At 40.2% G+C, this 131501-nt stretch overlaps 13 protein-coding genes across 16 annotated transcripts; 10 read left to right on the top strand and 3 right to left on the bottom strand.

Moving 5' to 3' along the window:
• Positions 1–15294: 15294 nt before the first annotated feature.
• Positions 15295–22463, top strand: ppp5c (protein phosphatase 5, catalytic subunit). The gene is made up of 13 exons (XM_068317354.1): positions 15295–15391; positions 16700–16941; positions 17473–17620; positions 17777–17898; positions 18049–18114; positions 18501–18599; positions 18966–19071; positions 19182–19324; positions 19538–19625; positions 19731–19771; positions 19882–20060; positions 20149–20230; positions 21356–22463. The coding sequence occupies exons 1-13, from the start codon at positions 15295–15297 to the stop codon at positions 21416–21418; spliced, it is 1476 nt and encodes a 491-aa protein (XP_068173455.1). The 3' UTR covers positions 21419–22463.
• Positions 22464–24018: 1555 nt separating this feature from the next.
• LOC137596942 (THAP domain-containing protein 5-like) lies at positions 24019–27611 on the top strand. 3 transcript variants are annotated; one of them, XM_068317780.1, is made up of 5 exons: positions 24019–24197; positions 24840–25023; positions 25672–26426; positions 26811–27052; positions 27239–27611. In XM_068317780.1, the coding sequence occupies exons 1-5, from the start codon at positions 24124–24126 to the stop codon at positions 27271–27273; spliced, it is 1290 nt and encodes a 429-aa protein (XP_068173881.1). In that variant the 5' UTR covers positions 24019–24123; the 3' UTR covers positions 27274–27611. The 3 variants fall into 3 exon arrangements, with proteins under 3 accessions (XP_068173881.1, XP_068173880.1, XP_068173882.1); XM_068317779.1 differs by having other exon boundaries at positions 24020–24197; positions 26811–26997; XM_068317781.1 differs by lacking the exon at positions 24019–24197 and adding an exon at positions 24231–24357 and having other exon boundaries at positions 26811–26997.
• A 3914-nt stretch (positions 27612–31525) lies between these two features.
• On the bottom strand, positions 31526–35777 carry LOC137596243 (claudin-3-like). Of its 2 annotated transcripts, XM_068316562.1 has the most exons (3): positions 35208–35777; positions 35040–35044; positions 31526–32738 (listed from the first exon to the last, which is right to left on the bottom strand). In XM_068316562.1, the coding sequence occupies exons 1-3, from the start codon at positions 35688–35690 to the stop codon at positions 32090–32092; spliced, it is 1137 nt and encodes a 378-aa protein (XP_068172663.1). In that variant the 5' UTR covers positions 35691–35777; the 3' UTR covers positions 31526–32089. The 2 variants fall into 2 exon arrangements, with proteins under 2 accessions (XP_068172663.1, XP_068172662.1); XM_068316561.1 differs by lacking the exons at positions 35040–35044; positions 35208–35777 and adding an exon at positions 32861–33279 and having other exon boundaries at positions 31527–32779.
• Positions 35778–39228: 3451 nt separating this feature from the next.
• On the bottom strand, positions 39229–40125 carry LOC137597172 (claudin-4). Its single transcript, XM_068318149.1, has one exon. It carries the CDS (start codon positions 39994–39996, stop codon positions 39328–39330), a length of 669 nt encoding a protein of 222 aa, XP_068174250.1. The 5' UTR covers positions 39997–40125; the 3' UTR covers positions 39229–39327.
• A 6522-nt stretch (positions 40126–46647) lies between these two features.
• On the top strand, positions 46648–47809 carry LOC137596274 (claudin-4-like). The gene has a single exon (XM_068316618.1). The coding sequence runs from the start codon at positions 46733–46735 to the stop codon at positions 47357–47359; it is 627 nt and encodes a 208-aa protein (XP_068172719.1). The 5' UTR covers positions 46648–46732; the 3' UTR covers positions 47360–47809.
• Positions 47810–49133: 1324 nt separating this feature from the next.
• Positions 49134–50478, top strand: LOC137596272 (claudin-4-like). Its single transcript, XM_068316616.1, has one exon. It carries the CDS (start codon positions 49164–49166, stop codon positions 49797–49799), a length of 636 nt encoding a protein of 211 aa, XP_068172717.1. The 5' UTR covers positions 49134–49163; the 3' UTR covers positions 49800–50478.
• Positions 50479–51429: 951 nt separating this feature from the next.
• On the top strand, positions 51430–52919 carry LOC137596271 (claudin-4-like). Its single transcript, XM_068316615.1, has one exon. It carries the CDS (start codon positions 51818–51820, stop codon positions 52553–52555), a length of 738 nt encoding a protein of 245 aa, XP_068172716.1. The 5' UTR covers positions 51430–51817; the 3' UTR covers positions 52556–52919.
• Positions 52920–53871: 952 nt separating this feature from the next.
• On the top strand, positions 53872–55073 carry cldne (claudin e). The gene has a single exon (XM_068316617.1). It carries the CDS (start codon positions 53976–53978, stop codon positions 54606–54608), a length of 633 nt encoding a protein of 210 aa, XP_068172718.1. The 5' UTR covers positions 53872–53975; the 3' UTR covers positions 54609–55073.
• A 3110-nt stretch (positions 55074–58183) lies between these two features.
• Positions 58184–58837, top strand: LOC137596183 (claudin-4-like). Its single transcript, XM_068316495.1, has one exon. The coding sequence runs from the start codon at positions 58184–58186 to the stop codon at positions 58835–58837; it is 654 nt and encodes a 217-aa protein (XP_068172596.1).
• Positions 58838–61699: 2862 nt separating this feature from the next.
• On the top strand, positions 61700–62332 carry cldnj (claudin j). The gene has a single exon (XM_068316892.1). The coding sequence runs from the start codon at positions 61703–61705 to the stop codon at positions 62330–62332; it is 630 nt and encodes a 209-aa protein (XP_068172993.1). The 5' UTR covers positions 61700–61702.
• A 1065-nt stretch (positions 62333–63397) lies between these two features.
• Positions 63398–65487, top strand: LOC137596401 (claudin-9-like). The gene has a single exon (XM_068316891.1). It carries the CDS (start codon positions 63414–63416, stop codon positions 64086–64088), a length of 675 nt encoding a protein of 224 aa, XP_068172992.1. The 5' UTR covers positions 63398–63413; the 3' UTR covers positions 64089–65487.
• Positions 65488–65623: 136 nt separating this feature from the next.
• sbds (SBDS ribosome maturation factor) lies at positions 65624–68517 on the bottom strand. The gene is made up of 5 exons (XM_068316890.1): positions 68287–68517; positions 68038–68167; positions 67735–67935; positions 66964–67128; positions 65624–66672 (listed from the first exon to the last, which is right to left on the bottom strand). Exons 1-5 carry the CDS (start codon positions 68412–68414, stop codon positions 66547–66549), a joined length of 750 nt encoding a protein of 249 aa, XP_068172991.1. The 5' UTR covers positions 68415–68517; the 3' UTR covers positions 65624–66546.
• A 5455-nt stretch (positions 68518–73972) lies between these two features.
• Positions 73973–122017, top strand: tyw1 (tRNA-yW synthesizing protein 1 homolog (S. cerevisiae)). Its single transcript, XM_068318222.1, has 16 exons — positions 73973–74109; positions 74303–74430; positions 75320–75442; positions 75584–75685; positions 76569–76763; positions 77044–77325; positions 78024–78143; positions 82523–82655; positions 89664–89716; positions 89797–89915; positions 92183–92292; positions 94947–95124; positions 97514–97649; positions 103466–103576; positions 113027–113194; positions 120430–122017. The coding sequence occupies exons 1-16, from the start codon at positions 74046–74048 to the stop codon at positions 120649–120651; spliced, it is 2244 nt and encodes a 747-aa protein (XP_068174323.1). The 5' UTR covers positions 73973–74045; the 3' UTR covers positions 120652–122017.
• The last annotated feature ends 9484 nt before the right edge of the window (positions 122018–131501 follow it).

Below are 131501 nucleotides of genomic sequence, written 5' to 3'. Positions count from 1 at the left end.
CTTTGCTGCATTTCATGCTTGTAGGCCCATGTTTTTTAAGGTTGTATTTAAAGTGAGACACTCACCAATGGCGTGTATCTCAATGAGTAGGCACAGAGCACACGACATGTTTCTTTCAGCTAATTTTTACAAAACCACAGGTTGTGCATTCAGCAATAACTGTCCAGTGTCAGGATAGAGATTCACTAGTGGAAAACCACTGTGAATGACGGTTGCGTGTGGTCTATTTCTGGGCAAGCAGTGGATGCCTGTTTACACTGGACGACTATAGTCTGACTGAAGATGAGCAATGAGCTCTGCAAGGTTTCTCCATGCATGTGGGAATTCTAGAATCTACAGCAAGTTATCGGCACCATACCTGCAGGGATGCACGCCATACTGATATTTCTTAATTATCTCCTAACACCAAGTCCATCACCACCCCCACCCTGCCAGCCCAACCCCTCTTCCCTCAGTACTCAAGGGATTACTGGCAGCCCGCAAGACTGAATTGGAAGTGAGGAGAGCAGGTCCAGACCCGTTGGTAAGTCCCAGACTTAAGGGCAGTGACTACATGGAAAATTAAACACGCCTACTGTACACACGCACATGAAAACAGTGAACCCACTGACACACGGCCGCAGCTCAAGCACATCAATGTCAAATGCCTTGCACAAGCTTGGTTGTAGTAGGGAACTCTGGTCCTGTTAACAAGGTGACAGTCGATCTGTGCTGTCTTGTACGAAAGCTGGTCATGTTACCCAGGGTTCTTCTGGAAAGCACAAGGATTTTTCTCCCGTGAACACAGGCAGTGCTTGTTTTGAAAGCATTCTGGAAAGGCAGGTAAACAGTGTAAAATGAAACATGATCAACATAATTAAATTCTCTTCTTTCTTCATCTCTAAAAATAACGTAGACAGATCGACTGCCAGGTCTTCATTTTTTTTATTGGTGCCAAAGTACGACATGTACTGCATTGTTTTGGCAGAGGGGATGTAATTGAAATATCAAAAGTGTTTCATTTCAAAAACAACAGGATTATTACCAAACCAAAATACGCATGACTGATTTTGTAGACAAGATCATAAAAATGTGATTCCGAAAGCGCCTCCATTTACACCTGCCTACTTTCCCTGTAATGACTAAACAAAGGATATGAATGTCAAGAGGCTCATAAATCTATCATAGTGGTAATGGAACAGTCCCAGAGGGAAGTCAAACTCAAGTGGGCTTGTCCTTCTAACCAATGTTCATTTCTCAGCAGCCTCCTCCTCCTGAGCCCTGAGGCTTTTAATGGGACTCAGACAAACTGCTGACACCACCTGACAGAGACCGAGGGACATTCATGGAAATGTTTCATCCAAAATAGCTAAGAATGGTTGAGTTTGAATGCACCCTACTGTGTACAAGGATTACTTAAAAAATGAGTCCAGATGAATACCTGCGGCATTTCAAAGTCAAGCAGGTGTTTTTTTTACCACTTACTCAATCCACATGCCAGACTTACACATGAGTGTATGAGTAACCTGAGAGCCTGTCTTTTGTTACACTTCATGGGACGGAGTAGATCATTCTCTTCTGACATAATTGGCTCTTTAATTGAACCCATGTGTTAATCTTCTTTTATTTAATTTTTTAAAACATATTTTTCTAAATATAACTTTTTCTCTTTTTGGAATTTTTTTCAAGTTCACATTGAATGCCCATCATGCTAAAACTCTACTACTACAACACAGCACTGGCCTTGAAATGTTATTTTGGGTTCTTTCTTATTACAACATCCATGACATTTGCAATTATATGCCCGCTGATCTTTTGCCACAACTGGTCATTAAAAGAGCAGCAGAGATGCCTAGTGTAATTCCTGTGGACCCAGACAGAGCTAACTGTGTCCTTAATAACACACTCCGGTGTCCTGCTGCTGCTCAGCCCTGCTCACAATCATATAGCTGCTCAAAGCCATTGTTGCTGCAGGTGCTGAAAATACACACACACACACACACACACACACACACGCACACATACATACACACACACATGCACACACGAAGCACAAACAAACATGTATTCCAACTCACAGTGAGCCCCCCTTTTTAAATTTCATTGGAATTTCAAATTTGATTGCATGCTGTTATTTGATTTCATTGATAGATAAAATGGGTCTTGGTTCAGTAACTTAAGTAAAACTGTTTTAGACATCTTAAGGTTGTTATTTACAGAAACAAACAACAACAGGACCTTCTTGCTGTGAGGCTGCTAGTCACTATACTGCTCTATTTCAGACACACATAAGAAGTCCAGTCAATTGAATTCAAGTCACTATTTATGAGAAGGATAGTTTTAGTTTGACTAGAGGGGAGTTGACAGGTTTGCCCTCCACCTGTCTTCCTTTTTCCACCGTCCACCTCGCTTCACACCTGCATTAAGCTCAGATGTTTATCACAGCCTGAGTGATCAGACCGTATCTCTCGCTTTGTCTTTCCTTTGCCATCTTTTCTCCTCTCATCTTTTTGTGAACCACTGCCAGCTCTTTGAAGAAAACAAGGCCAGTGATAGGGGATGAAAACAGATGCAGCATTGTGAATGAATGGGCAAAGATCAAATAAAAGACCACACACTTATGCTCGCCAGACATTTAGCTAACTGCGGAAAACCGACATGTGAATTTTGCCATTTCTTTTTTCTTATACCAGATGGTGAGTGATGTGTTCTTTTGTCATACTTATAACCAGTAGCAAACATCATAGTTCACTGCATTACCACATGGAAGATCAAACATAGAGGGAGAATTAAAACCCTCTTCAAAGTAAAAACTACAAAGGGAAAGTATGATAAAACATGTGAGAGTGTCTGACTGCGGGTGTAAAGCATGCTGTGCCCTGACTCATTTGCTTGACCTTAGCAAGTAAGAAATGTTTTCTAAAAAAGGAAAGGTACCAATTACATTTCAGGCCCAGTTCCCTCTTTTAGCACCGCCCCAGCATTACCCTGCTTTTCAGAGTCTCTCTCTCTCTCTATCCCTGGACAGAAAGAGAGATATAGCTGCCCCTATAAACAGCCACCATCTACGTGGGCAATAAACAGAGAAGAGAATCTGACTCTTGTGTTTAAATAGAAAACATTGGCCATGTGGATGCTACACCCAGAGGAGGTACAGTCTCAAAATAGTAGTTTAATCTAGCAATCCTCGACTGTAAGACATCCCAGTAGATAGTAGTGGGATGGGAAGAGAAATTCTCAGAATCGGACGGTCCCATAATCCCCCGAAGGAGCCAAATATACAGTAGCGCAGCCCACCCACTGTCAACAGCTAGCAGCTAACTGGTTCTCCTCTTGCTTCCAACATGGATTTGTCATTACAATATCACATTATGTAAGAGAAAAGATATGCACATCCGGTGATAATAAGTTTGTGTCCTTTTCTGTTTCTCACACAAACTATAAAAAGCATGAGAGTGAGCATTTTGTTACAGTTAGCACACAGTTCAGTTTCTCACCTTGTAAGTACTGGAGTGTAATAGTTAGACATTAATACAAATTTATTTTGTCCTGGAAGTATCTCTGGGAAAACACATTATTTATCAATCCCATTCTCTGGAGGTCTGTGGCACCACAAACTGTACGTCCATGTAAGAGTTTGTATTTCTGACTGCATGAAAGATCTTACCTCAGCATAAATAAATACTCTGGTATACTATGATACCTCCATGTCACAAACATGAGGTCCAAAAAAAATGTCATGCCTGTTTTGTTCTCCAACAACTGATGACAAAAGTTTTTTATTTATTTATTCATTCTTCATTTGTATTAACTTACTAACAAATACCTATTGCCAATGGAGACAAGGTCTCTACAAAAAAAAAAGAGCCTACAACCGTCCATAAAGCCTTGGTGAGCCAAGCTGACCTTAGACTGTGACCTTCACCACTCAGAGTAAAGGCATGTTCAGTCGCACTCTATTACTCAACCCACTGCCCTCCTCCGCTGAATTTGTGCACAAAGGCTAACAAACACATAAAGATACAGATGGGGAAAAATAGCAGGGGCAATGCTGCTGACTCTAATTTAGAGAGGTGTGACTCAAGTCATAAATGGTGAAGTTAAACAAAGGAAAGGAAGAAATATTATTTCCCCATTCTACCAGAGCACATGTAAACACACGGTCTTTATCGTATGGTAACCTGACTCTTCTTATTGGATAAATGGGAGGTTAGGGAGGTGTTAGGTTTTTGAGGACCGCTTGGTACGGAGCCTGTTTTAGATTAGTAAGCCATGATCTGTGGCCTCCTGTGTCAGCGTGGGCTTCCAGCTGTGATGATGGACATGTAAGGGTTATGACGGCAGTGAGAAAGGCACAGCAGCCTGTTCCATTTTTGCCTCCACTCAGAGGGATACTAGGCTGATGTGCCCCTTCTCCTTGTTCCTCTCCCCACTGGCCCTGAAATCCCCAATGAACAACACATTCCTCATTCCCAATTCCGCTTTTTATGACACGCCATCCTTTGAAGCTGCATGTGAGTGGATGAACATGCATGCACTAATGTGTGTATGAATGTTTGTTAGCCTTGAGCAACTGAGCCATGATGAATACATAAACGTTTCTGCATGATGCTGTCAAAGTTGGAGCATGTGTTGTTGTATGATCCATCTTTCGTGCACCTGAGCAGGTAGGGTTAGGACATACATCTGCGTGACAGCTGTTTTATATATTGTTACACAGAAGGGAGAATCTGAGCCAACTGAATTACACAGACTGAGAGGGAGAGAGTGTCAGAGTCATCGGTGGAGGAGAAAGCTATGAGTCACCACCAAACATGGGATGCGCTCGTTTTTTAAGGAGGGTTGCGACCAGCAGACTGGGTGTTGAGACAAAGAAAAACAAACAAGATGTTTTTCTAATTAAAGCAGCCCTGAAGGAGAGGGTGTGGATTCGACAGAATTTTGGTGGGAGGGGGTCGCTGAGGTTCAAGCAAAATGAGTCATTCCTTTACAACCATTTCCTGCGTTTGGTGCACTTTCCTATATATAAGCATGTGAGGTACATTCAAACAAAGTCTCACACGGGCCTCTGAATATGCATTCATGGGCACACACAAATTTCTAGTAGCATATATTATTTCTCACACACACACACACACACGCACACACACACACACACATACAATAAAATTTAGGAAAAAAACATCAACAAACAAGCATGTATGTAACAGGATGCTATGCTATCACAGGCCCCGTCCACACGATGACGGATTTTTAAAAAAACGTAACTTTTTAAAAATGCATCGAAAACGATTCGCGTCCACACGACAGCATTTTTAAAAAAATCTCCGTCCACATGTAAACACACCAGTGCGTTTTCGAAGACAGCTGTAAGCATGCCAAACCATGTGGTGGCAGTATTAGGAGTAGGAATAGGAATAGGAATAGGAATTAATAGGAATCCTCCGTGTTTTGTTGTCACAACACACGGGCCCATAAATATGACGTCACAGCGGTTTTCGTCGCAGGCAAGACGTCAGTGTTTTAAAAAGTCGCGGATAGTGCCGTCCACATGACAACACAGACCCAGCGTTTTTTAAAAAATCCACCTCAGCCAGCGTTTTTAAAAAGTTGCGTTTTCTTTCCGGATATCTGCGTTGACGTGTGGACGGAAGGCGTAAACGCAACAAAAAAGTTGCGTTTTCAAAAAATCTGTCATCGTGTGGACGGGGCCACAGTCCACCCTCTGGCAGTGCTGAGTCACAGAAGTGAAGCGGCGCATAAATGAATTCTGGCCAATACTAGTCAGATAATGGACAGAATATGGAAAAACAAGCAGGAGGGCAAAATTAAACGCAAAATCATTTGCTGCTGTTGGATTTCTACAAAGAATAGAATAAAATGCATTTCATAACCATTCTTACAAAAGCATTGTAATAAAATGCAACTTTCCCTTCATATTTTATTGCACACTTCAAATTAATGTTAGCTTTCCTCCAAAATGCACGTTGATTCAGTCAATGTAGACATTGATGGAAGTTAAAAAACTAAACTTGGAGCTTGTCCTTGTCAAAAACAACCATTCCTGGTCTGTGTGAGAGGAAAATATGTTGAATCCAGTTGTAAATTACGTCACGGAAGACAGCAAAACGTTAAAATATTTTAACTTCCAAAGGTAATGCTGTCTGCTGTTACTGTCTCCAGGACTCTCAGCTGGCCTCGCCTTTTATTTACCTCCCTGCTCTCATTCACCAAAATGAGATCCATTTTGGTGTTTACACCTGTCTGATTTCATTTGATTGCAGAAAAATTAAATTAAGCTCATCAGCTTTTGAACAAGAAGGAGTTCATTAACCGTATTTCAGGCCAGTCCAAGTCCAGTGAGGGAGGATGATATCTGTTGGTCTACACCACCTGATGAACACATGTGAGTGCATCACTCAGTGTGGTCCTAATTTTCTTTTGGATATACCCACTGGTCTCTGTGCTGCAAATAGGTGCAAAAAGGCTGTCTGCAGCGGAGTACCTACAGCTAACACTGCCTCCCATGTCTGGCCACCCAAGTGTACAGGATGTGAACTAATACAGTTAGGAATCACACTCCCAAGCAAAAAGGTCTCAGGGATGAGTCTGGAAGCTAACCAAAGCTCTGTCAGAAGTTAATGCTAACTCACAGGAAAGTCCAACAGTAAGAGCAACAGGAAGAGGAAACTCCCCTCCACAACATCCTGGATGGCCTGCTCATGTGTGAATAGATATTTTCAGACACAGCGTTTGGCCTCTGGGTCTGGATGTGTGTTATTTTGCTTCATGGGTAATATGGGCATGTTGATCCACTGACGGATATTTACAGAGGTAGTCTTTCCGCTGCTTCATGCGTCTCTTCTGTCTGTCTGCCACATCAGACTCCAGATATCCACACCGACTAAGACAATTCAGCCCTTTTAGGAGAGGCTGAGGCGGTTTCTCTCACTTTCGACCTTGTTTCGCAGAGCCCCTTCTCTTTTTAGTCTCACAGTCATCTCCTGGTCAGAGTATGAACACCCAGACATCCTGAGTCACTCATGATGCAGGTTCCGTTCTGTGGGAAAGCTTGACCATGTGTGCCATGCTCGATTGTTCGTTGCTCATAAACAGTAGGAGCTCAGCCTGCGATGTAAAATAAACTAGCTGCCACAACATGTCGTCGCTACTGTTCACCAGTGTGAAAAGAAAAACCGCACGGCCAGATGAAAGGGTTCCAGCATGTCACACCACTACTTTGCTTGTGTGTCTCTGTCACTTTGATGGATCATTTCAGGGCTCTTTCTTGTTTTATGAGCTCCATCACTAGAGGCCTGCTGTCTGGCACGTTAGTACAACTCTAGGATGTGGGTGTGATGCAAAGTGTGTGACAAAGCCGGTGTTTCCACCAGGTGAAATGAGCAAACAGACACCATACTGTCTGACTCCATGTGGTGTCTTCCACTGCCTTGGGGTGAACACATAAAGGTGTCTTTGCTATGAGAAAAATAAAGTGAAATTAGTTACGAGGTGGAATCTTATGTCAAAGAGATTTTTAAAAAAAAATCATTGATGGGTTCAGCAGGATGGTTGAAGTAATGGAGTGACGTCAAATGGTGTCTGGGGGGGTCACTGTCCGTAAATAACGTAATTGGGATATTCCTCCTCTCCCTTTTCTCATGTTCACATACTGTAACAACCTTTTCACCATGAACATTTAAAGCCTCTTGATTCACTGTGTTTACTTCACATCCTCCACTGTCTGCCCTGCTTTATTTATCTGCATTCCTAAAAGAAAGTTTCTGTCTTTCTCTCCAAGGCACACAGACATGGGTCTATTTTCTTGAATTTCTTATTTCCTGTTTAGGGTGTGTATCCGATTCCTTGTTCTTGTGCCCAGAACACATCAAACGCTCTTACTGCTAAAAATGAGAAAAAGAGACAGAAAATTTAGAAATTATGGCAAAATTAGATGTGAATGGGAGACAGTTGTGTGTAGAGTCAAAATGATCTTGTGAGCTGAGGGGAAAAGCCCGACTAATGGCACAGACACAGTGGACATGAAAGGAAGATAAAAGTAGTATAAAAAATGAAGTAGTTAATTATCAAACTATCCACAAAGGAGGCCAAGTAAGTAAAATGCATTTTGACATGATCTAATATATAAGGTATCTGAAATGCTTTCACTTCCTGCAAGCATTTGTTTTTATTTATTGTAATTATCTGTTTAGGCAGTCATCTTCTAAATTACCTTAACAGGGCTGTGGTGCCAGTAAATTGGGGTGGTGGTGTTGGTGTTGGTGGTGGGAATAGTAGTTGGACGTGAGCCATTAAAAAAAAAACCCTCCCGTAGTCTGTTTCACATTTCGACCACCAAAACGATTCCATTCACTGTGTGTGGGCTCACAGTTATGTGGTTTCAGTGGCTCATTCTACCATTATTACACTTTGGGTAATAAATTACTTTCATTGACTAACAACTATGAGAATGAGACACATGTCTACATGGTATACTTATTTTCTGTTCTCTCAACACGTATGATGTAAATCCAAACACTGTTTTTGGTTGACAAAGTTATAGTACTGAAAATTAAACGGAGCATATTTATGAATGGAACAAATACAGTATATATGTTATACTTTTCCCTTTCTAGAAAGAAATACCAGAAAAACCTGAGCGGATGTAGCCATAATTGTCAAGTAGAAAAAGTAACTTCTTCCTTTTGAAGAAGCTTTTTGAATGCTTTTCACAGATCAGTTACTGATGAATAAATACAAATCTCCATCTTATTTCATGTCTTTTTTCCAGCCACACCCTAAAGAACACACATTGCTCATTCTATGTCAAAATCACTTCTTCTTTCATCTGTTCTTGCGAGACTTCAGGATATTTTTTTTGTAGTGTGCCTGAAGTAAGCCCAGAGATGTGCAGAATTCAGGTCTTTATGGAGATACATATGTGCTCTGCTGAAGGTATAAACGTAAACTTATTCAAGTCAATTTATGTAGCCACAAGAGGACACAAGCCAGTGTCTTATAATGCCGTTCCCAAGGCTGGATAAATACAGAGGGTTGCGTCGGGAAGGCATCCGGCGTAAAACTTTTTCCAAATCAAACATGCATATCAAACCTATGACTTCCATACCGGATTGGTCGAGGCACGGGTTAACAACGACCACCATCGGTGCTGTTGACCTACAGAGCGCCGGTGGAAATTGGACTATTGTTCGTCGAAGAAAGAGAAGAGGAAAGTGTGTTCGTAGGAAGAGAGAGAAGAGGAACGCCAAGAGTATAGGACTGAGAGTAGGGATGTTGAATGTTGGAACTATGACAGGAAAAGGTAGCGAGTTGGTCGACATGATGCAGAGAAGGAAGGTAGACATACTGTGTGTCCAGGAGACCAGGTGGAAAGGTAGCAAGACTAAAGGTTAGGAGCAGGGTTCAAGTTGTTCTATCATGGTGTAGATAGGAAGAGAAATGGAGTAGGAGTTATCTTGAAGGAGGAGTTTGTTAGGAATGTCCTGGAGGTAAAAAGAGTGTCAGATAGAGTGATGAGTCTGAAGCTAGAAATAGAAGGTGTGATGTTCAATGTTGTTAGTGGGTATGCTCCACAGGTAGGATGTGAGCTGGAGGGGAAGGAGAAATTCTGGTTGGACTTTGATGAAGTGATGCAGAGCATACCGAGAAGTGAGAGAGTTGTCATTGGAGCAGACTTCAATGGACATGTTGGTGCAGGAAACAGAAGTGATGAGGAGGTGATGGGCAGGTTTGGTATCCAGGAGAGGAACGAAGAAGGACAGATGGTAGTTGACTTTGCAAAAAGGATGGAAATGGCTGTAGTGAATACTTTCTTACAGAAGAGGCAGGAACATAGGGTGACCTATAAGAGTGGAGGTAGGAGCACACAGGTAGACTACATCTTGTGTAGACAGTGTAATCTGAAGGAGATCAGTGGTAGGTGAGAGTGTAGACAAACAGCATAGGATGGTGGTGTGTAGGATGACTCTGGTGGTGAGGAAGATGAAGAGGGCAAAGGCAGAGCAGAGAACGAAATGGTAGAAGCGTGCGAGTGCAACGAGTGTTGCATGACTTTTAGGAAGAAGTTAAGACAGGCTCTGGGTGGTCAGGAGGTGCTTCCAGATGACTGGACAACTACAGATGATGTGATCAGGGAGACAGGTAGGAGAGTACTTGGTGTGTCATCTGGAAGGAAAGTAGATAAGGAGACTTGCTGGTGGAATGAGGAGGTACAGGAGTGTATACAGAGAAAGAGGTTAGCTAAGAAGAAGTGGGACACCGAGAGGACTGAGGAGAGTAGACAGGAGTACAGGGAGATGCAGCATAAGGTGAAGGTAGAGGTAGCAAAGGCCGAACAAGGGGCTTATGATGACTTGTATGCTAGGTTGGACAGTAAGGAGGGAGAGACTGATCTATACAGGTTGGCAAGACAGAGAGACAGAGATGGGAAGAACGTGCAGCAGGTTAGGGTGATTAAGGATAGGGATGGAAGTCTATTGACAGGTGCCAGTAGTGTGATGGGAAGATGGAAAGAGTACTTTGAAGAGTTGATGAAAGTGGAAAATGAGAGAGAACAAAGACTAGAAGAAGTGACTGCTGTGGACCAGGAAGTAGCAAAGATTAGTGAGGATGAAGTAAGGCACTGAAGAGGATGAAGAGTGAAAAGGCAGTCGGTCCTGATGATATACCTGTAGAGGTTTGGAAGTGTCTAGGAGAGGTGGCAGTAGAGTTTCTGACTGGTTTGTTCAACAGGATCTTAGATAGTGAGAAAATGCCTGAGGAATGGAGGAGAAGTGTGCTGGTGCCCATTTTTAAGAACAAGGGAGATGTGCAGAGTTGTGGCAACTACAGAGGAATAAAGCTGATGCGCCATACAATGAAGTTATTGGAAAGAGTAGTGGAAGCTAGACTAAGGGCAGAAGAGAGCATTTGTGAGCAGCAGTATGGTTTCATGCCAAAAAAGAGTACTACAGATGCAGTATTTGCTTTGAGGTTATTGATAGAGAAGTACAGAGAAGGCCAAATGGAGCTGCATTGCGTTTTTGTAGATCTGGAGAAAGCTGATGACAGTGTGCCCAGAGGGGAACTGTGATATTGTATGAGGAAGTCTGGAGCGGCTGAGAAGTATGTTAGAGTGGTGCAGGACATGTATGAGGACTGTAAGACAGTGGTGAGGTGTGCTGTAGGTGTGACAGAGGAGTTCAAGGTGGAGGCAGGACTGTATCAGGGATCAGCTCTGAGCCCCTTCTTGTTCGCTATGGTGATGGACAGGCTGACAGATGAGGTTAGACAGGAATCTCCATGGACTATGATGTTTTCAGATGACATTGTGATCTGCAGTGAGAGCAGGGAACAGGTGGAGGAGAAGCTAGAGAGGTGGAGGTTTGTCCTGGAAAGGAGAGGAATGAAGGTTAGCCGCAGTAAGACAGAGTACATGTGTGTGAATGAGAGGGACCCAAGTGGAATAGTAAGGTTACAGGGAGAAGTGATCAAGAAGGTGGAGGATTTTAAGTACTTAGAGTCAACAGTCCAGAGCAATGGTGAGTCTGGAAAAGAGGTGAAGAAGCGTGTACAGGCAGGATGGAACGGGTAGAGAAAAGTGTCAGGTGTGATGTGTGATGGAAGAGTTTCAGCTAAAATGAAAGGAAAGGTGTACAAAACTGTGGTGAGACCAGCCATGTTGTTTGGTCTAGAGACAGAGTCACTGAGGAAAAGACAGGAGACAGAGCTGGAGGTAGCAGAGATGAAGATGCTGAGGTTCTCTCTGGGAGTGACCAGGAAGGATAGGATCAGGAATGAGTACATCAGAGGGACAGCACATGTTAGAGGTTTTGGAGATAAAGTCAGAGAGGCCAGACTGAGATGGTTTGGACATGTCCAGAGGAGAGATAATGAATATATTGGTAGAAGGATGCTGAGTTTTGAACTGCCAGGCAGGAGGCCTAGAGGAAGACCAAAGAGGAGGTTTATGGATGTAGTGAAAGAGGACATGAAGGTAGCTGGTGTGAGAGAAGAGGATGCAGAAGACAGAGTTAGATGGAGGCAATTGATTCGCTGTGGCGACCCCTGAAGGGAAAAGCCGAAAGGAAAAGAAGAAGATTCAAGTCAAATTATATTTACTTTATATCAAACATATCCATTCACCAGGGCTAATACTGAAGGAATTTCATGCAAGTCCACAATGTACCAACTTTGTGCTTAACCGCCCCACAAGAATTGTAAGCAGATGCGCAACAAAATATGAACACAGTTTCTGTAATGTTCTCCAGACCTCCTCCAAGTCCAAAAAAAGAGGATAAAACACAAGAGGCTCCAGTGCAGAAAGGTAAAGTCAGCAATAGACATATTTGGCAGGTATTTTCATCTCTTCTTTCCCCCCTGCAATGAAATAACTGTGGTGATTATGCAATGTGTCATCCCAGTACATTGATTTACACAAGGGCTGATGGCTGCACTGATCAACAGGGGGTTCAACTGGGAGGGGGAGGTGATGCTTTTTAATGTTCCTCCTTATAATGTGAGCAATCTTTGTGATTTGTGTATGATTCATAGAAGATAGAATTAAAAACTATTGTGAAGTGTGTATGTGTGTGTGTGTGTGTGTGTGTGTGTGTGTGTGTGTGTGTGTGTGTGTGTGTGTGTGTGTGTGTGTGTGTGTGTGTGTGTGTGTGTGTGTGTGTGTGTCTTTCCATCCTCTACATAGGTTACAGAGAAATCAAAGTGTCTAAAGCAAAAACATGATAGAGGGAAATGAGAAGTAAGAGGAAGGGTGGAGATCATTAGGATGATCTCTGTTTCCCAATTTCTCTTTTTATTCCTCTTGACATCCTTTGCCCTGCCCCACTACACAAAACATATGGTTCAAATATGTGCAACCCCCCCCCCCAAAGTCCAGCAATAATTAAAGAATTATATATAAGAGTGGAGCAAAGGAGGGGAGACAACTGGCAAAGTCTGACAAAACGTTTAGAGGAGCGGCGTAAAAAACAGAGGGGTGTCTAAAAACATTCACTAGTCCTATGCAAAGCTCTTACATGCGACAGGATAATAAATAGTAATGAGTTTTGGATCAGGCCTATGTAACATATACTCCACTCACTCTGCGGCCTCATCACTCATTGGCTTGTGACCGTGGAATGTCACTCACATTCCCACTGACCTTCATCTGTTTCTTTCTCCGGTTGCTCGTATATCTCTGCACTACTCTGCGTGTTTGTTTTAACTTTCTCAGGACCCCTCCAAAGCTGCTCATGCATCTACACCCAAGAGGACAGCGATTTCCCTCCTCCAAGCATGTCAGAGTTTCTCTGCCACTCTCCCTCCCACACTGTCTCTCCCACTCACTGTCTGAGTTTACTCTCATGTGGGGCAGAGGCTCTAACGTCAGCGTGTCTCAGTACGTCTTGCTGGTTGCTTTTTTCCCTTCCCTCAAGCACAACTAGTAAAACTGTCAAAGCAGTACACAGGTAACGGTTGAAAGAAAAAGACGACTCATACGTAATTTTGCTGAGAGAAAGTGAACTCATGCTTCAGGGTTATTAAGTGTTTGATGGGGGTCCTTGTGAGTCACCTGATTGTTTAGCCTCTTACTCTTTACAGCGGGATGTCGTTTATGAGTCAGGGCTACAGACTGGACTGGGCTGTATCCTTTGTGTCACATGGTCCTTCTTATCGTCTCTTATGCTGTTGAACTTGTAACCCTAACGATCTAACACAAACCACAGACCTACATCTCAAATGGTTGATTTTTCTTTTGTAGTATCCAAAACTGACACCTGTTTCCCGATACATTGACCCTCAGCACTTTTTGACTGCATTTAATGTGGACCTTCAAGCACAGTAAGTCTTACATTTGGATATACTTCTACTTAAGGTTGTGTGATGTTTTTACAAATCATTTATTTGAGGCTGGGTCGCATCAGATGTTATGTGTGAGTAAACTTTTGGAGATATGCACCTGTGCCTTTGTCCACTTATTGCTATACCAACAGTTGCCAGAGGCCAACACTGCAATTCAGATGGCAGGCAATTTCCGCTGTAACATCCCCAGGTCTCAAGAAGTTCAGAAGTATTTATGACTGATGCTGTACTCATATTGGACATGAGTCTGCATTTTAATTTGAGTATTGCAGGGGTGACGTCAGACACAGAGCTGTATGAATAGAGTATTCCAGACAAGGAAAACTGGGTATATAAATGAGTTATCCAATTTTTACATCCCGTTTCAAAGCGGTGATGTATTGTAATTGTTTCTGTGTTCATCCTTTAGTTTGTCCGTCCGTTCGTCCTTGAGTATGTCCACCAAATATCTTCGCAACCGTTGCAGATAGAAGGATGAAACAAAAGCACATTACGTGGGTGGCAAAGGGGATGAAAATGAGATGATAACCTTGACCCTGAGAAAACTAGGTCAAGGTCAAAGTTAAACTTTTGTACACTCAGGAACTGGATAAGATAGAAAGACGAAGGGGATGTGGGATGTTGCAGTCTGTGACTGCCTTGTTAAGTAACGTTTTGATTGTAATATTTTACTCACCGCCCAAACATTCTTCTGGTTAATCTCACTTTAATTCTTTGTATCAGTATTCTCATTGTTGCCTACAAACACAACCAGTTGACTTGCATTTAGTTCATTGATATTTCAGTGAGGGTCTCTACTGCCCCCTGCAGGTTTGGAAACGTAATGAACTAAAGGCAGACAGAATTCCACCTGGACTGTTGCATTTTGTAAAAAAAACAAAATAACCACAAATAAAGCATGAAAGAAAACAATGGATCCTCTTCTGCTTGGTCCAGCTGAACTTGGGAGTATTACAATGCTCTGTCAGGTTGTCCAGGTGACGGTAAAATCCTACACTCTGTGTGTCTTTGATGCTTTGTTCAAAATCCTTTCCATTTGCCTCTGCTATTGCATCTTATCAAAAGCAATTTGTGCTGGTGTCCTTGTCTACATTTGCTTGTTGTAACCTTCTCATCATTGTGTCTGGAGACGAATTGGAGGCGATTCTTACTCTCTTTGCTCTTCCTTTTCCTCTTTTTCCTTAAAGACACATTCCCCGATCCTTTAATGTTAAGACTAGTCCTTTGGCAAACCTCCAATTGACCCAACCATTTCTTCTTAATATATTTCTTTTAATATCAGTAGTGTATTATAGAAGCAGCTACCAAGCATTTATTATTGTCAGTCAGTCAGTCATCTTCAGATTACCACCGCTATATCCGTCGCAGCGGGTCACGAGGAGCCGGAGCCTATTATTGTATTTTTAAAAAAATCCATTGAAGAGAGACTTTACGACTTTTACGACAGCACCGTCAATGGCGCACCAATCGGAATACGGCAGTGTGAAGAAAATGGCGGAAGGCGGTAATGATGCAGAGTTATTGAAGGAGAAGGCAAATAAGTACTTCAAAGGTAGGTATGACAGACCTGTCAATTCAATTACTTTTCCCAGGAGTTTTTATCGGATAACTATTTAACCGAAAATAATGTTATTGACGCAATTATATCGCAAGACGCTGGACAAGAAGCTGATTGCTAATGATAGGCTACGATCACATTGCACGCTAAGTGTAAACCCCATTCATTGGATTACTCTGGACTGGTTAGCTCATTTAGCTAACACTAGCTAGAAACCAGAATAACGGCAGCAACAGCATCGACGTTAACGCATGCTGCTGCGCGTCATGCATAGTGTACTGCTAACCTGTTCAGGCTAGTGGTTTCTTGATGAAACGTATTCATGCGCACGTCCCTCTGTTTTACTCACGAATGTTATTCTAGAATGATAATTAGCTGACAGGTGATTGTGTAGCTTTAAGTTAACAGCGAACAGGCGCGTTAAGAGCACTGAGGCGGAGCATGGGTTGAGTCACCTGAGCACAGACTGTTCAGTTACAGTCATAGTCAACTTTATTGTCAGAAGTACCATATATTAATGACATATACAGCACAGATGTAATTACAGTCCTCTCAGACTCACAGGTAGAAAAAACCCCCCACCAAAGATTGTCCTTTCCTTGTGGCTACATTCTAATGAAATACGGTCCCTATCATTGTAGATGGGTGTTTATTTCGAAAGGCTGTAGCAGTATCGATTTCCCTACGAGGATTAATAAAGTTTAATTGTATTCTTTCTATTCTGGGAGGAGAAATCCCGGCTGGGTCTTGATTGAACTAATTCCTATGCCAATTTATTTTTTACTGACACTGGCACTGTATGAAAAAACAAACAAACAAAACAAACAAACATTGAAACGCCCAGATCAGTACACTGAAGTGCAAAGAGGCAAACAGAGCAAACACTGATATATCACTGAAGTTGATACAGAAACAAAATAATGTCAGAACTATTTCAACACATTTTATTTTGGCATTATTGTGCAACTGTAGTAACAGCTTACTAGTAAATAAATAGTAAACCAGTACTGCCAATGATTGCTTCAACACCGTTTTTCAGTGTTTTTGTGAACAAACAGAAATGCTGTGGTAATTCACGATTATTTTCATTGTTAATGTAATTTTCTGCAATCATTTTGGTGTATTAATAATTGTAGAAAATATTTTTTGATTTTTTTTCAACCAAATCTAATTCACTCCATTGACCAAGCAAATTTCACATTTCTCTGTGTAACAAAATAGACTAAGCAAATATACATAATACTCTGCACTCATTTGTTGATCTATTTTGTGTCAACTTAAGATGTGATACGTATTTTTCAGATAAAGACTATGAAAATGCCATCAAATACTACACAGAAGCATTGGAGCTCAATCCATCCAATGCCATCTACTACAGCAACCGAAGCCTGGCATACCTGCGTACAGAGTGCTATGGTTATGCCTTGGCTGATGCTACGAAGGCCCTGGACATAGACAAAAACTACATCAAGGGATATTATCGTCGTGCCACCTCAAACATGGCACTGGGCAAGTTCAAGGCTGCACTTAAGGACTATGAGACGGTAATAAATGAACTATATTCGACTCGTCTGCTGCATTATTTTATCTGCCATGAAGATTGAAAATAGAATGTAGGAAATATTATCAATATGCATTGTATAATTAAATTAAAATTTTATGCAGATTTGTTTTCTCCCCAAAAAATTGTGATTTCATCTGTTGGTCTGACAACACAAGTCACGTTGTTTATGTTTCCTTATTTTAGAGTAGAGATGTCCCTTCAATCCAGTCGTGATCCCATTTAAATCCATTGCCATTAGAGACCTGTTATGACAAACTAGAAAACTACATGACAACTTCCTCATAAAGCTGTATGAGGTTGGAAGTAGAATTTTATCTGCTTCTGGAATGATAAAATTGTATTGTCACTGTTTTCCATTTGTCCACACATTACAATATATGAAGTAATATGAACTGTTTGCATTTTCAAGTAATGAAAAGTACTAACCCTACCCTATGTTGAATCAGTTTCATGTGTAAAAGAATATCTGTAATCATTATAGGCATTTTGTATAATTTCTGTGTTATTACAGGTTGTGAGGGTTCGGCCAAATGACAAAGATGCCAAGATGAAGTATCAAGAATGTAACAAGATTGTGAAGCAGAAGGCTTTTGAAAGAGCCATTGCCAGCGACGAGATTAAAAAATCTGTTGTGGACTCACTGGACATTGAAAGCATGAGTATGTTTCATGTGTTCTTCAGCAGATATATAAAACCATCTTTAAACATAATGTGTTTTAGTCTCATGTGTGCTGACAGAGCGAAAGAAACTGATAATGAAATACTTGGAATCACTGGATTTTTTTGTCTAAGATAACAATGATCTTGTGTCGCAGCTATTGAGGACGATTACGTTGGACCCAAACTGGAAGATGGGAAGGTTACGGTCACATTCATGAAGGACATGATGGATTGGTTTAAGGACCAGAAGAAACTACACAGAAAGTGTGCTTATCAGGTAAATATCATAGTCATAGTCAACTTTATTGTCAAATGTACCATATATGCACGAACAGCACAGATGTATGTGGTGCAGACCCACAGGCATATACAGGTACTGATGGAAACATACATTTTTAATTGTTTATTTCTTTTTACATTCTTTTAGATTTTGGTGCAAGTTAAAGATGTTCTATCAAAACTACCGAGTCTGGTTGAAATCACATTAAAAGAGGTGAGGACTTTGCAGAAGCTCGTGATAGAAATGACTTCGTATTTCATAAACAGAGAGCAGCAATGAATGCATTATTAGACTATCAACTCTTGTCAGCCTGTAAGACAGCGGCGGAATGAGGGATTTCTGCTTTTCTTCACATCTAATGGGCTGTTTCTGGGAAAAGTTTAAATCTGGCAACAGGAATGCAATTCTTCATCTTAGACACTGAAATTTCAAATGCAGCAGGAAAACGACATGTTAACTTTCCAAATTAAAGACGGCTTGCCTGGACAGTTTTTTGCCCTGTTGTTTGGACTTTACACAGGAAAGCATGTTGTGTGAGGGGTATTTTCTTTTGAGAAGAGTGTCAAGAACTAACATAATGCTACTGCTCTCTTCCACAGACAGAAAAAATAACTATTTGTGGGGACACTCATGGGCAATACTATGATCTCCTCAACATCTTCACGCTGAACGGTTTACCATCAGACACCAACCCTTATGTATCCTTTCTTTTTGCAGGCATTTACCCAAATTAAATGTAATTCATTGTCTGTGTATTAGAAAGAACTCTGCATTACTGATGCATGGTGGGATGCAGCAGTCACAATACATTGTATTGCAGGACTTGACATAAAACTGCCTAAGGTATGATGTCTTTAAAAAGCTCTTCTTATTTGTGAGGCAACTCTCGAACAGTAACTTTTTTAACTTTGTTGCGTCATGTTTAATTACACAGGCAACATGCTGCCAAGTCCTATTCCTGTTGACTGCAGTCCTCTTTTTTTCTGTTGCTCTGTGTCTCAGTGAACAGCTTAAAGCTTCAAAACCAAATTGTGTGCTTTGTAATGCTTAACAACTGAATTCAGCTGTTCAATGGTGACTTTGTGGATCGTGGCTCTTTCTCTCTTGAGGTCATTCTCACACTCTTTGGTTTCAAGCTGCTCTACCCTGACAACTTCCATTTGCTTAGGGGTGAGTGCGCACTGTCTGACGACAGTGATTTCTGACATGTAATTTTTGGTCCCTGCTGTTTTATTAGCGCTACTTAAAAGTGATGACTGATCCAAGACTTTTACCTCTAGGTAACCATGAGACAGACAACATGAACCAGATGTATGGATTTGAAGGGGAGATCAAAGCCAAGTACACAGCCCAGATGTTCCAGCTGTTTAGTGAGGTCTTCCAGTGGCTGCCTCTTGCACAATGTATCAACAACAAAGTACTGGTAAGCAATGGCACAGTGGGCTGTGAGCATTCATCTACCCTATGAAATGTCAGTCTACACCAGCTTGCTCCCCAAGTGCTGCACTGGGATCTTTGTTAAGGGACACATGGCCATTATTATCCCAGATCATGCAGCAGACTACCCTAACCCTTAATGACAGAGAATTAATGTATTGAACTGTGCACACAGCCCTAATAAGATCCTCCATCCCAGGTTATGCACGGTGGACTGTTTAGTGAAGATGGTGTCACATTGGAAGATTTAAGAAAAATTGACAGGAACAGACAACCACCAGACTCAGGTTGGATTGTACCACAGATACAGCATGATTTTGAATCTTACTCAAGGAGACTAAGTCTCAAAACAAAATGAGTATATTTCTCTATCTTGCCTTTCTGTCTCACAGGGCCCATGTGTGACCTTCTTTGGTCAGATCCACAACCTCAGGTCAGTTCCCACCCCATTGCTACAATGAATACAATTGGCAAGCAATAGCTTGTGATCTCTTCTGGTATTGTTAAAGAATTAATTTGTCCATGTCTGTCTGTGTCGTACAGAATGGTAGGTCCATCAGCAAGAGAGGAGTGAGTTGTCAGTTCGGCCCCGATGTGACGGAGCGTTTCCTGGAACAGAATAAGCTGGATTATATTGTGCGTAGTCATGAGGTCAAAGCTGAGGGCTACGAAGTCACTCATTCAGGGAAGTGCATCACCGTGTTCTCAGCACCCAACTACTGGTAAGTATTCGTACTGATTCATTAAGAGTGATGAGCCAGTTGTCACTTTTACATTAACATAAAGGTTTTGTACTTCAATTTCTTTCAGTGATCAGATGGGAAACAAAGGAGCTTATATTCACCTCAGGGGATCGGACCTCAAGCCAGAGTTTCACCAGTTCACTGCTGTGGTCAGTATCCTGCTCTCTAGTGGTCACAATGTGCCTAGATGTGTTTTATATGATGTCATTATTTTAATCATGCCAATTGATTTAGTTAGGGATAGAACAGAACCACTGGAGTGTGGATAATTGTAGACAATGAGTGTGACTCATATTGTCAAATATAGTCATCATATTTGATTTCCATTTGGGTAATCCTCTTTTGCAAGTGGCTATTTAGTATTATTACCGGTAGTTGGAACCCCAGATAGAAAGGCTTCTAAAATAATTTTTGCAGTATCAGTGTGACAGAGGAGTTCAGGTGGAGGTGGGACTGCATCAGGGATCAGCTCTGAGCCCCTTCTTGTTCGCTATGGTGATGGACAGGCTGACAGACGAGGTTAGACAGGAATCTCCATGGACTATGATGTTTGCAGATGACATTGTTATCTGCAGTGAGAGCAGGGAACAGGTGGAGGAGAAGCTAGAGAGGTGGAGGTTTGTCCTGGAAAGGAGAGGAATGAAGGTTAGCCGCAGTAAGACACAGTACATGTGTGTGAATGAGAGGGACCCAAGTGGAAGAGTGAGGTTACAGGGAGAAGAGATCAAGAAGGTGGAGGATTTTAAGTACTTAAGGTCAACAGTCCAGAACAATGGACAAAATAGAAAGGTGTCAGGTGTATTGTGTGATTCAGCTAGAATAACAGGAACTGTCTAGAGTCTAGAGACAGTGTCACTGAGGAAAAGACAGGAGACAGAGCTGGAGGTAGCAGAGATGAAGATGCTGAGGTTCTCTCTGGGAGTGACCAGGAAGGATAGGATCAGGAATGAGTACATCAGAGGGACAGCACATGTTAGAGGTCTTGGAGATAAAGTCAGAGAGGACAGACTGAGATGGTTTGGACATGTCCAGAGGAGAGATAGGGAATATATTGGTAGAAGGATGCTGAGTTTTGAACTGCCAGGCGGGAGGCCTAGAGGAAGACCAAAGAGGAGGTTTATGGATGTAGTGAAAGAGGACATGAAAGTAGTTGGTGTGAGAGAAGAGGATGTAGAAGACAGGGTTAGATGGAGGCAACTGATTCACTGTGGCGACCCCTGATGGGAAAAGCCGAAAGGAAAAGAAGAAGAGCTAATATTTGTTTTCTTTTGCAGCCTCATCCAAATGTCAAGCCCATGGCATATGCCAACACACTAATGCAGTTGGGGATGATGTAGAAGCCACGTCTGTGACATGGTTGACCTCCCATCTCACTTGAGCCCCAGCCAGCCACCTCTCTCCCTCCAGTGCTCGGACATGCTCTTATTGATGCTTAGCCCAAGGGATTCCCACTCCTCAACAAACTTCCACTAGTTGTGTGCAGAGAATATGTGGTATAGTTAAGACAGGAAGAGATCACTTCCACAAGCTCAGTCCTGCACTGGGTATATTCTATCAAGTTATTGGTTTAAACTGGAAAATACCCATTCCGTTGTCCATTTATTCACTCATGTTTTCCATCAGTGGGTGAAGAACCCAATCATGAGAATTTCAGAGGAGTTTGTTTTTTTTAAAATATCTGATCCATGCAGCAGCTGGAATCAAATAGCTGGTATGTACCAAAGATCTGTATGAAAATGATTGTTCAGTTTTTACAAGGAGCGTCTTGTGATTCTGAAGCCAAACATTGTCCTGTTGGCCAGCTTAGAGCATTGTGAACTGAGTTCAATGCAGCATGTCAGTGTTTCACAAACCATCTTACAGTATGTTGGGGCTTTCCCCCCTTAGTTCTACAGAAATATAAGTTATGATGTAACAAAGAAATAAAATGATTGTCCCTAGGTACACTGTTAAAGGTGCTGTTTGCCATATGTGGTGTATTTAGTTGGTTCAATCAAGTAGCTGGTCCGTTGTTTTGCACTGCTTCCCTGTTGAGGAAGATGCTGCTGCTCTCCTGGTTTGAATCCCTCATTATCATTTTGCCACTCACCCAGAAGCTCTTGCACAGTTCACCCTCCAAACCAGCTTTGCTGTAAGACAAAAACTGATGGCACTCCAGTCTCTGAATACGTGTTCGATTCCTGGTGACTTACCACCCCCATATGTGGATTTCTCAAGTACACAAACGTCCTAAATGCAATCCTGTCTTGAAACGCACAGCTGCATTGTTCAGTGGCCCTCAACTTTTTAGATAAAGAGATACACCGACGTGTATGTATATATATACTGTATCATTTAAAGATTACATGTAATGTTTGGAGAAAGTTATTAAAAAAAATAAAGTCCAGTGATTTTAGAAAGATAATGTCTGCATTTGTGTGAATATACTCAACATTTGGTTTGTACAGCGATGCACTGTGAGCAGTTTGGACTGTTCACAAAATGTAGATAGTAAAATGTGTCTTTATCCCTAATAGTTAAAGGGTTAAGTATTGATGTGAGGTAAAAAAACTGATTTTTTCCTCCCAAGATGTAACTCAAGAAATCCATGAAATCCATTTGAATGACTATCTGTTCTTCATATTTATACTGGCCAGTTGTCAAAATGCTTTTAACAGGTCTTTATCATTGCATTGCACAAAGTGATTGAGTAACAGCTACCACACACTGATCCATATTACTAAAAAAACTACACTTCGGGGTTTTCATAATTTAAAAAAGTAGCAATAGGTTACTTTGTTTAAATACACTGAGTCACAACTTTTGAGTGGCGTTTGTTTACTTTGACTAGTTTCTATACTGTACAACATAAAAAACGTAAATACTTCGAAACTTCCAAATGGCACACGAACGTGCTAAAATTCTGTTTACCTTGATGACAGCTTTCTCTGTATTTCATGTAAATTATAGTGTAATAAGACGTTTCTATAATTGTGAAATAAAATCAGAAAAATCGATATTGAAATAAGTTGATATCAGTCGAGAAATGGGAGGATAAAATGGCACCATGATCTATGTGTCTTTTCGTTATTTGACTTTGGTTTCTGGAATAACAATGGAAAAGGGGTGGTTTGTTTATTTTTCTGATTGAAATAAGGTATAAAGTCACTTGATAACAAATAACTGGATTATCTGACTACAGAACAAGAACGTGGTGGTGCGCCTCAGCCCGACCTTTAACCATGACACACTGAATATTATGGAACCCTGAATGGTCCACTGCACAAAACTGAACATTCCGTTGTATGAACAGTGAATCTGATATAAGGGACCACTGATTATTCGACTGCAGTACTATTCTATATGAAAGTTATTTAATATCGACACTTGGTTTCCCCTCGGCTTGTCCTGTTCGGGGTCGCCACAGTGCCAACGCTCTTATTTTGTAGTCAGATAATCACTTCCGGTCTTAATCTTTTTTTCCCCCTTTTTTTTTAAAATGCTGGACTTTACAGTTCTATTTCCGTTTCCTGTTATTTTATTTGTACTTATTCACAACAGGGGGAAAAAAGTGACATCCTTTCATGAAGGTAATTTATAACACCTTTTATTTCAATTTTGGCTTTTGAATTTTAAATAGAATTTTCGTTTCTGAAACGAAAATTGAATCACTGGAAATAACTGAACCTGTTAGACGGGCCATAGACCTGTTGGATCGGCCAAACATGGAGCAGTTTGACGGGCCACTCAGGAACCCGTTGATGTTATTTACAGGTCAATCCAAACATTCTTCTAACGTGATACTGACGTGAAACTCATATAGCAAAGACGTTTCTCTGGTGTCACCAAGTTGTTTTCAAGAGTCTAATTAAAATCACATTATTTTCATAAACATTTTCTTAAAAGAAAAACTGACTTCCTGTCGCGTAGAGTGACGTCACGACCTCTAACAGCTGATCCTCATTCGTCAACTATGCGCCGAGCTGACAACACAGCACGAGTCTCACCTTGTTGTGAACCCAGCTGAACACGGAGACGTCACCCCCAACAACACCAGCTTGCGATGCCAAAATATTGCTCCGTCCCAAACTGTAGGAATGACTCCGGGAGCGGGAACGACAGGATTAGTTTCTACAAGTAAGAAGTTTCTGTTCAACAGTCTCTAATCCAGCTGTTCGCTCATAAGGTGCTGTGATATCTTTGAAAAGCAACGTCTTCCTCACGTCGACAGTGATGACTGGATTTAATCAACGCTGTTACGGAATGTCAGCAAATGTTACTGTTTTTCTGATGATCAGTTAAGTTTGTATCTTGGTTTCACCTTTGGGACAGTTGTGATTTGTATTGTAAGTTATACACTACACTTTATGTCGTTTACTGATTACGTTTGTAAGTTAGCGCTGTAAGTTCATTGTGTTTGACAGTATCATTTCAAAGCCACAAATGTAGTAATTTCAACCTAACATACAAGTACAACAACAACAACAACAACAACAGTGCTTACAAATGTCTCAGAAACTACAGATGGATTATGTCACTGCAGGGTCAAATTACACAAGCCAAAATGTGATGAGTCGGTCTGTTTTCCTGATCCTCTAGTTTGTGGTATTATGTTCAAACTCTGTTTGCTGACTTAACTTTCAAATTATGAGTAAAAGAGAAATGCAAATTATGATTTTCTGTGCATTTGCATGTCATTTGATTTGAGAAATTAAGAAATTGTCACTTATTCCTGAATAAGTCTGAGTGTAACCAGCGTCTTCCGTCTGTGGTCTACAGGTTCCCTCTACACGACACAGTCCGGCTTCAGCAGTGGCTGAAAAACATGGGGCGAGAGTGCTGGACCCCCTCTCGACACCAGTATATATGCCACAAACATTTCGCACCCTCGTGCTTCAAGGTGCGTTGGGGCATCCGCTACCTTGATAACGACGCTGTGCCTACTATCTTCCAGGAGAATGAGGTACTGAAAATGTAATTCTACACACTACTGACAAGTAATTACTCTAGCATTACAGAAATGCCCTCTTATTCATTTGTTTCTTTTGTAATGGATTTTCTGACAGAAATTTGAGTAAGACATTGGTGATGTGCAGCCACCTGTCTAGATAGTGTCTAGTGTAATACAACATATATGTTAAAGCAGTGGAGACTAGAGTGGAGTCTGATGATTGTGAGTCACGGCTACTCCTTGATGCTTTTCTGTATCATATTATGTTGGGTTCTGTTGGGCTTTACTGCGACAAACCTTTTTACGATGGCGGCGCATGCACACGCAGTGGCTCCTCTCTCTCCTGCTAGAGCAGCTCTTTTGTGTTTTTTTACTGCCTGTGGGTCTGAGAGGACTGTAATTTCATCTGTGCTGTATGTCTTGCATATATGGTACATTTGACAATAAAGTTGACTACGACTATATGACAAATTGTTTTCCTTATAATACGCAATATAGAGCATTAAAACAAACCTATTTACACATGTATTTATTCAAATGATTATTAGACCGTTGTTGCAATTTTTTGAATTAGAAATGTTGTGTTTGCATTTTTGCATTTTACACAAAAATAACAAATGTGTTGAATTTGATCCAACTGTTCTGCTTTCTGCTTTCTAGAAACGGAAAGCTACTGATCACAGCGAGGAGATGCCGAAACGTTTGCGAGCTGACGATGATGAAAGCACGGTGGTGTCAGATGACGTGTTGAAGGCTGCTGATGCTCTGATGGTCGAAAATTCTTTGCATACGGTGCACACATATGAGATCACTGTCGACCCATCGCAGGGAGAAGACCTGGAGGAAACGAGTAACGGTGGACAATATGACTGTTATTTCCAGAGTGGGACAAAGTTCCCTTTAACTTTATTTCAAACAGTAAATGATTTAAGTAATGGAGAGAACACAGAACTGATATTAATGTCTGAAGGGCAAGATGAGCTTGTGAATGGGATCACTGCTGCTATTTTGACTCAGGGCCATGGGTTGGTCATGGACAATCCTGTGTTTGAATGCACAGATGAGGCTTTGACTTCTCTCTGTGTTGAATTTGTGACTGTTACCGGTGATGAATTCTCAGAAGTTCATGAAGACTGTGACAGTCAAGTCATCTCTTACTTCGAAACAATGCCAAACATTTTCCCTAATGAAACAAAGTCCAGGTTCACCTCCGTTCCAGATACAGTCCTGTCGTCCGCTCTGAGCTCCAAACCCATCCCATCCATTTTACCTATAGTATCCAAGCATGTGCAACCGTCCCCCTCATCTCTGGTTCTCACCGTGGAAAAACTGGACACAGATGAGGGTGAGGGAGATGATGGCCAATCAGAGGAGGACAGCATCGATTCACAGCACTACCAGCTAGAGGAACACTGGTAAGATGGCAATTCTGTGAATCTTGGCTATCAACTCAATTTTGCAGCAGATTTTCCACAATCAACAGGAAAATGGAACAACTTGGTGATTGGTTGAATACCAAGATAAGATAACCCTCTATTTGTCCCACACTGGGGAAATTTGTGAAACAATTAGACAATTTAGACAAATAAGAATGTTGGTGGCATTTCACTTCAAACATTCGTAGTGGCATATTAAAGTCAAAGTTATCATGTATAAATTACTAAAAAGCTCTCAGCTTCAGGGGGGCACAGACTCCCTGAACCCCCCCTTCATTGGTTCAACATTACTAGTTCAGCTGAAAAATATATTTGCTGTTAGCATACAGTAAGCATCTCTTTCAATTTATCTTACATGACCAGCTACCATAAAAACAGTTTGAGCAAGGAGCAACTGGAGGCCATTGTGGTTGAGCTGCAGAAGAAGGTGAAAGTGCTGCAGCAGCGACACCGTCGGCACCTGGAGAAGCTTCTCGGCCTGGAGAGCACAGTCAGCCAGCTGAGACAGAACAACCTGTTGAACGAGGAGCGACTGCAGCTGCTGGAGAGGGTGAAGAGATTGATGCTTCTAGACCCAAGTAGAGATTTGAGTCAAAGTCAAACATGTAATTAATATTAGGTTCCTTGTAGCAGTACGTGCATTGTAGTATTTTTCTGGGGGATAATAATGTGATGAAACTGAAAAAAAACAACTCAGGCAGAGATGAATTCCAAATTTTTTTTTGGGGGGGGGGGATTCAATTCATTTACCAAAATGTAAAAGGGAACCTTTTCTGTTTTCTCTGCTTCAGGCTTACCTACATACCAGTGCACCGGATGCTGGTGAGACTGTGGCCATTATCTATGGAGAGGATGATGCTGCATATCTCTATACCACTGAAGAAGCCACGAGGCCCAACTGACTGGACGTCATGTTAATCTGCTGACAGCGCTAACAAAATGTTTAATTTTTTTTGTAAGCAAAATTTTTTAAAATTGTTTTAACATTTGGTGATTTTTTTGCACAAATATGGATGAATAATATGGGAAAAATATTTTCTTTAAATAGTTGTTTTCGACCTTTTTTCACCACCGTCACTCCCTTTAACTCAATTTTCTTTGGGACATTTTGTTATAATTAATGTTGATACTGCATATAAGAAATTAAAAATGAATTTCCACAGGTCTCAACTTTTCTTTCTGCCGTTACTTCACATATGATCTTTTAAAAGAGCAAAGGTTTGTTCAAAGCACGTCTGTTAGTGATCCTGATTAAATTTAATCAAGTTCTTTAGAGATCAGGAGGATCATGACTTTTATTCTGTGTTTAAGGTTGTGACAGGCTGGAATGCAGATCAACATCTTACATTCACTCAGGAGCGATGCTGGGGGGGGTAGCTGCTGTAGTTTTGCAGGAACCTGATAACTCAGTCATTTTTAAAAAAATTAAGTAATTTAACACTTATGGTTTCTCACGTGTTTCCATGTCCTTTTATCTCCATTATATGGGGGGGGCTGTTTCTTTGTCCAGTAGATGGCAGCAGGAGCAACTGTTTTTTATGGACTGTATCATTATTATTGAAAATGCCTCAATACTTAAAAAGTTTCATTACTGTGATGTTAGAATGGGTCTCTCTGGCAGTGCGGAAACAAGCTATTGGATGACATATAAATCCCCTCGGTTACTCTAATTTACATGGGTGCACTAATCATTTTAAAGTATTTTGACTTTTTTTAGCATTTGATGTGTGCTGTATTTCATTGTACAAGATGCATCTTATATTGAAGAGCCTTTATCAGCTCTTATCAACCAGTAGCTATTCAAAAAGTAGACTTTTCTGAGTTAAAGTGGTGGTTCTTTAAACCAGCAACCTTGCACTATTCACCTGGCATTTTCTGATGTGAGTACACTACTGTTTTACCAAATTGGCTTTAATCTGATAATTTTTTTTTTTTGCAAACTGAAAAGTGAGAAGGGCGAGCATTCCTAAACTCTGTCCAGTTGGAAGACATACTGCTGGAATGTAAGGGAGGATGTTCTTTTCATCTGACTGAGAAACTTATCAGCAGGTATCTGGGCTCATACCCAATGAGTTAATAAGCTGATGTTGCTCCAGACACACACAGATTGACACAACACATGAATAAACCCATGGCTCACACAATGTTCCACCCTGTGCAGTCATCCTCCATTTGCTTTCTCAGGACATTTGGTAAAAAACACAGAACGATCCCTTCAAGGACTCACTCATACTGTTCACCCGCATCATGAACATGGTAGCTTTGAACTGTGATGTTTTAAAAACGTTGATTATACACAAAATTGTCATTTCTGCTGATGATCTTAAAACAAGCAGGAAAAAATATGAGTCATGAGAGGAAAGTTACAAGCTGTACCTTTAATTTTTTGTCCAAGCCTACCTGTTCAGCCCTGGGTGGAAGACAGCACATCAGGACACCGCATGACTGTCTAGTTGTTAAGAGTATGTGGAAACAATCTCAGTAACCATTATTGCAGTGCTGCTGCATCATCCTTGCTATTTTCTTTAATTCCTATATACATGAAAATTTGAGATCAGATTCTGTGATTTGGGTATGATCATTATCATAACTCCTTTCATTCTGTTTTAGATTTTAACAAGCAAACAAAAGCACTCCTTCCTCTGTTTTGTTTTTTGTTGTTTTTTGTGAACAACTATAGTCTGAGCAGCAGGAGCCAGCTTTTCATGAGGAAAAATGCTCTTCAGCAGATATTAAAAAAGAGAAAATGGTATGTGCTGAGAAAGCTCATATCAGCACAAACAAAAGTAGTCAGAGTCCTGGAACTTTAATATAGAAAGAATTTTTTTTGTTGAATCAGTTTCTTTGTGGGTCTTTTTGTGGTTTAGATTTGGATTTAGATATACTGTTGTTGCAGGTAAGAAACCTCCAGGAGTTTCCGTTCCCACTGAGTGGACACAGTGAGTCTGTGTTATTTTCAGGGAAGGGGGGCTGCTATTGCTTTGTGGCTTCAGGTGCCAGGCAACCCCACTGCCCTTCACATTCCCCAGTATCGGTCATGTGACCAGAGTTTGGTTTGGTCAGAGCCTGCAGAGCATGACCAGACACTCACAGAATGTCTTTCTTTCTTGATTTCTTTCATGCTATTTTTCATACATTCTTATTTACCTTCTTTCCTTGCTGTGTAGGTCCATTAAAGGATAGCTAGGTATATATAACAACTGTCATATAACTGTATAAGAATCCTTTATTAGCTTGAAAAACACCAAACATGCCCGAGGGTTTTTGACAAGTCACTGGAACAGGCACACAGAAATTCCAGATCAGTGGTGAACAGGCTCTGTCATCACGATGCTCTGTGACACCACTGTGGAATGAATTTACTGTGGAAGCTGTGGAAAGTTTATTAGGTCTGTGTTGTGTGGTTTGTGCCGAATAATGTTATATAGTGTTACTGTATGTTGTATCTACATGATAAATGAGGTGTAGCAGAAATGACATTAAAATAAAATGACTAGATTAAGAGATTTAAGTGTAACTGATTTCATTTCTATATAAACCAAGTAAGCATCTATTTCATAGAGATTTTGTCTTCGTGTCTATTTTTTCTTTTTTTCCCTGTTTGGTAATTTGTTATATTTATACAAAACTGCTGGACAGACTCCCACAAATTTGGTGCAAGGGTGAGCCAGGAAAGTACTCAGTGAATTTTGATGGAGATCTGGATAAATGGGTGGATGCAGGATTGGTTCCTTTGCCCTGAACATTGCAACATTTTTACCTTATTACGCAAAAACAGATGCTAAACCTAGCTAGAAAGTGAATTTAGGAGGATTCAAACTTAATGAACTCTTCAGGTTAGTCATTTATTAAAATAAATTGCGACTTAGTAAAATATGTAAAGTAAAGGATCACTACAATTTTAAATGGAATCCATGCATAAAAGGTTGTCGTTTGCATTTTTTCCGACACGTAAACTACAGCATCTGACTTAATCTGAGAGCAGATCAAAATTTTAAACATATGACATACATACAAACTTGTTTTAAAATGTTTGTAAAACATTTTAAAACAAATCTTCTTGGAAAACATAGCAGTGCAACTTTCAGAAGACATTCTTAAATTTTAACTTGTTTTGAAGCATTAGAATTTAATTGAGCTGTAATTTGCAGTTGCACTAATCATGACCAGATGTCAAGCTGTTCCTCGCCCTTTGTCAGTGGTGATACTGATATGGGAGAAAAAGACAACAGTAACAAAGTAATGTAATACAGCACCTACAGACCTCTCCCATATTTACTATGAGATGTTCATTAATTTTTAAAGACGCTGCCTTTTGTCAAGTGTGACTACATGTCCTTTTGAAATTAGACAGAAAGGCATGACTCATGTCTAAAGAAGCTCTGGCTGGAGTTTGGATGATAATGTGCTGATTTACCCTTCATTAAAAAGAAACCAAAAACTGAGGAGCAGATAGGATGCCACAGTGGAAAAAAGAGGTGAAGTTTGTTAACCCAGGAGGATAAAAGCAGGTTTCAACCTAAACCAGTCTAGGCTGGTTCGGTGGAAAACACTGAGGAATAAATACTGTGTACTTCTGCTTCTATTTTTACCAGGTCAGTGGCCACCAATCTGTTGTGGTACAGGTCAGCTCCCACGAAGCTGTGTAATAGTATAAATATGTAGCAGGGCGTTGGTAAGAAGCACACAAGCTGTGCCAGGCATTCAACGATAGATAGTTTTTGAAGGATGAATAAATCATGTAAGTTTGTCATGAGTCCAGTCCTCTGTGCTCTAACTTCTCACCTCTGCTAACTGATCCTGCAGTTAACTGTTCGGACCATGTGTGGTTAAGTTGCCAGTTTCTGGTAATGTAGCCGCCAGGATTGAATGTCAGGATGCTCTCATAAAGACACCTGGAATGAGCCCTCATGTTTGCTTGTGGTTTACTGATTCATGTGGGAATAAATATAAAATCTCAACAGCCTAAATGGTACATGATTTTAAGAATAAATAGATATATAAATAAATAAGTTAAAATTAGTTCAAAAAGTTAAGGCAAAGCCACAAAGTAAAACATTTAGTATCTTGAAAAATATGTTTATTAAAAAAAAAAAAAACACTTGCAGGATACATTTTTCCAGGTATGACGTGATGGACACAAAGGACACTGACAGTATTTAGAGCCTCCTCCCCACCCTGACCATAGCTGCATTGAATACAACTGATTTGCACCATTTACAACCGTCAAACACACTCAGTTCTTCCATTTTGTATCCAGTGGTGCCTTATTATGAAGATGATATGAAGCAGTCAGCGGTGTCCATAAAGATGTTTTGTGGTAAACATTGAGAAGCTGTATAGGAGACTGTATAAAAAGTAGATAATTTTACAGTAACGTTTAGTACTGTGACCTTTAATAGTACAGAGCATACTTTTCTTTTGGTTTTGTTTTCAAATGGGATTAAAGGACATTGTCACGCTTTTTCAGTCTCTGTATAACAAAAAGCATAATTCAAAGATACAAAACATTAAAGCTAAATCACACATGTCCTTCATTGTGGAGTCTCTTTGTTTCTTTGAGCTCAGTCCCTCAGTACACCCAATTTAGTGTGAAGGGAAGGTCTGGAGTTCTTAAATGTCCTTTCAGCTGTGGCCTTCACTCATACGTAGTCCTTCCTCTCCAACCCTGGGCCAGCTGCAGACCGTGAAGCAGAGTAAGCCATCCGTGAAGGGTTGTACCTGGTCTCACGTGGCGGACAGGAGCAGCAGAGTAGCCCGCCGCCGAGAACGAGGAGGGCAGCAGCTGCCCAGCCGATGTACAGCGCAGCCCCCAGCTCCCTCCGCTGAGCGTCACTCAGTAAGGGATTGTAGAAATCCCTTATTATAGTGTTGGCTGTCCAAGAGACTGGAATGAGCTGCATGAACCCAGATATGATGAAGAAAACCCCCGAGATGATCATCACTTTGGCCTTGCTTGACTCATCATCAATGCAGTTGGTGCACTTGGCCCCAGCAATGGCGATAAGCACAGCCAAGATGGCCAAGAGGATGGAGATGACAGTGAGGGCACGGGCAGCTTGGAGGTCTTGGGAGAGAGCGAGCATGGAGTCGTAGACCTTACACTGCATCTGACCAGTGCTCTGGACCACACAGGTCATCCACAGGCCCTCCCAAATGATCTGAGCCGTCACAATGTTGCTGCCGATGAAAGCCGTCACCCTCCACATTGGGAGAGCGCAAGCCACAATGGCAATAATCCATCCCAAAATGCACAGGGAGATGCCTATCAACTCCAACCCGACAGACATGCTGGAATGTCTTGTTCTTGCGTTGCGGAATGTGTGTCACACCTGAAGAGAGGTCACAAAAAAAAGAATCAGCAACAGGAAAAAGTCAACCAGACCCCAGTACTAATTAAATTAATATCTTACCAGCATCAGCGAGTGTGTTATGATCTGTTGCCTTGGCCTCACTGATATCCTTTATAAAGCAGATCAGGTGGAGGGGAGGAGTCTTTCAAGGAGCTGACATCACCAGAAGGGGAGGAAGGACGTGGACACTGTGCTATCAGCTTACATGGCCAGCTTCACAATGGGTCTGGCCACAAAGAGGCCTTTTACAGCTGAAAGGGCAAATAAGTACCATTCCTTTATTATAAAAATGTAAACTAATGGTTTTTGATTTACAATGCTAACCAAAGAGGTTGCACCTAGAGAGGTCACTTTTATAAATGTCTTTAAAGGAAATATACGCATTTCATTTAAGCATCTATGATTTGATTGTAAAATGTTTTGTTCTTTCCTAACTCTAATGCTCATGTTCTTTGCTGCACTTGTGTTTTAATTGATTTTCTTCATTGTATATCTGACATTTGAATTTGATTTGAGGAACATTCAGTGGTTTATTTTCCACAAACATTTCCTTTTGTTCTGTTTTGATCTTATTTAACCTTATTTTATGTATGGTAATTTATATGCAACACATTTTTCTCTAGTTTTAACCTAAAACCTTTGAAAAAAAGATTTTTTTAAACTAGAACTAAATCATTTGGCCACATTGCAGTTGCTACAGGAGACCAATGTAAATGCATTAATCTCCTATTTTTATTTGAATCCCTTTCATAATATATCACCAATTTTATGGGAATTTATTGGCCAGGCTCCAGTTTTTGTTACCACTTAATCCCATATAAATGCCAGCATAGTTTCAGACAGGCATTTTTCTTCCAAGTTTAATACAAGAACCAGAGCTTTTCCTATCAGAGCTCTCTGGAATGACCTGCCTGAGGAGATAAGGATGTCTGAGTCAGTCTCTTCTTTTAGATCTTAGCATAAAACACACACACGGATGGATGGATGGATGGCTGGATGGATGGATGGATGGATGGATGGATGGATAGATGGACGGACGGACGGACGGACAGACAGACACAGACAGACAGACAGACAGACAGACAGACAGACAGACAGACAGACAGACAGACAGACAGACAGACAGATAGACAGACAGACCCTGTTATCACAAATGAAGTGAATGTCAAGCATCTCTTAGAATTGTTGTTCTGATGGTTTCGCCTGACAACAGTTCCATTTTTTTCCCCACCGCATGCCCTTGAAATTCTTCAAATCTTCAGAGCTGTGACTGTCTGCTTAGAAATGTCTCCCCTCCACCCTCCAGCATTCTGTTGAAATCCCCTAAGTCTGTCCCTCTGACATGAAACAGATCCATTGTTAGGGAGGTCAGTTCAGATAGCCGAGTGTTGGGAAGCTGACAAAGTAGCAGTTCTTGTTATCATGGAGCTAACAGACATATGGGAGACAGCCAGGTGGATAGGTGCTGTCATAGACTCCCAGTCGTCAGCCTAATGACTGTCTATGCAGGAAGCTGGGATTCAGACATTTCTTTCAGTCTATTGATTGAAGAGCAGAGATGAAATAATTTATTTTTTAAACTGTTGGTTCAGATTCTAAAAGTGTTTCTGTTTTAGTTTCAACAGTCTCTCCTAAAGTGTGACTGACTATACCACCTTGACTAGAAGACATATTAAAATAAATTCTTTGGACATGTATATTATCTAAAAAAAAGTCACCAAAAGAATATGTTATAAGTATGACTGATGAATACAATTTTGTTCCTGTGTTTCAGCCTTTCTGGGAGGTGAAAATTAAATCAAAAAGGTTGATATAAATTTTCATCAAAACATCTCAGCTTAAAATAAATATATTAATGAAAAAAGTAGAACATCAAAATGTTGTCAGGGTAACAGATTTTCTCCATCATGTCAATTGAAATGTTTAATTTCTTCATAAAACAAATACATAGTGAATAAAGTAAAAAGAAAGTTTAACTGCAAATTCACATGTTGGGCTCACACTTTACAAAATGTATTTCATGAAGCATATAATAAATGTCACATGATATCACTAAGATTTTGTTGGACTACTTCCAACACACAAAACACAAACAAAAAAATTTAATACAGTTGGTGTAGGTTTGGTTCAAACAGCACACATGATACGGTTGGATGAAAATCAAATAACAAATGCCTATCTTTGAGCTGTTTTTTCCTTGGTGGCAAGTCACGAGAAAAGATCAGGATAAAGCTTAGACATAGTCTCTTCGATCATAACCGCTTGGGACGATTGATCTGGTGTTGGAGTAAATTGTCTTTGAGGGAGGCCCGTATCTTTTCTCCGGTTCTTTGGGGCAACTGGAGCAGAGTATGCCCCCTCCGATGAGCAGAAATGCTGCTGCAGCCCAGCCCAGGTAAAGAGCTGCTCCGATCTCCCTCTTCTGAGCCTCTGCTACCATTGGATTGTAGAACTCCATGATGATGCTGTGTGCTGACCAGGACACAGGGATCAGCTGGGTAAGAGATGCCACAATGAAGGTCACGCCGGCTGCAATCATCACCCGAGCCTTGGCAGACTCTTCTTCTACACAGTTAGTGCATTTTGACCCCATCATGCCCACCAAGACTCCCACAATGCCCACTATAATGGAGATGATAGTGAGGGCGCGGGCAGCCTGAAGGTCTGCAGTTAGAGCCAACATAGAGTCATGGATTTTACACTGCATCTGTCCTGTGCTTTGGACCACGCAGTTCATCCAAAGGCCTTCCCAGGTGATCTGGGCTGTGACGATATTCATCCCAATAAAAGCTGACACTCTCCACATGGGCAAAGCACAGGATACGATGGCTAAAATCCATCCCAGGACTGCCAGAGTCACTCCAAGTATCTCCAGTCCCACTGAAGGCATGTCTGTATTTGCTAGGTAGTTAAAATGCAGAAAAGTCTCCTCTCAGTTGTCAGTGTGGTCTCCAGAGTGATGATCACACTTAAACAGTCACTTCTTTACTGGAGAAGGTGGAGTCACTTAGTCATTAGCCAGGGAAGAGCTCAAATCATCATCTGTCCCTTGTTTGAATGTCCCAAAACCTGGCCTTGGCTTGTAAATGGCCGTAGTTTAATCATTTAACTTCTTCTGCCTCAGTAGCTCTCCCATCTATTTGGGTGAGGAGAGGGTAAACAGAACGAGAGTATCTGAGGTACGGACTAGTTAAAGGATAACAGACATGGTAAAGATCAACAGATCTGAGGGAACGTGGAAAACACTGTGTCAACATCTGCAGTTTTCCCATTATATTTTTTTCTGACAAATGAGTCAAATGTTTAAAATGATGTTTCTGGTTTTATTTTATTACTGAAAGTTGTGCAAAGGGTTTATGAATTCCCTAAAACCAGAAGCAAGGATTGTGATTATCAGGAGGGTTTGTTTTTATGTCTGGGGTGAGCCTCCCTCCAGTTAAGTCCATGAATATTTGGACAGAGTTAAAGTTTTTCTAATCTTGGTTCTGTACAGTCACTCAATGAATTTTAAAGAAAACAGTTCAGATGCAGTTGAAGTGCAAACCTTTAGCTTTAATTCAGTGGGTTAAACAAACAAACAAACAAACAAACAAACAAACAATACATTAAAATGTAGAAAAGCACTAACGCATTCTTAACAAGGCAGTCAGAGACTGCCCCTGAATTCAAAATTTTTCCCTGACCTACTTTCAGGGTAGGTCAGGGTAAGTAGTGGGATGTTTCGGTCTCTGAATTCACAATTTTACCCTGATCTTCTTTCATACGTCAGGTGAACCCTCTGTATTTACTGCAATGCAGTCATTTCTTTGTAGACAATGACACACCTACCTCCTAGAGAGTGGTTTTAACTTGCTTAGCAAATTTTATAAACTCAACACCTCAAGTTGTGTGAAAGAGCTGCACATTATTGTATTGTATTTTTTTTTGTCTGTTAGCAATCTTGTTGATATGACACAACATTAGAAATACTGAACCGACTCCAGCGTGTAGTTGGGAGTCACAAAAAAAAGCCAACAAAAAAGACCTTCCTCATGATCTGCATGAGGAAGGCATGTGAATGGTGTGTGTATCTCTGAAGGTGTACATGTTTGTTCATGACTACCATAAACACTGTATATATAATACATAAACTCTACCATACAAAGAAATAGGGGGTCACGGTCCTGAATTCTGAAACAATTGTCTGTGTGAGTTAACAGGACGGTCTTATCAATGTTCTTTTTCAAATCAGGACATTTTACATCATTTTAATATTTGCACATGGTCCAGAAAAACACCCTTCTGAATATCATATCTGCAGTCGTACCTGGATCCCTTATCTCTCACTCACTGCAATGAATCTGCACAGCACCGGTCAACCTGTAAATCACACAAACTAAAAAAAGGAAAGGCATTAAAATGAAGAGCTGCTTTAACAGCAAACATGAGATGTCTCTGGTCAAGTAGTACTTCATCAATCGGCAAAAAAATACATCATTTTTACATTTTGTGTAATTACTGAAGGTAAAGGAAGATGTAGAGCTTTAATAGCCTAAACTTCTCAACTCAGACTTAAAAGTTTAATTTCTGTTTAATTGCTGAAATATTTATTTGTACACAACTCGTGATAGAGTTCAGTGTTTTAACACTGATATGTTTGGTTTTGTATTCTATCGTGACAGACATGAAGCAGGAGTTGGTTTGCTAAGACATTGCAGTTTGCATTTGTTTCTGACTGAGCCGTTATACTTTCTCATTTACACATGACTGCACAGCCGGGCACTGAAACACAATCCAGCCAGCAGCGTCTCACTCAAGGGGGTTCTTCAGGATATTTAGAAGCCCATCTGCCAGATCATTAACCTCATTTCCCAAGCCAAAGCAAGTTAAGAAAGAAAAATATTTCTGAACCTTACCTGTTGTTAAATAGTCTGAGAGTAGTGAAAGTGGAATTATCTTTCAGAGGCCAAGGAAGTTCACAGATTTAAACAACAGTAGCAAAATGCCAAGCTTAAAGACATATATTTTAAGGTCTGTTGTATGTACTCTTACTAGTTACATACACAAATGTTAGCTTTACTGGCAAAATATAAAAAATGTGTCAAAAGAAAAAGTGCTCACGCAGAACAGTGAATTTCAGAAAAAAAAACTTTATTAAATTAGAATCTTAATGCTTTCATTAGTTTAATATGGAAGCAGGAAAAGGTGGTTTAAGTACTTGATGTTGGTGGTGTATAATAGGAGTTAGTTTAGTGTCTTGTTAGTTTTATGTTATATTTTTGTTAGTCATATTTTTTATAATTGAAGTGAAAGGTCCAGTAATTTAATACTTCAAATGTAGTAATGCAATGTTAGCATCTGGCATTTGGTGGTATAAACGCACGAGGACATGCTGGTGTCAAACTATGGAGCAGTTTAGACAAGAAAGTTAGGAGTCTAGGAACCCTATCTGCCTTTTAAAAAGCTTAGAAAGACATTGCAAGGTTACATATCTAATGGAAATGTTGGTTCACGTTTCAGATTTTTATTGTTTATTATAATCATAATACTGTGTAGAGAGACTGCAATGGCACTGGCTAGGTCAACTTCTTGTCTTACAATTATAACAAAACTTGCTGTTCCTGAGGGAAATGTTATTGTGAGCATGTTCAGGGTCACATCTGAGATGGAAGATGTTGTGACTACATTGATAGGGGGTAGGAAGGTTTAGTGATAGCAACTGAGAGACTCTTTGTGGCTGGGAAACTGCATGAGAAAAATATGTCTATTGGGAATGAATGGACAGTTTAAAACAACAATGTGCCAAAATAAATTAAATTAAATTAATTACTTTTTATATTCTATGTATCAATGCATTTCATAGTATGACCCCATGGATCCCATGATGAAGGACACCCTTTGACCCACTCTGCTGCTGCAGTATTAAAGTGTCATTAATTTTTAGTTTTTTTAGATCCTGCTTTCGTTTACTCAGATTTTCATGTGACTCTTTGAGCACTGAGGCTTTTATTTCTGTAATTCCCACCTTGGTAAGATAAGTAAACATTTCCCAACCAGTTGATCAATGTGGTCTTTGTGTCTCTGTTTAGACTCACTTACAGTGTAGTTACCTTATCTTTGACTCAGTTTCACTCCAGTGTCGTTGACAGGCTACATCGCAAAGGAAGTTAAAGGTGCTCCTTTGAAACAAGTCCCCCATTGTTTCTCTCCAACATTTACATTGAAATAAAATATCTGGATAAAGTTAAGCTTAATTTTTTGGACTACATAGTAGGAAATTGGAGAAAGTTTGAACGTGAGACACTTTTCTTTTTTGTATTTTGCAAAAATTAAAAATGGTCCGCACAAATATTGTGTTAATTGTTATTATAAAATTAGACACCATGAAAAGCCCACGACTAGATAGAACAGACATAAAAACACCTCTTGAGACATGTTCCGGTGGTTAATCTTTAATGTTTAAGCTCGAGTTGCTGCATTAACAGCCATTCCATCAAACATCCATAAATTTGCAGTCGTAGCTCCGTGTGCACTGACATGTCACACGCTCACACGTAGTCTCTTCTGGTGTATCCATTGACTGACATGATCTTGACAGGCGAGTAGTTCACCTGTGAAAGCATGGAGCCTTGACCGCTTTGTGCTGAAGTTGCCTCACGAGGGCAGGAGCAACAGAGCAGGGCTCCCCCTAGGATGAGCAAGCAGGAGGCGGCCCAGCCAAAGTACAAAGCGTTACCAAACTCCCTCTTCCCTGTCTCCTCCAACATTGGGTCGTAAAAACTCAGGACGATGACATGTGCTATCCAGGACACTGCCACCAGAATCAGCATTCCAGCCACCAGGAAGGTTACTCCAGCAGACACCACAAGCCGCGGTTTACTGCTCACGTCTCGGCTGCAGTTGGTGCATTTGGCACCAGTCACTGACAAGGCAATACCCACAATGCACAGCACCATGGAGACGATCACCAAGGCACGGGCTGCTTGTAAGTCCGCTGGCAGTCCCAGCATGGAGTCGTGCACCCTGCAGTGCATCTGGCCTGTGCTCTGCACCGAACAGTTCATCCATAAGCCTTCCCAGATCACCTGTGAAATCACAATGTTTTGACCGATGTAGGCCGCCACCCGCCACATGGGTAGGCCACAGGCGACCATCACCCCCAGCCAGCCAGCCACGGCCAGGATCATCCCAAGGATTTCCAAACCAGCGGAATACATAGTCACAGGGATGGAGAAGGAGCAGAACAACACTCTCTTAGAGGGATAGAAGGCCCTCTGTGTTCACAGGCTCAACCCTCCTGAGATGAAGGTGATATCAGATCTCGTTGGCTCAAAGTCCTCCGTAAGACTTTTAGTGAGAGAGAAAGTGAGAGGGAGAAAAGGATTCTACCTTCTTTATAAAGCTTAGTGGACTGAAGGTGGAGTCTGCTCAAGGTGGCATCATGTTATCTTCAAAATACAGTACACTTCAATGAGGGGAATGGGGATAATTTGATATTTTTATTAGCATAGCATGTAACCAACTAATGTCACACATAGTGTTAGATGACATTAGATTCATAGATTCATATTCACAGGTTTGAAAGATTGTGTTTCCTTAAATCAAATGTCATTTACAATAAGAAGATAAGAAATGCTTAAAGTGGAGACTTGTGAACTCAGTTCTGGTAACTTAATCTTAATATATAATATTAATAATGTGTGCACCTTGTGGGACAAGATATATTTTTATGTGACAACCTTGAAGAATATGCTGAATCACCATCTGAATGAGATCTTGATACAAGAGAAAAGAGTAACAATGGCTGGCCTTGTCTTCTGTTGGTCAGCTACATAATCCTCCAAGATGAAAAAAAAAAAATCAAGGATGGAGTTTGTGCACCTCTTTGTTGGTGGGTGTGTTTCAGGTATTTTCTGTTTTAAGCAGAGAATTTATGGTTGAATATATAAATGAACTACAACTGCATTGAAAACCGAAGACAGTGGAAAATCCACACACTTTTTAATTATTGGGGACACACCATTAAAAGGTTAAAAAGTTAAAGCTTTTGTTTGTGAGAGTATTTATTATACCTAGATTGCATAAGACTTACATTTCTTGTTTGTTTCCACTTCCTGATACATATGAAAATATCATAACTAGAAACAAAAAGACACATTAGATGCAAAAGGCTCTTGAATATCCAGCGTGTTATGATGGATGATCAAATGGGTGGGGACAATGTTCCCTCTAATTTTTCATGTGTCTGGGAAAACACACAAGCTTCCTGAGCGCACTGAGGACCACTGTGAGCAACATCAGACATGCAAGCTGTGGCCACACACCGGTATCATGCTTGTTCAAAACCTTCATAGCAAGTTACATGGCTTATTAAAAGAATCACACTAAAGTAGCAATTTTCAGTAGTTCGCTTTTAATATAAGTGATTTGGCCCACTTGAAATAAATAAGACAAAAATATTGTTCTTTATGAGATGTGTAGTATGTTATATGTGAGGGTCCTGCTTTGGCCATGGGAAGAGTCCTGCTTTGCCTGAGGTGACCTAGCTTAGGGTCTAGGTGAGGGTCCTATTCCAAAATAAATCATATATATCTACACCTTTCAGACATAATATTTTATTCACATTAAAACATTCACATTTTGCACAATGACATGCACTGTTGCTTGTGATACAGTGTAAATGCTTGTAACTCTTTGTCTGTAAAATATATACAGTAGTTACTCCTTTTTTATTAGCATTTCTACTACCTATAAATTATCTAGTGGTAACAGCATTTAATGATTAACTCAGTGATTATCTCACTCAGTTTCACCACTTGTTCTTCTATTTGTATATACAGTACTCATTCCACCTTAAAAGAACCGCATTTCTTTTTTACTTTGGCTTGGTGACTGGATGTGTCAGTGCCCGTCTGTTTCCAGTCGTTAACTAGCTAACCTGCATGGCGCGTATAGCAGGGCGCATGTGCAGCATCGTCAACGCTGATTGTCTGCGTAGCGTCATTGAACCTGATCGTATCATTGGCTGGACACCTGTCACTCACTGAGTTACAATGCAAAATGGTACAGAAAACAATAATATTGGTGTAATTAATTAGATTAGATTAGATATAATATTATATGCTACTTATTTAATACTGTGACACCACAGTGTCGTGTGATATGGGCAAGCATGACAACCACAGACTTAATTTCAGTATCCAGTCTTAACACAATACCTTTATATCGAATTTTATTTTATATCTTGTGCGCTGAATATGTGCGAGCAGTGCGCAATTGCGCAACCACGCAGTTTAGAGGAAACACTGGGTGGGAACGTCTCCCAGATATCCTGCTTGTTAAACAACAGGGCTGTTGAGACTTGACAGAAGAGCTCTATGTCCTTACAGGCTGTCCTCTAATAAACAGAGGTCATCTGGGGTCAGTGGTCAGGATGAGTTTCTCAGTATTCTCCTCCCCTCTGCAGATGCACGCACCCCCTCGAAGCTATGTGCACTCAACTGTAGTTGTGACTTTCCACAGGCAGGGGGGGGCACCACTACATTCTGTCTTCTCTACCTGTTGAGCTGTTGACTTCTTTGTATGATGTTCCCTCCCAGTTATAGTGGATTAGCATGTGTGCATGTCTGAACTCAGATGTTAAATAAATATTTGACCAGGTTTTTTTTTTCTTGTTTCCTTCATCATGTGTTTTTTCCATCTTATATGATCTGAGTTTAATTTATCTGTTTTATCGTGATTTGTTTGTTTTTCTTTGTTGAAGTTCAATTTATTTTTTCACTTTTATAACCCATGTTTAAAATGTGCTTATTAATTCATTGATGCTTAGGTGTTTGCTTCAAGCGGTGAAATTTTATACTTTTGATGTCATTCCAGGTTTTATTAATCCCCAAAATATAAATAATATTAACTTTACCACAAATTCAACAAATCTTGCAAGCTCTCATAATTCCCATTGATGAAACAGTGAAATACTTGTTTTTCCAGTCATAAAAAACCACATACATTTTGAAACATAACAACAGACGTGATAGGCTGATGCATCCTGTGAACCTGTTATGTTTGGTGAGTCATGATTGTGTCTCAGGTGTGCTCTGATTGTCAATCTTTATCCAGCAGCATCTATAAGTAAAAGCTTTTACTTTTCACCTTGTCAGCAGACCTGTTAAAAGGAGGTTTTCAGTAAGGACGCAAGAGAAGATGCATATACAAATCCTTATCTCCGAATAACAGGCATTCAGGATATTTAAATCCATGTATCCCACTATTTATTTAGTTAACAGAGTTGCTGCAGGTGCAGTCACCTGATAAGACCAAACCCTAGAATCATACATGTAGCTGCATGCAAAGCACCTGACTGATAGTTCACCTGTCGTTGGTGCTAGAGCAGGTCTGACCGGTTTCCAACAAGAGCTGCTGTCTACTGTAGATTAGTGGTTTATAACAGTGTTCTGTCCTTCACACTAAAAAGTTCATTCTTAACTCTACCCACATTTAATTTAAATCTTTGATTCACCTACTTTCTTATACTGTATTAATGTTATCAGGTTTTATTTACAGCCACTGTGAGTGACAGCTAAAAACAAAAAGTCAATTACGAAGTATTAGCACATAGAAACTAGTGGTATAACAGATGATGGAAACTCGTATCAAAGTATGTTACAACTGAATAAAATGATAAGGATACATAAGTTATTCTTGATATTTGTTCACAGCCAAAAAGGCACTCATCTCCGCTGCTGAAACAAATGCACACAAATGAGGAAGTGAAAATGTCCCCAGGCAAAAACACAAACCTCTGACACACCTAGTTTCACAACCAAATCAGCTATTATCATGACTGGAACAACAGTTTATGTTTGTGAATGTTATTGTTAATATTATTAGCACTTTAGCCCAGATTACATGTACGCTACATGATTTACATATATTTACCTGACACTCTCGATTTGATAGGAGACATGATCTGCAGCAATAGAGTTTGAGGCATGAAAAAGACAACAACTCAACAGCAAAACAAGCAAAGTCTGAGTCAAAGTCCCCTGAGATGAACAATAAAAACAAACATGTAACTACATGAACAAAAGAGACCAAAATAACTGTTTGTGTCAGGTGACACAGTGTCACTTCTGAACACACATGAGTCACAGGAGGGTTCATGTCGCTATTACCTGTGCTTGAGTTACCAACTGAAACTCTGACTGTTCCGGAACAATGACCTCAGATTTAGCTGTGGTATCATCCCTTGCACACACATATTTCCCACTGTGACACATGAAACAATTGTAGGTTTTTCATCAGGTGACAAAGCTAAGCAGTGGAACTAAAGACAATTATTTTTGAAGCACAGGTTATCACCACTTCTGTAGAGCTCCACGTGCTGTGCACCTTAAAGACCCAGTTTTTAGGACTAAAAATGTGATATATAGCACTCCTGGTGATGCCATCTAAAACTGTGCAACACTGCTCTTCTGTTACTTCAGAATTTGGCGTTCATACCTGCTGCACAATGATGTTTCTGACATTTTTTTAAAGGTGTTTTTAGTCACAACCGTAGGAAACTGTGAGGAGAGGGTAGTTCAGTTGGCAGCTATGTTGAAACATGCCTCTATTCCTCATTAAATCAGACACATTAGACTCTTCAAATATTACAGACAGGACTCATACAGTTCATGTAAACGTGTAATGTTTGGAACTCACTCACCAATCCCCCAGTATTAAACTAATTTAAACTAAATATGTGTTCATAAAATACTCAAACTCGTCCAGTACTGCAGGTTGATTTCTGCACGAGGACTCAGCCAGTTATACTGAAGGACTGCAAACTTGAGTAAGAGCCAGAACCAGCCGTTACTGCGGTGTCTGGGCCTGCCTCAAACTACCTGTTGACACTTGTCACTTCTGGTCCCTTTGGCATTTTCTCATGGCTGCAGCTGTCAAATTTTCACCTGTTGCTTTAAAAACTGCACCAGTCCTTCTTAATAAGCTGCTTAAATGAGCTTAATTGTACTCCCAAAAACATATATTTCATATAACCAGCTACATTTACCTCAACTTCACCATCAATGTGAATTTATTTAAGTATGAACATTTATTATTATAATATTTAACCTTCAGTGCTTTGTCAGGAGACTGAATTTGTGACACATTAGACTGAACGTGGCCTCTCTGAGGCCTTTCAGGATCTGTACATCAGGACTAATCTCACCCTGAAACCATCTCTCCTCTGATTCTTAATTGCTGAAATTCCTCCCTGCCTCCCTGTGCGTGGAACCTAATCTTCACAGACAGACCGACGTAGCTTTACTAGTCCTACCTTGGATAAAATAGAAGCATTATAGTCCTAAAGGCAGTGTTGGCTCTCAAACACTGCCTCTATTCATTTCTGGAACAATCTGATTCTCCCTGTACCTCTTTTTGCCCCTCTCACCATTCCCTCTTTCTGCAGTCTGTCAGCTGGAATCACTTGGCATATTGTTTAGCATTTCACCAACATCTCCCTCTTGCCTCGTTCGTGCTGATGTCAAATAATATTTATAAATCAAGTGGGACCCCTGGACTACAGATTGCACATCTTCTCCCAAATCAACATATAGGGGAAAGTTGCATCCCTTCAACCTTTAAGGACTTTACTGCAAGGTCAGATTCAATCTCTCTTTTTGACACCCAGAAATGTTCATTTAAAAATCATTTAAAAAAACAAGTCACTGTAATGAAAAATGCTGAGGTGTTTCTATTTGTTTTCTCTAGATTTAATTTCTAGTTCAGTGTCTTTTGCTGCACCGTTGATATTCTTAGGTATTCTGTTACACTTTTCAGCGTCTCAGCTTATTTAAATATATGTACCCATGTGAACTACAACGTGTGCTTAACTGCGACCACTGTACAGTTATGAAAGTAGGTACCTTGGCGCTGAGATTAATTAAACCCTTCAAGGTGTAAACATTTAGTCAGCCACATGCTGTGGTTTATCAGAGTAAATTTATTTATTATAAAAGTACAAGATAAATATGTTAATCATGTTGTTTAAAATATTATTACCGTACTTATCCACAAATGACGTCAATAATTTAGGCAATACATTGATGCAACAAAAAAAGGAATCATCGCCAAAGCAGGCAAACATAACTAAAACATAAATTTAATTGTGGACTGACAACTGAAACTTTTCACCATTTTCAGTGTGGACGTTTAAAAAGATGTGTGTCTGTTCTGTTTTTAATTACAAAGTGAAGAAAGACAAAAATGGTCAAAGGTTAAAACATAACATAATATTACATTTTTGTCCATCAGAAATTCTCAATGACTGACTTGCTTGTTTTTAGTATTTTTCATTGTTTTCTGGAATAATGCACATGACAGATACAACCACACAATGACTTGAACTGAATCTCTAATGACAACTACAAATGAAACTTTACTGTTTAACAGTCTCAAAAGTGTTCAATATAGGACATATGCTCACCCCTACTCGGACGAAAACAAATATGCAAAGCACCACCCTTTTCACAAAATGCTCTTTTATTTTAAAGTTTTAGGGGGAAAAAATCACCTTTTGCAGAATTTTCACCTGACAAAGCACAGTTGGATCCTGGTCACTTAGAATGTTACAGAAAACATAAAACGAAAAACGGATCATAATTTTTTGAAGTCGGTTTGACCAATCCCAGCATGTGAGTCATAATGCAGCTATTTCACCAGCAATGGTTTTTGACTGAGACAAAAACTGACATGATGACACATGCCCTCAGGCTGGGGGTGTGAGAGTAGGGGTAAATGTCACAGCCCGGTTTTATGTGTGTGTGTGTGTGTGTGTCAAGCCCCTCCCAGGTTAAATGTATAAAAGAACCATTCCAATCTTACCCAAATACATTCTCTTGGGGGATCTCTTCAAGTAAGACTTTACAGAGACACAACTTTTGGACATTTTCTTGGAAGACAGACGGAAGAGACATGGTGGCAGCTGGATTTCAGATGCTGGGCATTGCCCTGTGTGTTATTGGCTGGATAGGAACCATCATTGTCTGTGCCCTGCCTCAGTGGAAAGTGACAGCCTTCGTCGGTCAGAACATCGTCACCGCTCAAACCAGTTGGGAGGGCATCTGGATGAGTTGTGTGGTCCAGAGCACGGGCCAGATGCAATGCAAGGTCTATGATTCCTTGTTGGCCCTTTCACGGGACCTCCAGGCAGCCCGCGCCCTCATCATCATAGCCATCCTAGTTGGAGTTTTGGGTCTGCTCCTATCCATCGCAGGGGGCAAATGCACCAACTGTGTAGAGGATGAAACCGCCAAAGCCAAAATATGTGTGGCATCTGGTGTGCTTTTCATCATTGCTGGTGTTATGTGCCTCATCCCTGTGTGCTGGACGGCAAACACCATCATAAGAAACTTCTACAACCCCCTGACTGTGGGGTCTCAGAAGAAGGAGCTTGGAGCTGCACTCTTCATCGGCTGGGGGGCTTCAGCCCTCCTCATCCTGGGCGGTGGACTCCTCTGTGCAAACTGCCCTCCCAAGGACAACTACTCAACTGCCAAGTACGCTGCTTCACGTGCAACTGGAACCAAGGACTACGTCTGAGAAGAGAAAGATGAAGACTGACAAAGACTTTTTAATGATCCTTTAAGTTGGTTCATTTATCATGACATACAAGATTTCAATTTTTACAATGACTTTTTATGATTAACTTTTGGTTTAATAATTTCACACTTAATACTTCAGTTAAAATTTCCCACATCATTTAGTACAAGTTTCAGCCCTTCAGGAACTGTTCCTTCAGTGTTAACGTAAAGCAGTGCACCACACCCAAACAGATGTGGACTTAGAGGCGTGATCTGACAAAGAAGAAAAAAGATACAGATTGACACAGGAACAACATTTAACACGCTACTTTAATTGACTGTGTTTTAACTGCATTAACTTTTCCATGCTTTTGTGACCGTTTACATAGACTATCATTTCATCCAAGAATGTACAAGTGTTATGTGTTATGTCATATTTGAAACTGTAAATAAATTGTTTTGACCAACATTGAATTTTCCTGCTTGTTTGATCTAGTTTGTTTAATATACAGTAGCATGTTATTAAGTCAGATTCATTATTTTATAGAAAAGGCATGGGCACAGTTAGCCAACAATAATCATAATGATGATGATAATGGATGATAATAATAATAATATACTTTGTAAAAAAAACCATCTTAAAACAACCCTTGAAAAAAACTTTTCTTTTCGCTGTCATATATAAGATAAGTTTTATATTGACTTCCCAAAGTTTTTGTACTATCCTGATAAATTGTGGATGAAGGCCATTTTTCTTTCTCAAAAAAAATTCTTAATAATTGTCTCTACCTGTCCAACACTGCCCCTTGTGGTGAATAGATTAACACATTTTACAGTTTCCGCTACACCTAATCATGTGGAAGCACACATGTGGTTTTTCCACTTCAGCTTAGTATCAGAAATTTCAATCTCATTAGCATGCAACCAGGTTTTTCATAAATAGATAAGATTAATTGTGCATTCTGTTACGTTCGTTCAGATGTGACAATAAAATCTGAGTCATTTATCCAGATTTTCAATTCCACAGACTGGCTGTGGTGCATCTTTCTCACTCTTAATGTACAAAGTTCTTATTACATCCTGCTTCAAAGCGGTGACGTATTGTAATTGTCCGTGTTTGTGTGTTCGTCTCTCCGTTAGTCCACTAAATATCTTCACAACCGTTGCAGGTAGAAAGATGACAGAAAAAGCATATTACTCAGGCGGCAAAGGGGATGAAAATAATATGATGACCTTGACCTTGAGAAAACTAGATCAAGGTCAAATTTCACCTTTTGCACACTCAGAAACTGGATAAGATAAGAAAGTCGAGGGAGAAGGCCAGTGTGAGTAAGTAGGTCAGAGCACTGGCTTTGATCTTTGACCTGTGCAAGAAGGTCAGGGTAAAATTTTTACTTCGGGAGTCTGTGACTGCATTGGTTCTAGTTCATTTTGTGAAAAAAGTTGATCATGTTGATATGATTACTATCATATCGATGTCAACAAAAGTTCATGAAAGAGTGAATTTCTCAGTTTCTTAAAAATGTATACCACAGCCAAGCATTAAATCATTATTATAGATTGGAAAACTGATGGAAAAGAAAACCTGTTTTCTTTCATTTGTGTATTACCGTGAAGCTGAGCCTTCTGACAGGTCAGCACTACTAAAATGTCACTGGGTCTTGTTTGTGTGTGAATACCACCAAGCCAATCAGGGCTAAGGATTCTGGTTTCACATACCCTCATGTCCTTATGTCTCACACAACAATACATAAATACAAGCTTGAATCATTCCTCCCATCTCTCATTTTGGATTTTAATGCGCTTGGAACAAAGCTGGAGAAATGGTGTCTCAGGGGATTCAGATGCTCGGCATATCAATGGCGCTGATTGGCTGGCTCATGGTCATCGTAGTGTGTGCCTTGCCCATGTGGAAAGTCAGTGCTTTTGTTGGAGCCAACATCATCACAGCTCAGACCATCTGGCAGGGCATGTGGATGAACTGTGTGGTGCAGAGTACAGGTCAAATGCAGTGTAAGGTGTATGATTCTCTTCTGGCTCTGGCTCCAGACTTGCAGGCTGCTCGTGCCATGATAATCATTTCCATCCTGCTTGGAATCTGTGGAGTGATCTTGTCAATCGCTGGTGGGAAATGCACCAACTGCATCGAGACAGAGCGATCAAAGGCGAGGGCTTGTATCCTGGCTGGAGTTTTGTTCATCACCTCTGGGTTGCTCTGCCTCATTCCTGTCTCCTGGTCCGCCAACACCATCATCACCAACTTCTACAACCCGATTATAATCGAATCCCAGAGGTATGAGTTAGGAGCAGCGTTGTATATCGGCTGGGCGGCTGCTGCTCTGCTTCTGTTGGGAGGGGGACTGCTGTGTTGGAATTGCCCACCCAAACACGATCATCCCCACTATGTACCAAAATTCACACCCGTGAAATCAGTGTCAACATCAAGGGAGTATGTATAAGAAGATCAACGCTTCACTTCCAACATGGACTCTCAAGGTCACTGGAAAGGTGATAGAAAAAGATCACATTTTACCTGGCAATTTTACATGAGCTGAACATTCGCAAGTAGTTTAGTGCAAATGGTACTTTTCCTATTGAACAGAAAGCATTATAATGTACCAATAGGGTTCTGGGACTGTATAGAATAAATCACTGTCACACATAGATGGAAAAAACATATTATGAATGGAGTTCTTTGTTTTTCTGATATGTCAAATCAAAATGTCAATTTTTTTTTTTTTAAAAGTCTGCTGTTAAAAATCGGTGTACCTAAGAAACTTAACCACTTTCACATGAGCGCCTCGCTTCAAACTTCATAAACACCAGAAAATCCTTGGTTACGTTATGATTGTTTGATGAGTAATGAGAGTAAAAGGTTTTTTATTAGCTATTATCTATCTAATATATTTTCTGTTTCAATGCTTAGTTAAATCTTTGAAAAATATTTCTATATAATTATCTTTTATAATTTAATTCCAATGACTACACAACAACTAAATGCAGAAAACAAAACATCTTTACACATTGGAAGTTTTGTGTGTTACTTTAAAAGTAAATTTTGGATGATTTCATATGTAAGAAAACTATGGTGTTTTAATTGTTCTTGCCTGTTCTCACCTGCATTTGTTAATATCCAATAAAAAGTATTTACTGGATGATTGCTTGCTTAGTTTTGAACTCATATCCTGTATACCAGTGTAAAGAAAATGATTTTGAATCATATCTTGGAAATAATCACTGCTGTGTTGCATATTCCACGAAAAATAGGTGGAGGAGAAGTCATTGCCCTTATTTTAGATATAAAATACAACTGAATATGAGTTTAAATTTAACTGTTGTTTATTTACAGAGGAAACAATCCAATCTTGTTCCATGATGACAGACACAAACTAAATGCACAAGCTCACCTCCCAGTAGGAAACTAATAATACTGGATTACATTCATAGTTGGTTTTAATCTAAAACTATTAAGGCACTACTTCAGTCTGTTTCTTATGTTGAGTTTTAAAATATATGTGGGTGAAAATATCAGGAGTGAATTGCGAACTTTGTCCTCGCCAGCTTTCTCAGAGTTTTTCTTCACTAGGTCGTGTTGTAGTGATAGTCTTCAGTGCAGTGTGACACCACTGGGTAAGAAAAGTGGAGTGTCGACAGTTTGTTTAGCCGACAGTAGTATCTGTGATACTGTCGTGTCAGCTGATGGGACTGGTTCACACAGCGTATCATTCCAAACTGTGACGGACAGTGTCCTTATCATGACACGGGCCAAGGTTAATGTCTGCTGGTGTGAACTGCTTATGATCACTTGCCAAGTTATTAAACAGCATCCAGTCAGTGTGAGTAAAACAAGGAACTGATAGAGGCAAGCAATGTCACCCTTGTGTTTCTTATTTCTTTTAAATGGTCTGGTTGTATTATAGCTTGATAGCTGTTTGATTATTCAACTTGATCAAATCAGTCAGTGATGCAAGCCATGTAGCACAAAAACAACAGCGTAAAGGTTTTATATGTGTCAGTGCATTTCCCTGATACAAACATTTAATCTTTACTATAAGTACAAGAAGATCTGAGTCTCTATGTTGTGCTTACTCATCACTTGAGTTCAATCCAAGTCACTTCTCAGAATTCAAATGAGCACAACAAAGACACTGTTTGTGAGAAAAGGAAGTCTTTTGATCTGGTTTCAGGTCCTTTTTAAATGACGTAATGGTTGTAACTCCATATGATAACCTGAAACTTACTGAGGGGAAATCTGCATATGAAAAAGAAAGGAATTGCTCTGAAACGAGTGCCACTCCTCAAGCTCCAGCAAAAGAATCTTGTTTGACCAGAACAACTTATCTGACAATGGAACAGCCCTCCCCTTCCACATTTGCTGACAAACAGCAAGGGATAGAGAGCTGTGTCATTCCGAAAGACAGCCAGACCTGTGTGCTGAAACCCATTTCTCTCCTGCCGCAGACAGAGCCTCTTCACCATGGGGAGACTTGGCAAGGAAGTGGCAGGTCAGGTCATCAGCTTTATAGGCTTTGTTGGTGTGGCAGTAACCTGTGGAGTCCCCATGTGGAGAGTGACTACCTTTGTTGGGGCAAACATCGTTACAGGGCAGACGATTTGGGACGGTCTGTGGATGAACTGTGTGATGCAAAGTACTGGACAGATGCAGTGCAGTCTCAACGAGTCCGTCATGCGACTCACTAGTGATCTACAAGCTGCCCGGGCCCTGGTCATCATCTCCCTCATCTTCGCCTTCATCGGCTTCATTATCAGCTTCATCGGAGCTAAGTGCACCGGCTGCCTGAAGCAAGAGGCATCAAGGGCCAAAGTTGTGATCATAGCTGGATGCCTTATCATTATTTCAGCTATCCTGGTCCTCATCCCCGTCTGCTGGTCTGCAGCCGTCTCCATCACAGACTTCCAGAACCCCTTGACCATCGAGACTCAGAGGAGGGAAATTGGGGCCTCTATCTACATTGGCTGGGCCTCGTCTTTAATCCTTCTGATCGGTGGGATTATCCTTACTACATCCTGCCCACCTCAAAGACCCATGTATGGATACCCAGGCTACGCACCACCACCGGTGTATCAGTACGGCCCGGCAACATATGGACCTGTGTATGCTCCCCCATCCAGCCGACCGTACACAGGCACTGGATCATATGTGCCCAGCAAACCATATGCAGCACCAGGTTCTATCTCTAGACAGTACCTGTAAAAGACTGAAACAGACAGACAGAGGATCAACACTGAGATTTGTGCCAGTATGATTTCAGGAACCTGCTATGCCACTAAAAGATAAATTACATGCTGTGTCTCAATTTATAATCAAGGTTTAAACTTGATTTTATCACACAGTTCTGTGACATTTGACAATATGACGTGTTCCTGAAGTGTTTTATCTTTGTATTAATTTTGTGCCCTGAAATAGACATCTTAACACATTAGCAAGTCTTAATATGGGAAGAATAATATTTAACATGGCTAAAAATATTGTATTGCTCTTAACAGTAAATGGCTGTGAATATTTTATTTGCTTGTCATATGTAATATATTTTGTATATAGTAAATATTGTGTGATTTCTGTGAAAAAAGAATTTTAATAAAAAGTTATTAGCAAATTTTATGGAGTCATTATCACAACACATCATTAATATTTTATAGGCAACTATATGTTCAGGTCCTATATATTTAGTATAATATAAATACACGAGTATTTTGTATAAGTCAATATCAATGCCAAAAAAAATCAGTATATTTATTTCACTGTGTCATTTAACCAGGAAGTGTCATAAATTTCCTAGAATCACTGAAATACAGACATGATCAACCTTGATTGAATGAAACCAACAACAAAGGTTTGAAGAGATCCAATCAACTCTGAGTAGCACTGATGAGTGTGAGTAAATCAATCAGTAGAATATTGTCTAAACTACATCATGGTGATTAAGCAGAAGTAATGAATAAAAAAGAAAAGGTGAGCTATAAATGCAAGCTCGTTCTTCCTCAATTGACATCCGGTGATACTCCCAGCACACCTGAAAGTAGTGACTGGACCTGATCTTCCGGTCAAAGGTCTGTATTGTCGAGAGGGCATTGTTTCAGTGTGGTGTCTGATTACGGGCCTCACTTAGACTGAATACTGTACTGAAAGTGGTTCTGTACTTGCCTAGATTTTAAATCTTAGCAACACAAGACATTTAATTTTAAATGTTATAAACACTTTTTAAAAAATCTTCCCACTTATTACTTGACTAAACCAAATTATTTGTAAGATTTCTTATCAAAAAATGACCATGCTGCATAGACACACATTCATAGAGGCAATTTCTGCTAAAATTCTGCATTTATTTCTTGTATCTAACTTCTCACTTTCGTATTGTTCTGAACATCTCATCGAAACTGTTCACGATCTGCATAGAAATAATGCAAAGAATCTGGTTGGGCAAGTAAAGAGCATTGGTTTCAGGTCAAAGGGAAGTCTTCCTGACTCCACCTTCAACAGAGACATCCTTATAACTGAAAGAATGTGCAACCGTCTTAATTCAACTTCAAAAGCTGAGCTGAGCTGACCTGCTCCTGAAACTTTTATCTCTTCTGCTTCCGTTCAGTTTCGAGCGCCTCAAACAAACCTCATCATGGTGTCACAGGGACGACAGATGCTGGGCTTTGTCCTGGCCATCATTGGCAGTCTGGGAACCATAATTGTGTGTGCCCTGCCAATGTGGAGGGTCTCAGCCTTCATTGGAGCCAACATTGTGACAGCGCAGGTCATCTGGGAAGGCTTATGGATGAACTGCGTGATGCAGAGCACAGGCCAGATGCAGTGCAAGATCTATGATTCTTTGCTGGCTCTACCCCAGGACCTTCAGGCTGCCAGGGCTCTTGTGGTCATTGCCATCATTGTTGCCATCCTTGGGATCATTCTGGGTATAGCCGGAGGAAAATGCACCAACTTTGTGGAGGATAAAGCAGCCAAAGCGAAGGTGGCCATTGCATCTGGAATTGTCTTCATTTGTGCTGGTGTTCTGGTCCTCATCCCTGTCTGCTGGTCTGCCAACACCACTATCAGGGATTTCTACAACCCCATCACAACCACCGGCCAGAGGAGAGAGCTGGGGGCCGCACTTTACATCGGCTGGGGCACAGCTGCACTTCTCCTCCTTGGCGGTGCCCTACTCTGCAGCTCATGCCCACCCAAAGACAGCCCTGAATATCCAGTCAAGTATTCCGGTGCGAGGTCAGTTGCTACCAGCAGAGCCTACGTGTGAGCATCTCCTACCCCAGAAAAAGACCATGAATGAGTTGAATTTTCTTCAGCAACTCCATGTCACCCTGAGCTCCTCCTAACACCACAGGCTGCGTCTCACTTTAATTAAATGTGGTAAACAGTGAACTTGACATTTTTTTCTGTTCAATTCAAATTTCTTTGGTGGAGGCAAATGTTTCTGGAGAAATAAGAAAGACAGTAGAAAGATGTGGTATGAAGCTACAGTGATGGGAAAACATCATTTAAAAGCCTCATGACTGGACTGAGATACTTTATAACGTTTTTATCAAGCCAAACTTTCCTCGAAATGTCTGGTATGCTAGGAAATTTGTACAGTCTTATTAACACATTGTGAAATTGTAAAAAAAAACAAAAACAGAAAAACTAAAGCTTTACAACTTTGTTTGATAGTTAATTGATTGACTTGCTTTTGTTAATGGAATTCAATTGTATTTAATAAAACCATTTCGTAAATGTGTTGTAAATGTCTTTTATTTCACGTTTCACGTGGATTTGTCTTTTTTACAGTGAATATTTTATGGTTTAAAACTTCAAAGTTCACTAAATATAAAGAGTAGGAAACCAACATATCAATTACTTATTGTCAAACACAATCAGCCGTCTTCTTGAACACTTCCTGCAGATGTAAAACCAGTTATACCAGATTTACAGAGTTGAGAGCCAGTAAAACTCTGTCTTAGTACTTTCTACCGCGAGCTGGTTTCCTCCACCCTTGGGGCTGGGCAGATCAATGGTCTCCCATGTTTATCTGTCTATGGGTTTGTGTGCAGCTTGTCACAGATTTTGACTGCATTTTAAGGATCAATGACCAAGGAAGAGATGAAAGATTACACCCTGAAACACCGAGATAAAAAAAATGTTAACAAATCTCCTTTAACTGCTCGATTTGGGGCAATAGGGGCAAAAATCCTCAATGTATAAAAATGGCTACATGTGGATGTGAGCAACATTTTTAGCAATTTTGAGCAAAGAATGAGATAGATAATTGTTTTTTAAATTAGTTTTTAAATTAGTGATGACAAAATTTTAATAGCACATGTACCAAAACTGGATCTCTTTCTAAGCCTATCCTGACAAGCAGTACACCAATTAACTGGAGTGGTTGCTATCGAATGGTTGCTATCAAAGAAAAACCCAGAGCCCTTTACTGCAGCCATCCCCAAGCTTTTTGGCGCCTTGTCCGTTTTCATCTAAGACAATGTTTTCAAAGATCGGACTTCAATCGTTCATATTACGAAGACAGTTGTAGTCTTATAATAAATCATCCACAGTGGTCTTATGCCAAATGCAGACATCTACATTCTACATTTTAGAACAAAAATCCTTTCTAATAAGAAATAAATTTAGTAAAAAACTCGATTCAAGTGACTGCGCTGATATACAGATACGTACAACCAGTGCATGCAACGTAGGAGAAATACTGACTATTCTTTTTTGAAAGGGTAAACAAGTCAGCAGTTAGTCATTTTCTAACCCGCTTAATCCGCTAACGCAGGTCGCGGGGGAGCCGGCGCCTATCCTGGCAGTCTCAGGGCGTGAGGTGGGGGACACTCCGGGTACGACGCCAGTGTACCGGGGAGCCAAATAGAGACAAACAATCATTCACACACACACTCACTCCTACGGTAAATTTGGGACCGGCTTATCAACCTGAACCACATGCTTTTGGAGGTGGGAGGAAGCTGGAGAACCCGGAGAGAACCCACGCAGACACGGGGAGAGCATGCGAACGCCGCACAGAGCGGGACTCGAACCCGGGTCTGCCGTGTTGTGACCCGGGTTCGAGTCCCGCTCTGTACACAAGTCAATCAACTAAAAATAATTATAAAAATTACTGTTCAATTAGAAGTTCAGGGCAAATGTAGCAACGAGCGGCATCAATTCTTCACCAACAGTAAAAGGTTTCAACGCCTTAGCAATACGATGAGCCACCAGGTATGACGTTCTGTGCGCTCACATTTGTTGATGTGGTGGTCAGCAGTAACTTCATTTGCCTTTGTGTTCATGTTTTTTTCTTTCAAGAAGCTTTACAGTTTTTTTCTTTTAAGGCTTTGGTGCTTTGATCTCCAGGGGCTGAAGCAGCTTTGAAGGCTTCATTGATTCATTTGCTAGCTTGTCACCACACATTACACAGAGCGGACTCGGCGCATGAGACTCACCTGTTGGGATAAACCTGTAGTGTAAGTAGGACTCCCAATGTTGTCTTTTAAATGCAGATTTTGTATTTGTGGAAGTCGTTGGCTCTTCTGTCTCCTCATTGGGCCTTTCCCCTTTTCCAAATAATCTCCCCAATGATTTTTGCTTGTGAGCTTAATTTTGGGGTAATGAATGGTAACATATCACGTGACCGAAACCTGTCAACAGGCACAGATGCATGCATTTGTATGTGTCATTCCGCACAGAAGTCACTTTTCAAGATAAAACATCTTTAGACTGACAATAATTTAAAAAAAAGAACAAATTTAAACATTCTGTGCATCCTAATGGCCTGCGGCCAACGGTTGGGGACTGCCACCGGGTTATGACATGTTGAAGTCAGGTGACTCAAGAGACATTCGTTTACTTTTGTTTCATGTTAACCGTAGAATTGGGTTTCTTTTATGAAGATGACTGTTCCCTGATCTTTAACCATATTGTTGCTGTAACAATAATAAAATCCAACGCAGTAGAAATTTTTACCAAAGCTGTTGACATATTTTACTATTTAAAAAAAAAACATATCTCCTTTTCTATCATATGGAGAAAAATCACAATGGTGATTCAGGGGTGTCATGTCATTAAAATGCTTCTGTTGAGTATGTCAGTTCATGATGAAAACATATTCTGTCCTTGAGTTTTACGGGTGCAACACTCCCTGTTGTGTTGCTATTCCTGACATAGTTTCACATTCCTGATTGCTCTCTGCCAACAGAGAGAATCTACCTGAACCTGTTACTGATGCTGCTAAACACACTGACGTCATACTACACAAATGCAAACAAATGCATCACTGTCTGAATCTGATCTACCTCTGCATGCGATGATAGAATTACTGGCTCCAGACAAGAGCCAAGCAAACCTGAACATGACTTTTACTTTTGCTGTATATAATCAATATTTTATATACAGCAAAATGTATATTTTAAACTTTTAAAAGCTCTTACATATTACGCTTATTCAAAAGCACGTCCTGCACATTTACAGGATCAGATGTGATAATTTGATGTGGTTTATATAGTTTAGAGACAATCAGAGACTTCAGTGTAAAAGAAACCCAGTTATTATACAAACAATTTGCCACGTATACCGTTTTTCTTCCTGTGACTATGAACAGGACTTCATGTAACACAATCTCCATCTCCAGAGATGAACGCAAAGAAAAGACAACCTTTATTGTGTTTGTACACAAAGAATCCTACAAAGCTGGTATTATTTGGTGGGGCTGCTAATGTCTCCATAATACTGTAACTATCACACCTTTCATTCTTCACGCTCATTCTGCTTCAGATGCCGACGTGAATACATCTCATCAGCTCTCAGTATTCTCTCAGAGACAGAGAGAGGAGAGAGAAGGCGATGGCTTTCATGGGAATGCAGATGGCGGGCAGCGTTCTGGCCCTTTTCGGTTGGATAGGCGTGCTCATTGCCTGCGGTGCACCCATGTGGAAGGTCAGTGCCTTCATCGGCAGCAATATAGTGACATCCCAGACCTTGTGGGAGGGCATCTGGATGACCTGCATGGTCCAGAGTACAGGTCAGATGCAGTGCAAAGTGTATGACTCCATGCTGGCTCTGAGCTCTGACCTTCAGGGAGCACGAGCCATGATGTTGGTTTCCATCATAACAGGCATTGCAGGACTCATCATAGCTTTTGTTGGCGGGAAGTGTACCAACTTCATTTTGGAGAAGAGGACCAAAGCGAAGGTGACCTTGGCTGCGGGTGTGATACTGATCATCAGTGGAGTCCTCTGCTTTATCCCGGTTTCCTGGACTGCCAGTATGATCGTAAGGGACTTCTATAATCCTCTAGTAGTAAATGGTCAGAAAAGAGAGCTTGGAGCCTCTCTTTACATCGGCTGGGGGGCTGCAGCACTGCTGATCTTGGGAGGAGGGCTTCTGTGCGCAAACTGTTCCTCCAAAGGCAATGAAACCCCCTCTGTGAAATACCTGCTAAATAACCCTGGAGGAATTAACTCAGTACGATCATCGACAACCAAGACATACATTTGAGATTTTTAATGGGATTAAGTAAACTTCTGATGACTTTGTGACTGTTTTGAAGGAAAACAATTACATGAAGGAAGGATGAAAGAATTTTGCACTTTTACCTCAATGGAAAAGTAACATTTTTGGTGTTTTGGTTATTGTTGTTGGTCATAAAATTAACATGTACATGGGAAGCAAGTTAAGTTATAAACCACAATTACATGCTGGAAAAATGGCCAATTTCAGCTGAAAAAATGTCACTTAAAATGTTTTTATTCCTTGTTGTTTGTGTTGTGCACAATAAATTGTTTTATACCTGATCTGATCTCATAATTATCTACATACATTTCAAAACTTTAATTGACTGTGTGATGAATTAAACAAACAACAGGAGAGCCTGTTTGTCTGGTACTTACCACAGAAACATCAGGATCTTTCAGACATTAATGTCAGCTTCTGTTTCATGAACGCCCAGGGAGGAAGTAGATTACAGTAATGAAAAAAGGGGGTTATCGAAAGTTGATTCAAAGGTTTGCCAAATGTTTACATCATTTCCATCTAAAAATCTAAAATATTTGGTTTTGAAGTCATTTTGTCTGTTCACTGTCTCAAGAGGCCTTGTAGGAGTGTTGTGTTTTCTCTTGTTATCAGACTGGGAGAGGAGGAAGAGTCAAATTGCTTGGACTCTGAAAACTTTCAAAGGGTCAAACAAACTAATTTCTCTGCTCTGTTTTTTCTTTCTCAGCAAGGGTCGATCTTGGTTTAGACTTCTGGGGTGGTTCAGCCCCCAGACGTTGGACCGATGTCGGTGCATGCAGAATTTTTTTGTTGCCATGGCTGCACAAAGTGGCCTGAAAATGTGCATTGTAAAAATTGTGCTGACAACGTTTTGGCACATGACACTTTACACACTTCACCATTTCATCCATCATCACAGATCTGATTACACAGACGAGGCAAACACCACAAACCAATGGAGGGAAATGAACTTAGTGACTTCATATAACCAGGTTACAAGTTGACACAGACAAAACAACACAATATAGCATAAATAAATATAGACACATTTAAACTTTTGACCCTGTCTTTAGATCAATCCTGTTTAATGCCGTTTATATTTCCAAATTATATTCTATTGTTATTTATGTTCTGTCTATTTACCTCTATTTCTTATTTAAGTTCTCGTGCTTCAACTGACTGACGTTCTGTTTTTTTTTCTTTTGAGGCTACTTAAGTTTATATCTACTCTCTCTTTTAGTTTGAAGGACTGAGGCAATCATCAAAGATATTGCAGTAATAACCCGTTAGATTACCAATTGTTCACAATCAGATTTGTATAGAATCCCCAACTGAAGGCAATGTGGAATGTGGAAAAATCCATAAATGAAAATTATCAGGAATTTTGTTAAATCTTCTCTGGGTAAAGATTGTTCCACTGCTCATTGCAGTGGAACAATGAGCAGTTCTGCCTTCCCTAAAAAGACCAGGGGCGGCAGTGACTCAGTGGTACAGCAGTAGAGCCTGTCGTCCAATTTTCCAAGATCAGTGGTTCGAGTCCCGGTCCCGCCAAAAAACACCCGGAGTGTGAGCTGACAGTGGGAGGTGTCAGCTCACCTCTGGAGTGGGGCTGCCCGCCACTCTACCCCCCATTGCCTGCTTACAGGCCACAGTATTGTTTGTGGTTGTGTTTATTACAAGGGGCTGTACACACTAATATGCATGTGTGTGATTGATTGACTAACTTATTAGAGTGTGCATTCTTAATTTCCCTTTGTGGATTATTACAGTATGTAAAATTAAACAAAAAAAAAAAAATTACTATTAATCTTTATGTAGGACAGGACTGCTACCTAGTGGTCATTTGCCTCTATGGTCGGAAATATTAAGGGAATGATGTCACTCAAAGGAAACAGCACCAGTTTCTTGGAAAACCACCTTAGTAATTAGTATTTTAACAACTGAATATACGGTAGTATGCTTATCTCTCAATCACGCTGATGATGAAAAAAAATTGGGAAGCTGTGTAAAACATATATTACAAGGAATGTGATATTTAGCAAACCTTTTTAACTCTTACAGACAAATGCAGTACAAGAACAAAATATTTAAAGTTAAGACTTTATTACATCCCACGAAGCGGTGATGTATTGTAATTGTCAGTGTTTATGCGTTCGTCCATCCGCCCATCCGTCCGTCCACCAAATATCTTCACAACTGTTGCAGATAGAAGGATGAAATAAAAAGCACATTACTCGGGCAGCACAGGGGATGAAAATGAGATGATGACCTTGACCTTGAGAAAACTAGGTCAAGGTCAAATTTTCCCTTTTATACCTTTTTAGGTACACATCTCTGAAACCTGATGAGATATAATCACAGAACAAAAAGCAACATTTTCAGGAAGCCAGAGGCACAAAAATGTGTTGATGACCTTCACCTTTGGAAAACTAGGTCAATGTCACATTCAATAGTACAATATAGAATTCATAGCTGCGACCATTATGAAAGTAGGTCAGGGTAAAATTTTGAATTCAGCGGTGTCATGGGATGTTGCAGTCTGTGATTGCCTTGTTGTTTCTTGTAAATATTCAGTCATGCTGAATTCAATGTCTCCAACACGTTCCAAAGAAGGAAGAGCAATTGTTCAGCTATGAACTATAGACACCCCTTCAAATACCTGCATATTTCTATTTCTAACTTCTGCAGAATATGTCCTCCTTGTCTTGCTTGTTATTTTCTGCAAATCAATTAAACATTTCACCATAATGTGTGCTGTATTCTGACAGCACATCAGGGTGTCAGGAAAGCCTCTGTTCAGAATAATAAATACAATGTTGTGTTCCCCTCCATTGTGTTCTTTTCAGGGCGTGACAGTCTGCACTGTATCCCATGGCTCTGCAGGAGTTGGGTATTAGCCTGTCCATGATGGGCGTTGCCGGGACCATCCTGATATGTGCTCTACCCATGTGGAAAGTGACGGCATTCATCGGCACCCATCTGGTGGTCATGCAGGTTTTCTGGGAAGGTTTATGGATGACTTGTGTCAGTGAGTACACGGGTCAGATGCAGTGTAAGCTTTATGATGCCCTGCTAGATTTGTCACCGGACCTCCAGGCAGCTCGAGGCCTAATCTGCATCAGTCTGGTGTTGGGATGTTTGGGTTTCCTCATCTTTCTCCTGGGAGCAAAGTGCACCAACTGCCTTGGTCACCCAAGGATCAAGGCTCGTGTGGTGGTGAGCTCTGGGGCCACCTTCTGCCTGGCAGCTCTAACCACCATTGTTGCAGTTTCCTGGACTGCAAATTCCATCATCAGGGACTTCCACAACCCTCGGGTCCCTGAGGTACTCAAGAGAGAGCTAGGAGCAGCCATATATATAGGCTTTGTGATATCTGGCCTTCTGTTCTGTGGGGGAGCCATACTGTGCACCAGCTGCCCACCACAGAGGTTGCCCAGCACAGGGTACACACAGGCCAGGACTCCCCCACACAGTGGTTATGCCGTCAAGAACTATGTGTGACATAAGAGCTAAGGCTGAACACAGATAAGTCCATGTATCTGTGTGTATATCTATAACATACCCCCACCTATATAGATACCTCACTCTGTCACGCTTCCATCGTCTACCCGGAAGTTCGGGCCGCTAGCCGAGTTAGCTCCGGCCTTCACTTTCGTCCATGTCTCTCACTTATGGAGCTGTTTTGGCTAGGTCAAACATACCAGTTTATATTCTTTGATTGTGACGGACCTAACCCTAACCCTAACCCTAACCCAAATCACAGCTTAATTTGATATAACTTTTAAAGAAACTGCTGTGAAACAAAAGAGTGACAACACAAATTTCCCTCTACTTTAGATTATTATTTTTTTGTGAATTTATCAACCAGTTTCAAAGTACAGATTTATTTTTAGAGCTGGAAATAAGATTAATCCTATTTTTATTACCACTTTCATCTTAATGAGAATTTACCGTGAAAAAAAACTTTGTGTACTTCTGTTTTACAGCTTGGAATAAATAAAGACTTTAAACTAGTTTATTTTGCATTATGATATATGTTCTTTTCAAACACAGTTCCACTGTCATTGGTCACAAACTGCAGCCACAGAAGCAGGTATAGCTTCACCACTTCTGTGAAGGCAAGTCCAATATCGGGCTCTTTAAATGAAGTTCTCCCTGAAACACACCACAGTATGACACACAAAATCAGAGCACAATAGGAGCTTGCTGCTCCCTGTCTGCTGAAAGTGAGAGACAGGGATTGTTTTCAAACCACAGCAAAGCAAACGGAGGGATTTCCCACCTCCACCCAGCTGCAGTCATACTCAGTGTTATTCCCACGAATACCGAAGAACTGGTTTCTCCTTTCTGAATAGCACACACACACACACACACACACACACACACACACACACACACACACACACACACACACACACACACACACACACACACACACACACACACACACACACACACACACACACACACACACACACACACACACACCTACTCACTCCCACATGTACACACATGCTAGAAAAACAACCCACCCCAGCCTGCTGCTCTGTGACGACAGGGAGCTAACAGACAGGCTGTAATCATGGGGTGGCAGCTGGAGCTCTCTGCCCTCGGCCTGGCCATCACAGGCTGGCTTTGTACCATTGTGACACGCTGCCTTGCTCTGTGGAAGGTAAGCGGCACTGTGGACAACACCACGGCTACCCTGCCTGCCTACTGGGATGGGGTGTGGCTGGACTGGGATCACTGGGACTTGGCCCATGACGGTAGCCTGCACTGCTCTTTCTATCAGTCTCTTATGTCTCTTTCTGGAAGTTTTCGGACATGGAGGGCCCTCTTAATGGCAGCCATTGGAGTTGGGGCTTTTGCCACAGTGATAGGAGCAATAGGGACGGTATGGTTCCCCACTCGAAAGCAGATCAAAGTGTTTTCTGGTGCTTTGTACATTTTATCTGCAATCCTAGTGCTGATCCCCACAGCCTGGACGTGTCATCACACCAGTCAGCCACTGAAGGGTGCTGTGTTTCTGAGAAGAGACTGGGGCCCTGCGCTGTACTTCGGATGGATCTCCTTTTCTTTATTGTTGGTGTGTGGAGTGTTCCTCACCACCAGATGCCCAACTTTAGGGAGGCAGGTGGAGTACCCTGAGGGAAGCAGGTATCCTAACCCAGAGGAGGAGGCCAATCACCCACTCAATAGGATCAACAGGACTGTGTTAACAAACAGTCAGTATGAACACAGATCAGAGCCTATCTGAAGGGACTGAGACTTCTTCTGGTAGAGAGTGAGCTAACAAACATGATGATTAATATATTGCTAACTTTAACAAACAAGTCAGACTTCTGGCTGCACAGGTTAAGTGATGATGCTTTAGCTTCACAAAGTATGAAGTTATGTAGTGTGTCATTCATAACTTCATGACACGGATGTGAACATCTTGTCAGTTCCATTTTCATTCACTGTGTCTAGTATTGATTTACGTTAAATCCTCATTTTGTCAATTCAGTAGAGCTGGAAAATGCAACACTGCACGCTTCTGATACTGTCAATACCTCATGATGTTTAAAATGAATGGGATCAGGATAATATTGATCTTAAAATTAAACAAAGCAGTCAGAGACTGCAACATCCCTCGACTTACCCTGACTTACTTTCAGGGTAGGTCAGGGTACCCTAAAAGTAGTACCTGACTAGTGCATAAGCTAGTGCATGTGGAGAAGGCCAGTGTAAGACTATAGATCAAAGCTAGGGCATAGGTAGATCAAAGCACTAGCTTTGATCTATGGTTTTACACTGGCCTTCTCCCTTGTCTTTCTATCTTATCCGGTTCCTGAGTGTACAAAATTTGAAATTGACCTAGTTTTCTCAAGGTCATTATCTCATTTTCATCCCCTTTGCTGTCCGAATAATGTGCTTTTTGTTTCATCTTTCTATCTGCAATGGTTGCGAAGATATTTGGTGGACATACGAACGAAGAACGAACACTGACAATCGCAACACATCACACTTTGAAGCGGGATGTAATGATGGTTTCAATAAATACACTGACAGAATAATGCAATTAGTTCAACATCTGAGATGAACTATTCTGCAGTAAAACAAATCTACAGAAAAAAGCTAATGTTTACAAATGTCTTCTGATCAGAGCCATGTGCTACTTTGGCCTTGACTTATCCTTCAGTGCGTTTGAGAAAATGAAAAGTTGAGTAGTCTTTTTTGTTTTTGTTTTTTTTTAATAAAATGAGGATGTTTGATGGAAACAAAGCAGTCAGTGTAGTCTGAGTAGGATGTTTTTACAACTACAGTATTCAAATCCATAGCAAAATTCAGAGATGTGTAACTGAACATTCTGGACTTCTGTCTATAAATCTGTAGGTTTCATTTCAAGACAGCAACCCTGTATACTTGTCAAAGTAAAGAACACAGTAACACAAAGATCAAATTCTTTGTGCTGTAATATCTTATTGATTTGATGATGGTATGTAGCCACAAGATCTTATTTGTTGCTGACCTCAGTATTGCCTGTTGTTTAACAGTGTGTCCAATCTCACAAGAATTCGAATGATAATAATTGGTAACTGTTTCCTTGCTATCATGACTTGGGTGCTGCAGCAAAACTATTTGACATTTTATTGATTGTTTTACTTGTGTGGTTTTATTTCATTCACGTTTTATTTATTTAGATTTTTGTTAATTTACATTCTAGCTTCAATGTCTGAATATTGAGAATAAAAATGGAACAGATATACTGTTGGGGGAATATTTTCGATCAACTAAAGAAGAGACAACACATGACTTAATCTGAGTTTTTTTAAAATCTGAGGTCAGATTCTTTAGTCACTCCATATGTACAGAGAAAGCATTCTTGTCACAGATTGAATCCCCTAATCCAAAATCTGCATTTGTGTGATATTTGTAAGATAACAAGTTTGTTACATGTGACGCCCACAATACATAACAATCAATTACTGCCTGATCCATATAATGTGTTATACAAGCTTTATGATTATATTTTTTTCTTATATCATATGATTTATCAGTCCAAACTCCCAGTTCGCCAGTTCGCCCATAGGTAATCCACCACAGCCTGAGTGGCAACCAGATGGTTCCTCCTCCTGTGAATAACTGGTCAAGCTCTTTGGTATGAATGACGATAACTCTTCTCCAGGAACCAGGGAACCAGGAACTCCAAGAGGATTATTGACAGAATCATTGCATTTTATGCCTACATTTAAATTGCTAGGGTAGGAATGTTCTATCCAAATCATCCAGCAAACTATTTGCACCCTTAACAGTACTTAAACCTAAATTATGAGGGTACTGTCAAAATAGGTAATTTTGACAAAATACACACTACTGGGCAAATGGGATACTGAGCATGACTGCATGGCACACAGAGTTTGATGAAGGGAAGAAACATTGCTTGAAATGTTGGTAAATGTTCCTGAGATGCTTAAGAAAGATACTCAAAGCAATAGTGAATACAGTACAACCCAAAAAGACTGACAATCAAGGTTAGGTATGACGCTTAAAAGTACTTTTGAAACATAATCCACCAATCAAATAAATGTGGCAAACAAAAATATTCAAATAAAGGAAGTTGGAAAAGTACACATCTTTCAAATAAAACAGCCTCTCCAATCAGTTTCCAGTTTGTGAGCCACAATGAAGTATTTTAGTATGGATAAGGTGCAGAGTCTTAAATAGTTGGTTTATTATAATTTCTCATCTCCTTCTTCAACATCCTTCAGACTTAGAACCTCGAGAGAACCCTGGCCTTTAGTCTCGCATCGGATCAGCTCATCGATCTCCCTAAAGCAGCCAGGATCAACCAGACACACCTGAAGAGGGAAGATTAGCAACAGAAAGAATCATTTAATACAGAGTCAAGGGACATGTTAAATAGCAGACGGTTTAACTGCCTTCTGCTTTTTAAAATATGCATCTTCAACAACTGATCTTGAAGTTTCTGCAGAAGGTAATCACCTTAAATTTCAATACCCATGTTACACTCAGCAGATGCATCATTTTTAAATCTTGAAAATATATTTTCTCATGACATATAATACAGTAAGTGAAGAGACTATAAAACTCACAAACGCTACGGCTTTAAAATTCATAACATTTTTTACCATTTCTAGTGTCTCATCAAAGTCTTCATTCTCCACAATCTGCAGAAGTGGTTTCAGCTTCTCCTTAACCCTCTTGGCATCCTTGCCTGGCAACACCAATCGCAGCCTCATGTGAGCTCTTTGAATCTCAATGGTGTCCTTCAGTTGCCTGATCACATCCAGAGCCTGCAACCAACGATTTTCATGCATTTTCAGAGAACTGAAGGAAACATTTATTTATTGATAGGCAACATGCTAGGTATGTAAGGTAACTAACTAAGCCAAATCATTTTTCACCAATTGACAATCAGGTTCTTTCAAAACTCAGCAGATTAACTCAATTGAAGTGGCTCATGCTATTAACCCCCATTAGCAAAGACTCAGTGAAACTTGCTTGTCAACAACCCCCCTTTGACAACCCGTCACTTTCAACGACCATCGTTGAGGAGCCAGACGGGTCTTGACAATGGTCGTTGGAGTATGCAGCGCACTGACCATACCTCACAGGTTAAGAAGCTGAGACAAGACCAACAACCACCAGAACTGAAGAAGACTCTTGGATGAGAGGTAAAACATCTTCAAGAAACTTTCTCAAAGTCCAGTGGATTGATTTAGAAGAATCTGGATGACTAAGCCAAAGTTACAGTTCAGCTAAAGAGGATGTCATTGATGTTTACATCATAGTCTATCACAAGTATTGTCTCTTGTCCATGAGCTGCACACTTTGTTCTACCCAGTGATTTGATTTGGTTCACATTTACTACCTGTATATGTGCTAATGTGTCTCCTCACCTGCTGTTTAGTGCTCTTACTGGCTTTGACAGAGTAGTGGATATCTTTCATTGACCGCTCAATCAGACTGACTGTATATGGCCTCTTGGTGTTAGGGTTAACACACTTCTCTGCCACAATTGTTGCAATATCTCTGAACATGGTCTCCAGCTGAGTCTGTCTTTCTTTGTCTGATACTTGCAGTTCTCCTTTGGTGAGAATCTGAAAAAGAAAACGGTGAACAAGCGGTCAACATAAACAATACAAAAGGCTTTTTGCATCATTAAAATGTGAATATAAAGTGGACAGGAAAATGTTTTCTACCTGTTTACAGATTTCAGTTTGGTCATCTGTCCCAAATGCTTTGGCCAAATCTTCTTTCTTCGCCATCTGGCCTTTGGACACATTAACGAAAACCGAGTGTGTCTGTAAAACCTCATCCAGATCTTTTTCACTGAACAGAAACACAATGTTGGGATATTTAGCCAAATACTAAACAGAAGTGTTCATAATTCTATGAAGTGAAAATAACTTAAACAACATGGACGCTGTCATTAACGAAACATTACTCACGCTCCTGATCTCCAGCTCATAACTTTATTCTTGTAACAGGCGATTTCAAACCTCTTCCCTCCTCTTTTCATTCGCACCACGGCTACATTTGTCAATCGTATTTGATTCGTTGGTGTAAATATAGACATTATTGAGTTTTAAATGACAGACGGTGCTGTCCGGTCGCTGACAAGAAAAACAACGTCTGTAGTGAGCTGTGTGCATCTCTCAAATATGTCCACTGGGAACGTCGAGCTTGAAGATCAGTTCCACACCCATGTTCCGTGGTTTCAGCAAAGCATATACATTAATTGGTCCATATTTTTAAATAATCTTAATAATTTAATGTAAGCATTACTTTGACATTGTTACTAAGCGCGGAGTAAGTGCGGACACTACTATTAAAGTAGCATTTTACGTTTCTGAAAAGGCTGATGAAATGACTGTGCAACGACTACGCGCAGTGTAACATCAGCCCACCGCTCACAATGGTGTAGCACAGAACTGTGTTATCCTAAGTGTAACATATTGTGTCGAATAACACTGGTTCATTAAGTGCTTTGCTTTTCTACCTGTAGTCTGTTTGTCCCTACTGAGTTCCCGTAGTCCTGCTCTGTAACAAATGAAAAATAAATAAGTTGCCCGCCCGCTAACAACGTTGTCTGGAGTACAGTATATTACATGGTGTCAGAAGTCTGTCAAGAACAGAAAAAACAATGGCAACCTCTCAGTTTGAACATCCGAAAATAGACTGGGACGCTCCGGATCTGTATCAGGAGTTTGAAAGGTTCAGGAGTCACGTCACGTTTGTATTTGACGGTCCCCTCTCGGAGCTAGAAGCTAAACAACAAGCCGGCTGGCTAGGAACGTGGATCGGCGAACAAGGCAGAGAAATCTACAAGACGTTAAACTGGGCTGACGGCGAAAAAGGAGATCCGGTTAAGGTACTGGATAAATTTGCCGGCTACATACGGCCGAGGAAAAATAAACGGATAGCCAGACATCGTTTCAAACAAAGGAAACAAGGCTCAACTGAAAGTTTCGACAACTTTGTGAAGGATCTGAGGCTCATATTAATGGATTGTGAGTACGCTGACCCAGACGACATGTTAATTGATGCGATCATCGCGGGAGTGAGAGAAAAGCGAGTCCAAGAAAGACTGCTGGACAGAGGTGAGGATCTGACGCTAGCCAAAGCTCTAGAGATCTCCCAGCAGTTTGAAATGTCACAGAGACAAATGAAAATCGTCAGAGAAGATGATTCACATGTATCTGTTGTGTCTGCTAAGACAAAATACTCTGCATCAAACAATTATGGACATAACAGAGGACAGAGAAAAAATACATATCACAGACAAGCATCAGTCAGTCAAGCAAAAAACTGCCCAAGCTGCGGTAAAGACTCGAGCCACAAGTGGAATAAAGGACAGTGTCCAGCTAAAGGTTCAACATGTTCCTATTGCCACAAACCAAATCACTGGATGGCTGTGTGTCGCAAGCGTGCGATAAATTCAGTGAGTGTTGAGCCAGTGTTAAGTCAGGATCCACATGAGGATGAAATCCTGAGCATAAATCTGACACAGACTGATGATGCAGAAGATGATGATGAATGGACGGCATGCTTACAGATTCTGTCGCAGCAAGTGCGATTTAGATTAGATACGGGTGCCAAGTGCAACACGTTAACTCTGAACAGTTACCAGCTTCTTCAGCACACCGGTGAGCTAAAGCGCTCCAACACCGTCCTCCGCACCTACTCCAACCACAAACTGAAGCCAGTTGCTGCAGTTGATCTACAGGTAAATTACAAAACCTGTGAAGTGAGTGCAGAGTTTGAAATTGTGGACATTGCACAGGAAAATGTGCTCAGTGGCACCACAGCTGCAGCTTTAGGTCTGATTGCTCGTCTCGCCTCACTGCAGACCACTACTGTAAAAAACAAGTTGAGCAGTAGTGATGTCATCACCCCAACACAGAGTGCACCTGCTGGACTGGCTGAGTTTCCAGAGCTGACACACACCACCGGGACTCTGCCAGGTACATACAAAATCAAAATTGATCCAGATGCTGCGGGTGTGGTCCATCCTGCACGTCGCCAACCAGCTGCACTTAAAGAAAAGATAGTGGAAAAACTACATGAGATGGAGAAAGATGGACACATCACCAAAGTTGAACAGCCTACAGAGTGGGTGAGTTCCATGGTAGCCACAGTGCGAAATGGCAAAGTAAGAATTTGCATTGATCCAAGTGACTTAAATAAAGTCATTAAGAGGGAACACCACCCCATGCGCAACATAGAGGATGTTGTCTCTGCAATCCCTGGTGCCAAAGTCTTCTCAGTCTTAGACGCCAAGTCAGGATTTCTACAGATAAGACTGGATGAAGAGTCGTCTCTCATCACAACGTTCAATACTCCGATTGGCAGGTACAGATGGCTGAGACTCCCATTTGGACTGAAATGTGCACCAGAAATTTTCCAGCGCATCATGGATGAAATGCTCGAGGGCATTGCAGGTGCTGTAAGTGTGATGGACGATATTCTCGTAGCTGCCCCCACAATGGAGAAGCATGATGCAATTCTACGCAGAGTCGTCGAAAGAGCGACAAGCTACAATCTGAAGCTAAACTTCAGCAAGTGTCACATCCGTCAGTCAGCTGTGTCATATGTAGGTCATTTAATAACAGCTCATGGACTGAAACCAGACCCAGCAAAAGTTGAAGCAGTACGCTGCATGACACCGCCAACAGACAAGGATGGTGTCCGCCGTTTCCTAGGCTTTGTCACTTATCTGTCAAAGTTCATACCAAACCTCAGTGAAGAGGATGCTCCACTGCGTCAGCTCCTCAAAGGTGACGTAGAGTTCCTGTGGCAGCCAGCACAGCAACAAGCCTTTGACAGACTCAAGGAGTTATGCACACGCCCGCCAGTACTGAGATTTTTTGATCCAGCGAAGCCTGTGGAAATTTTCTGCGATGCTAGCAGCAGTGGGCTAGGCGCTGTCCTGCTACAGGAAAACCAGCCTGTAGCCTTCTCGTCAAGATCACTGACGGATGCAGAAACGCGCTATGCGCAAATTGAGAAGGAGATGCTCTCCATCGTACATGCCTGTGTCAAGTTTCACAACTACATATTTGGGACACATGTCACAGTTTACAACGACCACAAACCTCTCGAAGATATCTTTAAGAAATCGCTGCTCTCCACCCCTATGCGCATCCAGAGAATGCGTCTGCGACTGCAGTGGTATGACTTAACTGTCAAGTACAGGAGAGGAAAGGACATGGAGTTGCCTGACACACTCTCTAGAGCACAACTTCCAGAGAAGAAGCCAGAGATTGATGGGCTAGAGTGTGTCTCCATGCTCAGCTTTGTCTCAGTTAGTGACCAGAAGTACACTGAACTGCAAGAGTGCACCAAAGAGGAGCTAAGCTGTCTACAACAAACAATACAGCGTGGCTGGCCAGAACACAGACGGGAATTGCCCATTCCTGTTCAGCCATATTGGGACTCGAGGAGCCAGCTCGTCTGTTCTGATGGAGTTATCTACAAAGGACTACGAATAGTAGTGCCCCCTTCTCTACGAGAACACATGCTCAGACTGATACACCATTCGCACTTAGGGATGGTGAAAAGCAAACAGCGAGCCCGGGAAGTGCTATACTGGCCAGGTATGAGTGCAGAAATAGAGGAAGTGGTCAGGAACTGCAGCAAGTGTGCAGACTTCCAGAACAAGCTGCCCAGACACCCATTAAAGCCAACAGAAACACCAGAGCTGCCGTTTGAGAAAGTAGCATCAGATCTGTTTGAGTTTGAGGGTAAACACTACATCCTGCTTGTGGATTATTACTCAAAATTCATTGAAGTGGATGAACTGAAAGACATGCGCAGTCGCACCACCATCGAAACCCTGAAAGCACAGTTCAGCAGACATGGCATCCCAGCTACTCTGCGGACAGATAATGGTACACAATACTCCTCAGAAGAGTTCAAAGACTTCTGTGAGAGCTATGGTATCTCACACAAGACGTCGTCGCCGCACACACCACACTCAAATGGTGAAGCAGAGCGTGCAGTGCAAACTGTTAAGAGACTTTGGTGTAAAGCACCAGACAGGCACCTTGCGTTGATGGATTACAGAACTACTCCGCTTGAGCAAGTAGGCCTGTCACCTGCTCAGCTCCTTATGGGCAGGAGGCCTCGCAATAAACTACCTACTGCTCGCATCCTGCTGGCGCCAACAGCTTATAACCCCCTCAAAGTCAAGCACCTGCTGGACAAAACCAAGGACAGTCAAAAGTACTACTACGACCGCAAGAGAGCAGGTAAACCCCCTGTTGCCCTTAAGCCTGGAGATGAGATCAGGATGCAGCCGCATCCTGGCAACAACAGGTGGTCCCCTGGAGTTGTAGTGAAACAACACAGTGCACCGCGATCATACGTTGTGGACTGTGGAGACACGGAGTACCGCCGCAACAGTCAACACCTTCGTAGAAGCACTGCAGCCGCCAACCAACCTCGTCACTTGATACGTGCTGAACCATGGACTGAGCTGGCAGAGCCACCTGAGAAGGAGCAGCAACCTTCAGCTCCTAATGTTCTGCCTCGCTCTCCGCCCAAAGCAACTGTGTGCCCCACTCGAGCCCAGCCAGCTGGACAGTTCACTACCAGACTGGGCAGAGTTGTGAAGCCTCCTGATAGACTGAATCTGTAATAGATTGTGTTGATAAATTAGTTTACATTAAGACAGTGAAGAGATACTAATCACACCTTCCTAGTTACTGTGTGAAGTTTATTACAAAGCTAAATGACTGTTTCATTGCTTTCTATTTGCAACTGAGTTAAGAAGCTACAGGTACTAGTATTGAAGTTTGTTTACTTGAATTGAGATTTGTTTATCTGGAAACCTAAAGGTACAGTTTAAAGGTTAAACAGTATAAGAGTCAGTTTAATGTTAACTTTTAAGTGCAATATATAAAGAAGTTTCTTTTCTGAGAAGGGGAGATGTAACATATTGTGTCGAATAACACTGGTTCATTAAGTGCTTTGCTTTTCTACCTGTAGTCTGTTTGTCCCTACTGAGTTCCCGTAGTCCTGCTCTGTAACAAATGAAAAATAAATAAGTTGCCCGCCCGCTAACAACGTTGTCTGGAGTACAGTATATTACACTAAGCACGTGACGAAAGACCATTATGTGTTATAAAATGGATGTTCGCCTGCTTCTGTTTAAGTTTTGTCACTCAAGAATTTTGTGAGTTATCACCGGAAGTATTTGTCTGCTGTCAAGCGCGAAAGAGACGCTTCTCTTGAATTTAGAGTTGCAGTTCCACAATATGACCGTTGGGGGGCAGTGAACGATCACAGTTCTGAATAGGACAGCGGTTCAGTGATCACTGAATGTCTTTTATATCCATTACACGTATACACTTTACATTAAAAGTAGGGATGCTATGAGACATAAACAGAATTCACAATACTGTTTAAACATAGATTAGTGTGTTAATATGACAAGTACATGCAACATTACATTAGCAAAAATAACATTCGTCTGTAAAGAATATGTATTTTGTGGGGATAAGGGGATAAATCTGCAACCGTATGCGCTATTTGCTTTGAAATACTACGCACCTCGAACGTAACGTAAGATATCTCGTATGACGTCACACTGCTAATAACTACGCTTCCCAGCATGCTCATCGGCCAGCCAGCTATTGGTATACTGTACAGTACATCGCTTATCAACCCATGACTGTAATATAAGTCAGCGTTTCCATTTGAGACAATGTTGAGCGTCATCCTAATGACTTTGCTTTGCATAAGCAGCGAATCTGCAGCGGATACGAAAGGTGAAATAGAAACTACACTTTGTTTTTAATGAACGTCAATGATAGCATGCTAGTCGCTCACCCAGCGTCTAACTTTAGCAGCGAATCAGTGGCTGTGATAAATATAATTTAGTTGTTTCTTGCTGCTTTTTGCTTACATGCATAGAGAAGTCAGGTAATATATAATCCCTTAAAATGTTGTTTCTCTCTCCAGTCTCACAGAATGGACAAAGTCCAGGAGAGAACTACCTCACGTTGATATGGCACAACAGGCTCTACCTGTATTCAGCTGCCGCACTTGTCTTTGGAGTTTGGATATCTGTGAAAACCTATCTGAAGAGGGTGAGATTGATCTTCATATTCCTCCGTCATGTATGAGAGGATCGTCATGTATGAGAGGATCGTCATGTATGAGAGGATCGTCATGTATGAGAGGATCGTCATGTATGAGAGGATCGCAGAAACACGTTGTGCTTTGAATTTCTTGGCAGCTGATGCCTGTGTGTGTCCTGACATAAGGTCTTTGTTCATCATACTAAAGCTCCACACACACACCCCCAGCTGTGATTTAGATCAAGTCTCATGTTTGTTCATTTAGATCAAGTCTCTTTGTTCATAATACTTTTATCCTGGTTGTAGTGTTATTTTTGTGGTAGTTCTACTCGGTTTAGGTAACAGAATAATCAGCATATGCTTGGAGGAGGAGACTGCCACTGAAATGATGTATAAATGACTTTATTTACACACATGAAAAATAGTGCAGTACTATGTATATATGTATGCATGTATGAATGTGTCCATGCTAAAGGTTTAGTTGTGATGATGTACAATACACAACTATGTTCCTGTTATTCAGTGTACTTGGAGAAAAGCTTACTTACAAAATATGAACTTAATAAAACTTGAATGAAAACGCTGCACATCTTACAGTTTTTGCAGATGAATGATTGCATGAATCACACACATGTGAATGAATTTGACAAAATAGAAATTTAGTAGATGAATGTGGTTTTTATACAGTAATTGACAATTTCCACACAAAAAATTTAGACAGTTCACCACATATCTTCTTGAGGCCAGTATTTCTGTACTTTTTAAATATTCGCACAAAGTGCATGGCTGCTGTAGGACGCCTGGAAGAACAGAACAAATTAGATGAAAACTCCCGCACTTCAATGGCATCTGAAGATGTGTGCATTTCCCTATACAATAATTCTTTTTCTGCTTTTAGAAAACCTTCTCCAAACATGTCAGCTCTCTGTCCCACAAAGCTACAAAGATCGTTGACAGAAATGAGGTGGTTCACGTGTCGGGAGTTAAAATCTTCTATGGTTCTCAAACTGGAACAGCAAAGGTACAGATAGCCTCATCTACAGTATATTCACTTATCTATCTTATGATAAACTGACAATTTCAGCAGTACATACCAAGTGGAATATAGAGCACGCCCTACCAAACCTTTATCAGATGCCTTAACCCAGACTTATTGGTTCAGGGCTTTGCAAAAGAACTGTCAGAGGATGTGAGGACTTTGGGGATAGCAGCAGAGGTGATCGACATGAAAGACTACGATCCGGATGATCAGCTTGCTGATGAGGTAAGGCTTGTAGAATCACATGGGCCTCTGTTTTAGTACAACAGGTCCAGAGAGTGTCCTTAGGTAAGAACTTAATCTACTGCCTCCTGCAGATGAGCAACTCACTATGTAACTCTCAAGTTTAGCATTCCTTCCCTACAGTATAAATAAGTATTTTGAGTGTCTGCTACGTGTTGCAGTTTTGTTGAAAGTATAAACGTGCTGTACAGACTGCTTTTCTCGTGTAAAATATTTAGAATTTAATCAACTAAGATCATGCAATTTGTGCTACCATGCAAGGTTTGATTAAGTCAGAGCTAATCAAAGTAAAATGACTCATAACTGAGTTATTAATCATAATAACCTTCTACACAGGTCCTGCTTCAACTGATGAAAGAAAAATAATTTTCAATAATTTTTTTAATCAGTCTTCACTCTGAGCAAGAGCTCTGTGAATGTTGAGAGATGTAGAGGATTAGTTGGCTTGTGTGAAGGAGGAGAGACTGATAATTCATTCATTAGAACATTTTCCAAAAAAATCACCATAACAGAAATAATGGTCGGCAGCTCTGCTTTTTTATTCATTGAAGATACTCTGATAAGGTTACAGGAAGATGCATCATGTGCAGATATGGTGATGAGGAAGTAGAATAAAAAAGGAAAGTCTGTCATGAGCCTCCACAAGCCCAGCGATGAATAGGGAATACGTGTTCTACAGCAAGAGTGACACTAATGAAATCTGACAAACATAAAAGATGCAGATTGTAGTTTGTTTGTGTTGCCTTTTGAACTCAAAAGATCTACTCTGTGGTCATAAGGAGTTGATTTAAAATAAATGTGTTCTCCAAGTCCAGGTAAATGATGTCTTGAGTGAAATTTTTAATATTTGTCACACTTCTTTCAGTGCACTACCAAGTCAGTGTGTGTGTTCCTGGTGGCCACCTACACTGACGGACAGCCCACTGACAACGCTGAGTGGTTCTGTAAGTGGTTGGAGGAGGCGTCCACTGACTTCAGATATGGGAAGACCTTCCTCAGAGGCCTGAAATATGCAGTGTTTGGTCTTGGGAACTCTGTTTATACAGGCCACTACAACACAGTAAGGAATGGTTTCATGTTATGTTCAATAACATGAAACCATAAGTTTATTTTTATGTCTGAAAAAAATAAACTTAATAAATAAAAAAAATAAAATTAAAATGATAACAACAACAACAATTCAAGCTACAATGTTTATAGCTGTAACTCAGTAGTGGGAGGAAATTCCCAGGTCTAACCTGGATTTGCAGCTTGGTGAGGATGAAGTCACTAACAGTCACCAAGAACAGACAGTTTGTATTTAAATCTCATCTAATCTACTTTTTTGTTTTCCTTGTCAGGTGGGTAAAAACGTAGACAAATGGCTTTGGATGCTGAGCGGCATGAGAATCATGACCAGAGGAGAGGGCGACTGCAATGTGGTGAAGAGCCGTAATGGCAGCATCCAGGCAGACTTCCAGGCCTGGAAGGTCAAGTTCCTGACGCGCCTTCAGGCTCTGGCCAAGGATGAGCAGAAGAACTGCACTGACAACTGTAAGACAGAAGGATCCTGTAAGAGCAAGAGGAAAGATGGAGTGGAGGAGGAAGAAGAGAAGACAGATCTGCAGAATGACAACTCTGAGGTAAATGGAAAAGCGTGTGTAGCTCATTGTTCTGAAACGCTGTATATAGATAATAACTAGATGAACTATTAAAGATTTAAAATCTGTGTAAGTGGAAGAGTGCAGAGCTGAGCACTGAATTGGATAATGACATCATTCAACTACTTGATTAACATCCGATCAGAGCCCAGAGGCAGGAGTGTTACCCTCAGCTGATCACATTCTCACTGATGAGAATTTGCAGTGGTGAACAGCACATGCCAGCAATGTTATCTAAAGTTTACATGAAATGTGTCGTTGCTGTCAATCATGTAAAAAATAGCTGTCATGGGCTTTATAGCATACACGCATGACTGGTTGTCATGGTTGCGGGCATTTCAGAGCCAGATCTAGTTGAGATTTTCTCTTTTCTGCCAGCACGAAACAGAGGTGACACCGAGATGAGCCGAGAACCGTAGTGAGGATAACTGTTTCTACCTATTTTATCTCAATGCAGTTTATTCTGCTGCCACACTAATGTGATCAACACCATAAATATGAATGTGGCTTTTTATTTAACTTGGCAGCTAAAATGGAGATAACCACTCCATCACTCCATCATGTGACAGGCTGTTACCTGGTTTGTAATGTTTGAACCAATTAAAACCTTTCTGTGTTAGAGGAGCTTTAATATTTATCCTTTCTTGTGGAACCACATGTCTGTTGTCTTTCTGATTCAGGAGGATCTGATGGAGTCCAGCAGTGATGAGGAGTCTGAGCTGCAAGATGAGAAAAACTCAAGCTCAGTGTTCGACGTCGAGGATCTGGGCAACATCATCAACAGTGCCAAGAAAGCAAAGGTCAGACTGTCCAACTGCACAGTGACACCTCTTAGTTATTTTTTAGATCAGAGATGGCTGATGATTATGTACAAAAGCAGCATCTTTATTATAAGGTCTATAAAATATACTACATCACAATCATCAAATCTGAGTGTGGTGGATGAGCAGAGAAATTGGTGTCATTGAGGGATCGGTGGCAGATGGGTTGAGAGACACCAGACCCTCACAGGCGAGAAACGGAAGCTCTTGTTGGAGCAAAGACGCCCACTCCACTGTCTTGGAAAAAAAGAGAATACTGCAACGGTTCAAACATTTTAGGACTCGTTGACTCCTGCTTGCCTTTTTTGGCTCTGAAGAAAAAGTGAGTGAACATGTTGTCTCGTGTGCTTATTTGTGGCTTATCCAGATGAGAGCATGGATTCTGACTTCCAGATTGCCTGCAATAAATAGTAGCACCCAGTCATCCTTGTAAGCTAAGCATATCACATGGTATTTGCTGTGCATGATGGGTATCATCGCCCTTTCATGTCATGATAATAATTTTGTTCTGTTTCTTTGCAGTACGATTTTTTTTTTTGCATTAATAAGCAGCACACAATGTCATTAGCTTAGGCACTAAATGTTTGTTGCTACCAAGTTTTCATCCAAGCTGAAACTGAGCTGTGAGAAAAGAATTTTTCCCCTAACTGGAGTATTGTGGCTCATTCACAGAGTAGATCTGAGGTCCAGAAGTTTCTTATTCTCTTTTTTAACAAAGTTAATAAGATAAATATTCTTTCAGAATAATATTGGGGGTTTTGTGTAATTTTCGCTCTTATTTGAGTTGATGTTCTATGCTATTAAAAAGGAGCTTGACGTTATCCTGGTACCCTGGTTTTTCTTTCGTTTCTCACTCCGTCCTCACTGCAATAGTAGCGTTTGACCACTAGATGGTAGCAAAGAATGTCAGTTTCCCGCCAGTTGGCCGTCATCGCTGGACCCCAAAGCTTTTGTTCCAGCATGAGACCATAACGGATTGCACGGATTTTGTTACATTCCCAGCCTTTCTGTAACAAAACTATAGCTAAATCTGAAAAATACTTGCTGAATGATTTTAAGTGAATTTCGCTTGTCCAGCTGAATTTGAAAAATTTGCTATATATTGTCTTTGTTATGTATTTATTGCACAACTACCTGTAGGACAAAACCTGTAGGACTTCATAAAGCTTATCAGTCAGCATCGCCACATTTCTGTTCATTGATTGTCAATCCCTGTTCCTCTGTACATTGACTTAAAGTATTTGAATGCAATATAAAAAAAAAAGAAGATGAATCAAAATGTAGTTTCACAAAAAGTTCCAAAGGGAGTTTTTAATCAAACAGGTACATATTATATATGCAATATTATGATATGTTATTCCTTTAAATTATGGAAAAGTAATTTATGAACCATTTCATTTCACACTGACAACATGTTTTAAAGCAGCCCTTTTGATACCGTCTCTGGTAAAGATGGACTCCGAGCCATATCTTACGAGATTTATTAGATTTGTTCAAAGTTGTGCCATCTGTCATCCAAGAGAGTTCCTTTGTTCTGATCGGCTGATGGAATTTGAAGTACATTTTTTGACTTCATGTGAAGCCACTGACTCCTCCAGAATCTTTAAGGTTCCATTTTTCCTCCTGATCCACTCAGGACTATTTAGCATTGAAGACGTTTCACTTCTCATCCAAGAGTTCTGACTGATTGGTAGAGAGCCCATATAGTGTCTGTACCTTTATTTCGTTTGACAATGGGGGACTTCAAATGGGTTTCTGTTTGTCTTCCATCTCCTGTTCATTGTTGTTTTTGTTGTTGGATTTATTGGTGTTTACAAAAGCCCAGCTCCAACCCAGTCTCATCTCATACATTGCTGGTGTTTCAGAAAAATTCAGTAAACACAATGTTCTCATACATTTCAAACATGACAATGCACTAAGACAAAAGCTGGTCCACCCGGAGGACAAAACACCACAAAACACAAAACGTTGGTGAGCAACCTCTCGAAACCAATTGTGTTTGTAGGCTGAGGCCCACCTTTACTTTTTTTGCATTTTGTCTACACGGTGCCTCGTTTTAATAATCCGTACCTCTATTTTCATGTGTGTCCCTTCCTCACTTGTTTGCCACCTGTGCACACCGTGTGGAATCATCTGACTGTCTGTTGGCACCAGCCTCGTGCTGCGTCGTGCTTCCAGAGCACAACGTGGTGCTGCGAGATGTCCCACTTCTGTTCCTTCAGATAGGTCTCAGCGTGACGTGATGTCTGAGTTCTTGAGCGCAGTGGAAAGCGGGGCAATGGGGACCAGAGCCAAATCAGGTTTCAGGACTGTACCCCCGATGCCACAGGGACAGATTGCTGCTCTGTTCTGCTACTTGTTCCCTATGTTATCAGAATTCTGCGAGTCATGCAATAGAGGAAGTTTGACATCTGTGCTTCCTTAGTGTGTCAAACGGGCTGAAACTGAAGACTCTATAATGTTAAATATCTAAACAGCTGCCGGTAGGGCTGATCCCACAATGGCTGTGTGAGTTACTGTTCGCCTGCGCTTACAATCATAATGACTTATAGCACTGTGTAAACCCCATAGAACAAGGAAACATGCCACATTCTTTGCAGAGAAAATTAGGTTTCCAGATGTGATCCAACACAGTAACAATTTAGTTTTGACCCTGGAACAAGATGAGGGAGGGTTCTGACAGCACAAATGATTCCCCCACCAACAGGAGCTGCTCATTCCAGGAGTTGCTGTCAAGAGTTTTTACTCTACTTGGGGCAAATGCTAGTTAATGTTCTCAACTGCCTCGAGCTGGATAGAGCTACTGGATAGTTTGTGGGCTAAGATTGCAGGTCTATCAGGAAAATACACCATATTGCCACAAGTATTTGGTCACCTGCCTTGACTCGCACATGAATCTCCCATTCTGAAGCCATAGGATTCCATATGACATCGGTCCACCCTTTGCAGCTATGACTGCCTCAATTCTTCTGGGAAGGCTTTTCAGGACGTCTCGGAGTTTGTTTATGGAAATTTTTGACCATTTCTCCAGAAGCACATTTGTGAGGTCACACACTGATGTTGGATGGGAAAGCCTGGCTTTCAGTCTCTGCTATAATTCATCCCTAAGGTGTTCTGTCGGGTTGAGGTCAGATGTTATATTTAGATCTGAAAATAAGAAATTACTTGATGTCCGTCTGAACTACCCGGAACAAATAATTTTGTTTTACTACCTCTAACATAAAATTTTTAATAATCATTACCAGATTAATTTATAAATCAGTATCCCATGTTGTTTGAGAACTGCGTGGCCAGTGAATGAGGGATTGCTCGACTGTGAGCAGCACAGAAACCAGTGAATAGTCTCAGACCTTTCGGCAAATAAACATTCATCAAAGTTTTCTGACAGAGCATCAGTCCCTTATGAGTGCTGCTTTGCTGAGACGATGAAATATAGATCCCAGCATACAAACCAAAGCAGCAGCAGCGTAGTAATCTGGTCGAGCTGTCATTTAACATGGTTAATCTCAGAGGCACCTCGTCCATCACGCCACTCTGAACTGTAATACTGTACTCCTTCACATGGAGCGGGCCAAATCCATCCTCTGTCTCTGTAAACAACATATCAAGATATTTACATTTACATACAAATGTTGTGATGTACTATAATGTGGTCCTCATCTGGAGGAAGTAGTTCATCTTTTAGATACACCCAACAATTAACTTTTAACGCTGTAGGCCCATCATAGTTCACCTGAACCCGAAGGTCCATAAACCAAAATGTCCTCTTACTGTTTGCGCAACAAATACCCTTAGTTCAGCATCAATGTTTGCAATATGCTGATGTCCTGCAGTTCATGCGAACACCTCCCCTTAACATTTGTGCTGCCTGGTACAAATGAAAAACTGTCAAACTTCTTATTTTACATAAAAAATCTCAAAAAAGTAAATAAATAGAATGTTCTGTGTGGAGTCTAGACTTGTATTTGGATGTCCATAATAATAATAACCACTTCAATGTTGTTAATGCATTGTTACAGGACAACAGTAAACTCATACCTTCAAATGGACTCACCAGAGTCATGTCAGTTTTCCCACTGGATAGAATATTTGAATCAGCATTGACAAGTGAATTAAAACGAAGTTCAAAGCTGCTAATGAATTTCTTATTGCAACTAAAATAACCTGAAAAACAATGGCGGTAAGATGGGAGATGCAGCAGAGCTGAACACTCCCACCTGGCTTCTGCACGTCTCTCTCCTATTAAACATTAGGGGAGCTCTCTCTTTCAGTCTCTTCCTTCCTCAACTCATCTTGAAAGTATAATAAATCAACATAATATACTCTTGGTTTTTGTTGGGTTTTTTTCTCTACCGCAGAGCAAAGACGAGGGTCTGTTAGATGGCCGGATGGTGAAGCTGTCCAAGTTGAATGGTTTCAAGAAGAATGAAGCTGAGGAGCAAAGACGAGAGATGATCACCCCTGCCCTGAGAGAAGCGCTGACAAAGCAAGGTGAGGGAAATTCTTCTCTGCTATTAACAGTCACAGAGTTTATATTAAACACAAGCTGGAAACACAAATGAAGAGAGCCTTAACCTTGATGTTTCCACAAGGGCAACAAAGTTGTAATTCACTTCAAAGCATAAATTATAAGTCATGCCAGCTTTTTTATTTCAGCAGTAAATCTTACAGGCGAATACAATTTGCCAGTAGACCAATAGTCCTTTTTTCCCTGGAGGGTGTCCTCTACGAACAAAGTCGTTTATAGAAGTATTCATTATCACAATCCATTTACTGGTCCTGTAGTAAGATTAGAAAAATACACCTTTATCTGTCTATGGATTTAACCTGCTAGGTTATCTGTATCAGAATGGCTGGACCTGAAAGCATGTTAAAGTAAGCCTTAAATTGGTCAGCATTAGATCAGCCTCATCATTGAGCATCAGATCAATGGTTTAAGAGTTCAATGAATGTAACAAGTAGAATTAAAGTGTGTCGTAAAAATTCATGAACTGCTGTTGTTTGTTTTTTGTGATATTTCTGTATATGATCACATTTATATTTAACTTTATTAATGTTTGTGTAAAGTAAAAAGTGTGCGCGTGTGTGTGTGTGTGTGTGTGTGTGTGTGTGTGTGTGTGTGTGTGTGTGTGTGTGTGTGTGTGTGTGTGTGTGTGTGTGTGTGTGTGCTCAAACATAAGTGCAAACATGTTGCTGTGAAACATATTTCCGTCCTTCTCCCTCCATATTTTGAAAGCCCATTTCAGCCTTTGTAGGCCTCTGTTATAGTTTCATCAGTGGTGGGCAGTCAGGGCCAGCAAAGCCTTATCTGCTGGTCTAACATAACCAGAAATCATAATAATTATGATAAAAGGTAATTATATTTTAATGCATTTTCCTTAAATAAATATATTTCAATATTTCAAATACATTTCAAATATATATATATACACACACACACACTGTATGCACACACACACACGCACACACACACACACACACACTGGGATATAATATGACGTGGGCGAACACTGGGTAAGTGTTCTATTTTTTGGGTTACAGAGTTTTTATCCAATCAGAATTCAGCTAGCTGGTGTTGTCAGGTTGAATGAAATCTGCCCAAAGCCTGCAGAATCTAGAATGCAGGTCTCCCGCACTGTGAGAAAAGGGCACGTATGGTTAATAGACAGATGTGATAGCCAATCAGATCATGAGTTGACCTTGCAAGACCTGCTAGCTGGCCCTACGTTGTCCTGACATGTACGTGTCTTGTGATTGGATACTCACTCTGAGAAGGTGGTGCTATGCAGACTCTATGCAGACGCATATTTGAAGAGAAGCTCTAGTGAGACGAGGGTCCGATCCCTGAACTAGCTGAATATTTGCTGGAATTGCTAAGCACAGATAAACTTTACAACCAAGTCATCAAAGTGTTCTTGAGGAAAGAAAAAGAGTTTCTCTAGCTGTGGTGTTCTGTGACGTAGTTGTGTGACGCCTATAAAGGTGTGGCCGTGGGTTCTTCTGTGCCAGTGACAATAAAAGGAGTAGAGCTAATGCCTCTTCAGAAGTGATGGTTTTTGTCCCATTTGAGAGACGTTTAAAAACGCCTCAGTCTTGAATGGTACATTGGTGGCAACAGTGGGAGCCGCGTACAGTATTATGGGATGTATTTATGCAAGTTTGACTAAGTAGGACATCACTGAAGGCCTAGGTGTGAAATGCATGGCCCGCCACTGAGTTTCATGCATATTAATGAGCCACAGTCAGATGAAATGTCAGACCATCCACTCAAAGTAAAGGAAAACAGTAATGTACTTTACACATTTGTGTTGAACAGAGACTTAGGTCCCGTTCACACGATGACGGAACTTTTTGAAAACGCAACTTTTTTGTTGCGTTTACGCCTTCCGTCCACACGACAACGCAGATATCCGGAACGAAAACGCAACTTTTTGAAAACGCTGGCCAAGGTGGATTTTTTTTAAAACGCTGGGTTTGCGTTGTCGTGTGGATGGTGTATCCGTAACTTTTTAAAAACGCTGACGTCTTGCCTGCGACGAAAACCGCTGTGATGTCATGTTTATCGGCCCGTGTGTACAAACATGATTGATGTATGAACCTTGTTGATGGCAGCATTCTTGCAGGCAAAACACGGAGGATTCCTATTGGATAAAATTTGACTCAATACTGCCACCACATGGTTTGGCATTTTTGTAGCCGTCTTTGAAAACGCACTGATGAGTTTACGTGTGGACGGAGATTTTTTTGAAAACGCTGTCGTGTGGACGCAAATCGTTTTTGATGCGTTTTCAAAAAGTTGCGTTTTCAAAAAATCTGTCATCGTGTGGACGGGGCCTTATTCTGTGATCGCTTTGGGTGTCTTTGCTGTTGTTGTCCTGTTTACAGTTTTGCCCCAGCTGCATCCATCCATTACATTAGATGTAATCTCAGTCTCAGCGTTACCCTCTCTCCTACCATCAGTTAAGATGATGGTTGTTTTCTAAAATTCATTTTAATCATTAAATTTGTTATTCTCCACAAGGCTGTGTCTCCACAGTCCGATTTCCTGGGTTTCCTGTGGTTGACGCAGGTTTCAGTTGTGTGTACGTGTGTGTCACTGAGACATCAGTCGTCTTGAAGCTGCTGTTTAAATGTGAAACAGTCGTCTTTCAAGCTGGTCTAAGGTGCATGATGTGAATTGTTAAGCTGGAGAATGTGTGTATTCTAATAGCACTTAATGATGCATTGCAGTCCAATTACCCTCTGCCTCGGTCCTGAGGGTGCAGTTCCAAGTTAAACTTCCCTCTCCTCCCACACAAAAACCTCCTCTAGACTCATCCTGGCAGCTCATGTTAAACTGTTGATTCAACATTCAGACCCTGTCCAATCTAGGGATTGTCATCTTTGTTGCTAAAATATTTTTTTTGTATTGGATCTGTATAAACTACAGAATATGTTTTTCTTTTTATTTCATTTAATGGCAAAACCAAGAAGAAATATTCAGGATTCCCATCACGGTTGTTTTTCATGTTTATTATTAATGAAATTGCACCCTGTGTTTTGTTTGCTTTGTTGTTGAGTCATTAGCTCCATCTGAAACATTATGATCTCCTCTTTGTTCAGTCCATTTATCGCAAAAATCGGTCATTTTTACCCCCTAATGCTTGCTTATGCAACATTCTATAAATAGGACTGATGGAAGAACTTAACTCCTTTGACCAAATGTTGACCTATTTCATGGAGCGTATGTTGGCAGCAGTCAGTGACGGCGTCAGTCACTGTTTGTTTTATGTGCAATGAAAGAATTAATGTTGAAAGATACAAAAGTCACACATCTACTACAGTGCCTTGTGAAAGTATTTGTCCCCCAAGAACTTTTTGACATTTTGCTACATTTCAGACTTCGAACTTAAAGATAACAAACTGAAAATGTTTTTCAAGAATCAACAACATGTGAGACACAATCGTGAAGTGGAACCAAATTTATTCAACATTTTATATTGTGTTTACAGATAAAAAACTGAAAAGTAGGATGTGCAAAAATATTGGTCCCCTGTTCTCTCAGCTTAGCTAACCGACTCCAGAAATTCCCTGATGACTTCTGAATGATCCAATGTTGACCTAAATGACTAACAATGACAAACAGAGTGCACCGGTGTGTCATTTGGTCTCAGTTTAAATGCACCTGCTCTGTGATGGTCTCATAGGTCTATGAAAGGAACACTGGAGAACAAGCAGCGTCATGAAAACCAAAGAACACACCAGGCAGGTCCGAGATAAAGTGGTGGAAATGTTCAAAGCAGGAATGGGATACAAGAAGATTTCACAATATTTAAACATCTCCACTCACTGTGTGAGCAATAATATCAAAATGGAGAGAGCATAAAACCACTACAAACCTACCAAGACCTGACCGTCCCTCTGAACTTTCAGCCCAAACAAGGAGGAAACTAGGCAGAGAAGCAACCAAGAGGCCCATGATCACGCTGGATGACCTGCAGACATACACAGCTGAGGTGGGACAATCTGTCCATAAGACAACCATTAGTCGTACTCTACATAAATCTGGCCTTTATAGAAGAGTGGCAGGAGAAAGCCATTTCTGAAAGAAAACCATAATAAGGCCCATTTGGAGTTTGCAAGAAGCCACATGGGAGACACAGCTGACATGTGGAACAAGGTGCTCTGGTCGGATGAGAACAAAATTGAACTTTTGGGCTGAATGCACAATGTTACGTTTGGCGTAAGAGAAACACTGCACATCACCGTGAAAACAACATCCCCAAAGTCAAACATGGTGGTGGCAGCATCATGCTCTGGGGTTGCTTTTCTTCAGCAGGGACTGGGAAGATCGTTAGAGTTGATGGGGAGATGGATGGAGCCAAATACAGGGCAATTCTGGCAGAAAATCTGTTGGGAGTCTGCAAAAGACCTGAGGATGGGGCGGAGGTTCACCTTCCAAAAGGACAATAATCCTAAACATAAATTCAAATGTATAATGGAATTGTTTAAAACTAACCATATAAAGGTGTTAGAATGACCAAGCAAAAGTCCAGACCTCAATCTATTAGAGCAGGGGTTCCCAAACTGTGGTGCGCGAGCTGCCGCTAGGGGGTGTGCGAGTGTAATGGCAGCTGAGCACCTTGAAATACATAAATAATTAAATAAATAATTTAAACACTTTTTAATGGAGGATTAACAGTTTAAATATTTAAATTCATTCACGGAAAAAACGTTTTGGGAAAATCTTAAATAAAAAAACCATTTAATAACTGTTAGTTTGTTAAATAGGCCTATTTGTTACATAGTAATAACTGCTGTTCATCACTCATCTGTAGTCGGCTCGCTCGGCGACCGTTTTGACTTAAAATATTATTATTGTCATTTTTATATTGTTACTATTATTCTCCCCACCGTTTCTAAAGTGAGAGATCATTAGGCCCATTATTGCACAATCTATTCTGTTTTAACAGGAGCCTATATTGTGGCTATAAAGACTACACCTTTTCTTTCTTTTTTTTTCATGTTTCGGGCATTGGGGTGTGTCAGTTCAGTCAGGAGGTAGAAGTGGGTCCGCGGCCTGAAAAGTTTGGAAACCGCTGCATTAGAGCATCTGTGGAAAGATCTGAAAATTGCGGTGCATAAACGATCTCCATCTAACCTTAAGTAACTTGAGCTGTTTGGTATGGAAGAATGGGCAAATATTTGTCTCAAGATGTGCAAAACTTATAGAGACATACCCAAAAAGACTTGCGGCTGTGATCGCATCAGAAGGAGGTTGTACAAAGTATTAACTCAAAGGGGTTCAATGCTTTTGCACGTCCTACTTTTCGGTTTTTTAATTGTTAACAGAATTTAAAATGTTGAATAAATTTGGTTCCACTTCACGATTGTGTCTCACATGTTGTTGATTCTAAAAATATTATCAATTTTTTATCTTTAAGTTTGAAGCCTGAAATGTAGCAAAATGTCAGAAAGTTCTTGGATGGCCAATACTTTTGCAAGGCACTTTATCTGTAGTGTCCAAAAGTACGAGTAGAACAGAACACTTTTCACAACATTTTCAAATGGACCCATGAATGTGGATACTTGTCCTTATAGTCTGAGGACATTTTTACTGCATCACCTCATCTATGGTATAATTGATAACCTAAACCAAGCATCCATCATAAACATACTTTTCACATGATAAGAGCTTTGCTGTTAAGAGTTCTAATCAGGGTCAAGGGCCTCATTTTGGTCACCCTGTTTAGGAGCAAGCAAGCAGACAGCAAGCAGACAGCAAGTAGACTCCATCCTGTACTACAGTTTCTACAGGTTTGTTGATCTGGGATTGTGTGCTTTCTTTTTAAGTGTCCTGAAGTTACTCGTCGTGAGGTTAGGGGAGGACATCTGCTCTTCAGGTTTTTTCAGGTAGAAAAACAATTTGATGCCAGCCTACATGTTTGTTGCCCCAAAGACTACCCTAAGTGTTCAGGAAAAAATAAATTTAATTCTGAGTTTATGACTTTGTTTTTGTGCATTTATACTACAGAATAATTACTTGGTCAAAAGCGAGTTGTTTTTTCAGGTGATATAACAAAACCAGTATTTTCCCATCGAGCCTTCTTTACATATACACTCTACTGCAACAACCCTAATAAATAATTTGAATCATCTCACACCATACGTGATATCTTTGGAAGTAATTAGAGATCAAACACATCCCAACACAAAATGAGAGTTTTTGAAATATGTGTTTCACTTACAAGGATTTAACAGCAAAACACAAAAAAAATGGCAAAAAAGAGTTTCCTCCTGAATCCCACATCAGACTCCTCTGCTGGTGCAAGGCTTAAGTGGAACGCCTCTTTATGCATCCTAACTATGGGGACTTAAAAAGTGTCCTCGTTTTGATTTGTGTGAATAAAATCCTTTTGGTAAAACATCCTGTTCTCTGAAGTCAAGAGAAAGATATGCGGGGGGAGGAAAAAAATGCAAACATGACCATTTGTTGCCAGAGGTGTTAGGCCAGGAGAAAATAAAAGGATACCGAGGCAGTTTGTGATGAAAGTGAATTTGAACTGCTTAATCCACCTTTTGTGCTGGAAGGGAATTTGACATGCTATCCTTTTCCTTCCTGCGCCCTTTAGGTGCTGTTAGTCACATTATTGTAGCTATTTAGCAGTCTACAAGAGAACTACGCCCGTCTCAAGACGGTGTGGTTTCTTTGACGCCCCTCCCATTTGCTTTTTTCATAGCCTAATGCCTCCATTTAAAATACTGTAGATGATAAAGCAAAATATACATTGGAGTATACTGTATTATGCAATCTTCTAGCTAAAAAACAAAGAAATGTACAGAGAACATTGAATGAACACAAACTTAAACTCTGAATTGGTCACGCAGACAACTTTTCTGTGTGTTTACCTGCTGAATTAACTGCTGAAGTTGAAATATACAGCTCCGGGTCAAAAACATGCATACACAGTGAGAACTGCATGCAGTATCTCACATGGTCGTCTTTGTCTCTTTGAACAGGATACAAACTAATTGGAAGTCACTCTGGAGTAAAGCTTTGTCGATGGACCAAGGTGAGTAAATGTATTCTTCTTGATAAAGTTTTACTTTTTGATGAAATGCTGGAATGACACAAAAGGTATCCTGTTTGTAGTCCATGCTGCGAGGGAGAGGAGGTTGTTACAAACACACTTTCTATGGTATTGAGTCCCACCGATGCATGGAGGCGACCCCTAGCCTCGCCTGTGCTAATAAGTGTGTCTTCTGCTGGAGGTATGTACCGTATGAATAAAGTGGTTCTTGACTGTTTGCCTGAACTTGACCGAATTAAAATGATTTACATATGAATTCTGCCTAAATCAAGACCTTTTGTAAATAATATGTTTACTGCATCAAAGTGTTCAGCTCCAGCAAAGTATGTTTTGTGTCCATAATAATTCAACCTTTACATGGAAGTAAAATATCACTGCAGTCAGGGCTCGAAATTGCGCCCATTTTGGTCGCATATGTGCCCAAATTTTTATCAGTGCGACTATTAAATATATTTGGGAGCACCGGTGCGACTAGGGAAAAAAATCTGGAGCGCCTTTTTGTGAGACCGCGCTCCAGCGGTCCTGCCAGTAAACAATGAGAGCACAGCTGCGGCTGCTCTCCTGGGCGAGGGAGAGAGGCGCGCGGAACGGAGATGGACGGAGCGTCTCTGTCACTCCGTCACTGCCTTGCTTTTGGGTAGGTGCTCCTGAAGTCTTTTCTGGTGCTACTAACTTCTAAATTTGGGAGCACCAGTGCTACCAAGAAAAAAAGCCCTGACTGCAGTACTGACTCACAGCAGCATTGAGATGCTGTGGGTATAATACTCTTAGTGTGATATATAAATCAAGCTCAGGATAATTTCCTTGTAGAAAAAACAATTAAACCAGCTGACAAATTCGTCACTGCTTTAGTTTGTTTAGTTTAATTGTCTGAGACTAAGACTAAAATTAAAACTGGAAAATTATACAGACCAGTCAAAAACATGGCTCCCTCAAATATAAAAAAAAGATGTCAGTTTTCAGTCCTTCCTAAATGAGTTAGGAAATAGGAATTCATTTTTACCTTTTTTTTATTAGAGCAACTAACTACTAAGGAAGCCGCTCTTCAGCAAAAGTTTCTTAACTTGCTCAAACGGGGTAAGCAGTCCTTTAAATTATAGATAGAGGCGGGTGGGAGGTGTCAGCTCACCTCCCGAGCACTGCTGAGGCGTTCTTGAACAAGCTGCCCCCCCCCCCCACACACACACACACAAGCTGGTCATTTGGGGGTACACCTGGTCTAAGCTGCCCTCCGCTCGAGCTACCACTGTGTTTAATTGCATGCTTATATGCCCCCTTGTGTGTGATTGTGTTTGTTTCAGGGGCTTGTACACACTATATACAGTATAATATATATATATATATATATATTTATATATTTATATAAAGGCATGTTTACAGTATATGAATGGAAAAGATAATTTTGCCCATTGTGAGATTAATAAAGTACATTTCTTCTTTCTTCTTCTTTAGATAGATGGATAGATAGACTGATTGATTGATGATCCCATACTTGGAAATTCACTGGGAATGTCTCACTGTACACGATGATTCTGTTTGTGCTTTGCCTTGGGTATTTGTCGAAATTCATAGTATATTTTACCACAGTATGAAACATGCTTTCTTTTTACAGTGATGTTGGGGGTCGGGTTTTATTTTCTCCAATCTGTCAAAGCCTAATTTATTTTTTAGTCAAGCTGTCATTGAGTGATGAAATCGGTGGTGAGCAAGTTATTGACTTTTGTACAAAGGATGAATGGTGGACTCTGACTCATCGAGACAGTGGCAAGAGGCGGGTCTGTTTACTTCAAGTTCCCTTTGAAAAGGTGGCTGTATGGAGCACTGAAAGGTCACTGTCAGGATGTGCTGTGGTGGATTGCTTCCCTGCCAGCATGGATATACCAGTAGCGCTGGAGGCTGCTATGTGAGATGACAGGAAGTCAGCAATTTTAGGGCACAGATGTGTTGTTGCATCTGCCCTGTCCATCCTCATCTATGTAGCTGTAGTGGGAATGAATTTTGATCTGTTGCCAGAGTCTCTGGTCTGAATGTGTGTATGCATGTGACAGATTGACAGGTTTGTAGTCCCTCAGGGTTTGTTGTTGCACCCATACACAATAGTCAGTGGGTGTCAATGGAGGCGTAAACCATTAACAGGAAGATGCATTTGATATTTTAATATGATGAGAATGTTCCTGCCCTCATAATTCATTTTCATATTATAAAAAATATATATTTGGTCTCGGTATTTGTCACCTTGTTAAATAGAAGTATGAAGTGAAATATGTTTTTGTCAGGTCTGTCTAAGGGTTTAAATCTTTCCAACTAATTCCTCAGAGTGACACTCATCTGATGGTTCTCTAGGAGGCAGTGAACAAATGATATAGTGCCATTCATCAGCTCAACTGAGAGTTCACAATAGGTCTGCTATCATTCTGTATTGGTTTATCTGTCTGCCAAACTAACTAGACATCACACCAACCCAGTGGGAACAGAGTGGCGCTGGAAGATGGATCCTGCTGAAAAAATCCTTCAGGATGCCCTGGACAATCACCAAAGCATGATTCGACAGTTCAGAGGTTGGTGCTTCAGCCTGTTACACATGTTACACATGCAAATGATGTAAATATAAATTTCACAGTAACCAACGAACCTTTGGACACCTTTTGTTTCTTTCTGTGTTCCGTCCGCCTGTTTCATTTCACCCCTACTGTATGTTTTTTGTCATGTGCCTCACAACCTCAACGGCAAAGTATGTGATATGATTGTATGCAATGGTTTGTAATTGAAATTGCTTGATAATCGTACTGCATGTGTTGAGATTTAAGATTTTACACGTGGAAACATGAGATTGTTTCTTCAAAGGCATGTACAAGCTGTTTACTTCTGTGTTATTGTGTGTGTGTGTGTGTGTGTGTGTGTGTGTGTGTGTGTGTGTGTGTGTGTGTGTGTGTGTGTGTGTGTGTGTGTGTGTGTGTGTGTGTGTGTGTGTGTGTGTGTGTGTGTGTGTGTGTGTGTGTGTGTGTGTGTGTGTGTGTGTGCGCGCGCGCGCGTGCGAGGGAAAACAAATTGCTGTGGAAAAGATGTAGCTGCAAAAATGCTACAAGCTCTTGACAAACATTGAGGCTACCGTTATTCTAAGAAAAGTCATTCATGGTGTGGTTTGATGAGCATTATAGAAAATGGACTTTAATGATGTTTTTATAATGGACTGATATCACATAATTTTATGCTGACAGTAATCTTATTCATAATAAACTTTAGATATATGTTTAAAGGGAGTACAGTCTCTGCTTTTGTCAAAAATTCATTTCTATAGAAATATACCAGAACAAAGCCAATATCATCTTCACTGATTCTATTCATCATTTGTGAGTGAGTTATTTTATTCTAGCACAATACATTATGGTGCAGTTCCTCTGAAAACCCACATTGGGGTTACATAATTTGTTTACGCTGGACTCCAACATAATAACACACATTCTAACTGGCCATCAAAACAAATGGAAGCAATTTTTTTTAAAAAGCATCAGTTTGAAAATAAAAATGCAGAAATTGGAAAAAGCATTCAAACTATAATAACATACTGCAAATAATCAATGCTAACAAAAACAGATGTATTCACCACGATACAGGGATTTCATTCTACAGCCTTGTTCCTGGTACTTGTGAACTTCTCAAATGTTGCCCAGTTTCTCCACCTCCCCAGCTACTCCTGGGTCCCTGTGTTGATCGCCGTTAAGGTCATTCCTCTGATGCTCTTTCAGCATTGGACGATTGTGTATTTCACTTCAAACACCAGCCCAACCTAATCCTACCTGTTGCGGAAGTTCAGCTGTTCCAGTAGTAGCTGGAATATGTGTTTTAGTCCTTACTGATGGTTCTAGATGCAGGTTGTTCTGTGATTAAGTCTAAGGCAATTCATGGCAGAAAATACAGGGATCCAACTCCTGGCTGCTGACAGCTAGTGCCAGTGAAATTATTAGATGGGAGGTCCATCTGTAGGTTCATCAGCTGTGTTCCACACTAATAGAACACCAGTAGATCATTTCCCATAGAGCTCCCATCAGTCTCCACTGTAATGTCAGCATCATGGGGCACTTGGTGGCTGTGCTTCCTGTCAGTGAGTTTAGGAGCTGGATGGATTGTGGAAGGGGTAACTAACCTGTCTGGTGCAGTCCTTCATACAGTCATTCAGTCCCTACTGATTGCTATCCAATCCTTCCTAACACCAACATATGATTTCTGATATGATTTCTGATTTGGTCGATCTGTTGCTGACATTCCTGCCGGTCCCACCTCCACCAATATTTCTGCATTGAGTAGAAATCAAATTTCTGGGATGTGCTAAGTTTGTTTTCTGAATCATGTATAATTTGAATTTTCATTTATCCACTCCAGAGAGCATCTTGAAGTGTGGGAATAATCTGAGTGATGAGTGAAATGTAATTTTGTTCAGTTTCAGAAACTCAGAAATAACAGAAACAGAAATAATTTCTTTAAGTACAACATATCACCCCCCCCCCCCCATTAGAGTGGATAAAACCCCAAAGCTTTTGGTATATAATCATTCTAATCATACAAAAGCATTACGTGTAATTTTGTGGGCATCTCAGCCTTATATGCTTCTGCTTTCATGCTACTTTATTTGACGGCCCTTTCAGTCCCACTCCAAACTCCCAGAGCAAATTTGACCAAATCACAGTTGTATGTAATTACATATTAAAACAAAGACTCATATAATCTCCACGACTCTGTCACAGTGATGTGATTTTGCTTGTATCTTCTTTCTTTTAACTTGGTTGTTTCCAGTTGCAGACTTTCCTCCATCGGAGAGTCCTAATTTTCTTTTTAGTATAACTATAATTAATGAGAGCCCCTTGCTCACACATAAAGTAGTTCACTGGGTCAGGAAATAAGTCTAATTTACAGAAAAAGGAGATGCTTGTACTTTAATTTGTACTCTATTTAATGCTTCTTTTTTATCAGTCCAGCTGATACTATGAAAATTATTTTATTTTTTGTATTTTCTTATGCAGTGATCTCTTTGTGTTAGTAATTTTACAACACCCTGAAGTTTCCTGCTCCCCTCAAGACTCCCATCAAACACTGACCTCATGCTGTTATTTACCCACGTCGTGCTGACTGATGTGTAGACATAGACCTTTCTAATTGTTGGATGACAATGATTACATTAAAGATAAAGTCAACTTCAAATCTTTTTCCCCACCAGGTGTCCCTGGAGTTCAACCCAAGAGGTACGAAGAGGGTTTGGCAGCCAAGCATTGTGCCCTTTCTCTGGTGGGGGAACCCATCATGTACCCCGAAATCAACACGTTCCTCCGCCTTCTTCACTCCCACCGCATCTCCAGTTTCCTTGTCACCAATGCCCAGTTCCCACAGGAACTCAGGTTTGGCCGCACGCACGCACGCACGCACGCACGCACGCACGCACACACACACACACACACACACACACACACACACACACACACACACACACACACACACACACACACACACACACACACACACACACACACACACACACACACACACACACACACACACACACACACCTTTTTTGTGCATCTTAGTATTCTGCTGTTGCTCTCAAATTAGTCACCTGTTTTGGTTTGTTATGCTCCTCTGCTGTATTTTTGTTCCCTGCCTTCCACAAATACTTCTTTTGATGTCTGAAAGGATCAATTGGAATGCAGGGGATGCACTTATTCCGTAGCAGTAGCATCAAAGTCTCAGTCTCCACAATTATGAGTAGTGTGTTCTACTTTTATGATTTGTTTGTTCTTCTCATAACATTAAAAGAAAACAAAATAATGTCATCAAAGTACATTTCCAAGGACTCAAAGAGCACAAAGTATGGTTAAATCTTAAATTTTTAAATTGGACGTGTCTCATTGTGTGTCAAAATGAAGTTGTTTTCATGATAAGACATCATTAAGTTAAGATATCTTCCTTGATTGTGCCTGAATTGTCCTTTTAAACTGTCACTGCAGAAAGCCTGTGCTCCAATCCTGAAGTTTACATTCTTTCCAAACCCCGCTTGCTGGTTCACTGAAATCTGTTCTTGTTTCTGCTGATATAGCAGTAACTGAGTTCAGTGACTAAATAATATTCAAACTTTTTCCACACAAAGTTTGAGTCTCAATAGATTCAATAAAAAATAATGTAAAGTACACGTCAAATACGGCCATGGCCAAAAGTTATGACAACGACACAAGTATTAGTTTTCACAAAATTTGCTGGTTTCAGTGGTTTTATATCATTTGTCACTATGAGTTACTGTAACATACTGAAGTGTAATTACAAGCATTTCATCAGGGCCAAAGGCTTTTATTGACAATCACCGGTAGTTAAATCAATTCAATTCGATTCAAAAAACTTCCGTCCCCAAGTTGCAATTGAAAGCACATAAAGCAGTAAGATAATCAGATTAAGCTGCTTAACCCCAGTCCTCAGCAGTCCAATCAATGCAAAATATCAGTCTGTCGCTGATGTTTTTCCTGGAGAGAAGTGGCTTCATTCCTGCCCTTCTTGTCACCAGGTAATCCTACAAAAGTGTTCGCCTCACTGTGCATGCAGGTGCACTCACACTCGCCTGCTGCCATTCCTGAGCAAGCAGGAATGACAGCAAGCTTCCAGTCTGTTATTCTAACTCAGTCAGCATGACTGGGTGATCTCCAGCCTTGTCCTCATCAACACTGTGACCAGTGATTACGGGATAATCACTGACACGTCAGCTCGTCCTTCTGACATGTCAGGACTGGAATGCAGTGGAAATATATTTTTTGGGTGATGAAGTTCTTTTTCTTGCTAAAGAGGGACTTGACAATTAATTGCGATTTATATGATTACTCTCCATGACATTCTGGAGTACATGCAAATTGCCATCATAAAACACGAGGCAGTAGACTTAGTGAAAATTATTATTTGTGTCATTCTGAAAACCTTTGGCCACAGCTGTACTATTTAAAAAATAGACATAAGATTGTCTCTGGCTGGCTTATGCCACTCATTGGACCCCAAACCAGCCAACACCATTCTACCCAGAAGCCTTGCAGACTGAAGGATCAGGACATCACTGACAACCAATTTTTTCAGCTAACTTGTCAGTCATGAACTGACTTATCAATTATTCATTGAGCATGTTGATGACAAGGGCAGCAACTGTGAGTTATTTTTTCCCGTCTTGTCAGTCTCCTCCATGGAGATTCACACAATCTAGAGAAGCTGATTTCATCATTTTTGTGTCTTTAAGTAATTAGCCCTTGCTCAGCAAATATTTTGTCTCTCTCTCAAATGAAAGATGAGTTTTCCTCTGGTGTTTGTCTTGGACATTCCGTGGCTCTGACTGCTCCATTGACTCATTCTGTTTGTCAGTGTTCCATCACACACATTAAGTCAATGTCTTTGTTTAATGTTAATGTGAAACACTTATTTCCTTTTATCCGTTATCCTGCTTATGTAAAAGATGTGTTGTGTTTACAGCGCAGTGGTTGACTTCACATCATTACATCTATATTGAATCATGTGACAATAAAGGCAGTGAAACAGAGCAGTGCTGATGCTTTCTGTCCTGTCTCAGACTGAATGAGTGTGGCAGTCTGCTTAATCAGGGACGCTGAATACCATCAAGAAAAAGTTTTGTTTTTGTTTTCCTTACATTTAAATCTTGTGTGAAAGCTTTCTTGGTTTTGTATTTCCCTTCATATCTGACGGTTTTTCTCAAGGCGGTTCGTTGATGCTACCTGTCTTCTCCATGTTTTTTGTAATTTCCAGGAGCTTGGTGCCAGTCACTCAGCTGTATGTTAGTGTGGACGCCAGCACCAGAGACAGTCTCAAGAGGATTGACCGACCACTTTTCAAGGACTTCTGGCCACGCTTCTTGGACAGCCTCAAGGCCCTTGGAGAAAAGGTGAGATGTGTTCTGAGTTAGTTCACGTTTTTTGTTCAAAAGAAGACTGTGAACAAGAGGTTGGATGGTAAGTCAATTGTATGAAGGAAGTTTAACAATGGCTGTACAGTAGAAAAGTGCTTGATATCCCAACCATCAACAGTGTCACTGAGTTTACTGTTCTTTGTTACGTTCCGCGAAGGGGATGTATTGTGTAACTACATTCTGCTTCAAAGCGGTGGAGTATTCTAATTTTCAGTGTTTGTGTGTTCGTCTGTCCATTCGTCTGTTAGTCCACCAAATATCTTCGCAACCGTTGCGGATAGAAAGATAAAACAAAAAGCACATCACTCGGGTGGCAAAGGGGATGAAAATGACATGATGACCTTGACCTTGAGAAAACTACGTCAAGGTCAAATGTCAACTTTTTTATACTAATAAGATAGAAAGACAAGGGAGAAGGCCAGCGTGAGTAAGACTATAGATCAGAGCTAGTGCTTTGATCTACCTGTGCTTTGATTCACCCTGACCTATGAAAGTAGTACCCGGAACGTTGGTCAGGGTAAAATTTTGAATTCAGGGATGTCGTGGAATCTTGCAGTCTCTGACTGCCTTGATTCTAGTTTAGTTTGGTGTGTGTAAATGATGTATCAGTCATCAATAGGATTTAATGAAGTGTTGGACAAATTGTTTCCTGTGCAATAAGATTCCTTTCATTCATTGTATTTTAGGAATTTTCTGGTTTTTATTATTCTGCAATGGTCATCTTCAGAAGTGACCTAACTCTAAAAGAAAACCCTTAATTATTAAGTTTTCAAAAAAGAAAAACGGTCCTCACTTGATGACATTTAGGGAATGGTGATGCAGACTGACATGCTTCTGTCAGCATTTTTATCCTGAAATTGTTCTTGAAAGTTTTCACTGTTACGAAACCATGGAAGCTCAGTTATGTTCATGTCTTTACCACTGATGGGATGGGATTGAGGATTTTTAGTGAAATACAGTGCGCCCTCGAGCATTAACTCTTGCGTCTTCACCTCACTGCTGATTTTTGGTAGGCAGTCATGTGATACCGTACATGCATTCTATTGGCTGACGGCATCCGGAAGTGCGCCCGGTTTCCGTGAGTCTTACGTGAGACACAAAAGTGCTTTAAGCAGTCGATAAAAGTGTGGCAAAAGGTAATACAGATAGAAGGTGGTTTAATATCAGTATGGGGAGGGTCCTAAACATTTAAATTACCGTAAATAATAAGAGAAATAGTTTGCCGCTAGATCGCAGAATTCGTTAATCGTGTGTGGTTCCTGTAACGCCTTAACCACAAAGAACCAGGGTGCACTGTACAGTATTAGTGACTTTTTAAAGGCTTTAATGACCAAAGAAGTCAGTCTCCAGTTTCTCTTATTAGCTATTATTAAAAAACATGATCATTATTGTTTTGCAGCTTTTTTACTACTTTTAACTTTTTAATTTTAATCTTTTATCTTTTAATTTCTCAGGTAAAAATTAAAAACATCGGACTTTATGTGAGAGATAATAGTCTTGATTGACAGACAAGGTATGCTACTCAGTACTATTCTATTAATTTAAGTGCATGTTCCCTCACTTCTAGTAAGAACAAAAGTAATTGGTGTCAAATATTACTGATACCAAGGATCTGGATCACCTTGTTATCATACTTTTTTTCCCAAGAGAACAGTTTTGATTTAATTCAAAAGTCAACTCTTATCCTTATGTCATCGAAAGAATTGAAAAGACAAATTAACACCCTTTGAACAGATTACTTTTTTTCAGATATCCCTTCAGAAATCCCAGATCTTGATGTCCCTATATCTACTTTGTCTTATGCAACAGCAGAAAATTGGAAATTAATGGGTGTGAGCAAGAACAGCTCATCATTCATTCCTTATCCTGAAACAGTTTGAGCTCATCAAAGTTGATACCCCACTGCCAGCACCATAAGAATAAAAACACTCACGTGTAATCCCACTATTAAATGTGTGATCTGTCTCCAATATGCACACTTACAGCTTAAAAATGTGCATCCGATAACCTTGTGTGTCTTCTTAGCATTGATGAACAGAGGGAAAATCCATTATCACAGCCTGCATCCTGCCATCACAACCCTTGTGTAAATCAATTTCCTCTTTAATGTGTTTCCTAAAAAGCCAAAGCGTGGAAAAAAAATTGTGCTGGGGTGCGTGATCAAAATGACCTTGAGAGAGATGTGAGTTGTTTGTAGGAAGCTCTATTACACACGTCTATAATGTCATTAATGGTCTGACTTCCTCTTGTTTAATGCTTTAATAAATTACAGACATATTTCATTACCACTCAGTCTGAGGTATTAGAGGCTGCAGAACCTGAGGCAAATAACTTCTGATGGATCACTGCATTCCTAAGTGTATCTAGATCCCCATTTCACCCCATACTAACAAGCAAATAACGGTGTGTGGACTCTCTGTCTGCTGGTAAATTATAAGTAAACATCTTAGAATTCAATAAGTCAATAGCCGTAGAGGAAATACTGTCATTATAAAGTCAAAATCAACTTTATTGTCAGATGTACTAAATGTGCAGGACATACAGCACAGATAAAATTACAGTCCTCTCAGACCCACAAGCAGTAAAAAAAACACGAAAGAACTGCTCTAATGGGAGAGAGAGGAGCCGCTGCATGTCCACGCGCCACCACCCCATCCTATCCCAAATAGATTTGTTGCGGTGAAACCCAACAGAATCCAACAGAACCCTCCAGAGCAAGCAGAGACAGTGGCACGGAAAGACTCCCTCAATGAGGAAGAAACTCCGGAAGAAACTCCGGGCAGGACCCAGACTCTGGAGGGCGGTTGTCCGCCTCGACCTAGTTTTAATAGATGAATGATGGTCGCTCAATGGGTTTGGTGCATATTTTATAAATCTAACCTTGCTTAAAAAATATTACATATTTACATACAGTACATATTTTATCTATATATCAGAAGGATTAGAGAAGTCAAACATCTGTTCTTACACGTCAGTGTGACACTATGGTTAGTTTTATCTTTCCTAAAATAAAGTCTCCCTGTCTCATTTCGTGCTTCTTGTCTCTATTTCATGGTGAGCTCCATCTCGACCCTTCTTGAGCGCTTATCCCTCTCTGTTCCCTGTTTGACAGCTCGCCTCCTCCCACCTGACCTCCCTGACAGTGTCCTTGAGGATTGATTGAGTTGTGTCTCAGTGCTGGATTTGGTATAGGTAGCTCACCTCTGTGCCTCCACTGGCCAATTATCCCCTTCCCTACTGGGCTGAAAGGGCGGAAGATTATAGATACCCTTCCAGGAAGTGAGGAAATGAGAGGAAAATACTGTCTCTTCTGGCATTTTCATTCACTCATGTCTTTGTTTCATCAAATTTTCATGCCCTCATTGTTCCCCTTCTTTCATCTCCTCTCATTGTCTTTCCTGGCCTCTCTTTCTCTCCATTACTTTTTCAATAATGGCCTGTCTTCTGCCATACAGCAACAATAGCCTGAATCCACATCGCTGAACTGTGTGCAGGATTTTTGCAGAGAAAGTTACTCAAGCATATTTGAAAGTTTTCTGTGTTCTGACCTCAATAAAAAAACAACCCAACAGCTTTTTTAAGTTAAACATTTATGATTACTCTCAATTCAGCAGCTGCATACAGCACAAGCAATACAAAAGAGTCCTATATGATGATTTTGAATTCTACTGACATTTGTAATGCATTGAGAAAATATCAATCAATCAAGTTTTATTTATATAGTGCTTAATCATGGCAGCAGACATTTCAAAGTGCTTTAACAGACAGAGAAACCCAACTGAACCCTCCAGAGCAAGCATAAGCGACAGTGGCAGGGAAAAACTCCCTCGATGAGGAAGAAACTCCGGGCAGGACCCAGACTCTTTTGGGCGGCCATCTGCCTTGACCGGTTGGGTGGAAAAGAAATCAAAGAAAGATAAGAACAGGGAAAGAGAAAGAGAGACAGAGAGAGTGGCAGATAGGTATTTTAAAATCTATCCTAGCTTTCACAGGAAGCCAGTGCAGAGAAGCCAACACAGGAGAAATATGGTCTCGGGTACTGGTCCTGGTCAGGACACGGACAGCAGTATTCTGAATTAGTTGAAGAGTCTTCAGCAACTTTTTGGGGCAGCCTGAAAAAAGTGCGTTACAGTAATCTAGTCTGGAAGTGATGAAAGCATGGATTACGGTAATTTCTCTGCATCATTCCGTTTTAAAATATGCCTGATTTTAGCAATGTTTCGAAGATGGAAAAAGGCTGTTCTAGAAACCTGCTTGATGCGTGTGTTAAATGAGAGATCTTGATCAAAGATGACACCTAGGTTCCTCGCAGTGGTTTTGGCCTCAAATGTGATGCCATCCAAGGCTTTTATATCACTTGGCACTACATCCCTAACAATGACCTCTGTTTTATCAGAATTGAGATGCAAAAAGTTATTGGTTATCCAATCTTTGATCTCTTTGATACGCGCCTGTACTTTGCACAGCTGATTGACTTCATCAGGTTTAATCGAGAGATATAATTGCGTATCATTGGCATAACAATGGAAGTTGATGGAGTGTTTCCTGATCAAATTACCCAGAGGAAGCATGTATAAGATAAACAGTATTGGACCAAGAACCGAGCCTTGAGGAACTCCATAGCTAACTGTAGTTGACTGGGAGGAGTCGTTATTAACGTTAACAAACTGGGAACGGTCAGTTAAATAGGACTTAGACCACTTCAGTGCTGATCCTTTAATACCAATTGTTTTGTCCAGTCGTGCCAGAAGAATATTGTCGTCAATTGTGTCAAACGCCGCACTAAGGTCCAAGAGAACCAGTATAGAAACAAGTCCTCTGTCTGAAGCAGTTAGAAGGTCATTGCTAACCTTGACAAGTGCTGTTTCCGTACTATGATGTTCCCTAAAACCTGACTGGAAATTCTCGAGGAAACTGTTGGATTTAAGGAAATCACATTACCAATTAGCGACTATTTTCTCCAAGATCTTAGGTAAAAACGGGAGAGTTGAGATGGGTCGATAATTATTTAGAACAGTAGGGTCCAGGTTAGGTTTTTTGAGAAGTGGCTTGATTACAAAATACAGCCTTTTAGAGCAGTTTTGAGCTATGGAGACAACATTTCCATTGCTCTCAATTACAAAACTTTAATTATGTGTGGTTCAGATCACTTTTTTTTGTGCAACCCATGGAGTCCTCCCACCCCACTCTTTCAATATGTCTGTCAAGTTCTTCTGTTATGCAGATGCAAAGCTTTTAATAGCTGGTGAACGTGCAGTAAACAAAGAAATGGAAATTAAATAGATTTTACATGTTTGATAGTATTTTGTGCAGTAACTTTAATCTCCTGGTTTGCCCGATAGAATATTGACACATGCAGTTTTACAGTAAGCAGGCTGTTGTAGAGCAGTAGAAAACATTGAAACTCTGCCTTATCTCCTCTCATAGTTTAGACAGAAATAAGGTGCTTGCTGACTAAGCTGACTAGAATAAGTGCAGCAATATCAGTTCGAATTTGAAATATATATTACAGTTTTTCAAATAAATTTTGAATATATAATATAAATTATAATTAGTATCGATTGTCAAAAACAAAATTTCTGCCTTAGAATCTATCTGGCTAGGTGTTGGACATTACCTGCACCAGGTCCATGTGAATAACTTGATTGATAAATCACTGAAATCTTATTTAATGTGGTTCTTTATTAAGGGGAATATGGAAATGCATCGAGTTACCTATGACCACAAAAATGTCATGTTTATGCTGTCACATATGGACTGTTTTAATCTCCTAACCTTGTCTGTCAATCCAGAGACAGAGGACAGTGTACAGACTGACGCTGGTCAAGGCTTGGAATGTGGAGGAGATGCAGGCGTATTCAGAGCTTATTGCTTTGGGCCAACCGGACTTCGTTGAGGTCAAGGTAGGACTCAGTGGCTTCAACTCCAAAGTATCATTACTTGTGTTTTCCCTTTCAGTTCTCAGTTATTGGTCTATAATTATTATGGCACAGTTATCTTTTGTTTTTTATGGCTTCCCCTTTTTTCATATTTTTTCTTGGTCTGAGATTTGTATCTGAAGTAAATCCTCTTAATAGAAAATGCTGTCACAATTATGCTTAATTAAGATATTCCCTAAAAGTGAACTTTCTGTATCCTTGGAAACCATGCTGGTTTTACAGCAATAGCACCATGTTTGCAACCACAGATGCATCACATAGGGTTCTGTTAGACCCCAATTTATCAATGATGATATAAAGGCAGAAATGTGAAGAAACCTAATCCAGCAGCTAAAACTCTACAAGTATATTCAAATTACAATTTAACAGGAAGTATCTGTGTTGAAGCAGTTCTACAGGCTTACTAAATATATTTTCAAATGAGGACCTTACTATCAGTGGGTAGAAGGTTGAACTTTCTTCAAGTTCTTTTTTCTAATTCTTGTTTCATCTTAGAAGAAAAGGGCACGATGAAATATTGTTTCTCTCACTTACACCTGTTAAGTTTTATACTGTATGCATTGATTATTTATGGGCTTCAAGGTCTAAACTCATATTTGTCTAACTTCATGAATTATTTGCCAGTAAATAAAACATTTAGTCAAGAAGCATGATTCCGTTTCTGGCTGCCTTTGATCGTGGGAGACGCAGTTGTCCTTTAAGCTAGTTTAATATTTTAAACCTCCTGGTTGTTTTTACCCCAATGCTATTTCAAACTGTGGTATTATTGCTAAATAAACTAAAGACTTTAAACAATCTAACTGCATCTCTTCTCTCGCTCTGAAGCCTGAATATACAGTATACGTTCTACTTACATTAACACTCTGTTTAGGGTGCTGCTTTTTTTTATATTGTTTTATTTCCTTCTATTGTCAGTTCCTGTTCCCCTTGAGCATAAAACACTGTACTGCTCTTTGTTTACTATTGTATTCTGCCTCCTTTCTCTTAATTTTTTATCTGATGTAGTTCATCCCATTCCTTTTGAACTGTCCAAAGACTATACTTTTTTTTTTTTTTCTAACACTAATTTTTTCCAAAAAAAGTTTCTAATAAGAAGAATTAATTTATCCTTCCTAAACTGTCAGAAACAAAAGACAGCTCTGACTGTTAATTCAATTGTGTTCTGTTTTCATGTGACTACCGGGGTACAAACTCATGGTTTTTATAAGGAGACGTGCTGAATTTGTCTGCTCTCCATCTACCTATATGCACGTGCCCACACACACGCACGCACGCACACACACACACACACACACACACACACACACACACACACACACCATGAAGCCAAGAGAACAAGTAAAAGGTGTCCCACAGGGAAAGTTACCATTACCATTGATGAAACAGTTGTTCCCACGTTGGGGGAATACGCCCCCTCACCCTGTCATAGTTCAGCACACATCTCATTCCTGCTCTGCCTGCTAACGGCGTACCACCAGCGGCCCATTGCACAGGGATCCCACTGATCCCAGAAATAAGAGCTAATCCGTTATATCCTTTTTTTTTTCTGTGGGCATTCACTTGTGTTCTGAATCATTTTATTCAGCTGCCTTCTGTGTAGTTACACAGAAGTACAACTGGGAACGGCCCGTGACAAATTTACCCATCAGCCGACAGGAGATTTGGAGAACAATTTGGGTTTAATCTCCATGCTGAAGAACATTGGCAGTAATGATGTCCGAGCCTCAAACAGCCTGTTGGTCGAACTGTTTCACTTCAGCATAATCTGAAGGCAGCATTACCCAACATTACTGTAAACTGCTGTCACAGTTCACTCTGATAGAAGTGAAAGGCAATGATTTTTAATTTTTTTTACATCCATCAACTTTTCTGAACAGTCCTATGTTTAAATATATACTACAATGCTTCAGTGGGAAAAAAAAACCCATTGAGGGATTAATAAAGTTCTTTTATTGTTTAGAAGTGGTGATTAGTTGGTGTATTTGACATATAGACATGCAATTAATATGTAATAAAAATTCATGCAGAGATAAAACTCCTGAGTTTTTGATGAATCCCAAACCATGAAGATTGGTTTGGCAGCATGTTTTTGTCCTGAGAATAAAAATGCATCCTTCCTTTGGGTGATTTCATGCTGAAAGTCACCAGTAAGTGACAAAGTACATGGTTACCTGAAGTGTTTGAGATTGCAGTCATGCCTTTTACCCAAAAGTTGTCTTTATGAGAAGGAAATAGTATTAGTCATGCTTTATTCACAGAATAAACCCTGGGCACCTCACAACAATGACAGTGTTTGAAGCATTTAAAATCATTGACAGTCTGGTTTTAAATATTAAATTATTTGCTTCTTGAGAAATAATCTTTCAAGAGAGAATTGCTCATCTAAAAGGTTTTTTTTTTCTTACTCCCATGCAGTCACAGACAAATGCATCAATTTGTTGGTGACATTTCTTAGACTGACAGTTACATTCATGTTCACATTAACATAACCTTTGCGAAAACACCTCTGAACTTGAAGCCTGGTCAGAGAAAAAAAAAACAAGTTGTCAAGTCAGAATGATGAGCTGAGGGAACCAGTACTCTAATGAGATCTTGCTGCAGTTGAAGCTGTGGTTCAGAAACCAAACACAACTTTATGAAGGGCCTCTGTTTGTATAGGGAGTGATTTTCACATTGCCCCTATTGAAGTGCTCTGGGTAATACCGCTGGCCAGGCAGTATTTTAACATTATTAAACTAACAAGCTGATTCTTCTTCCATCAATCATCACCCTTGCTCCTCCTTTAAATAAGTACACCCTGTATTTGATTTGTATTTTGCCCCTTCCACCCATTGTCCACACAGTGGAAAGTCTTTGCATCTTTTCATGACCCATATAAAAAATTGCAATGGCTTTCCAATGAGCCTTAACAACTGTTGTTTTGTCAGGAATCGTGTCCATTGATAATTTTGAAAATTTTAAACATTTCCACAAACTCCAGCTACTGTGTTAGCCATTCTGCTATGTGCTATCTTTGCTAACACAATACTTCAATGAAAAGGAGAGACAAGCACGCTATAATATATTTGTGGACACATCTTGATGTTTTTGTGACTTTGCCTTTGATGATTCTTGTTGGACATCATTTTGTCGGTCTAACGTGCTGTTTCAACCTGTCTCTACATTGTTCTCTTTTAAATAGCTGCTTCTCAAAATCTTTCATACTCACTGCAATTTTTTTCTCAAAGGCTTTGCAAATGTGTTTTACTATTTCCCAGTGTTTGACAGTACTGTATGTCTTTTTATTAATTTGATTAAGTTCTTAACATTTTGTAGTTTATTCTTCTAGCATTCCCGAAAATGAGGGTGGTAGTGCTTTTGAAAATTTGAGGTTAAAGTATAGAATTATGAGGTTCACTGAGGGTTACATAATTGTTTATTTTTGTTTTCTGGATCCATTTATTCTTCAGTGGTCTTAATCTCTCTTTTAGTACCATTTTTTAGCAACGCCACAACAGCAGACAAAAATGACCTTCTTCATTTCTTTCAGGTCTTTCTCCTTCTTTGTGCTGCGGGTATAAAAGAATGTAGTCTGCTGATCGTGCATATAATCCTTATGAAATCTCATAAACGTAGGAGCTATTTGTTTATATTGCACAAATAAAATGGCTTGGCTGACGGATACACAATAACAATGTGCTCTGTGAAATCAAGCTATCGGATTTGTCACAGCTCTGATATCCTTTGAGCAATTACACCATTTTAAAGAACAGATTTTTTTTCTTTGGTATTTTACAGTAAAACGATTGTGTAAAGAAGAATGTATGTGGTTTACTTTCATCATGTATGACATTTAAAGATATGTCAGTGAATTAGTGACGTGGCACATGGCCAAATCAATAGGTACTAGTATCCTTGTTAGGTGGTTTTGCTTGTTATCTCTTTTTGTGGATGTATTTTTCTCATTTGCAGGTTTCTTGTTTTGTGTGCAAACCATCAAAACAAATTGCATCTAGGGGGATGAATTTAGTTGGATGAATTGGAATAAAATCTGTATCTACAAGCATACAAACGGTACAAGTCATATATAGCACATAGGATCACAGACGTCTGATTCATACATACACAGCGGATAGCGGGCTGCATCCTTGTTATCGCTGAAGTACATTTGATTGACTGTCACCAGGGTGTTTTTTCCTTTTCAAAGAATGACCCGGTTCTGGTATCTCATGTTTATTCTCTGCACGCTCCATTCATCTCCTGTTACTTCCCTTTATGCATTTTTACCTTCTGTTCATCGTCCAGTCCATTTTTACATACATGCTGTGTTTTATTGCTGCTGAAGTAGTCAACGACTAGTTTCATGATTGGGTTTATGATGTGCTCTTAATTGGTGCAAAACATACTGAATCAAAGCTGTCCTATGAGTCTGGGCTGGCTCTTCTAATAGAGATGTCTCATAGGAGTGTGAGCAGATCTAGTACTACGTGACATTTCTCAGTAGCAGAGAAAAGACAGCACTAATAACAAAGCTCATAGTATTGAATTGGAGAGACAATTTGAAATACTTTGTGTGGTAAGTGGATACAGGCTTCTCTAGAGCGGGGATGTTAGTGTAATATCATAAACACTTCAATGAACTTTAATCTCACCTTTTAAAGTGAGATGCATGCTAGATCTAAACATTCACTGACATTGTTCTTACTGTGGCGAGGATCAAGGTTGGCATTAATGTGAATATACACAATAAAACCTTTAATGGAACATACCCACCTCTGTGGTCAGTTAGTAGATACAGCTAAAGTTCTGCTATTAAATGTCAGTCTTGAATAAGGGCCTGGTTTCTGCAATGCAAGAATTGACTATTGTTTTTACATCACTGTGAAGTGAACTTTTTCTCATATCCTGATATTTCATTAACATTCAAAATGTAATTGGAAGTTCAGAAACGGCATGTGTTGAAGCTTTACTCCCAGATAACATAAATTTGTTTGTAGTGGAAGACTGAAACTTCATTTTTATCTGGCAGTTTGTCCAATACTCAGGTCTGCGATGATGTAGTCTCATTTTTATGTTTTGTATTCAGTGGCTTTTAGCACTGACCTTCAAGACTGGGAAACCTGTAATAGATTCATCCGCTATTGTAAAAACTCAGTTATCTAAACGTGCAGGAGTCGGCTCATCATGGTGAATTCTATTTCCTTTTGGGCTTTTTCCTTAAATTATCACCCCTGCCTTTTTTCTCACTGATCTCCCCTTTTTTCCCATCCTACCCTTCAGCATTATGCTGTATCACACTTCGCTGGATAGATGAGCCCTTGTGGCTGCTTTGACTTATGTAAGGTTAGCTATTCACCTCAGCTTTATGAGCCAATCATCCGTCCATCCAAGGAAGAATTAGTGACAATATAACTGAAGAGGTTGTCTTTATATCAAAAGCTCTCAAATTAACCCTTCCAACTGAATGACCAGGCAGCATCCAACATGTGGAATGGCTTGAATAGCATCTGTGACTATATATTTTTGTACCATGCACACAATAGTTTCAAATGACCTGCCACCAAATATATATGAGTGGTATTTCAAAACCACCTCTAACAATATGGAATGTATGAACATTTGGAAAAGTATAATATTTTGAAAAAAGAGAGAACAAACAACCTTTCTCCAGACTGACTAAATGTTCTCTGTATAGTCATGTGTTTGGCCATCCATATAATACTGTAGACTGAGAGGGCAGGGGAAATAATACAACATCACATGACCTGCATTTATGTAATAGGCACAGTTGTTTATCCTGATTAATTATTTAAATCTCCTGACAAGGTGACAGAATGCAAACTCATTTCATATTCAGTGTTTCCCTATAAACACAAAAGGTCACAACCAAAGATAAAATACGAACAGTAAAATTGTTTGGAGCAGCTGTTCTCCTGATTAAACCTGGGGGGTAGAGCCACTCTGAATGACGCAAGTCTTCAAATCAAGTAAAATTATCTGTGTAGTATGAACACAGGGACTATTGATGAGAAAATTGGTATTTTGTCAAAAGTAATGTGTGTGCAGGCTGTGGACCAGTCTGCAGGTGTGTCCTGTCTGAAGCAATACGCACTTTCATTAGCAGGAAAATACAACACCATTGCTTAGCTCAGGTTTTTGTTAATTAATGGTGCAAACATTGCTTCTACGCATCACTTTATTTTAAGTTAAACGCTCTTTTTATCACTCAAGTCTGCTTAAATTACTGAACATTTTCTTCTGGCCCTACACAGACACCCTGCAGAGGACAAATGCTGAGGTTAGAAATTAATCATTACAGCAGAAAACAAAGTTTAATCTAGAGTCCACACTTGTGGAATGAGATTGTAGAATCTAAGATGAGCATATTATGAAGAGACAAATCAGTCTTAACATGTTCAGTCTAAGCACAAGTCAAAGAAAAGTGAGTCCCCATGTAGCCAAAGCTCAGATAATGGTTCATTATCAGCCGTTTCACCCAAATCCCTCAGATAATGGTTCATGATCTGAGGGTCTCGGACAGTCTCCACAAAGGAGATTTTGAGACAGACTTGGTGCAACACCAGGGGACTCAAACTAAAGCGTTAATTCTACTCTCAGGGTCAGAGGTATTACAAAGTAAATGATGCATTTGATTGGCAGTGCAGTGGCGCAGTGGGTAGTGTTGTTGCCTCACAGCAAGAAGCTTCAAGTTTGAATCGTTTCTGTGCGGGTTCCGTATGTTCTGTCTGGGTTCGCCGGCTTTGTCTCACCTCCAAAAACAACTCCAGCACACCTGTAACGCGCATAGACAATTACGGTTTTCTCGTCTTCAAGAAGATGGATGGATGGATGTGGATGGATGGATGAAGCATTTAATGTCTGCATTATAACCTTTTTTATCTGATTATTCATTGAAAGAAAGATCTATGTGATTGCATTTTTTATACAGGGCGATGAGAATCAGTAGCAGTAACAGTGCGGCTCTGAGACACAAAGTAACGCTAAACATGATTAGATTAATCAAACGGTGGGTCTTTAATGAAAATTTCACACATTCAGTCCATTATTGAAGCCAAAAAAGAGTTTGTTATAGATTAAACAGTGATGGGCCGTATATTTTACACCTAGGCCTTCAGTGATGTCCTACTTAGTCAAATTTGCATAAATACATCCCATGATACCGTAAGCGGCTCCCACCGCTGCCACCAATGTAGCGTTCAAGACTGAGGCGTTTAACGTCTCTGAAATGGGACAAAAACCATCACTTCTGAAGAGGCGTCAGTGCTTCAGAAGTGTCACTGGCACAGAAGAACCCGTGGCCACACCTTTATAGACGTCACACAACTACGTCACAGAACAAAACCGACTGAAATGACCATCCTTTATGACACCATAATACAGAAATACACTAATACACTACTAGATGTTGCATCACCTGTATATAAAACAGGCTATTTTCCAGCAGTCACAGCGTTATGATGAAACAAGTGTCTTTTAAATATGAAAGATTAAATAAATAAAATGCTCGTACTTGCCAATACAGCTGTTCAAACGGCTTATTTAAACACAAAATCCATTCTCTTTTCTTTCCTCAAGAGCACTTCAATGACTTGGTTGTAAAGTTTGTCTGTGCGTTGTAATTCCAGCAACAAATTAGCTAATTCAGGGATCCGTACCTACTAAGATTCGTAAAACAATTTGAGAATCCCCGGCAGTCTAAAAAGGGAATTTGTGATATTTCTGTTTTGTAGTTTTTGTAGTGAAATGTCTGTCAGATGTTTAAACACCATGTCCACAGCCAGAATGCAAACAAATCTTTGGTGTACACATGAAGACAGGTGTTTGTAGTTAAATCATTGACTGAAGTGTTGTACATGCATTAGATCGAGATGAAAAAGGGAACTGTAGAAATTAGGTATTGCAGAGAAATGAGCCCACTGTCACTAGAAACAAGAATTTTCCACATACCCATTAATAATTGATCCATATGGGGTAGTATATTTCCCTATTAATTTGGCATCCACAGTCCAGTTGTGTTATTTATCACCCAATAGTTGCATCAGTACCTCTTACCTGCCACTGGTCTCTCATGTAGTCAGGAAGGAAATGGATGACTGAAAGAGAGTACTCAATGTTCAGTGTGACGAAGATCAGTATTTATGATTCCGTTGAAGGTGGTAGGCATGAGTAAAAAGATGAAGAGCTCTCTATCTCCATCTGTTCACACAAACACGTCATCCTTGATGATACAGTTAATTCATTCCTTCTGTATGTCTCAAAGATCTTTTCCCATGTCTTCCAATTACTCCATCCTACTGCCTGGCCTGGTCTTGTGATTTATTCAAACTCTTGGATGGCTGATATTTATTCAGCCGACCACCAGGCAAGGCTGATATCACCAAGGCCCCTCATTAATACTGCCCAGCACCCCTGACTATGGCCTTACTCCAAGGCGCATCGTTACTCTCTCCTAAAACAGAACCACTGAAGATAAGACTCACTTTCTGTTTGTGTTACTGTTTTGCTTTGTAGGTGAATTTACAAGCAGCACTACAAGACATAAATGATTAAATTGCCTAAGAAATAACCTCAGTTCATAACCAGGCTCTTATGAGTGCAGAGTGGAAAGGCTCGGAAGATGGGATTTGCCCACTTTTAACAGACCCAATAAGAGACAGATATCAGACGCTTCCTGTGTGGTTGTTTCCTAAGACAAACTACTTCTTTAATATATTATCAAATCAGATAATTTTTAATTCAGGATAATATGAGTTGCTTGAGGATATCATCAGTGGACACATAAGAGGTGGTCTGAGGGTCCAAATGATATTTTAACAGAACCATAACACAGAATGTTGTGGTGGGAAATTCTGTGCTAGTGCGTGCGTAGTGCAGTTTACCTGCTGCGTTCTGCCAGAGCTGGAACCGTCTCCTCCGTTGTTTGTGTCATCGTGCAAACAGAGTGAACGTAGTTGATCTGATAAAAATGAAGGCAGGATAGGACAGTGGAAACTGTCCAGAGGAAATGGAATTAAAATTCTTAGAGGACAGCTGCTGTTACTTTAGATGAGCCTGGACTGTGTGACCTGTGGATGTGTAAAGGTAACATTCATTTCAGGTGATAGTAGATCCTCATCCATTGCTGCTTATTGTGAATGCTGATGCAGTTCCCCTACTGAATGGGTCAAGACTTCAGACCACATTGGTATGTAAAGAAGGGAATATTGTGAAGAAGCTGCCTTTTTATTTATCAAACAACAATATTATGTTACCATCTTTTTTGGTGTGGATCAGGAAAATGTAAGGATGCCAAGATCCATTTTATATTAGAGACTTTTGGACTGCAGCAGCACAATTGCTCCTCTCCAAGGATTAATGCTTTGTGAATCTTTGCTGCTGTGCTTTGTTTCTGATCATGTGTTAACGTGTGTGCAGGGAGTGACGTACTGCGGGGAAAGCTCTGCCAGCACTCTCACCATGGCTAATGTCCCCTGGCATCAGGAAGTGGTTGCCTTCGTCCAGCAGCTGGCTGACATGTTGCCTCAGTATGAGATTGCCTGCGAACACGAGCACTCCAACTGTTTACTCATTGCTCACACAAAGGTAAGAAGTAAGGTTCAGGCCGAACTTACACTTATTGTTCAGACCAGATAGCCCAATATTAATGTTGGGTTTAGCTTCATTATACAGAACCAAATAATAAAATGTCTGTTCTAGTGTATTTATTAATTACTGACTCTGGGGGAGGGACAGGTTCCCAAACATTACTGTATCTCTAATGAGATCCCATGCATAAATGATACTCTAGTTATACAACCAAGTTTTGATAATGAGGGCAGGGGGGCCTCAATTCACATTGTGCTCCCTGGGGGGGCTTGCCTTCCACTTTGAAATCTCTGGCTTAAAGCAATTAAACATAGGAAACACTGAAACTGCATCTCGTAATGAAAAGGACAGTTCTACAAATGCATGCGTATTTCTCAAAGTAGAACTTAAACGCTTGTCTCTGTTGGTTGTTGTGCCCTCCATAAAATATTCCTGATATCAAGCATTTGTTTAATAGTTTATTTTGTAGTCCAGTGCATTTTCCTTCAACAGTGAAAAATATAGTAGAGTATTGATCAAATGAATCTAACCTGAAATTAACCTGATACAACACAGCATGGTGGGTTCATTAAATAGCTTTAATAGTGTTAGCATTCACCATGTCTGCTCTAAACTGATGACTCACGCATATTCATCGGGTGTAAGAATCTGCTACATATTTATTAGGTGCAAATCGGTTGTTTTTGTTTTTGCATATCAACTTTGTTAGTATATCACTGTTATCAGAGAGACTGAATTAAACACCCCTTCACACATAATAATGTATCATGTCTATATTCTTTTAAGTAAAGCACACTTCCTTTATCTGTATCTTTTGAAAGAAGCTTTCCTGAAGGCTCAGGAAGTCACTTCTTGTTGTTCAAACTATTTTGATTTGATCTTGTTTTACTCTTTACATAACTTGGTTTCCAGTTTGCCTTCTTTTCAAAATGAAGAAAAGAAAATGTCTGAGTCTCACTCACCCCAGGATGTACTGCCCATCAGTAATTAAATAATTAATTGCCACCTTGATGGAGCGGAAATTCAAGCCAGCCAGACACAGAAACATGAACACCATGCTTGATGTGTTATCACATTGTATTTATAACCCAAACTCTTGGTTGTCCTTTGTTTTCAGTTACTAGAGCATTGTTGTCAGATTTTATTTTATTTTTACATCCGGCTTCAAAGCGGTGATGTATTGTAATTGTCAGTGTTCATCCATCCATCTGTCTGTCCGTCCATTTGTTAGGCTACCAAATATCTTCGCAACCGTTACAGATAGAAAGATGATCAAAAAACACATTACTCGTGCGGCCAAGGGGATGAAAATGAGATGATTACCTTGACCTTGAGTAAACTAGGTCAAGTCAAATTTCAGCTTTTGTACACTCAGGAACTGGATAAAGATATAAAGACGAGGGAGAAAGCCAGCGTGAGTAAGACCAAAGATCATAGCCGGCTGGAGTCCGGCTTCCTTTTTTCCTCCGCGCCACCATACTGTTCCACCCCTCATCCGCCCATCCTCTGTGGACCATCCTCTGTGGACCTGCACCTCCAAGCCCACCAGTACCACCCCTCATATGTCCATCGGCTGGGGTCCTACTTCCTTTCTTCCTCCGTGCCGCCATACAGTCATCCACGCAGCTGTAATTGTGCCTTGAGTTTACCAATGGGAAACATCTATTGAAGACAACAACCCCAATCGTCTAACTATAACCATAAAGACACTGACTCTATCTGGCCTATCTACCACTCTCTGTCTCTCTTTCTCTTACCCTGTTCTTATCTTCCTTTTATTTCTTTTCCACCCAACCGGTCAAGGCGGATGGCAGCCCAAAAGAGTCTGGGTCCTGCCCAGAGTTTCTTCCTCTTTGAGGGAGTTTTTCCTGCCACTGTCACTTCTGCTTGCTCTGGAGGGTTCAGTGGGTCTCTCTGTCTGTTAAAGCACTTTGAAATGTCCGTTGCCATGATTAAGTGCTATATAAATAAAACTTGATTGATTGATTGATAGTGCTTTGATCAATTTCAGTAGGTCAGAGCACTAGCTTTGATCAGTAACCTATGCAATTAGGTCAGGGTAGGTCAGGGTAAAATTTTGAATTTAGGGGTGTCACAGTCTGTGACTGTCTTGTTTTACCTGTTTCCACATTCTGCTTTAATCCCAACTGTTTGTGAACCTATGATTTCTTTTGGATGTGTAGAACACAGAAAACTTACTTAATGTCCTTTTGATGTTTAAATTTTTGGGGTGGCCGTGGCTCAGTGGTAGAGCGGGTCGTCCAATGATTCAAGATCGGCGGTTCGATTCCTGCTCCTGCCAAATCATTTGTCGTTGTGTCCTTGGGCAAGCTGCTTTACCCTCCTTGCCTCCAGTGGGGCACCCGCTGGTGTGTAAATGTGTGTGATTGTTCCGGTGGTGGTCGGAGGGGCTGTAGGTGCAGATTGGCAGCCACACCTCTGTCAGTCTGCCCCAGGGCAGCTGTGGCTTCACACGCAGTCCACCATCACCAAGTATGAATGAAGAGTGAATGAATAATGGATCCAATGTAAAGCATCTTTGAGTGTCGAGAAAAGCGCTTCATAAATCTAATCCATTATTATTATTATTATTATTATTATTATTATTATTATTGTAAATAATTAATGAAAAAAAGAATCTCTGTCCCTCCTGCATACATGGTGCAGACAGTATAGAGGAATTAATTATTCCTGCTCCTGGGGGGTTATGCAGGTAATGTTATCAATTCTTTCCTTTTGTTTCTCCAACACACATCATAATAAGTTGTCATCTCTAGCCAGAGCCACAGACTGCAGTACACACAAATAGTTCTCCTACTGTATACACAATGGGATGTGCTACAGCACTCCTTCTGCTCACCACTAATCATCTAATAACCAGAACATTTGTTATCGTGCATGGATTTGAGACTGCATGACATTGGGGGCAGAGAGTCCCTTAGCAAGATGACGGTCACATTTGAAGGAAATGAGAAATTATGTTGTGATTGGTTTAATTCATTTTAAATGCAGAACACATACGATGTAAATATTTATGGTACCGTGTGTAGTCTCCTGGGAAAATGAATGACCTCATATTAAAAAGAAAATAGAAAACATTTATGTGTTATTAGATTACTATAATCATTGTAATACAAGACTTGTGATGTGAATGCATGCTTCAATGGATTTGGTACTCATTGAAAATAGCACATTATAAATGCTGTCTGACTCCACTGAATTATTTTAGTCATGCTAGTGACGTGTTGGTAGTTTCACCATTTTGGTCCAAGCTTAAATGGGTATACCACTACTGGACAAATAAGAGAAAGACGTTTATCTTGACAAGTCAGATTTAATCATCTCCTTTGGAGCCAGCACATGATCACATCATTATATTAATGTATTGGATTGAATTCCAGGTCATTATATGCGCACATTGACTCAAGTGTTCATGCAATCTAAGAATCTGTTCCAGTTTATAAAGACTGACTGCCTGTCAATTTTCAGGCCTTCAAACATGTTAGTGTTAAAAAGGTGTTTAAAACCAATTGTTCACTTTATCTCTCTATTTTCTTACACAACAATAAGAAAATAATCAGTGTGTTACTGAAGTGATTACCATTTTTCATTCCACCCTTTCTCTGCTTTCTTCTCTGTCTCTTTTTCATCTCAAGATCGTACTCTTGCCAACACACATATAACAAAGGCCGTTTGTATGGCTGCTTTTGGCACTTTACCTCATTAGCATCTTCTTTTGTGCAGCAGTCGGCATTTCTTCATATGTACTCTCATGTCCACATTCTCTTCATCTCTATCCTCTGCTTTCAGTCAGACTGATAGCAGCAATAGAGCTTGATGCTCTGAAACAGGATCTTTGTTACTGTTAAGTAAGAGCTCTGGCTGAGCCACTGTCATAGAATGAATGGTGTTTTGCACTCCTTGCATCTTTTGAGACTTCATGCATCAGTAAAGGCTTTTTCCATAAAAGCTAGAACAGAGAAGCAGCAGAGAGATGCATACATAAACTGAAATAAAATGTTAACATAAAATGATTTACCAGAATTAAAAATGAAAACCATATTAATTAAATGTAGATAAAATGTTAGCTAGGCTGCTTTCATTTTAATTTAACAACTTCTGTTGAATTGCTTCTCATTTTTGTGCATTAATCAATATTCCAGCAAACAGCGGAGGCGTTTTTAGATTCCTCTTTTGGACAATCAGATTTTCTTTTTTTTCTGTTGATTCCCGTCTTCTCTTCTTGATTCTTCTCTTCTTGGATGCCTCCATGCAGAACAGAACTGACAGTGTGAAATCCTCTAAATTATAACTTAAACTAGCATAACAGCAGTTTAAAGGCAAAGGACATCAGTCAATTGTGTGTGTGTTGATATTGCTGTTTGATGGAGTCTTTCATATTAGAGCTGTGTGTGAGAGTGCTCCTCCCTGCACTAACTCATCACCATAATTATGAGTTTCCCTTCCATCCTGGGCATTCTCCCAGTGATGGGCATTTCTTTCTTGTTCTACATGTCTTCCTGTTTTTTATACCTCATAGTTTTGCTGCCTTTATTCTCCTCGCTTACAAATGAGTGCTGCTACTAGACTTGATGTGTTTGTCAAACTTAACTTGAACTCATCCCTTTTTACAGTGACTTTTTGAGAGAGATGTGCAGTTTGTTTTTTGATAGACATGTTGCTTTTTTCACTAACTGGGGGAGACATGGATGCTGTCAGGAATTCCCTAAGTGCCCTCAAACCAAAAACTAGAGCTAGATGGCTCACTGGTTCTCCACAGTGGACTGCAAATCAGCACAACATGGACGCAGGATTTTTCGTCGGTGGATTTCCGTGCGCCGGTCCGAGATGTGCACCTGCTTATCAATAAGACATTGACTGGAAAGATCACAGGCTGATTGTTTATTTGCAAGCAGGTGTTCTCTGACTATCTGACGTTTCATGGAGAAGATGATCCAGTGTTTCTGATGTAGCTTTAGTCTGAACTCATGGCCGCCTTCCTCAAGGGCGGCGCGGATGTCTACTGGGTTCTCGGTTAGACGGATACACTCCGGTTTTAAGCTCTTCAAAGCTCCTTCAGCACCCGATAGCAACACACACATTGTGAGTTTACATGTAGTTATGGAGAATGTTACATGTTAATAAACTAACATTACAGTAGATTGAGTTCAGAGCTCAGACATGTCAAAATGTTAGATTGCCCTTTGAGCTTTCAGTCGATAAAAAAAATCAGTGTGTGCATAAGAAAGTAGTACTGTATAATAAAAAAAAAGTGTGTGTGTGTGTGTGTGTGTGTGTGTGTGTGTGTGTGTGTGTGTGTGTGTGTGTGTTCATGAGCTAAAGAACTGTATATCTTATTGGCGTTTGTTCATACATGAAGGGACCTCTTGGGGCACTCAGTGAAGGAGCAGTCCTCATTATCCTCAGTGATCCTCAGCAAAGACGCTGTCAGTAAAAACAACAGGCCGTCTTGTTCTCATCCCACAGAACACCACAGCTTTGCTTTGTTGCTTAGAGACTGAAATTGTTTGCTGGGATGCCGACTGAACAAATATAATCTGTTCTCATTACTAGAAACATTAACTCCCCGTAGGTGCTGTTTTCACCCCCACCCTGTCCCAGCCCTCATTAGCAACAGCAAGCATCTAAAGGCTAGCGCTCCAACGCTTAATGCCCCTACTGACTCAGCAGGCCGTCGTCTCCAGCAGGAAAATCTTAAGCCTGTCAAATAAACACAAATTACTACTTATTTTTGGTCATTTTTGAAGTCTGTTATGTGACTCTTTGCTTGCAGTTAGTCTTTTAATTCTGAAGACAGTAGCTCCAGTGGGCTCACAGGGTTTTGGTCAAAGCAACACAAAAAACCTTTTAAATGCTGAGAGCTGAATCACATTGCCAGTCCAGCTACAGCGGTCCAAAACACTACAAACAATAACTGTCATCCTGTCAGAGATTAGACATCAGTTGGGAACACATAGCTTGTGTTGTGTTTCTGGCTGCTTCACTTGCTATGATGCTTCTCTTTTCCACCTTCACAAACACCAAGGAATACCTGGTATTATCAGCATGAGTGCACTGTTGCATGCTGGGAAGATAAGAGGTCACCCAACTCTCTGCTGGTTTGGGAAAACAAGCAGGATTAGAGCGGCAGAATGATGTTGGAGGCTTTTTTTTCTCACGGTCTAACACTTCAGCTCGCCTCGCAGCCGTTCCCCCTGCTGCTCTCTTCAGTAAGATGGATGGAGAATCGGTGAAGAGGTGAGAAGCAGTGATTGATAAAAGCAGAGATGTGAGGCTAAGGGAGGAGGTGGAATGAATCCTCAACCACTTACAGAGGCTGATTTAACAGGAAATGGCACTTGTGAGCAAAATACTCCATAAATATTTGGTCTCCCTGATGAGGTCCATAAATTCTTTATTATTTAAGTCAAAATATAAACTCTTCGACATGAACGTTGCTCCCCTCAGTGGTTGTTCATTTATACTCCTGATCAAAAATTTAGGACTAGTTGAAAATTGCAAGATTTCCCATTTTGCGCTGTTGGATCTTAACAAGGTTCTAAGTTGAACTGAAAGTAGTACCTGACTAGTGCTTTTGGAGAAGGACAGTGTGAGTAAGACCATAGATCAAAGCTAGTGCATAGGTAGATCAAAGCTTTGATCTATCTATGCACTAGCTTTGATCTTATTTATTTATTTGTTTGGATGTGTTATTACAGACTACCACCATTTTATGTGCAACATCAACCAAAACAACATCCAAAAAAAAAAAAAAGATGATCAGTCTATATCAGTTTAATCTCACTCTCAGTTGTTTTTACATTTTGAAGCCCTACTTACAATCTTCTTAAGATCCCACAATACAAAATGGGAATTCTTGCAATTTTTCAACCAGTATCTGTATCTGAGTGTATTACTGCAGCATGTCATCGTGTCATGTCTGACCTGATACATGCTGGTGATTCATTGTAAAAATGGGACAGACACACAACAAGATTGTTCTTTCAAGTGTTCATATCTAAGACGGCGTAAAACAGTTTCTTTGTCTAAAATAAGAAACATGAAAATGTAACATGAAAATTTTCTTGTTCATAAATAAATTAATCCATTAATTTGTGTCTTTTTTCCAGTCATTTTAAGATGTTTTAATTTACACTGTGTCTTCTGGACTCCATTACTGCATCACTTCTTCTCACTCACCCACCAGCCTGTTTCTGTCGTCCTTCTCTCAGTTCAAGGTAGATGGTGAGTGGTGGACGTGGATCGATTATGACCGTTTCCAGCAGCTGGTCCAGGTTCATGAGGAGAGTGGGGCACAGCAGAGCTTCTCTTCTTTGGACTACATAGCCAGGACCCCCAGTTGGGCTCTCTTCGGAGCTCAAGAGCAAGGTTTTGACCCGGCCGACACGCGGTTCCAACGACGCAGCAAAACCAAAGACATCTCAGGATGCTGATGGATGGGAGGCATTGATGTAGGATTAATAGAAAGTGCTGATCTCTCAAGCAACACTGAAGAAAGACGAGTTCAAGATGTTCGTGCCCAATAATCCAATGCTGGCTGGTTTTTACTGTCCTTTTCTGTCTTAATTCGATTTTTCTAAGTTATACTTTCTCTATCCATCCAGGATGGATTGATTAACACTTTCAAGTTTTTCTTTCTTTATTTAGAAACCTAAATTTTTTATTCCAGGATCAGTCAAAAGCTGCAAGGGTGAATTTATTTTGCCACAGCCTTTTTGTCATTTCCATGAAGGTTTACATTAAGTTCTTTTTTTCTTCATGTATCAACACTCTCTAATTTAAAGGGTCATTATAATCACAACAGCAGATTTCTCCATGTAAAAATGTGACACCATTGGTAAAGTTTTAAGTTGAGGGTGATTTTCTTTGTTTCTGTATGTCCCAGTTGTTATCTTGGCAGCTGTTTATGGTGAGATTAACCTGAGAGTACTGCCTGTCTTCATAGCCATGTGTGATATGCTCTTCCTCCTCCTTCCTGCACCCATCAGGATAGTGGTTGAATTTATTTGCACTGAGAGAAGAGCATCAAAGCTCCCTCCTTACATGGAGGATCAAGCTCTATCTTGGTCTCCTCCATCGTTATTAAATGTTTGTAGGATATTTCAGACAATGTCAAACGTTAACTTGTTTCCATGCTATGAACAAGATGAAAATCTTGACTTTTGAAAGATAAAATAGTTTAATAGTGGACTAAAGTGGGCAGTATTTTTTATTTAAAAAATCAGTCACAGAAAAATGTTTGCCTTTAGCACATCTCTTAACGTAACGGCACTAAACTGATTAAATGATTTTCACAATGAAATGAAAAAATACAAATCAATGTTCAGTCTCTACCTTAATTTGCAAATGCCACAGTGTGGGTCACATCATATTGCATCAGTCAGTCTCATAGCGCCAAGTTAACAAACACAAAACGTACAACAAATAACAGCTGCTGATATATGTATACCACGTTAAAATATTATCTTACACCTCAATGACTATTGTGTGGCCTACATCCAGCCAAGACCGCCATCAGGTCGGAAGCCGGGAAGAAGCTTTTACTGAATTCTATCTACTGATTGCGAATGTAACAGATAAAGTCCATTTTAATGTGTTTTCTTTTAATGTAAATCCAAATGTAAAGGGTTATGTTACTTTTCATTATTTTTACAGTCCCTTAACATCTCTCTGTCCAGCTGTGTGAGTAGAGATCTATTATAAATGTGTTTGGAATACTGTAGTCTGATTTGTCCCAATAAGTTTCCTGTTTGCTGCTGTAATGTGTATTAAAGGCAGATATGTCAGATGATTTGTAATTTGTGGAAGATACTACAGTGTTTGTTTGTTTTTATTTGATTCATTAAGGCTCCAATAAGTTGTGCAAGGACTTTATTGGCTGCAAACATAAGACTTTAAATTGGCAGAAATTCATTTTTCAAGAGATACAAGAGAACAGTAACAACACACACTGAGTAAGAGTTCACACCGACTGTAGAGACTGAAAAAGCATCTGCTCTTCATATATAAGAACATTGTTGATGCTTATTGTGAACAACTCACATGAAAACAAGAAAGAACAGGTAACAAGGAGCTGTTTTGTTTTTGTAAAACATTCCTGGTGATGTTTATTACTAAAATGAGCATGTCCAGGGGGCAACGTGATCGTATGTGGATATGAACGTCATCTCACAAGGAGACGTCTGGGGGTTCGAACCCCTTTTCTCGGTTCTCTCTGGGTATCCAGGCTCTGAGAAGGTAAAGACAACGGATGGATGATCATTTATTCTGATAAATGAAATGAAAGCTAAAGAATTGTTCTAGAAATTACAATCTAAACTCCACCCAAGATTGTTCTGGCAATTTTTTTTTTATTCAGTGAAGTTAAGAGTATACAAATGTGCTCAAAATAAATTCTGAAAAGTGTGGGTTAAGAGTGATGTTAGGGAATCTTTTTTAATTAAAAAAGAACTCATCGTGTCTTGTAATTCCGGTATGCAAACTATAGTATTTTCAACCGTTTTTGTGGCTCCTTATAGACAAGTATTGTTCCCCAGCTGTCACACAAACAGAAATCACTCTCATCCAGTAGATGGTTCTATGCCTACAGTATTTTTTATTGTTTGTTGCAACCTGGATGAATGATAATCTACACAAACATATTTCCACAAGTTGCTGAATATGAAATGACAGTTCTAAACAGTCTTCTTTACTTTGATTAAGTCCAGCCTCTACAGAACATTGTAATATTATTTTGGTGTCTGGGTGCATCAGGGACGACAGATTTTCTCAACATGTGAATATAGAGATTTCATGGAATTGAAGAAGTTTGTTTACCTCTCATTTTCTAATTCCCTTCCCGCTAGACCACAGAAGAATATTACAATTTCAAGGAAATTACTTTTCGTCACAGTTTCATCATCCTCATCGGCACATGGTCCATGTCCCGTTGTGCTGCTGGTCCAACGTGCCATCTCTCACAGAGAAAAACCACAGGAGAGGAAATAATTGGAAGGATGAGTTTTCCACAGCACCTGGCATACCATTTAATCTCCAACTAAATCAGGAGAGTAATCTTTGCATTGCACAAAATAGAGCGAACATTTAGTGCCGGTATGCAATTGGAGTTTACTGTATGTCTGCTGCTTGTGTGTTTGATGGAATCTGTGGTATAACATGTTTAGAGAAGGGTGATGTTAATTACTTCATCTACTGTGGAGCATGAAAAAATGTACTGTACAATGTGCTCTTGTGTGCTCAGAGGGATGGGGAGAGTAAACGTGTTGGATTTGACATGAATTATTTTTTTTTTTATTCATTAAGTAATCCACTCCATTAAAGTCACTTAGAGTATTTTAATACTTGAGGCTGACAATACATGAATGATTCAGTATTGATTTTTAATACGACTTTAATGTATTTTTTATTCTATTCAGATTAATACAACATCATTTGTTGAAACTTTATGGAAAATGAGTACAGAGGATGTTTTATTACTGCAGCCACATTTTCACTTGGTTAATATTTATGGTGATAAAAAAAAGCTCCTATTTATAAGTATGTCTGTTTAGCCCTGTTAAATTTTCTCTCTCCTTATTCTCTCCTATTGTCACATAGAGGAAACTGCACTGCTCCACAATGTGCTTCTATTGTCCAAACATTTTTCTGCACACAGACCACCATCCCCAGAACCGAAAGATGAATATTTCATTACGTGAATGCATGCGGTGATAATTTTTGAATGAGAAATGTGTTTTTATCAATTTCCAGCAATCCTCCCTTAACACCAAAGAGACAAATAATTAATAGAGACCAACTGAAACATAAAAGATTGCAGTGATTATTTTTTATCATAAGCAGTCTTCAGGCTTAGTAGGAGAGCTGAGGCAAGAACAGAAATGGGGAAACTTGCAATATAATTTTCTTGCATTGGTGAGGTATATATCAAAACTGATGATGTTTTTCATGTCTCATGTTCTTCTTTGGGTTAGGGTTAGGGTTAGACAATGACAGATGAAGATCTAAACATCCAGTTGCAGTTTAGTTCCTTATTGTATTTGGCTTACATTAATATTGATATTTAGAAGAAAGAACCAAAAAGTGATGTATTTTTATTTCTGTCTATTTCTGTAAACGTTGGAGTCTGGAAAAACCTCTGGATAGAGAGGCTGACAGGATTTCCATTAAAAGTTGAACATGCGCCCACAAAGTCAGCCTAATATTCTCACAGGGTGATATGTTTGCTGAGCAGATGTCAGCTTTGCCATCTGTCATTAGAGCAGCAGGGCGTCCACTGAGATCACAAATGGTGTCTGACCCTGAAAATGTTGAATTATAGTGGCTGGTGGTGATGTTTTTCCTGCTTTTCTCTCAGGGGTCCATTCGGACTGGAGACTGCTTTTGTGCATGTTTTCCTGTAAGCCTCTGTTTAGCATTTGGACTCCTGAATACAAGATGTATGAATACATAAGGTCGTGTCTGTGAGTTTCTATCTCTACGCTTGCCTGATGGTTAGCCAAATCAGTACGGGAAAGTAATAATGTTTCTTACAGATGGCTTTCCAATGTGTGATTTCATATTCGCCAGATCGAGATGCGGAAAAAAAAAAAATCCAGTTTGTTTCAGTGCAGAGAGCTCACAGGCTGTTTTTTCACACCACCCCCGGCAAACCATTACTCCATGCCCCTGCTTGCCTGCAGCTTCTGTTGGTGGCTATGTGTATGCGCTGTTTATAGCCATGTATTCTTGTGCATCTGTAAGTTTCCTGTAGGGCCACATATCCAGACAATCATGTGTCCAAGAAGACTTTTTTAATCTGCTCCTGGACTTGGTATTACTCTATTATTGTTAATTGGGATTGTGTTTATTTTAAGACCATTGTAAATGAAAACAGCCTTTTTTTTAATACTGTATACCTGTTTCAAGAATGCCCTTATATAAAAACCTGATGGGACATTATAAAAGATGCTAATTTATTTTAAATGTACTCACCTTCTCTTTAATTTTTCAACCAAATGCAGTGGAACCAAATGCAGTGGAACCAAATGCAGTGGAAAGGAGAAACACTGGACAGATTTTATTGGAAGGCAACATGCAGCAGTTTCGTTCTGTTGTCATCATTTCAGCCAGATCACATTGATTTCCTGGATTTTCCTGGATTATCCACAATTTGTTTTTCTCGGGAGCAAAAGATTGGTTTGATTGTTCTTCTATCTTTGCATAGACAGTGGACACGGGAATGTTCCTCTAGACCCGCCTGCATTGGAATTCAGTGGCCAACTTTTCTGCTGAAAAATAGGATGATTTTATAAGACAATGAGTTGATAAATGACTGTTTCCAAAGGGAAATTGTCCTTAAATATGTGAATGTAGTGTTACTACTCAAAATATTTTCTCAAGTTTGGCAGGTTTGAGAAGGACGTGTTTTTTTACTGGAGTCCATTTGTATGTGCGAGGGTCTGTTGTGATTACTCAAAACACCACAGTTGATTTGTGAACAGATTCTTTGGAGAGGTTGGTTCCAGTCCTGGAAACATTCAGTCACATTTTGGTTGTTATCTGGATCATTATCACCATCGTGCACTTCAAGCTGAAAGCTAGAGCTCATAAATGTTCAGCTGTTCGTGTGAATTTGTATCTCATGTCTGAAACGTTAGAAAATAATGCCCTGTAAAGTCGACAAACTGCCTGCGCCCATGTGTGTTTACTGTAGGTCTGCGTTCGTGTGCTCAGATGGCCGTGTGAATGTGCGAGGCTTTGCCACTCGATGCTTTCAGACATGCAGAGATGAGCTGGTTGGCAGTCTGTCAAACAAACAGCGTTGAGAGGAGCAGGAACCAAATGTTAAGCTGCTCTTTGCCAAAGAGGAAATAGGTGAAAAATTATAACAACAACCCAAATCGATCTAAAACGTGTTCAATTCTCATTTGCTTTGATAAGAAAACTGATTGGTCAGTTTCACTGGATGCAGAGAAAATACAGACTTTTGTTTTCTCCAGAGAGAAGGCGTTTGAGAAATGCTTTAACCTTATTTTTATATCATTAATGCTTGTCTTCTTACTGGAGAATTCATCAGCCCAACTGAACTCACTTTTCTTCAGTCCTTTCCCATCCTATAAGCGGTAATGTGGTAAATAAATGATGTGGTGTTACACAAGCAGTCGCTTCTGAGGCAGAATTCTGTTTGCGATTGAATGAATGAATTTTTCTGCACCAGCTATATTGATGTCTCTTCCTCCTGGACCACAATTCATTTTTCACATCACTAGAAGCTACAGTAGAGCTCAGCTGCAGTTACAAACCAGCAAAACCAATGTCCTGTCAACAGACAAACACACCTGACTTCCTGCATCGTTTGGGAATTCACTATTTATTAATTTCCTTGCTTTTGCTCACCCACTTCCATCAGCTGTCATCAGATGGTCAGCTTTAAAAGCACACTGTTCATAAAAAAAAACTGGGTTCCTATGAGTGTGGAGCCTTTTATGTGAGACAGGTAGCTCATGTGCTAATTCCCCTTCAAAGAAAGAGTCAGTTCACAAGACGCTTGTCAAACAAAGGCATCGCCTTGCATATTAATGTTTTATTTCCAAAGAAGGATTTGCATGGTAATGGTGTAATGAATCCCTCTTTGACAACTGATGGTAAATCACACATCAATGTAATGACTCATAGAAAATCTGTCTCAGTAATGAGTGCTGAAATGCGTTTTGGGTGCAGCGCGAGTAGGAGACCTGTGTGCTAATTGCCTGCTGTTTGTCCTGGACCATAAATCTTTTGCTCTGGCTTTGCTGTCATGTGATCTGTTTTACATCTTATTAAGAAAAAGGGGGAAATCCGTACAAAAAGTTTTGCCCCATCAACTGCATTAAAGGATCACGTTTAAAGTTAAGGCCTTGAGAATCTTCTGTGCATTTTGTCTCGCCAAAATCATGTTTTTATCCAATGAATGCATTTTTCACATATCCAAACTGAAATTTTTGTTTTTGACCAGCTGTTGACTCAGTTTATTGTTGGTTTATTGTTATATATTGTTGGTTTATTGTTGGTTTTCTATCTGTAAAGTGCTTTGAAATGTCTTCAGATATGATGAAGCGCTATATAAATAAAAGTTGATTGATTGATTATTTTAATATATGGTAATCTATATTTTTAAGGTTGACACACAGGGTTTCAATTGAAAAAAAAAAAGCAGAAATCATCAACCTAAATCGCATTGAGAGCTAAAAAACATATATACACTCTATAATCTAATTCATATAAATATAAAAATAGTAAGCTTTAATCATGTAAGTTTTGTCCGTGAGGCCAAATATGATCGGATAAAAAATGAAAGAATGACGCTACTTCTCATCCTAAATCTGAGGATGTAAATGTCCCACAGAGAATAGATTGCTGGCGGGTATCGGGGGAAGCATGTTTTAGCGTAACCTCTGTGTCCTGTGGTTTGCATTGCGCTGTTGAGCCAAGAGACTTTGATCGATTAACCGCAGGCAGAGACCAGGTCAGCCTGTGAGCTGAATCACACTGAGCTGATTATTATCCATCACACTGACAGATAAAATGAAGACCTGTGGTGCCTGAAACGACTGTGAGTGAGAGATTTTTATATTGACCCTGAGACTGAAAGGCTGCTGATGTCACCTGTGTGTTTCACAGCTTGACCTGTGCTCACTGGTGTGATGTATTCTCTTCTCAGCCTCTTTTGTAAAGTATGATTCCAGTTTGACATGACGGTACAGGGTTAGGTGTGTGTGCTGACCGATATTGTCCCTGATGGAAGTTGAGGCAGTAGGAACTGTTTGTTCTGCATGTTTTTAGCTACACATCAGTGATCAAAGCTGCGTCCTGATCAGTCACTGGAAATAAAATGAAACACACCTAAACGTCCAATTTTCAGGAACTCTGGCTCCAATGTAGTTTGTTAAAATGGGACAGATATAATTCCATTAAACCTCCATACATATCATAAAAGACATGAAATTAATTAATGTGAAAGGGATGACTTGTCATGATGAACTAAGGGTTTTCGTTTAGATTTAAGTTATTTAGCTCTGTTGTGGTTTTATTGCATACTGACTTCATGGTTCGGTCCATTTGTCTTCATGAATAGAAGGAGGTCCAGCAGCTGGAAGCTTCTGATGTCTCATTGTACCCTAGTCTGTTTGCCAAACAACAGATGGAATAAGAGAGGGGATTAGATGAATGTCGCCGAGAAGCATTTAAAGTTCCTCTGGAGACGAAACCAGAGCTAAAAAGAGAGCCGTTATTTGACTTCATTCATCAGTGGGACGCCAACACAGCTTCAGATGAATACTGATGTGTCTGTTGGGGGTGCAGAGAAGCAAAAGAGCAACGGATTCCTCACAGGTCGGTTAGCAAAAATATGTCCCTCGTCTGTTTCTGTTCCGGATCTCCTCCTGGTTATCTGAAAAGAACTTTTCAAACTTCTCAATGACATTTGGGCCCAGGTTTATTTACACCAAACACCCCCCTGCTTTTGTTTTGAAGCAAAATTTGCTGTACGTGAAAGAATAGATGTACTGTACTTTATGTCAGGAAGAATACCAGGGCCAGAAACAGTCAGGCATCAAAGTCAATTCACTGCCTGCTATTGAGTAAATAAATAAATTAATATCCTGTCCTCATTGAAAATGGAATGTTGGAGAACTACTCTTGACATAATTCTTTAAATTTAAAAAATCCAGTGACATCAGACATGATTGCTGAGCCCACAATGGTGACAGTGTGCATTTGGTTGGCTGTGTAATGCTGAAACATTTAATGTAATGTCCAATTACATTAGAAATTCAGCTGTTATGTAACCCTTACAGCTGCATACGTTTGTGTACATTATGGTATGGATGGAAAAGCTGTTGAGAGAGGGATACTCATGGGAGTTACCTTTACACTTGCTAACCTTTTCCTGAACTTGTATAAAACATGCTGAGGTGTATTTGGCGGACTGCTCTCGATGTGTGTGCTTGTGTGTGTGTGTGTGTGTGTGTGTGTGTGTGTGTGTGTGTGTGTGTGTGTGTGTGTGTGTGTGTGTGTGTGGGTGTGTGTGTGTGTGTGTGTGTGTGTGTGAGAGAGAGAGAGAGAGAGAGAGAGAGAGACATACAGGAGGTTAGGCTTGTTAGTTTTCCTCCTAAATACACTTTTGTCACAAGGCACAAACTCTGTGTTTATGTAAATACACAGTTTATAGTCTCAGAGCCATAAATAGTGATTTTACTGTGTTAGCGTCTGCAGCTTGACCTGTCATTATTGTGCCGGTTGTCCACGCCTCACTGGTCCGGGTAAATTCACACTGTGAGCCAGGGGCTGTAGCTTTACCTCTCAACATTTCTTTGTAGATGTCTCACCAATTAAAAATAGATTGCAGCACCTTCATAGGAGTTAATAACCTATTGTTTTACTCATGGTGAGCACGGTGGGTCATCAGAGGGTGACTGCAGATTGTGATCTTATTCCCTAACAGCTTCTGAGGCTTCAGACCTGTTGAACAATCACATCTCAAAAAATGTCATTGTGTGTAAGTTTAAATAGAAACTTCAGAAAACACTGAAACCCATATTTAATTAAAAATAGCATAAAGACAAACTATCAGATGTTGTTAATTATAGATTTTTTAGTTTTGGTATTATATGTATTCAACGTTATTTGAGTGACTGTGTTCATTGTTGTTTAAATAGAGATGAGATCTTCTCCTGCAGTCTGTTGCAGCTGTAATGAAGCAGTTTGTGTTTAACAACATGCTCCTTGGAGTCTGTTGTGTGAAAGCGTGACAATGTTTGACAAGATGAATTTCCCAGATTGTCTGAAATTCCATCTCTATGCGACTGATTTATGTCAGTCACCCTTGCTGCAGTAGAATTCATTTCCCAGCATCATCTCTGAGGCAAAAATCATCTTCCTCCATTGAAGATCCATTTGATCTGTGGTCAAAGCTAGTGCATAGCTTTGACCTACCCTGAAAGGTCAAAGGTATGCACTTGTCAGGTACTACTTTCAGGGTACCCTGACCTACCCTATGCAGGATGTTGCAGTCTCTGACTGCCTTGTTGTGTTTGCATGTGCCAGAGAGAATACTAAGAACACCAAGCCAAAACACTTCAACAGTACACACATAAATATGTGTTGTTATACCTCAATGCACAGTACATCAAGTATAATTCCATGCAATATTCTACAGATGCTGCAGTATTCACGTTTGCGCATATTAAACAACGGGAATGGGAACTCATCTAAACAGTGGAAAATTGTGGGGTTGCTTGTTCACAGGAGTCCCAGGACTTCATGAAACAATCTGACAGTAAGGCTGTTCCCAGATGAAATGCTGCAAACACAAGACTTTGATTATTTTATCTGTGCACCTTCATTATTATCAGAACATATTAGAAGCTTTCTGTGCAGACATGCCGCAAAGTTTTGTTTAGCCTAAAAATATGCCTTTGCATTTCTAGGTTTATTTAACCCTTTTCCTGTGAATCAGGTGAAAGAATATCATAATTCTGTTCAATAACAGAAACACTGCAACAGCCAAACTTGAGCTACCTGAGACTAAAATAAAGAGCAACTTTCGTTTCATGTAATTACTGTGGGCCGTGGAGCCAGCAGGAGCTGCTAGACTGATGCTTGACTGCCTTAGGAGACCTCTGCCTCAGAGCTGCTGCATCTCATCTTCTGGCCTTTGGGTGTAGAAATTCAAGGCATCTTTGGTTTAAGCTAGAAAGTCTGTGCCTCTTTAATAAAAACAAGAATATCAGTCTTGATGTTAATATCACCACTGATGGTGTTCTTCCACCTAAAGCACTAGTTATTATTTTTAGTGCGAATGATGTCACATTTGCAGTATACAGACATGCAGCATTGATTCGTGATATACAAGTATGTTCATAATTACAGCAGTGTGTTAAAAAAGTTGAGTAAACTTCAAAATTCTTCCGATAAATTTTATTTTAATTTACACAAATGCATTGGGTACACTGCACAGTCGATTTCAAAGCGAGGAAATCTTTTATAGAATATTTTACAGAAAGTCAAGATATATAATGTTAAAAAAAATAGCAATGTTGACGTTTTTATTTACTGTATAAACTGTATAAACAATGCAATGCTTGAACTTTCCTGAAAATCATAAACTAATATTTAGTTTTATAACCAGGGTTTCTGATAACTTCTTCACATCTGTGGTGCATGCAGTCGACTAACTTCTAGCGCATCAACATCTGCAACATCAACAGATGTTGCAGACCAGGACAATTATACTAGGTTCCACAATTCCTCTGCATTTCTTTCACTT

Source organism: Antennarius striatus, chromosome 6 (assembly GCF_040054535.1).
Source record: "Antennarius striatus isolate MH-2024 chromosome 6, ASM4005453v1, whole genome shotgun sequence".
NCBI classification, from domain to species: domain Eukaryota; kingdom Metazoa; phylum Chordata; class Actinopteri; order Lophiiformes; family Antennariidae; genus Antennarius; species Antennarius striatus.
Note: the sequence above shows the minus strand (reverse complement) of the source record. Positions and strands in the feature narration are given on the sequence as shown.

Coding starts and splice junctions, on each gene's coding strand:
- ppp5c (XM_068317354.1), top strand. CDS start 15,295: ATGGCGCACCAATCGGAATACGGCAGTGTGAAGAAAATGGCGGAAGGC. Junction 17,899..18,048: donor ACAGAAAGTGTGCTTATCAG/GTAAATATCATA, acceptor ACATTCTTTTAG/ATTTTGGTGCAAGTTAAAGA. Junction 19,072..19,181: donor CAACTTCCATTTGCTTAGGG/GTGAGTGCGCAC, acceptor TTTTACCTCTAG/GTAACCATGAGACAGACAAC.
- LOC137596942 (XM_068317779.1), top strand. CDS start 24,124: ATGCCAAAATATTGCTCCGTCCCAAACTGTAGGAATGACTCCGGGAGC. Junction 25,024..25,671: donor CTATCTTCCAGGAGAATGAG/GTACTGAAAATG, acceptor TCTGCTTTCTAG/AAACGGAAAGCTACTGATCA. Junction 26,998..27,238: donor GACTGCAGCTGCTGGAGAGG/GTGAAGAGATTG, acceptor TCTCTGCTTCAG/GCTTACCTACATACCAGTGC.
- LOC137596243 (XM_068316562.1), bottom strand. CDS start 35,690: ATGCCTTCAGTGGGACTGGAGATACTTGGAGTGACTCTGGCAGTCCTG.
- LOC137597172 (XM_068318149.1), bottom strand. CDS start 39,996: ATGTATTCCGCTGGTTTGGAAATCCTTGGGATGATCCTGGCCGTGGCT.
- LOC137596274 (XM_068316618.1), top strand. CDS start 46,733: ATGGTGGCAGCTGGATTTCAGATGCTGGGCATTGCCCTGTGTGTTATT.
- LOC137596272 (XM_068316616.1), top strand. CDS start 49,164: ATGGTGTCTCAGGGGATTCAGATGCTCGGCATATCAATGGCGCTGATT.
- LOC137596271 (XM_068316615.1), top strand. CDS start 51,818: ATGGGGAGACTTGGCAAGGAAGTGGCAGGTCAGGTCATCAGCTTTATA.
- cldne (XM_068316617.1), top strand. CDS start 53,976: ATGGTGTCACAGGGACGACAGATGCTGGGCTTTGTCCTGGCCATCATT.
- LOC137596183 (XM_068316495.1), top strand. CDS start 58,184: ATGGCTTTCATGGGAATGCAGATGGCGGGCAGCGTTCTGGCCCTTTTC.
- cldnj (XM_068316892.1), top strand. CDS start 61,703: ATGGCTCTGCAGGAGTTGGGTATTAGCCTGTCCATGATGGGCGTTGCC.
- LOC137596401 (XM_068316891.1), top strand. CDS start 63,414: ATGGGGTGGCAGCTGGAGCTCTCTGCCCTCGGCCTGGCCATCACAGGC.
- sbds (XM_068316890.1), bottom strand. CDS start 68,414: ATGTCTATATTTACACCAACGAATCAAATACGATTGACAAATGTAGCC. Junction 68,168..68,286: donor ATGAGCTGGAGATCAGGAGC/GTGAGTAATGTT, acceptor GTTTCTGTTCAG/TGAAAAAGATCTGGATGAGG. Junction 66,673..66,963: donor TTGATGAGACACTAGAAATG/GTAAAAAATGTT, acceptor TTCCCTCTTCAG/GTGTGTCTGGTTGATCCTGG.
- tyw1 (XM_068318222.1), top strand. CDS start 74,046: ATGTTGAGCGTCATCCTAATGACTTTGCTTTGCATAAGCAGCGAATCT. Junction 74,431..75,319: donor TGAAAACCTATCTGAAGAGG/GTGAGATTGATC, acceptor TTCTGCTTTTAG/AAAACCTTCTCCAAACATGT. Junction 89,717..89,796: donor AGCTTTGTCGATGGACCAAG/GTGAGTAAATGT, acceptor TCCTGTTTGTAG/TCCATGCTGCGAGGGAGAGG.